The 117,500-nt window shown below is 39.6% G+C and overlaps 3 protein-coding genes across 4 annotated transcripts in view; all 3 read left to right on the forward strand.

Moving 5' to 3' along the window:
* Positions 1–12,361, forward strand: part of LOC137801101 (zinc finger protein PLAGL2-like) — a 13,855-nt gene extending 1,494 nt beyond the window's left edge. The window contains exon 2 of the mRNA XM_068598515.1: positions 5,706–12,361. Within this exon, the coding sequence (XP_068454616.1) occupies positions 6,153–7,451 (1,299 nt within the window). The 5' untranslated portion in view covers positions 5,706–6,152 and the 3' untranslated portion in view covers positions 7,452–12,361. The remainder of the gene's footprint in view (positions 1–5,705) is intronic.
* A 3,795-nt stretch (positions 12,362–16,156) lies between these two features.
* mfn2 (mitofusin 2) lies at positions 16,157–31,947 on the forward strand. Its single transcript, XM_068597713.1, has 18 exons — positions 16,157–16,482; positions 17,391–17,572; positions 18,062–18,197; positions 18,716–18,878; positions 19,008–19,132; positions 20,464–20,572; positions 20,735–20,842; positions 22,001–22,154; positions 22,862–22,929; positions 24,036–24,157; positions 24,440–24,566; positions 24,795–24,899; positions 26,496–26,598; positions 26,758–26,978; positions 27,801–27,956; positions 28,440–28,636; positions 28,752–28,886; positions 29,711–31,947. The coding sequence occupies exons 2-18, from the start codon at positions 17,395–17,397 to the stop codon at positions 29,778–29,780; spliced, it is 2,277 nt and encodes a 758-aa protein (XP_068453814.1). The 5' UTR covers positions 16,157–16,482; positions 17,391–17,394; the 3' UTR covers positions 29,781–31,947.
* Positions 31,948–44,706: 12,759 nt separating this feature from the next.
* Positions 44,707–103,420, forward strand: LOC137800116 (paired box protein Pax-7-like). Of its 2 annotated transcripts, none has more exons than XM_068597144.1 (9): positions 44,707–44,791; positions 45,454–45,689; positions 45,959–46,103; positions 46,281–46,409; positions 70,630–70,829; positions 75,146–75,311; positions 76,169–76,368; positions 89,367–89,634; positions 97,890–103,420. In XM_068597144.1, the coding sequence occupies exons 1-9, from the start codon at positions 44,707–44,709 to the stop codon at positions 98,003–98,005; spliced, it is 1,545 nt and encodes a 514-aa protein (XP_068453245.1). In that variant the 3' UTR covers positions 98,006–103,420. The 2 variants fall into 2 exon arrangements, with proteins under 2 accessions (XP_068453245.1, XP_068453246.1); XM_068597145.1 differs by having other exon boundaries at positions 45,959–46,088.
* Positions 103,421–117,500: the final 14,080 nt, after the last annotated feature.

The raw sequence follows: 117,500 nt of genomic DNA on the forward strand, positions 1-117,500 counted from the left end.
AGTAGTTTATGCCTGCCTTGCTGTGTGGCAATGTATGCATCCCACCTGACCCAACTTGAAACAAGTATTCAGGCTCATTTACCAAGCTATGTGGGTGTGAATATTTTGCCATCATCACAATCATGATGACATAATCTATTATGACATTACAACTAATGAGTTTATGATGACATTTTGGATTTAGGATATTCGTAACGTCAGTCATGGACTCGTCATGACACGTTTTGTTAGCAAAAACATGTCAGAGTGTGTGACAGAGCTGCCAAGTGCCGTCTTAACGACACAGGTCCCTGCAGCCTACTAAAGGAGTGGTTGAAGAGCTCCTGCTCAAGCTGCCCATCTGCCCACGCCCTATCCGAAGCACAGATTGTTCACTGGTGATTAAAAAAGCCCTGGAGCTCAGAAAATGACATTCTGGACAACCCTGCAATATAGTATTTTGACCAAGCAGCCTTTTTATTTTTTAGCCCGCTTCTTCACTTAACTCATTTAAAGTTATTTATTTTGATGGGCTTGGTATGTAATAAGACTAAATGCATGTTAGGGATCCACAAGATGTATAGAAAAAAGAAGCAGATACAATAATGGATACATGCCTGCTTCTCATGGCCGATTTTGATTAGATAACTGGTATTTTAGCATTTGTGTTTTTAAAACTGTCCTAATATGAGTGTAAGAAATGTTTAGATGTTGTGAGCGATGATTCAGCGTGCACTAATCCAACTTTTTCAGTCCCTACATTAATACTTGGACTTTGCTTATTGACTCATACTGGGAACCAATCAGATACTAGTGTTTGATAAGCTGGATGCCTTATTGCGACTCATGACAAGTACTCTGAGTAATATCACAGTATCACAAAGTAAAAGTATTGGCATAAAGTACTTGTTATACACACTGGCTTATTTCAGAATGTATATGGGTATATCATTGGGTTATAATGATTGATACATTAATGTTTTAATCATTTTAATATTGCAGCTGGTGAAGATGAAGATGTTTGTACTGCTACTTATGCTGCTTGATAATATATCACAGTTCATTCCTTGATTTATATGTACTAAAAAACAAAATCAGCAAAGTAGTTAGTAACTATGTCAAATATATGTAGTAATATGTAGAAGCTAAAAGTACAATGTTTCTATCTTGTGGAGTAGCCTAAATGTACATTCACAATTATTTTTACAAGAGCACAAATCTCTTGATAGATCTAGCCTCTTAAGTTTGCCCTCCATCAGCACCAGATTGATACATTTAACTTAGAACGTACAACATGTTCTTCTGGGGGTGCTGGACTCGGAACTCCATCGGGTCCAAAGTCCACCCACTACAGTCTTACAGAATCCTGTGGGAATCACTGCATATAAATACAAAGGACAGTTCTGGCTCTTTAAATGTTGATTTTAACAATATATATACATATGTATGTATTGTATGTATATATGTATGTGTGTGTATATATATATATATATATATATATATATATATATATATATATATATATATATATATATATAATCTCTCTCTCTCTCTCTCTCTCTCTCTCTCTCTCTCTCTCTCTCTCTCTCTCTCTCTCTCTCTCTCTCTCTCTCTATATATATATATATATATATATATATATATATATATATATATATATATATATATATATATATATATATATATATATATATATCTCTTCATTTCCTGTCCTCAAAGTATACAACACCGTTTCCCAACAACATAGGACAAGGACATTTTTTCCAAGTCTACCTTAGGCTAACTCTGAGGTGGTTGCAGTCGTTCTTTAGTTTTGCTTCCGACTAACATTTTGATCTTATGACATCGAGACCAAAAGGATCTATAATTTGAAAAGGATGCTTGTTTTTGTGCATACACATTTTTAGTTGTGAATCAATGCAGTTACATGCGTCTCGCTCATTGTCATCACTTTAATTGAATACATTCAAAAGTAACCATGCTTTTTTCAACACGCACATCCGTCAAAAGTTTTTCAAAGCTCCATTTGAAGTACCGTTTTTCTTCCATTAATGCCTTGTTAGGACATAAAGGTATTCTATCTTAACTTTAGAGGAAGTTTTTAGCAAGCATTAACATCATCCAGTAGTCAAATACAGCTCTCGCTCTGCGGCACGTAGATTTGTTGAAACGCTTGTGTTGCGTAGGACTACCTAATGTAATGAAAAAATGATTCAAGACATTTAATTAATATAGAAGGAAGCTTGATTTTATTAAGATAATATGCAACAAGGAAATGAAAAGCCAAGGTAGAACATTTTACCAACCTTCCACACCTGCACATTTATATGACAATGGAATCATTTTTTATCAAATAAATGATGATGTAACGATCAGCTGTTTGTTCCGAGTACATGGCTTAACAATTCTAACATGTTTTTTAATTTATTGAAATTAAGCAACAATTAAACACAATACTACCTGAGTAGGAAACCCACTTCATGGTTCCTGTCTGGCACCATCTTGTTTTAGAAAGCAAGAAATATGTGCTGAAAAAAAGTCCTGCCCGATAGCAGTAATGTGAAGACTGCCAAGCTCTTTCACACCTTTCACCATCGGACCGTTGTGCTCAGACCATTCATTTGCCTCAACCCAGCTGATGCGAATGCACATAATTCACGTTCCATTTGTTGCACATTTCTAAAAGGGTTTAAATTTCACTTGATTGTCAACGATTGGAGATGATTGTGGTCAAATAATTGTGCTGAGGCGATCATGTAATAATTAAATGGGCCTTGCTAATAAGCTACACATATGATGTTACCTACCTTTTGTGTTAGCATCTCTTGTGTTAACGGTTAAGTTTTGACTTAAGTCAGCTGTTAATTACACTAAAAACAATTGTCTATCCAATGTGTTTCTCATCTCTTGGTTCCCTTGTTGGGCTTCCATCCATGAACATATTGTGTTTTAATATTTCTGGTGTGGGCCTCTGGGCCTTTTCTTTGTCAGGATATTCCTCGGTTTCAATTAAAAAAATGGTAAAATGACCCTCAAGAGAATCATAAAAAATACATAAAATGATGTTGTTACCTAACTATTACTGAGGGGTATTAGAACACATCTCTTAAATACATTGGTTTCATTTATTTTTTCATTTTAATATTATTGGCTATAGTAACATCTATGGGTCAATTTGGACCAATGTATATTTACTTCAAGATAAAGGCTAAAGTGTACTTTTTTCAACATTATAACTTTAATACAAACACAAATTGGAAAAAATAACAAGTCATAACACAACATACAGATTTGCAATGTCAAAAAAAACAACACCCAATCAGGCAAATTTATTTTTAACTTATTTTTAGAACTGGGTCGAAGCCAACCATTAACAACACAAAGGTCATCATTTCAACCAGAGCATTTTATAATTTAGTGAAAAAAGGTTATGTTTTTATTTTGGTTGAAATAGAGGTTCCTGACAAAGTCAGAAAGCCTTGATGCAATAAACATTTTATGCATTTAAAACCTAAAACGAGTCGATGCCGACCCTAACACAAGAGGAAGGGTAAACCTGGGTGATAAAATTATAGTGAAGTGCTATCACTTGTAAGAAAAATGAAAATAAAGTTATATCCTTGCAAAAATAACTAATATTGAGTTAGTACTTAATAACTTATTGTAGAAAACAATTACCTTTTTTTGTTTGAAAATCCAAACAGGAGTTCAGATGTGTGAGCATCTTTCCTCTACACACCTTTTTTTAAACGGGGTTATAGATTTGTAGATTTTGCCACTCTCAATTCATGCTCAATGTTGCGCTTAGATCTATATTCTCATGAGAGACGCACGCAAAAGCAGAAAAGACCTTACAGAGATCTCATAAAGATCGGCTTTTTGGCAAAATGCCAAGAATCGGTGTGTCACGCAAGCGTAACCTATTAATGCCATACGGTGAACATTTAAAATCAGCATTTATTTTAATGACAAGCACAAAATGTGCAGGCTTTGTCACTGAAGTGCATTTTTGGGGCTTTTGGAAGAATATTTCCAGAGCCTCTCAATATGCGAAGTCAGAAACACCTATTTATCGACAATCCCATTGTGGAAAGCATGCAACATATTTTCCGCCACTCTATGTCTCTCTCTCTGTCCACTGTGTGCACACCTGTCTGCTCGCACGTGTCTGTGTGCATCGCATCGGGACTCTGCCATGCGCGATACCGAGATCAGAGTAGAGTTGTAGACGCTAGTGACAGAAATGACAAGCTGGCGTGTAGATAAGATCAATAACTATTCAACTATAAGGAACTATAAGTTCCTGTTTATAGGAAAGGGAACCTTTAATGACTTGTTAATGAGTTGTGATCTGGGGCTATAGAAAAAATATAATGGTAGGGGAAACAAGGCACTTCCATCTGAGATGCATACACCAGCAACTGTGGCTCAGTGGTTAGCATGCCCCTCTTTCAATCAGAGGATCGTTGGTTTAATCTGCTAGTCCATGTCGTTATGTCCTTGAGCAAGACACTTAACCCCTAATTGCTCCCCGTTGCTGTGTCTACGGTGTATTGAGCAACAATGTAAGTCGCCTTTGGATAAAAAGCATCCGCTCAATGACATGTTATGTAATACCCATGTGTTAGTTAAAAAATTGCAGAACAATCTCAGCTCAATATTTATTGAGGCACCATTGTCCTAAGGCTCAAGTGTAAAGTAATAATATGGCCCTAAAGCTGAAAAATGGAGTTTTGATTTTGGAAATTCTTCATATCTCTTGTGAAAACATAACTTTACTCATGTGGACGAACTGTTTTGGCGATGGAACTTGGTTTCCGAAATGTCTTAGGTTCACAAAAGCATTGGAATATATGAATACAATGGTAGATACATGGAAATGAATGTCTAATACCAAATCTTGTATTGTTTTTTGAGTAGAAGCATTGTCTGACTGTCACTACTTTCATCAAATTCATGAGAGAGGGACTGAGAAGAAATGGGACTGAGCAATGACTTCACACTACAGACAAAGCTTAATGGGTTGTGTGCAAATGAAAAAACATTTTTTGTTTTCAAACAAAATATGTACTATATATTTGTGTCAAACTATGTACTAAAGCAAAACCATCCATTTTCAATGATTACACAATGTGCATGTTTTAGTTTTCAGAACAAGAACAACATATGCACTCGTACATATGTATGTGTGTAGTATGTACTGTTTACCAGCGCATGGGCGTGTGTCGCGTCGCGCAGAGTAAAACTGAACAGCTGAGCGGAGCTGCTGTCTGTGCCCAGTGCTGTGTTTTAGTGTTTTCAGGTGGTTGTGTTGTCTATCTGACTAAAAGCCAGTGTATTTTTGCAGCGTGGGTGGGTAGGTCCTTAGGAATTTCCTGAGTGTTTACACAAAATTTTGACGGACACCTGAACTGACAAATCACAGTGAAAGGCGGCACTCAACAAAAATGCCACATGCGAGTTCTGTGAGAGTCACTTCGGATCTAACGCAGAACAAGGAATTAAAAGTCTTGCACCTCCAGCAACATTTAAATCTTATGTTTGTGCTGTTTTATCATGAAGATATGAATATTTAAAAAACGTAAACGTAGTAAAACGCGTATCTCAGTCGTGAGTTCCGGAAGTGTTAAAGTCCGCTCATTTAGCATGCCTCTCCTTATGCCATAGCATTTAAGGTTGAATGTTATCATTTGCACAAAGTGACACTTTTTTGTTTTGTTTTGCAGGTCTGTAAAGATATCAAGCTGCCTGTGTGATTCAGCCGCTGTGACTGTGGCTTTCAGGGCTGCTGAATACTAAAATAGACTGTGGGCCAACACAAGCGCTTTTCTCAGGAAACACACAGACCCAGTCAGAGCTTCCACAGCTCCTCATCACCACAGCCCTTTTGGGGTTGCTATGGCAGCTGCTGTCACAGAAACCAAGTGCTGGACACAGGCTTGCCCCAGTGAGGCAGGACAGACCACTAGTCATTGCCACAAGAGACCATCAAACAGTCAACAAACAGCACTTAGCATTAATTTGAGCACTCTAAGTTAACAAAACGACAAGAGGTCTGTAGGCTGATGGTCAGCTCTCCGGAGGATCCTCATGAGTCTTGCCTGTGTCTGCTCCGGCTCTTGGCCAGAGTCCTTGTGCAACAGCAGAGCCAGTACTGTTCCTTCGGTTAGACAATGTTTCACCAGCAGGACCATCTGAAGAGCCAGCTGCAGGAGAGCCACCCGGCCAGCAGGCAGCTCTTTCACTGCCAGGAGTGTGGAAAGCAGTACAACACCCAGCTGGGTTATAGACGCCATCTGGTGGCAGCCCACAGCGCTACATCAGGCCTGCCCTGTCCAGAGGGGTCGCCATCCCTGCTGGAGCACCTGGGCAGCCATGTTGACAGGCCTCCACCATCAGAGGGCAACTCTAACGCTACTGTGCCAGTGAGAGAGAGGAAGTACTCGTGTGAGCGATGCGACCGCCGATTTTACACTCGTAAGGATGTGCGGCGTCACGCTGTGGTGCACACTGGGCGCCGTGACTTCTTGTGTCCACGCTGTGCACAACGTTTTGGCCGCAGAGACCACCTGACTCGCCATTTGAAGAAGAGCCATGCCCAGGAGTCAGGGTTGATGCCACCCTGCACACCCAGCAGCACTCCTGTGGCTACGCCAACCACTGCCACACAGTGCCCAGTGAAGGACGAACTGAGCCCTGTGGCGTCTGATATCGGCTCCGTCTCAAAGGAACCCATGGAGACTTTCTCCAGGGACATGTACAACTCCTACCCCGTGGCCAATCCTGTTCCTGGGATGGGCCACCCTCATGGCCTCATGCAGGGTTCCTTGTCCTCGAGTATGGGTGTGACTCGCCACATGCCCCCCCAGTCTTCTCACCCCCACCACCATCACCTGCAGCCTCCGGTCGCTCCACAGCAGCAGCCCTACAGCAACATGGCCAGGTACCAGCACGGATCTACCTCATATCCTCGCGCTGACGTGGACAGTTTTCTGCTGGACCTACAGAGTGCCCCCCCACCTCACCTGAGTGCAGTCAACTCCTCTACCTCTACTTCTGCCTCCCCTCAGAGAGAGGTGCTGGGTGAAGGCGTGGGTGCTGGCAGTGACCCACACCTGTTGTCCAGGAGCCCTGCTATTTCCTCAACTGAGCTGTCCTGCACCACTAACATGGACCTCGGGCCTCTGCTGGGCTTCCTGCCTTTTAGCCTGCCACCCTACAGCCCTCACATGGGGATGGGAGGGTTAGTGATGAGCTATCCACCGGCCACCACCACCACTTCACCTTCATCCTCTTCCTCTGGCCTGTCCTCCCAGGCACCAGGGCCTTTCACCTTCTTCCAGCCTCCACAGGCTCATGTACCACAAGGCCCTGGAGCCCATAACCACAGCCAGCTACCTCAGGCATACAGCAGTCCTGCTATGAGCACCTCTAGCTCCCTACCTCACTACTACCAGGCCTTTCAGCAGTAAGCAGCTCTGCCCCCACAAATGTTGCCTTCACACGTGCTCATGCTTTTTCACAAAAAAGGGTAAAACATGAGAACGGCATCTTTTATTGTAAAGCAAATGTGTGACTTTAGCCTGTCAGTGCTAATTATGCTAATCTTTGTTTTTTTTTGTTTTTTTTTAACACAACAAATCACCTCATCAGTATTACCTCATTATTTAAAAAGGAACCTTGAACATTTGAGGAAATGTAGGTGGTCTCACTTCAACCAAAGTGGAGAACTACTTTTTGTCAGACCTGTTACCAACAGTGGATGCACTTAACACACTCGTCATAGGTGCTGCACCATGCTGAGAGTGATCCGGTTTTAGGTTCTCATGGAAGATGCTACTGTTTTAAGGAATGAGCCGTTCTCATTTTAGAATATTGGATCATGAGTGGCCTTATAGTTGAAGAGAAAAGTTGGTGTAAGATGAACTCTGCTTAATTTAGCGAGTAAGTGCAAAAAAACAATTGAGAACGCAAACAGCACTGTTTGTATTTCATGTAATGCGGTTAACTCACTAAGATATGCAGTAAAGAGCTTACCATCGAGCATTACATCCACTAATGTGTCCAAGCATATCAGCATACGGAAAATGATCATTGATGAAATAACCAAATGTTATCATCAACCATTGTTTGAAGTAAAGCTAACCTGTTTCTGTCAGAATAAGACCATGTTAGAATTTGGCCTATTTTTAAGTGTCCATAACTGCAGTCAATAGCAGTTACAGTAAATTATAACTGTTAAGCTTGACTGTACTTTCTGTTATTAGAACAACTAGTAAATCAAGTGTCACACAATGTTGCTGAAAATGAACTGCAAAAGTCTTTGAGTAACAGAGTTTTGTTGTTGGCCGGAACACTTGACAGAGTAGTTACAGTTCAAACAGAAGTGTTGCATAGAACTGTTCGTAAAAATGTTTTGACTGTATTATTTAATATACTGCAGTTTTGTGACACTTCATGGTTCACCTGTGAACTGCTAGTGACAACGGGTTTGACAATTAGGGCTATATTTTGCATATAGTTTGCATCACGTCATGCTACAACCTTTTTGCTGCTTGAAACAAAAGGAATCCCCCCACGGTTCTCATTTTAAGGACTAATTCAGTGTATCCCATTAAATGGCTACAGTTCACTTAGGCCTGCCACAGTTTCATAATGAAATGCATATATCTTTACACTTCTCGAGTAGGGCGGGCACGATTTTGATTCAAAATCAAATATTGATTTCATTTTCGAAGTGAAAAGCAGATCTCCCAGTATTTTTTTGTTTCCATCCCCGCCTACTTAGCGAGTCCAAAGAAAAGAATAAGCAAACCAGTAAGACACTTCATAAACGACACAGCGTAGCTCACCGGTTGCCTGCCCTGCAGCTGCACTTTTCAGGACACCAAGGCCACTCATGGAGTCAGAGATGACCGAAAAGCAACAGAAGTGTAAAATCCGGTTTCCATTAAGTCCCGTTTTCCAGTTTTGCCTTCCCCGTGAATTATGTAAAGAATAATCGTGTTTGTAGGGTGCAGAAGATTTAGGGACTGCAGCAACCAGTCTGGTTGCCTCAACCCCCCTGTCAAAATCATCTAATCCACACGTGGATTTGGAGAATTGCCTTACCTCTCTATTCTTAAAGAGTTGGGTCCGCGTTTGCCTGAGGGATTCAACTCAGCGGGTTAGAGTTGGCCGTTAGGTGTGCGAGGATCTTCTTCCCAGTGGCGTTCCTCCATGGCGGTGCACCACCGTGTCAGGCTCTACTAGGTCGGCTTTGAATGGCCCCGGATAAAGGCGACTCATGGCTTCAGCTGTGAGCAGTGCCACTCACTGGGACCTCGCCGCTCCCCGGGGCCGTGGACTTAGCGCTGGCTGTGCCCGCTCTCCTTGCAAGCGCCCGGTGTGACTGTCAACCGGGCGGATTGTCCTCCGCGGGTCTGCGTCGGGCCTGTCTTGAAACATGAAGCCCATCTCGTTAACAATACATTATAGGTGTGACTTTTTTGCTGTGTCATCACCATTCAAACAACAACCAATGTTTTTATAATTAAATTGTTTAGGCTACTAGAGCACAAAATTGTTTACAAGAGCACACAATTGTTTATCTAGCCTCTTAAAATGCACCAAATTGATGCATTAAACATTAAAATGTATAAAAGTTAGGGTAAATATTCCTGTATTTTTTCATATCACAGTATATATCGCAGAAAAATACTATCTTGCAGCCCTGGTACCACTTACATTCCTTCAGACTTTTTGGATTGCTTTTCTCTGTCTCTCCTGCGGTGCTCCCAGCATCCTCAGGGTCTCGTGCCTCCTTCAGAGAGCAATGCAGCAGCTGTTGTATTTTCCTTAAATCCCTTGAATCTGTAGCGTTAACGAGTCAAACAGTGAACTCTGAAATGAGCTGAGGAATTTGCTGACACTGCTAAACAGGTCACTGATCTCAGAATGGCTGCCTGTCCCTTAAAATACATAAAACACACTCATTTGAACCAATGGCAAACAAAAAATATAAAATGATTGTCAGTCATTGTCATATTGTAGTTCACCTGTTTGTTCACACCTTTTGTCATAGTAAGAAACAAAAGTGCTTTTCAATATGTTCATTGAGCTGTTTTTGAGTAGAGGTCATTCAGACTGCTCCCTCATTTCCATATTTTCCATAATGGAAGGTGGCAACCCTAGCTACACAATGTGACCTGGAGCACTTGAACAGCATTGGCATTAGGCTCAAAGAAGTCTCAAAGCTCTCTCTGGGACATGTTTTGTTCTTTACAAACTGGACCACTGAATCTGAGCAGGTTGTAACTGTGACCGGCTTGCTGTGAATTTCTGACTTTATTCTTGAATAGAATGCAGCATATATTCTACAAAGGCCTTCAAGAGCACTTGTTCCTATTTCCTAGATTTTACTATCACTGTTGGCATTGACACTAATGTCTTGGATCTAAAAAGTATGGGATGCATATAACTACCCCGACCTCCTCTTTGCTGTAGAGGCTCAAGAAAGCCAGAGAAGGGAAGCAGTTGAGGATGTGTTGGTCTGTTGAGATCAAGCTTCCTTTGTCAGTCACAGTGCAGCATGGCAAGAATAATTCATATAAACCAGCAGCCCTCCAATAATGGATGCCCCCACTCATGAAATTGGTCAAGTATAGTGGAGATGGAAGAGTCCTCCAGCTGAAAGTTGTGAGTGATGGATGTGATATTGGAAAGGATGTCTTTGAGAGTGAGATTCAGATGATTCTCTCCTTTCTGTCTTAATTCCAAGAACTGTATGTTGAAGGACCTCTTTCAACCAGCCTCCAAGTGTTGCACCAATGTCTTAAAAGTACTACTGTTGTGCCTCTCTAAGAGTGTCTAATCTCCTGACTGGGTTTAAGCACTTAATAACATTTCTAAAAACAGATGAATTTGATCTGTACCTCAAACACACAGAACTGTGGGTTTCTGTTTTTATTTGTATTTGCTTCTAGTTATTTTGGCTCTTACCTGTGCCATTAGATTGAAACTATAAAGGTAGATTTTATCTAGAGACAGACATTGACACTATAATTCGGTCAAATTTTCTACCTCTACCTTGTCATATATGTTTTTTTGCAAAAATCATTAGTTATAGTTTTAACCTGTAACAGTTAGGCATATTTTACCACTGTTGAAGATGGCTGTATGCTCCAAATTCAACTTTGGAGGACGGGGTACACAAGTCCGAGTGGTGTATTCCAGAGTCAAACATTGTTCTCTATACTTGCTTTTAATGATATTTCTACTTATTTACTACCTCAGAGAAGAGACAGGCAACTGTCCATCTAACTGCAGAGAAAATGTCTGTGTAGAGTTTTATTTTTGTCAGAACAAGCACATGTACTTTGTAGCTCCATAGTTTTTTACTGAGGTTAGCTCACAGCAGAATGATGTCTAGTGCAACAAGTACCACATTGCCTGGCAGGTCCCTATGCATTAGTCCTGTTTTCAGTGTTGTGCCTCTTCAGTCTGGAATGTTTACTCTGTTTATGAATCTGGGCCTCAGTCTGAAGGAATTCCACAGTTGCATGTTGGAATGTACAAACAACATTATAGCTCTCTGTTTATTCACTAGGAGCACTAGGCATGGGTTATCATTTTCTAATAGTCATGAAATTACAAATAACTAGTTTGTGACTATCATCTTGAACAATGATGTTTTACCCTGGTACTGTTCAATGAACAACGATGTTTTACTCTGGTGTGTGCGCGGCGCCGCACGTTGTAGTTTCAGCTGTAAGATGTTTTACAACTCACCAGCATGCACCGTCTTCTTTGAGGTGATGTAGATTTAATCGTGAACTATGTTGTGTGCCCTTGTCAATAGAATACCTATTTGTTTGAATGTGTGGGGGGAGGTGCATAACATTTAACACTAAACATTTATTGACTGACTCCCCCATTCCCTGCTCCAGCTCTGAAGTACAAGGGGTTTTCAGATGCGCTTAGGTGATCCAACAAGCACTTATTCTAAAGCATACCAAGATCCTTGAAATGACCCAGATTTACATTTAACTGAAAAGGACCCCTTGTGGCTTGAGCAAGTTAGTGCATTTACGATATTATATAGCAACCTTGAGTTCTGAACATGTTCCATTATGGGCTACATGTCTGCTGTTGCTGTACAGCTGAGGACATGTTGAAGCGGTGGCAGCTTGTCTGCACAACAACACTTAGGACATTGAAGCATTCCAGACTGAAGGTGGAGAAGCGGTGCAGAGGATACCAGGATTAATTTCACCAAATGATCATCCAGTACTGTTGTGTTGCTTGCATTTAGGTCGGCTCTGAGAACCACTGTAATGCAGGTTTCGACACCTTTTAACGTAGCTATATTTTGCATTAGGTGTTTGTATTATCACTTGATAGATTTTAGAAGACAGTGAAAAGAAGTTGTCATTTTCCAATTGTCTGAACATAAAGTAATACAAAATAAATTAATCTTTTGATTTCCACTTTGTCCCTGTTTTATTAAAACATTTTGAAGTTGGAAGGTGGTTTGTAAGATCCATAACATAGGAGCAGTACTATGAAGAGGAAACCTGTAAATCCAGACACAACCTGCAAACAGCATGTATAGTACAGTATTATTAGACTTTTATGCAGATAAAATCAGTTGAGAACCAATTCTCATTTGCAATGAAGTATTTCCTCCTGATGTCGACCTGGACCAATTTGTGAATATTTGTCATGAATCTTAGGTCATGGAAATTAAAGAAAAAAGCTGTGAGAAATCTTGAAACCATATATCTGGTTGAAGCCATGAATTCAATAATTTTTGTATAATTCAGTTTGTGGGAGATTAATACCAATTTCTCAGCCACCTTGGACACTGCAGGTCAATTATGTGATTTGAAACATATCAGTGTTTTGTGTGTGTGTGTGTGTGTGTGTGTGTTTTAAACACAAGTTACAAAATGTATAGACACCGGATTGAGCTATTTGGCTTCTCATAAAAAACAAATGGCATGCTGTTAATTTTCAGACAAAAAGTATAATGTTGAATTACTCATTTTGTGATCTTCAATGAATAACTGGATGTGGTTATTCTCAGACACTTGATTATCATTGTGTTTGTTTGAAATGATTTTGAGCAAAGTAATAATGAAAATATATTCAAATTATACAGTATGCAAACATCGGCTTTTTACCCACCCTCCCCTACCTCCTGGTAGGATTATTAATATTACTAGTAACAAACAAAGACTATAAATATTAAACAAATGAAAAACCCTCACATGGAAATAAACTCCATTCATAAAATAAAGATTCAATGAAAGTATGATTATCAGTTACAACCTTTAAATAATGTTTGTAGTTTCGAAATGATTATGAAAGTCCAGGAATATGTGCCATATGTTTTAGAATGTATTAACCTGAGTGCTGAGTTGTACACCTGAGCTTTACCAACTTAAACAACAAACATACCTCCTCATGCCAGTAGTTGTCATTTTCCAATTGCTTCATTATGTACAGGGCAGGGGTGAAAATAGACTTCCATTTATATAGAATGAGACGTCTCCCTAAAAGTGAGGAGGCAGCAACAACGTTGGGCATGAGAAAGATGAAGATCTCCACGACCAATGTCAAAAACTGTATAAATGGGGTCTGAGTCCATGGCCTAGCCATATAGGCACGAAAGTGTCTAAAAGATTTACGCCCCAAATGTTCTTATATTTTGATATGCCCAATATGAGTGAATACGGGTTGCTGGGTCTTAGTTGCACCATTGACAGGTTGGACAGATGATAATAACAATAATAATACTTGTATCTATGTAGCATAGAATGCAGTATATACATATAACAGCAGCGCTACCAACTTTCACGGTTTCGCCGTGTGACACACACTTTTTCATGTTTTCACACGCTCACACAACCAATACCTCATGGCAAAAACAAATTCTGAGGCGCATTTGTTCCTTTTCACACTCCCCGACGATAGATGGCGCTAAGGAGCGCATCTGTAAACCTATTCGCTGCACAGACATCGGTCGAATAGTCCTTTTTGGTTAGGAACCTTCCTAACTGAGGGAAATGATCCGGAAGTACCTGAGTGGCCGCCATGATAAGTGCCGGTCGAATTCTCTAAACGCAAAGGAAAGGAGCTTCATGCCTCCTAATTTAGCTCCTTTAGTTTAGGAACCACTGGACCTTCCTTGACGAAAGGAAAGGGGATAATCCCGACCCACAATCCCTTGCGGCAGCAACATTTAAATTGACGTCTCATTCGGCCGTTCACGAGAACAAACGATCATGACCGACAAACGCAGATCATGTAAATAATAATAAGCGTAACTTGTAAATACTTTCAATAACCTGTTAAACCAGCTGGAAAACTATGAACGTTACGTTGCTGTTGTTGAACATCGCTGTAAAGTGATGAAATAGCTTAGCCCTCATTCTTTTATTTTACTTTCGTTACAGAAGCATTAATGAAAGAGTTAAACTCGTCGAGCTCTTCAGCCTGACTCATGTTTAGGATTATCATCTTTTTAGTCAACTATTTTGTTACATTACAATAAAGCACGATCAAGTTGTGTGGTGTTTCATAAACTGTTGTCTACATATTTTTATGATCACATTATAATCTGCATAAATTGATATGAGACACACATATGACACACATCGTTATTGGGATAACGTATATAATTCAGCAGGTTTGAAACTAAAAAGACAGTTTAGTAGCTTTGTACTCTCTGTAAAATCCCTTGGGTTCACTTTCATATACCTTCGTTCGTTTCTATTCCAACCTTGTTAATAAAGTAATATATGAACCGGGTTGTTTAATCGTCTGCATGACGCAACACTTTATTGTGGTCCGAGATAGACTACAACGTTGTAGTTTCACCGCGGCAGACAAACCGACGTCACTAAAATCGCCTGCCGTCGCGTCATAACTAGGTCGCTTAGTGAAAGTGGAGAATGAATATGTATTACAGCAAGAGAAAGATACTAATGATCTGCTAAACAAGCCTTTTACAAGGACAGAACTTCTCAAGAAAACCAGAATAAAGTAAATCCGGTAAAGTTTGCGAAAACCCAGGGAATTATAGACCAATAGCATTCACATCATATACATAACATCATATCTGTAAATAATGGAGAAAATTATAAATTGAAGATTATCTTATCATGTAGAAAGTAAAGGGTATTAATCCAGATATCAGAGTGGTTTCAGGAAAGTGAGTAGTACAACAGATACAGCCATATGTTTGGGACATGAAATAAGCACATAAATAAAGAAAATGTGGTAGCGGTCTTCTTTGAAATAGAGAAGGCATATGATCTGATGTGGAGAGAAGGGTTATTTATGAGACTTTGCAAATTGTTTATTAGGGGTTGAATTTATAGATGAATCAAATATTTTATGTATTACTATATAACATATAGTTATTGAAAATGGAACTCCAGAGGGTAGTAAAGTCAATCTACTATTCTCCATGATGATAGATGATGTGTTAAGGAAAATAGAAAATGGGGTTGTCACTTTTTGCAAATGATGGGTCAGTTTAAAAGAGGGGAGGACATATGGAATTTACCATAAAGAAACTGCAGAGGCCACAGTGAAGAACACTTTAATACCCTACTGGGAAGAGGAGAGGAGAGATCGACAGTAGCACAGAAAGCAACAGGACTGGACATCGTTAAATCATACTTCAGTACAACAGTTCCATTGCTAGCAATATAGCACTGCGGATACTTCCTGATGCAGTAGACTTTGTGTTATTAAAAAAGAAGAACATGGGTTGAGGGGGTACTTTTACGGAGGCTCATTGCATTCACTGGATAACAAAAACAGACCTCTGTACAATGCGCTTCCGTAGTACTTTAATTGGCATACAATACAGACACGCATTCGCAGGTACCACAGGTACTGTATGGCCAGGTTTTTACAGATGCATCAAAGAGTTTAGTGAACAAGGAAATAGCATTTATTGTTCCAGACTTGAATATCACAATAGATAGAATGATCACGGATGAATTATCAGTGTACATAAAAGCGCGTTAGATGTTGTCATGATGCGAGCAAGAGTCAGGTTAAAGTAGGTCATTTTTCAATTTCCATCCATCCATAAATGAATGAATGATCCACACTCCATACCAGTTGGTGGCGACAATGCATCAATTAACTAGTTGTTTGCCAACCGCCAATAAACCTCAAAGAAGAAGAAGAAGAAGAAAACTGTCAATCTGATCTGGCAACATTGGCACTGTCGAGCAGTCTGCGTTGGGAAACAACGCGTTTGGAATTCATTTATTTCCGTCGATTAGTCAGCAGTCACACTGACGCTGTACAGTACAACAGAACAGCTTGTTATCAAGCGCGACGTCTCTTTAACCTAGCATAGGTAAGCTAGCTGAAGCTACTGCTTTACTGACATTCAGTGGCACAGGAACATTAGCAGCTAGATAGTTAGCTTGTAGATATTCCAAAAGCCGAGGGGCCAGGATGCAAGAGGATTATTTGTGAGGAACGACCCCATCCACGGTATGTCCCGACCCAAACACTTGACCGTCTGTTCGGCGGGCTGCTGAAATAATGTTACACCAGCTAACGTCAGATGCTATTCGAAATTGACTTCCTGGAAGGCTAAGTTAGTTCGCTTGTAAGTCAACCAGGATAGTCCCCACTTCAAATGCGTTGCAATGCCAGTCAGAGGCATTGGACTTACTGTCTTTTAACGTCCACACAAGTACACAGACTGGTGGTCATTTGACTGACGTGAGATACGTTAGCTTACATTAGCGTTAGCTATGTGACGTTTGGGGATGGACCTTCACAAAGGCTAGGTTGCGCTCATACTATTTACCGCTGGCGTTAACTTAATCGATTTCAGCTGAATGTCTCGCTTTTCAACTTTAACTGGGGTTGTGCTTGTGTTACATTTACTAAGTTGACGTTACATCGTTTTTAAACAAATAAAATAAGACACCCAGACTGTGACGATAGGGTTACCTTCAAACTGTGTAAAAGGTCACAGCTGACTAATGGCCTCCATGCAGCCTCACTAGTTCTAGAAACGTCACAATCACTTTCATCTCAATGGAACTGCCGTAGAGGTAGTTGGGAACGTTTACTGCTTTAGAGAAGACTCGTCTATACGTTTCTGTTTTTACTGACGCAGTCAGAGAGCTGTCAGCCCAGAAAGTCATTTCTGAAGCCGCAGTTTGTGTTTGACTATACTCTTCTTGATGTTTTGTTCATCCAGTAAGTCCAGTATATGTTTATATGCATCTATTACTGAAGACTAAACAATTAAAGTACATTCCAGAGGTGGGAGGGAAAGAGAATTTGCCCTATCTTTGCTGCAAATATGTGTGTTATTGTCTTTTACGTGAGGATTTTTGAAAAGATGTGCTTATGAGAGTGTTCTTGATGTTTTATTCCATGTCCAGTGCCATGTCTTTGGTTTTCCCTCGACCCAATACCAACGCAGTCCACGGCAAGAAGGATAAGAGACTGATGGCGGAAGTGAATGCATCACCACTCAAACATTTTGTCACAGCAAAAAAGAAGATCAACGGGATCTTTGAACAGTTGGGGGCCTACATCAAGGAAAGCGCTTCCTTTCTAGATGGTACCCTCCTGTCTGCATTTTCTCTTTAACCTTTTTTACACATTGCGCACTATTGCCATATGCATTTATGACAATTAAATATGTTTGTCTTATATCTCAAGTCAATTGATGATTTTGATTATTGATAATACGACTAAGGTCGGTGGAATTTGTTATTGGTACAGTATGGTTTATTAGCTCAATACAACAATGTCAGTTACATCAAAACATCCAACACAGGCATGCCTAACACAACAGACACAATGTATTTACAAGTTTTTGTAAAGTGCATTGAATCTGTCTGGGTCAGTGAGAAGTGTTAAAAAATGGATTGCAGTGGTCTCCATTTTTTTAAATTATAGATTTGACTTTACATTATTCTACAGAGAAAGTCAGGTCAAATGATTATATAACACATTGAAAATGTCCTATTAAATTGAACAAATGTTTTTCTTTAGAGATTTGTTGAAATGTTTACATTTTAATGTAATCTGAACCTCCACATGTTAGATACTTACAAAAATGAAGATCTGGATCCAGTCACCACAGAGGAGCAGGTCCAGGAGGTCCGAGGTTACCTTGCTAAGGTGGCAGGGATTGGAGAAGTGCTGGCCCGCAGGCATATGAAGGTGGTCTTCTTTGGGAGGTTTGTAAATATGCTTCTTAGACTCTGTCAGATTTTAGAACTTCCTTTATATTGAATTAAAAAGACTTGGGTTTTATTGCAGAAATTTTTGCTTTTATAATTTTGTTTTTAAATTTAAGGTCACATATTCTTTTATGGCTTTTAAACATAAGTATGTGCGCTCGGTTTTTCTACGGACCCACAAAGTGTCAAAAAGACCATCCTTCCACTTTTTCTCCTGCTACATCAGAAAAGCTGTGTAAAAACCAGCATATCAGGTGGATCAGTAGAAACCACCTCTAGCTTGGTGACTATGCCCATGGACAGTAGAGAATAATTAAGTGTGTTTTGAACATGATAGCAAGTAAAGTTGTTGTACAAGAAACTGCATTTATGAACTTTAAATTGATTTTTGTTCCAAGTCTGTGTAGTTGTAAAGAAAAAAGAATTGACCTGAAACTATAGTATTAAAAACAACTTAAAGTAAAGCTGTGGAAACACTGCAGGCATTGCTGACCGGTACGCTATTTGTTCTATAGGACCAGCAATGGGAAGAGCTCAGTGATCAATGCCATGCTGTGTGACAAGGTGCTGCCATCTGGAATAGGACACACTACCAACTGCTTTCTGAGGGTGGAAGGCACAGATGGCAATGAGGCCTTCCTCCTTACTGAAGGCTCGGAGGAGAGGAAGAGCATAAAGGTCAGCAGAGTTCACTGAGTATGCAGGTCAAATTGTCCCCCTACCTCCAAACTCCACAACACTAAGTTGAATGTAGATCTTTGCTGTGTACGTTTACCCATTTGCTGCTGCTGATGTATGTATTTATAGACGGTGAACCAGCTGGCCCACGCTCTCCACCAGGATGAGGACCTGGACGCCGGCAGCTTGGTCTGTGTCATGTGGCCTAAAGCAAAATGTGCTCTGCTCAGGGATGATCTGGTGTTGGTGGACAGGTCAGACACAAGTGAACATTCTATAATCAACAAATGAATTTCCGTGTGCTATTATTATCTACTTGATGTTATGTTATTGCAAGAATAGTACAATTACGGCAGTGTTTCCCCTAGATTTACAGGCGGTGAGGGGGCAAGGACACAAACACTTAAAGCAGTGGTTCTCAAACCTTTTTTTTAATAACATCATATTGTGACTCCATCTGTGCTTTTTTAAATAGAAGAAAGAAAATTGCATTAATTTTCAAGTAAACCAGATTGCTCCATCAGACCAAAACAAATTGCAATCACTGAGAACAATGATAATAAAGTTCTATCCGTGCAAATAAATAATTATATTTAGTTACTAGTAAATAACTTATTGTGAAAACAATAAGCTTATTATTTTTTCGCTAAACAAAACAGAATTTGTGTAGATATGTGTCAGCTGTCAGATTTTACTAGTATTAGTAGCTGCAGTAAGGTGCTTTCCTCGACAAATCTTTTTAAAACAGGGCTGTAGACTCTCAATTCATGCTGTATTCTGTTTTGAGAGACAGAACAGCAGAAAGGATACTCCAGTGTTCCTCCCAGGAGACCTACTGTTGCATCGTCATGCATCGTCACCCTGGGAGCGTTTATAACACAGCTATAGCTGTCTGCTTTTCACGTGACATTTTTCTACGCTGTGCGTGTGCGTGTGTGCACGCCTATCAAGGCGGAACTCCGCCTTGCGCGATACAGAAAGCAGAGAAGAAGTGTTAACGTGCGACAATGTAGAGACAGAAATGACAAGCTGTCGTGTAAATACGGTCAATAAAATACGGCCGTTTAGTCTAGCCTCATACCCCCCCCCCCCGTCCCAAAACCTGCTGCACCCATTATCAGACAAGGAAATGATCAAAAAACGTCAAGTGACGTTTCCTACAGAATCTCCTAAACTACAACGTTGTTTAACTTAATTTAAATTACTAAAATACAGTAAAGACTTGTGTGAAGAGCTCTATCTGAACAGAAAAAAATGTTTATGTAATTACATAAAACCCGTAACCTCAAAAACCTTGCCATCACTTTTCCATGCAAAAGTAACTTTTCCGGGATAAAAGTAACTTTTCTGCGTAGGAGTAACTTTTTACCTTTCTGTTAATAACTACACTTCACAAAAATAACTTTACCTAATATGTAATTATATTAAATATACATTGTGTGTCGTCATAGACATGACCTCGAAAGCTTACGACATTTGATAAATACAAACCTGTTTGTAATAGGAGAATAATGCCTTTCACTTTTCTCTTGCCTAAAAGCTGCCACACTCACTCGCAATATCTACTGTCTGTTTTCCCCTCCAGCCCAGGAATCGATGTAACCACAGAACTGGACAGCTGGATCGATAAGTTCTGCCTGGATGCTGATGTATTTGTTCTGGTGGCAAACTCTGAGTCCACACTGATGCAGACGGTGAGACATGATCGCTGAAGACTGTAGTTGGAGACATCAACTTCAGAACTGTTATATGATAAGATAGTGGAACAATCTGCCACACTGTAGTAATGTCAATGCAAAGCTAATGTTTTACATACATGTTTTTTTAAAACAGTTGTAAATGATGTCTTCATACAGGAGAAGTCCTTCTTTCACAAGGTCAATGAGCGACTCTCCAGTCCCAACATCTTCATCCTTAACAACCGCTGGGATGCCTCAGCCTCAGAGCCTGAATATATGGAGGAGGTCAGTCAACAGGCAAACATCTACGACTGGAAACGTGACACCATGTTTAACATTTTGTATGGTGTATGCATGAACAACTGGTAAAAAACTCTTGTGCCATCATACACCGGTGGTTTATGCAGCTTGATGCTGCAGGTATTTTTTGCCCCTTCTTCATTCATAGTTGTAGTGTGTTTTGCCGTTTGTACATTTCTTCCTTCTGCATTTACGCAAACATTTAGTATAGATCCCATGCAGTATTTTTATAAATGAGACCACAGGTTAATTTAACATGGACAACGAAAAGAAGCTTCGGAGTTCAACACATTAGCTCCTTTTCAAATCATGATAATAATACTTGTATTTGAGTACAATATCTTAGTAGTCCTTCCACCACTAGTACTAGTCAGTGCATTGGGTCTCTTCCTGCCTGCACTTTCATGAGTGAGTCAACCCCCCCTCCCACACACACACTCTCTCCTCACTTTGCATTTCATAATAATGTGAGCATGTGTACTCAGCCGTTGCTATGTTGAGAGATATACGTATGCAATAGATATGCTCTGAATATTGAATGTTAATAATTTAGCACGTTTTTGAAGATGATATTAGTGTTCATTGGTACTCTGAGAGAGCAACACTGTGACTAACTAAAATGTGAGGTTGTAACTATACACTCAAAATTCTTTATGGGAGTATGTGTACAAGATGGTACAGTATTACTGCCTGCTGACTCAGAAGTAGCCATAGATTAGGCAGATGATCAGCTTAACTGGTTTTATCATTACCTGCACTCCATCTGTTCTGCTGGAAGTGACCCAAGGATCACTGCCTGCTTCACAGTCTTCTGCACTCCCTGACTAATATCCTGTATCTAGTTTTGAACCCTTGTCAGTGTTATGTAGCCATGTTGATACTTCAGTTAACAGACTTTATTTGCCTCGATTTGGAAATATTTTGCTGTTGACGCTGCACCCTAATTGAAATTAGTTTCTGGTGGTTCCATTCACAGGTTCTTGAATGACTAGATGGAAAGATAGACAAAGACTACAATAGTTTACTTTTGTCTTATCTTTCCTACACATTTTCTACAGACAGAAATGTATGCCAGCAGCTTGGTGCCTCTGTGTTGAACATTATTGGAGCAACAATGATAACCAAAGTGTGTTGTTGTTTCAGGTCCGCAGGCAACATATGGACCGCTGCACCAATTTCCTGGTGGAGGAGCTAGGTGTGGTGGACCGAGCCCAGGCCAGTGACCGGATCTTCTTTGTCTCTGCCAAGGAAGTACTTCAGGCACGTGTCCAAAAGGCTCAAGGAATGCCTGAAGCAGGTGGGGATGCTTGTCTGTGTGGATTCTGATGGCGTTTCTAGAGTCATGAAAAACTTGAATTTGAAATCATAAAAAGTTTTGAGTGGTGAATGTGGCTCATTGCTAGAGCAGAGTCGTCCTTCATTCAAAGGATCAGTGGTTCAATCCCTGACTTAATTAGTCCATGTCAATGTGTCCTTTGGCAAGACACTTAACCCCGATTTTTCCCTGCGGGCTGTTCTTGCGGCAAATTAATGTTAGCTAGCGCTGATGGACAAGTGGCACCTCGGATGGTAGCTCCTCCCATCAGTGTGTGAATGTTAGCCAGTCCCGATGGGCAGGTGGCACTTCACATGGTAGCTCCTTCCATCAGTGTGTGAATGGATGAATGATGACATGTAGTGTTAAGAGCTTTGAGTGGTCAGAAGACTAGAAAAGAGTTATAAAAGTACAGTCTATCATTTTGAGAAAAGCCATGAAAAATAGTTTCATAGATATTTGCATGTGGTTCATTGATGTTCAGCTTTAAACATGAATCTTGTATTGACCATACAATGCCAGAGTAGACAAGCCATCCCTCAGGTCATTTATGATCATTGGTGTACGAGGCCACAGTGACTGGAGTGACATACACATGGACTATACTTACCATAGCTTTGAAAAGACCACTCTAAATAAATAATATTCTCCAGTGTCTTACAGTATTATGTATTGTTGTCTTGTTTTAGGCGGAGCGCTTGCTGAGGGATTTCAAGCCAGAATGTTTGAGTTTCAGAACTTTGAGAGGCGATTTGAGGTAAGATCATTATGCCTGCATCAACTCTGAATGAGATTATAATAGGTCACATATTTTAATATGAAGATATATTTAACAGAAAGTCATCTACCAGTTATGCTTACCCTGAAGAAACCCACCGCCTCCCTGTAATTTTCTCTAGCGCCAGATCACAAAAAGTCATTTAAGGTTCTCTTTTCTCTAGAACAGGTATACACCTTGTTCTGTTATTAAACAAACTAAACGGACATATATTATTGATCGGATCTACAGGACAGCTTGTCATTTCTGTCTCTACGTGGTCGCACGTTTACACTTTTCCTCTGATCTCTGTATCGTGCATGGCGGAGTTCCGCCCTGATGCGCACAGACACGTGCGCGCACAAGTTGCTCTCTTCGACCCGGAGTAGCTCTCCTACTCCAAGTGAAACGAGCCAAAGTGCTTATGTCTACCCAACAACGAGCCTGCTGTCTCACACATTACTGAAGTACAAAGTACACAGAAATTAAAACTAAGTCATTTATAAATACATGGAGGAATGCCTGTACTTTTGGGTAAATTGTTATGGTACGCCATTTAGAGGTCACGCTGCGCATGTGCCGATTTCCGCGAAGTCTCCGTCAGGTCGTCTTTTTTGCTGTTTCGTCTCTCAAAACTGGGGGGGGGGGGGATCTCAGCTCAACATGGAGCATGAACTGAGAGCGGCTGTATCAAGTCTACAACCCAGTTTAAAAAGTATGTGTAGAGGAACACAGTAACACTGACTTCCATGATGGCCAGTGGTGAGCAGTTTCCCCCCGCATCCAGTATTTGTGTACAGAGAAAGGCCTAAGTTTTCAGCCTAGAGACGACTTGACTAAGATGGCAAACTAACATTTTCCTGAATGTTAGTGGTTCTTTTAAAAATAACTATTGACTACTGAAACTTGAGCCCTACTTGGCTTCTATTTCACAACAATGTCTGACCAAGCAGTTGTTGTATGTTATTCATTGTGTAACATTACAAAATAATCCATAATTCAAAAGGTAATCTCATTTGGACTTGGAGTTGGTAGGTATCCAGTGAGTCAAGCCCATCCATTGTTTTTGAGTTAATGTATGGATTGTCGGCCTGTCTGCTTTATAGGAGTGCATCTCCCAGTCAGCAGTGAAGACCAAGTTTGAGCAGCACACAGTGAGGGCCAAACAGATCTCTGAAGCCCTGCGCCGCATTATGGATTCTGTACACATTGCTGCACAAGAGCAGAGGTAGGTCAGGTATTAAACAAAGACTGGAAAGCCAGATCATCTGCCCTCAGATGGATGCCTCCATTTTCTACTGTTTTCTACTGCAAACCAAGTCTACCTATGGATACTAATAAAGTAACCAAACCAAATATAACATCTGGATTGCAAGAGTAACAGTTCACTTTTTAAGCACTCTTCATCCAGAGATGTAATGATATGGATACATAATTCAAATAGACACCATCTTCAACGTACAATGTTATCAAATAGCCATAAACTGTGTGTGTGTGTGTGTGTTGGTAGGATCTACTGCCTTGAGACCAAAGAGGACCGCCAGGACCGATTGGAGTTTATAGACAAGCAGCTGGACTTGTTGACTATGGACTGTAAAGCCAAGATCAAAAAGATTACTGAGGAGGTGGAGAGACAGGTAAACCCCAACATGACCTCATAAAATACTTGCTTTTTTAGCAGCTGCATTGAAACACCTAGGCGTTAGTTCCTAAATCTCAATGGCGATTTGTGGAATGATGTAGGATCTAATTATTTTCTCACTTCTCAAGTAAAAGTCAAAAAGAAAAAACTTTAAGTTCAAGTTCTGTTTTCCTTGGTTCCAACAGAGGGAATGTTTTTATTCCTTCTGTCTGCTCATGTTCAGGTGTCCAATGCCATGTCAGAAGAGATCAGGAAGCTTTATGTGCTTGTAGATGACTACCACATGGACTTCCACCCATCACCAGTTGTGCTCAAGGTCTACAAGAATGTGAGTTTGACACAGATATTCAACAGAAATTATTTTCCTTAATGTCAGCATCACGGAGCTGGCTGAAACTGAGGCCACACCTGTCTGTCTACACCCAATCCTGTTATTCCTGCACATTTAGATGTGTGTTATTGTCATGGGTTTGTGTACACAACCATACTATGCACCAGTGGCGGGCCTTGCATTTTCTACCTGGGCCTTTTATGCATTCTTGCTATATATGCGAGAATAATCTGGCAATCCTTTAACGGCATTAACTATTTGATTATGCATTAACTGGATGATGTTGGTTTTTTTGCATTAGGCGGGGCTTAAAAAAGGCTTTAAATCTCTCCAGACGACGTAGTTCAAACCTGGGCGTCTTACGGCTCGCCCAATCTGGCCCGCAGGAGGTCACTCAAACTTGAAAAATAAATAAATAAGATGCACGCTATGAAATAAGATGCACAGTATGAACGCATTACGGTGACACTGCTTTTTACTTTTTGTGATCGTCTTCACTCTGGTATGAAACTCCAGCGATCAGTCCGCTCAGCTGCAATGCCCAATCAAATAACAGAGGAACAGTGAGGGCGCGTATACAGCGTTAAAACACTTCCTGGAAGTCTGCTCTCGGGGCTCCTCGATCATGACTCCTCCGATTTCCCTCCTCGCTCCTCCGAGCCGAGTAAGAGCTTTGGGACGGCCTTCAATATAGCGGCGCAAAACCACTTCCGGTTCAGTCGAGGAGCGAGGAGACGGCAATTTAGAGACTTGGGATGCACCCAGTCTCTCTGCTCCTCCTTAGTTTCTCCCGCGACTGTGTTTGTTTGGGATAAATAAGATGTCTATGCAGCAAATAGGTTTACGGATGCGCTCCTTAGCGCCATCTATCGTCGGGTTAGGGTTATAAGATGTTTTGTGACGGACCATTTCACATTAGGCCAAGGAAAAAAGCTATTTGATATTACAGAGTATAAAGTTTTATATATAATCATATTGTATTTATGAAATTATAGCACAAGAATAAAGACAATTCTTAACATATGCATTGCTATCTCAGGACCATGTGTCAGCTACATTAAGGTCAACTAAACATGCATCTATGCCGGCCTTGATCCCTTCTCGAATGTGTGGCTCATGGGATAGTGGTAGTGACAGCAGCCCACTGCACCTAGAATGCTAAGTGTGGTTTAAATGCAAAAACTTATTATTTAAATAAATTAACTTGGCAAAATAAGAACGTCATTGCAAAACGCCCTAATATTGTGGCGCAATATTTATTTTATGGCAAATATATATTTTTCATAATCTTCCTACAATATCTGTATTTTTCACCAATTTCTCATCAGCTTTACATGATGTATTAAAATTAGTCTATTAGTTTACCGTTAACTTCACATTACATTTCATTTAGCTGATGCTTTCATCCAAAGCGACTTACGCTCAAAACACATCGACTAACCATCAATCCTCTAATTGAAAGATGGGCATGCTAACTACTGAGCCACAGCCGGGTAAACATTTCAGTGGAACAGAAATATAGATTTAAACTGTTATGTGATGGACATCGTATGTCAGCAGTTAATTTTTCCGTTGTGGGTGTTTTTGTTTTAGGAGCTCCATCGGCACATAGAGGATGGTCTGGGCAAGAACATGTCAGAGAGATGCTCCACTGCCATCACCAGTGCCCTGCAGGCCACACAGACCGACATGATCGGTATGAATCGTCCCCCCTGTCTCCACGGCACAGGCTCCAATTGGCTTTAATTTAGGAGCATAATGCATGTAACACTGTTTACTAGGACTGGTATCCTTATGTGGAAACATAAGGATACATAAATATATGCTGTGTGTGTGCGTGTGTCCGTGTCCACAGAGGGTCTGAAGCCCCTGCTGCCCAACCTGGTCAGAGAGCAGGTGGACAAGCTGGTTCCTCGTCAGTGCTTCAGCCTCAGTTATGACTTGGCCTGTGACAAGCTTTGCAGTGACTTTCAGGAGGACATCAGCTTCCACTTCTCTCTGGGCTGGACCATGCTCGTCAACCGCTTCCTTGGGCCCAAGAACACCCGGCGGGCCCTAATGGGCTACAACGACCAGGTAATGCCTGCAGGAATATAAACCCCCTCTCCCAGATCACTTAGACAGTACCTAGATGTTCTTGTTGGACTGAGTGAATGAAGCTTCTGGAGAGCAGACTTAATCCACCTAATTGCAGAAATTCTTTTTTCGTGAAATATAATAATAATTATTATAACTACTGAAGATGTAATATCCAATTATTTTCAAAATGTACACATTTACTGGGAAACAAATCTCAGGAGACCCGTTGTTTGTGTGAGCGGTGTAATGTCTCTTGCGCTGCTCGAATTGCACCACTCAGAGGGAACCGACATTCCAGCCTTATATCAACCAAAAAAAGAGGCCTAACTTGAGGGAGATTTTGGTTATCTTCGAAATGACATGGGAGTTGTTGTAAAAGATGGATATCCAATTTGCAAATTGTGCCGCAGTACACCGGTACTGTCCAACACTTCAAACATCTTCAAGATAATAATTACACGTAACTAGCTGCTATACTATGGTTTAAACTAGGTTGTGACTAGTTCACTTCACAATGTGATCCTGTTTACTTTCGGAATCTTACAGAGATATCATATTACTGGCTTCGGAGGACTGTCGTTCTCTCTTTCTCTATCTGTATCTTTTGCTCTGTGTCGCCACTGTGTTGAAGTAACCACATGTTCCACTCTAAAAACGGGATCGAGTTGTTGATGATAATAACTTTAGTTCATTTCTATATTTTATTTCACCTAATACCTTCTTTTTTCATAATAACATTGTAGCATTGCGCTGGATCAGGACTGTCAGTAGAAAGAGTCACTATGCTCTGTGCTGTTCTCAGCTGTGTTCTCACTGCAGGTCCCTCGACCAATGGCCCTGACTCCGGTCAGCACCAGCATGCCTCCATTCCCACAAAGCTCCGTGACCCAGGAGGAGCTGATGGTCTCCATGGTGACTGGTCTCGCTTCCCTTACCTCCCGTACTTCCATGGGTGTCCTTGTGGTTGGCGGCGTGGTAAGGACACACACACACACACACGCACACACGCACACACACACACACACACACACACACACACACACACACACACACACACACACGCAGGAAAAGGCTAGAAGACGGAACTTGAGTTTTAGGGTTTTTTCTCTGTTGTGTTTAAGTATGATGCATGTTTTCACATTCAGTTTACCATACACATTTGAATTCCATAATACAAATCTTATGACATTTATTATGCCATAATATATTTAGTCTTCATAATATTTATTATGAAAACTAAATATTGATCTATATTTTCAACCAAGCGTGGATAAATATGGACCTAATACTCCATGCTTTGTTGTTTTCAAGTCATTTCCCTCAAATAGCTTTTGTACACCAGGACAACCCATCATCCAACCTAATCTTGACGGCGCTAGATCGTTCCAGTGTGTGGTTGGATATCAGAGGTAGGAGGGTACCGTTAAGCCAGACCTAAAGCTTGGTTGGTGTTTACAGGTCTGGAAGGCAGTGGGCTGGCGTCTGATCGCCCTGTCCGTGGGTCTGTACGGGCTCCTCTACATCTACGAGCGGCTCACATGGACCACCAGAGCCAAGGAGAGAGCCTTCAAGAGACAGTTCGTGGACTACGCTAGCGAGAAGCTTCAGCTCATTGTCAGCTACACCGGCTCCAACTGCAGCCACCAAGTCCAGCAGTGAGCAATAATAATGCATCAGATTTATGTAATGAATTTGAAATAAAAACGCGCAATCTCTTTATTATAATTCTGCCTGACCTTGTTGGTGTCCCCTCTGCCTCTGCTTATAAAGGGAGTTGGCAGGTGTGTTTGCTCAGCTCTGCCAGCAGGTAGATGTCACCCGTCAGAATCTGGAGGATGAGGTCACTGACATGAACAGCAAGATCGAGCTGCTCGACAGCCTTCAGAGCAAGGCTAAGCTCCTGCGGTAAGAACCTCACCACACGCAGTGTGCAAATACAGACAGACAGATCCATGGGGAGAGTGGTGGTGGGCGAATCACAAAGGAATACTACACCCACAAAATGACTGAAGTGTGTGTATAGCAATGACTCACCGTGTGTTACATTGAATACTTAAAGAAAATCCGTCTGCCCTGGAAATCCTGAAGAAACCATTGTTTTTCTTGCATGCTGAAAAAATCAAATCAAAAGACTGAGAAAAGTCTTAATGAATAGAAGTAACATTTTGCTAATCAAGTGCAGCTTGTGCTGGAAGACCTCAACGGAGCCAGGTCTCTGTGAAGATTTCACAACAGTCACCGACTTCCTGTCGCTGGATTCAGCAAAAGTCTTATGTTGGCCCTCTTTTTTTTTTTCCTGCGACTAAATATCAGACTGCCAGCAGCCTGCTGGGTAGTGGAGTAGCCTCAGGCCCTAGGTGGCTCGACTTCAGACAAAAATGTGATCATGGTAGAGCATGTACGTACATGCGCTGCCAGCATGATAAGAATAACTTTATGGTCTTGCTTAAAGATGCTATGTCCATGTCACAGTGTGTGAGGTGGATTTCAATCTGTGCCATACTGTATGACTTCAGTGTTTGGGGCGTGTAAAATGTGTACCTGCTAAGAAACTGTTGGGTTTAGAAGAATCTTTCCTTTCCATCTTAGTCACTCTGTGATCACATGTTTAAATTTGTACAGCAAATTCCACGGCAGAGTTGCTGTCATTAACTTGTATTTATAGCCCTTTCAGACATGCATCTTGTTTTATACATCTAGATATTAATATGTGTGTTTTGTTGTGTTAGGAACAAGGCTGGCTGGCTGGACAGCGAGCTGAACATGTTCACCCAGCAGTATCTCCACCACAGCAAGTAAACCCACACAACATCCGTCTGAGGGACTAAGCAAGACCAGAGGGACAACTTGGTTTCCCCTCAAGTTGACACACTTGTGTATTGTGAAGTTGAAAAAAGAAAATAATTCACAATGATGTGTAGAAAATAATGGGAAATAGAAGGGATAGTTAAGATATCTGATAGGAGTGAAGGAGTTACCGGGTGGCTGTATGGATACATGGACTTACTGTGGGAGTTAAGTGAATTAGCTATTTACAGGAATTAAGTGAATCCCCTTCATGTATTTTCTGATGCACATTTTTCATGTTCCGTTGTGTACAAAGAGCATGAACCAGAGGTCTCCAGATGGCTGATCGACCTGACCCCACAGCATTAGTACAGTCTCAGCTCTCCTATTAACACTGTTGAGTGACTTGTTCCGGCTTCTGTTAGAACTCCCACACTTCTTTAAATCTGAGTCCAGTTACCTCTGCCATATTAACTTGTGTAGATTGGATTATATATACATTTTGAACACTGGGCAAGTGCCATGCTGAAGTAATAAGTAGACCATGAGAGTGAATGAAAGAAATGATCCTATGTTAGTGGGATAATGCGACATATTGTATTCCTCCTATTGCAGGCCTTTCTTCCAGAATGAAGCAGTTAGAAATGATCTTAGTGGAGGTTATCACTGGAAAAAGAACTGTTGTATAGACATGCTCACAGTTTTCATTTCACGCGTCAAGAAGGAAAACTAGTTTTCACCCTTCAAGCTTAGGTCTGAGAGGAGCACTTGGAACTGATCTTGTCTGTGCACACATGACAAAATGTTTTATTGGACCTTGTCACTGCTAATCATGGTCTGCACCTCTCTTATACATGATTTTATTGAGTTGCAACAGTTTGCATAGTTACATAAGACAAGGAGCTAACTTCAAGATCAGAAATAAGACTTATTTCTGGATTGATCTTTTAGGATAGCATCCCCACGTCTCTAGAGCCTATGAGATTTATTAGCATCCAAGTAACACAGTAGTTATGCCAAATATGTGTCCGGTTATTTGGAAACTGTCTCTGTTAGAGTTTTCCCCAAGAGAGCACTGGAGTTCATGTTTACGCTGTAAAATGTCCCAATTAGCAGAAATACAGATCACTATTCTTCAATGACCAAATTTAAGAGTTTCTCCTCAGAAATGTGTTTATGTAAAAGAATGGCCTTAGTTTCCGATTTAATATCATTATGAGCCTATAAAATGCACTAGTGGTTGGTCTCTGCTCTGATGCTTTACATTTTATGTTCTCAACAGCAAAATGTTGTGATGTTTTCTAAACCTCATTATGGAGTTCAGGGGGAATTTGATGGCCAGGCACGCAGGGAAAAAATGAGGGTGTGCAACTTTTTTTTCAGATTTAATAGCTGACTTTTCTCACTAATCGCAAATGACTTCAGAACATCTTTCATGCAGCCCAATTTCTCCCATACATATCTAATAAACCCTCTTTTTTTAAACCAAATGTTTTGATGTGAGGTGGAAGCACTGTTTATGGCTTCCTCAACATCTTGTGTATAATCACTACTCAGAACGTTTCTTTGTTCGTAGTAACGTTTTTGTCTTGCACTGAATGTAGATGTGGGCCAGTCAGAGCTCTGTCTGTCCATATCATGTAAGATTTCACTTCAAGGAAAAGATGTAGGAATCTGAACTACATGTGAGGCCGTATGTAAGGGTAGCCAAATCCAAACAGTTGCCCTTTTTGAAGTGAAATTGTGCTCTTGCTTCCTAAAATATGTATATAATGTAATTTAATAATTTGCCTTTCAATTTAAAACAATGGGAAGTGCTGAAGAAGACAAAACCAGTGGATGTGCCTGAATCTGTCCAGTGTACAAGATCTTGGTTGATTGGGCCATGCTGTAAATGATACCCATACACTGTGTTGCCAAATGAGCAGACGGCTGCCGTACAACACTTCTTTTAGAGTCAAGATATGCACTTTATCAATTTGCTGCTTTTTGAATTTATTTTTCTTCCATTGTTTTTACCCCCAAATCTACTTTACCCTCCACAAAGTAGTTGTGTTTGGCTTCAGGAAGGTGAAGGGACCTGCATGCAGTGGCTATTGTAGTTTGTTGTCCAGTTAAAATGTTGGAATATATATATATGTATGGATGTAAAAAGAAATAAAGATGACATCATGTAAGAGAGCTGTCTATTGAACATTTATGAAATAGTTTCTGACTCTAAACCAAATATTATAATGTACTGTGAAGATGTTCAGTTGAAACCAACAGCTGCAGTTATCCTTGTAAACCCTCGTTGAATTCAGTTGTCATCAAATGTCTTGCTTGGTCAACTGATAAGTGTTTTTTTATACTATTCCCTCTAAAAACCTTGTAAATTGCACTTTTTATTTTAAAAACACTATTAGCTGATACACACATGGACACACATTGTTGGTACCCTTCCGTTAAAAAAAGAAATGCCCACAATGGTCACTGAAATAACTTTAAACACAAGTAATACTGTGTTTTATATGTGTAAATTAATTAAACACCTTTAATTAAACACAGGTCAGCTCCAGTCAGAGAGATGCCACAACTAGAGGGCCAGTAGTCAGAGAGGTGCCATCACTAGAGTACAAGTAGTCAGAGAGGTGCCACCATGAGGGAGCCAGTAGTCAGAGAGGTGCCACCACTAGGGGGCCAGTCGTCAAAGAGGTGCCACTATTAGAAGGGTCAGTAGTCGAAGAAGTGCCACCAGTAGGGGCCAGCAGTCAAAGAGGTGCCACCACTAGAGGGGCCAGTAGTCAGAAAGGTGACACCATGAGAGGGCCAGTAGTGAGAGGCGTGCCACCACTATTGTTACTAATCAGAGAAGTGCCACTACTTGTCAGAGCCAGTCGGTGTCAGAAGATTGCAACCATGGTTGGCATAAATCGTGGTTATATCTGGACCCTGGTCCTGCCCGACACCTACTGCTATTATTATTATTAGTAGTAGTAGTAGTAGTATTAGTATTAGTTGCATTGCTATTATTGCTATTGAAACTGCATCTATTTTCTTCTAAGGACATTTTTATAGCTGCACCATACAGCATTTCTAAAACGGTTCATAGTATTTAGGCCACCAGATGGCAGTACGACATCACTCGCCACACCCCCATCTCTCAAATCTAGGTAACCTGTTCATAGCAAACTGAAACTGACACGTCAGCATTTCAGAGCCCCTTTCCTCAAAAAGGTCCTAGAAAGGGGTTCAATGTCATTTCCATCCTCCTCATTTATTTGTGTTTTGAAGAAAAAACATGGAATTAAACATAGAAATGGAAGAAACATTTTTAGTTCAAGTTGTTCCTTCCTAAAATAATTGAAGGAAACAGACATACAACCATTTGGTGACCCATGTATAAAAGTTTTCATGTACAATTGGAGTGAAAAAATGCTTGGAGATCTATTTCCCATCAACCTGATGTTTAGACCCACGAAGCTTTTTTATTCATGTATTTAAACCTTTTAACCAGGAGAGTCCCAATGAGATTTAAAATCTCTTTTTTGAGGGAAACTTAGCCAAGACAGGCAGCAGCATAAAAAAACCACTTAGTTACAGACAGAAAACATAGAACAAGACAAGTTAAAACAGTCGATTTTAGAAACTGTCGGAAGAAAAAAATTATTCACGCTTAATCATTTACTATTTCACTGTTATATTCAGACTTCTCTTCTTCCTGTCTCTGTTTAATCTTACACACAAACTCAACATGTCTCCTGATAGCAGTGAATCTGTATGTTTCTGTCTGAAAGAACGTGCAGTTCCTTTGTTATCATATGACCATTTCTCACAAACCACTCTATGGGACGCGGGGAATGGTTCCCGATTAGGCCGAAGACGTCATGAGGGTTTCTGTTAGTGGGTCATGATGTGTATTAAAGAGGTGGTTCTTTGAGAGATCTTTGAGCAGTCTTGGCTATGCAATTTGTCTGTCATGTTGCAGTTCTGACTCTGCTCCTTCCTTGCAACGAATAAATGTTCCTGTTTTAATGATTTTACTCTGAGTGGTCGAGTGAATTTTTGTAACAGAAACATTTACATTTTAGGGAACCTGCCTCTATTTCTTTCATTCTGGATTTAAAATTGGTCAGTGGTATCAGTTCTTTGAGCTTTAAAACATTCTGCAACATATTCTATGTTGAGGGGGCAGAGTATACCCAAAAGCCCTTTTTCCCCATTTTTGTTCTGGCATTCGGGACAGTGAGCATGAAAAAGTCCTCAGAACGCAAAGAGTGTTGTTTGACACTTCCGAGCTTGAACCTTTTGTTAGTGACTGTGCTGTGACTAGTATTTCAATTTCATGATCATATACTTCTAGTCCAGTACAGCCAATTAATATTTATCATACAAAACACACTACCCCTTAAATTAAGATGTATTGATTCCCTGCTGCAATCTTTTTATCAGGTCAATTTAGTCTATAATTGAGTCCTAGCTCCATATTTTTATGGGGTTAAAGTGAAAATGTTTGAGTGTTTTCTCAATTTTGCTTGTATTTTCTGTTAATTCTTGTGCAGCAACATACCTCAGTTGTAACTTTCATTTAAATTAAAAACAGGTTCAAATACACAGATTTATTCACATATAATAGTTTAAGTTTGGGGCTACATATTTCTGATAATTAAACCGTCCGTTTACTTATGTAAGATTTTGATTGCTGCACTTTTACTTTTTTACATTGTTGTATTATTTTGTTGAATAAAGTAAAGCCTCATACAGTTAATCCTGCTGTTGTATCAACAGTGGAGCAGAGTGACTTTTGTGAGTATTAAACTAAATAATAAGATAAAATCTGAGTTTTCAATGGCAAGATTAAAAAAAACTGAGATTTCGAAAGAGAGCTCAGAAAGATATGGATCTTTGAGCTTGTATGATTTTTCTACCTGATTTTTCCGCTTGTTTTTCACTTTCATTTCTGCTTCTGTTTGATTTCTTAAAGCATCAGTTATTTTTGATGAAGAATCTGTAAGTTTGAGTTCTGCCAAACACTGTAAATATAAATGTGTCTACATTACTGAAACATCAGAGGAGATGAATGCTCAGGTTAAATGTTTATGGAGCTCATGTGGAATGTTTGTATGTGAATCAAGCCTATATTAACTTGTCATAGAGATATTGTATCAATGTGTATGTGAGACATGCCTCAACAAACAGGACAACTGAGCAAGAATCTAAAAAGATGTGATCTCATGGTTACAGTAAGAGCTTTTAGTAAGATGCTGCAGGTAACGTTTAGACATAAAGCACGTCGGCATTGACAATATGGCAAAGGTTAGATGTAAGCAGCACCCATGACCTGTTTATCAACTTTTAAGAGGTTTATGAAAAATATCACATTGATCATTTTAGGAATAAGAGCAATATTATATTACTCTTAACAACACTGACGCACTTCAAACCGACTTTAAGTGTCTTTAAAAGTGCTCAGAGTGAGAGTGTCATTCTGTCTCATTCAGCCGGCAGGACAAAATATGAGAAAGTCATGCCACTCACCTCGCTGCTGGTTATGATGATTTTTTGCAGCGTTAGTGTCTTTAATGATTGAAATTGATGAATGAAATTGCAACATTTCTTCAAGCACATTCTATTGTGTTCTGTCAACCCCGTCAAGGCATGTTCTGTTATCAAAAAGACTGCAGTGTTCAATCTGAGTTTCAGTGACAAGACAAGATGAAATGTCCTCAATAAGTGGGCTTTCATTGGTCTCCAGCTCCCTTCTCCCCATTCATATCCTCACAAAGAACCTCATTCACACACATACGGGAAGATTTGGGGATCAGAATACACTGGGATGACTTGGATCAGTTACATTACAAGCTTTTTCACGGCACTCACTCAGTTTAAACTCTAATGTCATTTTTCTTCAGGACTGACACTTGTTGATAAATCAAAATTTTATATGATTTAACGCTTTGATTAGTGGATGCTTTGATTTAACACAAATATATGATCCTGTTATTCCTCATCCTGCTAATGTGTTCCTTTGGACACGGGTTGCATTTGTTCATCTTAAATGAAGTTATCTTGAATAAGAGTGTGCTTTTATTTTGAAATATTGATATTTGATTTGCAATGATCATATGATAGTGTGATTGACCAGAGTGGCAAACATATTTTTACAGGGTGGTGGTCTTCTAATGTTGAGGAGCCCCCTTAAATATATTACAACTATACAATTAGCAGATTATACATTAAATTGCATAACAAACGTCCAGCAAAATTAGTTGAGTAATTATTGCAACTTTGTACAAATGATGATGCAACAATTTGTACATTTTAGTCTTTCAATGACAAATATCCAAATGTCATTATAGCTATGTTTAGTTATATGTATGTACATGTATATTCAATTAGTTCACAGTATCCCAAACTATAGTTGAGCTTTTTTAATTCACTGATCTGAATTTAATGTTGGTCTTTAGCTTTTTTTTATGTCAAGTACAGATATTTTTCTCTTTATTGTGAAATGTTAGAAGATTTCTAAAAGAGACTTGATGTTCAGGGTTTATCTTGAAAAGTCGTGGTCTTCATTCACTTAACTGTGAATGAACAGGACAGTTAAAGATTTAAGTGCTGAAAGTTCCGTTAGCCACATGCATAGAACCAGACCCAAGACCCGATAGCTAGTTCAGCTAAGCTAATGTCAAGAATCAGAGACACAAAGATTAGTGCACACTATGTCACAATGGAGGACACTGTAGACTTTTAAAGCTTTGGTGTTTAATCTTATTAGCCTGTTTCATTATCCTGTTAATTTGTTTGTTTCATTTTGTTGATTTGTTGCTTACTTTTCTGTGTTAGCTGTTAGCCTTTCATTATTGTTTCTACTTCAAGGACAACCCTTGGGTTATTATTATTATAATTATTAATAATAATTATTATGTTCGTTTCATCATAAGCACAGCTTCAACTTAGACTTCACAAAGAAATTGAAAACCTTTAAGTTCATTCATTAATTCATATAATGCAAACATTGTACCAAAAGTACCAAATGGATCTCGTGCAGACTGGAGATGTTATTCAACCGCTAAGCATCATCATGCTATCCACTTTTACTCCTGTGAAAAATTGCTCAATGAATAGGCACTTCAGACAGCTATTTAGCAAAAGAAATGCATCTTGCATGGTTGATCTGTGATGCTTGATCAACAAAATGGCAACATTGATCCCGGAGGTGGCTTTCAGCCTCATGAAGGTCCCATGCTCTGCTGGCCTGTGAGCCCGTCTTGTTCTTGCTGTAATCGCCTGTGAAAAAACAAGTTAGCGATGCTCTCGTCAGAGCCATAACACGCCAGCAAACAGTAAAAAATACCCGACCATAAGAAATTAGCTATGTTTCCAGTGGCGTCTTTAACTTTTGGAAATCTTTGACTTTATTTTTGTATTTGTCACTGGGCAGAGTGTCTGATTTGTATCTCTTCTCTTCAGTAATGCTATCCATTAAATTGCTGAATTACTAAATTTAGACAGCTTGGAACATACTTTCTGTTCACCTACTGTCTCCGTTATTGGTCAGAACCTCAGTGTTCAGATTGATCTAGTGCTGTCTTCTGTAGTTATTTGCTGGGGGCCTTCAGGGCCTGATGGGATGGATCTGTAATTCCTGACTCACATGGAGCCACTACATGTGAACTCACAGTTTAAACCTAGATGTCAACCACACATCAGGCTTGGTTTGGAAAACTGCTGTGGAACTCTGAAACCCCAACCCCATGCAACCCGACTGTTTGTACACCGTGCCTCTGTATCTAATGCCCACTCATAGTTTTAAATTACTGGGATTTGGCTTTTGTGGCCAAAACAGTCAGTGCCTACGCGCCCCTCCCCCAACACTAACACAACTGGAACAAGTATGTTAAAATTGTATGGAAATAATTCCCGTCATTTGAAATTTGATTATCATTTAAGCTAATGTTTGTGTTTCACTTGTTTAGTGAGACCTTCATGCTTTCTGGTGCAGAGGCAAAAGGATAGTAGCCAATTCAGCTTCATAATGCAGACTGAGTATGGAACATCCTGTCAAGCATGGGGACATGGATAAAAGAAAGAGAAGAGAAGAAAAAGAACAGGAAAGAAAAAGAGGTTGAGGCCCTTTTTTTACAGTGTTCCAACCGGTTTAAACTAAATTAATTCCTTACTCTCGAGGCCTTGACTCAAGGAGGGTCCTTGTGTCACAATCTTTATCTTTATTATTTTTGATTTTTTTTCTCGAAGAACATGCACAGAACCAAATCTTAAAATGCATTTGACACTTTTTTTTTTTTTTTTACATTTTAGGTGTGTTTATTCTTATTGTTTTAATGTTTTTTTTTAAAACAGGCAAACACCGTGTTCTCTGGAGCAGATAGGCCTGACTTTTGCTGTTGGGTGAACTGGGGCATTGTGGGGCATCAGACGAGCACTTCATGGCTTGGTCACTAAGATCAATTAAGTGAAACCAATTGACACACTGCGTGGTAAATGGGGGCTGCTACTTTCATGTGGCTCACACAGACTCTTTTCTTTTTGGCATTTGTGAAGGCGCGTCTGATGTAACTGATTAATACAAAAACAAGCAACCAGCCTATCACATGATGTGGAGGCTGCAGCAGTGCATGTCAGCGGAGGACGTGGGGACAGAAGAAACACGGCGGTCGGCACAAACTTATTGAGGCCAAATGTTTCAGCTTCTGTTCCGTACCCAATGCCCCGTTAAGTCAACTGAAAGGTGATTATTAATATTCTAGAGGCCTACACATTATCCAGCCTTTAAATATAATTAGAGGAACTTCAGTAACAATTATATAATTTCTTCAATTTATTTTTCAGGCAATCATCTGGCAACCCCTTCAGGGATCTTGTTTCCCATATCTACATATAATTTCTTTGTAAATAAGTCTATTAAATTTGTGAAACATTAAGATAATGAATGGCCCAACCTGTTGAAGAACATCACACTCGTGTTAAGGGACACAAGCAATGAGGCCTATTCACTTTAAAATGATTAACCATATCAGACTTCATAAAAAAGGATTTGGACTCAAGCTCATAGAAAACCCTAATTGCCATAGCAGCCATAATATGTCTCTCTGTGTTCAGAAGATTTAAATTACACATCCAAACTCAAGCAGTCTTACATGGTCCATCTCCTCTCAGACATGACGTATGTATGCTCGTACTATATAATTCAAGTTTTTGTTCTTTTCTTTTCTTGTTAATTCACTTAAATAAAGGTGGGATTTATGTATTTTCCTCTTCTGTTGAGTTCTTTATTTCTCTCATTTAGTTTGACGTATGTTTGTGATTATCTTGTGTATTGGCTGCTACGAGTGTTTGTAAAATGTAACAATTAATATATTTTATACACTGCTCATAATTTGGTAAAATGGTACAAATAAAATGCTCTTAAAACTCCATCCACAAAATGGTAAATGGACTGTACTTGTATCTTTTTTCCTCTTCCGACCACTTCATTTACATTACATTTCATTTAGCTGACACTTTTATCCAAAGCAATAAGTGCATCATGACAAGAATCAAGAAAGTACAATTTCTTCAAGACCACACAAAGCTCTTCAATACTTGTCATCATTCACATTCTCATACACTGAATGCAAGGTTCCACCTGGCCATCAGGATGCTGACTCATCACTCATACCCAGCAGAAACAGCCTGCAGGAGCACTTTGGGGTTAAGTGTCGTGTCTAAGGACACATTGACATCGACTAGCCCACTGAAGGTCATAAGAAGTTTATTTTGTGTGTTTTTGTTTGTGTGTTTTATTCAGTCAATCATTTATAATACAATACATTTTTAAACTATACTATATAATATACGACAAAAGAGACAGAAAAGGTATAGATGGAAGCAAAAAATGCTTATATATTCCTATCCTACATTGTTATCAATTAAATCTTTTTTTTTAAAAGAAAGGAAAATAGACACACACACACCCACACACACCCACACACACACACACACACACACACACACACACACACACACACACACACACATACACATCATACACATACATACATCTTCCATATAGAAACATTTCATTAACACCTGTAACTCTCAAAGTGAAGCGTTGCACTGTAAAAAATGTTTTGTGAAAGAAACATTAGTATTTCAGTAAATGACCAATTTTGGTAAAGTACTGTCTCATAAAAATTACAGTAGTTTTCCATATTTAAAATACAATTTGTACCTGTATATATATATACACATACACATACATGCAGGTACAAATATTCTATACATTAGTGATATAAAAATGTTGTATATTTAACCTATATTTAATAAAATAATATATTAATTCAACTATAAAATAATGTATTTACTTTAAAAATAAATGCCATTGATGTTGTAATATGAGTTTTTACTCAAAAATACTGTACATTCATACGTCTTTAACGTTAAATATGTGTGTGGACCAAAAACTATTTAAAACACACAACACAGATAATCAGTTCGCTAATAACAATAGTTTAATGAACACTTAAAGTTTGAAAATGAAATGTAATGGTAAAACGATAACGTGTGTTGTTTGAATAGGTACAAATGGGCAGCTTTTTAAAAAAAAAACAGAACACATTTATTTAATGTTCTCCACATTTATTTGATTCTTTTGACCAAAGACTCTTGCAACATTCTTGCATGTAAAACTTAAAAAAGGCAAATGTAAAGTTGAACTCCAAAGAAATAGAGGGCAACATGTCCCCTCTCTCTGGGTTCAAACAATCTACAGTAATTTTACAGACATTGAAAATCTAACTAACAGCAGGACAGGAACACATGAAATTCAACCCTGAAATCCATCCTTCCATTATCAGCCGCTTATCGGGGTCGGGTCACGGTGGCATCAGGCCCAACAGGTCGACCCAAGCTTCCCTCTCACCCACAATACTTTCCAGCTCATTCTTGGGGATCCTGAGGCGTTCCCAGGCCAGCTGGGAGATATAATCCCTCCAGTGTGTCCCGGGTCTTCCCGCGACCCTGAGATGTTTATCAAATTAAATTAAAAGTGGCAGAAATGAGCAAACAACCCAAACCTCAATCTCGTTTTCTGCGGCGAGGAGAGCACTCAGCAATAGACAACACGGCCTCAGTCACTCCAACCAGCCAGAAGTGGCTTATGAAGGTATAATTTTCAAGTAATTCTTTATCTGTTATGATGGATAAAATTGAGTTCTGCTTTCTTATCTTTGACAAGAACTCCAATGTTGCTCCTTGGTCTGCTGGGTAAGAGACTTTCAGACAGTCGAACATCAACACAACAGCTTCACTGAAGACTGGGATGTGGCTAATCTCAATGGTCTGGTCCACAGATAACATGTCTTCTGCTGCCAGAGGCCTTTCTATACACATATACACAAGAGAGGGGATCAAGGGATTTCTAAAGTGAGATTTTCAATACAGCATGCATAGAGCCTATATGTGCATCATTTGTGTGGAGCTCTTGATCATGTAAAGTTAGCCTACATATTAAGCTTTCAGCTTACCCCTCGATAACTCACACATCTTCTCTGTTGAGAGAAGGAAAAGCCAGAGAGAAATAATGTCAGCTAAATAGGTAAAACAGGTCAGGATAAATGGATAATTTTAAAAAAAAATTGGGCGGCTGTAGCTCATGTGGAGAATGGTCGTCCGGAAACCACAAGGTCGCCGGTTCGAACCATGGTCTCCACATAGTTTGCGTGTCCTTGAGCAAGACCCTGAACCCCCAGTTGCTCCCTTGGTGCCTCACGGCAGCATACTGCTCGTTAATTACTAAGGATGGGTTAAATGCAGAGAATAATTTCCCCAAGGGGATTATTAAAGGATTTTTTTTCTAACATCACCTCACCCTTCTTAAGTTTACATTAGCTTTGTTAACGAGCTAACTCGCCACCCGACAAGAGAGACTTGGCTTAATAACTTAATAAAATGTGACAGGTCATACAGATTTAGCAGCGTTATCTTTGCCAAGCCGGAGTAATGTCAAAGCCAAAGTGATAAAGAGTTAACAAGCTTCTAAGCTTGAGTTTGGTCTACCTGTCTTGGAGTTGCACGTGGTTAACCTGCGAAAAATAATGAATGTTCGCCATTATTGACATCACTCGACTTATTTATTTATTATTGTATTGCCCCCTTTTTTAAATTTTTGTTTTGCTCCCATTTATTAATTTTAAATGCATTTCATAGCCATATGTATTTCTTCAATATTTATATTAATTAATTTATGTAATTTAATATGTATTTTTATTTGCAATGTTTCAGTCCTGATTGATACAGAATTTTCATTTAAGGCCAAACACTGTAATATACTATTAGTTATAGTATAGTTATAGATATAGTTATAGTATTATATTTGGAGAATGTTGCAGACAACAAGTTTATAAAACTGCAAATACTGAATATAAATTGCAATACTTTCATCAGTTTCTTAGAAAGTTCCAAATGTAGAGATATTTTAACGTCCCTTATTAAGCATTTATTAACTTGTTCTTTAAACACAACTCATTCCCTGATGTCTGAAAAGGTGCCAATGTCACACCTATTTTTAAATATGGAGACCACCTTGAAGCCAGAAAATACTGCAGTACTGTCAAAGATTGTTGAGAGACCCCCTCTCTTCTGGAAGCCTTAGTGAGGTCAGTTCAAGTAGTCATATGAATCCCACATGAATTCTAATGAGTTCTTGTACTATTTTATATATTTTTCCAGAATTTATTTATAAAATAAATTTACATTTTAAATAAAACATACTTATATAACATATTTTGATTATAACTATGAACATCCAGCATGATATGAGCAAGATTTCCCCAAAATGCCTTCTCGAGTCACCCCCGGGTTTTTCCAGATGTATGCTTCAAGGCCTAAACAACAACCTACAGAGTTGTAAAGATAGCAATTAAATTAAGTTAATCAACGTTGTGCTTCCGAAGGTACTTTAGGAAACGTCAATTGACTTATTATCTTCTTTTCTTGTCCGATAATGGACAAGACGCAGCAGGGTTAAAAAGGTTTCTTAACTTTCATCAAGAGCACTGGATGGATATCTTTATAGTTATCAGATGTTAAAGTTGCTGATGCTCTGCCCAGTGACATGAAGTGTACGATGGGTGTTCCTCAAGGTTCAGCTTTGGGTCCCCTTTATATTAGTGATCTCCTCAAACAGTGTATTGATATAGGACTGTAGATGTATGCAGATGACACTGTTGTAGACATACATGCAAAAACAGCTAAGTTAGTAGCTAAGTTGTGTTGGAAAGGATCACACACTTGCTTGATCAATCATTTCTGGGTCTCACTGTCAACAAGACGAAAGGTTGAATATTCTGTAAAACCATGTCACAATCTTCTACTGCAAATATTTGGTAAAAGGATTTTTAAAAACTTTAAAAAAAACTTGAATACATTCGTTATAATAGATATTTACATACAGTAAAGCATTTTACCTATTCTTAGCAATTTAAGATCATCTGGGGGTGTAGTGTCTTGCTCATGGACTCTTCAAAATGCAGACTAAGGAGAGAACAGGGATCAAACTACCTTATGGTTGCGTGACGACCCATGAGCTACAGCTGATGTCAAATAACTTAGCATGATAATGGATCCAAAATTTGAACTTAAAAAACATGTAAACAAGATGGTTAAAATCCTTAAAGTAAATTGTAAACATATTAGAAACTCTCTCTCTCTTTGAATACAACATGTAATATGCTATGATACTTTCCCAATATTCTTTCCCATATAGCTTTCCCATAAACTTTAAAAACTTAGGACAAAAAGCTATTTTCAATATTGTAGGATACTAATTTAATGAGCTTTGAGAACTTTAGATTATTTACACATAACATTTTGAAAGGTTTGGCATCTCTTCTATATATAACTCTGTGTGCACTCACTTTACAGGATTGTTTTGACCTGCAAGGGACTGAAGAGGCAAATTATTATGTTGTATGAGGATTCTGAGCCTACACCTTGATTTTAGAGATAATTCAAAAGTCAGTCCATTTTAAACTTTCAAAGTGCACCGGGTTGGCTATACATAATTCGATAGCACTGCATTAGTGAATTGCATTCATAAAAGGCATTTTGTTTGCCTCCAGCTGTAGATAATATAATAAAAGACAAACACAACACAGTAGCACTGCCTCCTTCTCACAGGGGCTGATCAATAGCCTGCAGCTGTTTATTGGATTGGATTGCATTATATTTGACAGGTGACACGTGTATTTTGTGCGTCCCATTATCGGGCAGTTTCTGTGTGCGTGTGTGTGTGTGTGTGTGTGTCCGTGCGTGTGTGTGTGTGTGTGTGTGTGTGTGTGTGTGTGTGTGTGTGTGTGTGTGTGTGTGTGTGTATGTGTGTGTGTGCGTGTGTGCGTGTGTGCGTGTGTGTGTGTGTGTCTAGTGTGGCGTGGTGTGGTGTGCAGGCAGTATGTGCGCGTCTTGATCCCGTCGTTCCCATTGGCTGCTGAAACTTGTTGGAGCTTTTCTCTCTGGAAAAAGAGAAAGCTCCAAGAACCTATCGGCGCTCGCGACCCGTCCCCCCTCTCGAGCCCGCCTGGTTCACACTTTTCCGGGGGACCGTCAAAGTAGTCCAGCCTTCACACCGGTTAAATAAACTCATGTCAGAGACAGAGCACTTGTGTATTGTGAGCACGTTGCCAGTGTAAGGCTCCCTGCCGCTCCACACACAGCGCTGCACTTTGCCGCCGAATCTCCTCAACCTGCTCCCCGAGCCCTGCGAGCCTGATTGCTCTCATACTGCCCGGCCTATTTAATCTCATTATTCTCCTCCGCCGCACACTGGCTCCGTCACACCTTGCCACCCTTAAAACACGCGTGACCAACAAGTCTACACTTGAACTGGACATCTAAAACGTGTCCGTCTTTTTTGCTTTTATTTTCCTTTTTGTATTTTTTTTTTTTTTTTAATGGTACAATGTCGTCTTTGCCAGGAACGGTACCGCGGATGATGCGCCCGGCTCCCGGACAGAACTACCCTCGCACTGGATTCCCTCTGGAAGGTAGGCCTCTGCGGAGCATTTGGACCCGGTATCTCAGCAGCCTGGTTGGCCTTTGGACTCGTAGAGGAGATGTTGCTCATAATTTAGAAGCTCAAATTGAAAATGTAAATATAGGCTGAACATTAACTACTTGAACTTGACGGTAGAATACAGTAGCCTCCCTAACTTTTTTCCCCCCACACATTAAATATGTATTTGTATTTTACACAAATTATAATACCAAGTTATAACAGAATGCAGTGACAATTTTGTCAACACATTTATGCAATCGTCTAAATCCTAAATTAAAATAAATACAACGCCAAGTGCCCTGCGCCTGAAAATCAATTCAATAATATAGAAAAGCTTCGGATTACATCAATATTTTGAAAGCGTGATGGTGAATAATGAAGACGGATAGAAGGGGCTCTTCACCTCCTCTTCAGCGTCAGATGTAACTGTGAAGAGCCATCCATTAATGCATCTGTTAACACAATTGCTCATGTGTGTCTATTAAGACGTTAGTAGAATAACTGATATCTAGTAAGCCCACATGAATATGATTAGACCTACATTTCATTCCAATCAGGCCACACAGCATTTAAATAGGACTATTTTATTCTAAGTGTCTCATGAATAGACGTTAAAGCTCCATGCTGAGTTTGACCATGTGTCGCCCACAGTGTCCACTCCTCTGGGACAGGGACGGGTCAACCAGCTTGGCGGGGTCTTCATCAACGGCCGGCCGCTGCCCAACCACATCCGACACAAGATCGTGGAGATGGCCCACCATGGGATCCGGCCCTGCGTCATCTCCAGACAGCTGCGGGTCTCTCACGGCTGCGTCTCTAAAATCCTGTGCCGCTACCAGGAGACCGGGTCCATCCGGCCCGGAGCGATAGGAGGCAGCAAGCCCAGGGTGAGAAGAGCAATACAAATCATAATACTGATTGGTATTGGTATTATTATTGTTAAATTATTCATGCCACATTATATCAGAATTGTGATTAGTCTAGCCTATATTTATTTGTTTTATTTTGAGCCATAATTCTGCTCGAGTAGCTTATTCTTGTACATTAACTGCCTTTTATATTTTCTACTTGTTTACGGCCCGAAACATTTCCCCCGCCTGTAGCCGATTACTTATCACAGCGTGTTGTTTGTCCCGGTCCCGCTGCTCACCTGCAGCAGGTAGCCACACCGGACGTGGAGAAGCGGATCGAGGAGTACAAGCGGGACAACCCCGGTATGTTCAGCTGGGAGATCCGGGATAAGCTGCTGAAGGACGGAGTGTGTGACAGAAGCACAGTCCCTTCAGGTGAGGCCTCCTCTGGTAAGCCGCATTTAATTAAACCTTTTCATTCAAATAAAAAGTCAAACTGTGTTAAAATGGAGGCCAAAGCTTGTCATTATTCTAATTGTTATTATTATTATTTTATATTTATTATATTCATATTAATAATAATATGATTATTCTTTTCGCCGTCTGAAGTTGCCTCTGTGTTCGCAGTGAGTTCGATCAGCCGTGTACTTCGAGCTCGATTTGGAAAGAAGGACGATGAGGACGAGTGTGATAAGAAGGATGAAGACGGAGAGAGGAAAACCAAACACAGCATCGACGGCATCCTCGGCGACAAAGGTAGGCCCGAGCGCGCGCGCGGCCGGCCGCATGGCAGCGAGAGCCCGCGTGAAGCTGCAGGTTGGACTGCTGTCTACGCCTCGAGTTGTCTACAAATTGGGCCTAAATGAGCGCTTTGTCGCGTGGGGTTGTCCTCCTTTAAGCGGCTCTCCCTGCAGACCAGGAGGCTTCATTATTTATGAGGAGCGCGCAGCGGGTCGGGCTCCCGTGGCGCAGCCTAAACGCTCCCTGAAAGCCGTGCTGACAGATGACCGATGTGCCAGTCAATATCAATTACAGGCGGTCCGACCGGGACTCCCTCTAGCAGGAGCCATGACAGGAACCCCCTCTAGTAGGAGCCATGACAGGAACCCCCTCTAACAGGAGCCATGACCGGGACCCACCCTCGCAGGGGCCGGGCCGCGACCTCACAACAGCCCGTGTGTGTGTGCGCGCGTCAGGTTCATCCGAAAACAACGTTTGATTTGCGGCAGCAAATCAAACGTTTAGTAATATGAAAAAAGAAAAACGAATGCGATAAACACACAGTATACACGTATTCTCAGTGTATACTATTGAATGCCACCTGCAGAACAAAAGATCCACTTAATTTCACTTCAAACTCACTCATCTTAAACGTTTAGCAGAAAAGATTTTTATTAGAAGTTCACAGAAAAAATAATTTGAGCAAAAATATCAAATGTAATCAATAATAAGCCCTTCTATTGCTATTGTATACCAACAATGATATAGATTTAATTAATTAATGCATACCAGATTTCAATTCTAAAATTGAGACACATATTTAGTACTTAGCAGGTTCATATATTATGAAACAAATACCCTTTTTTAAATGTTTATTACGTTTTACACAGTAAACAGAACTTTATTTATTTATTTATTTTTTACGATTATTTGTCCTTGGCTGTTTGATTGGTGTGTTTTACCAGGATTAGTTCTCTGGTAATTAGACTTTAGGCCTGTAGCTCCCAGTGTTTCCTGACCACTGGTTTCACTGGTGACATTTATTTTTTCAAAAGCCATCAACGGTCCTCCTTTTCATGTTCTTCAAAAGATGAGCTTGTGTCTTTCTGTCATTCGGGCCTGGCATTTAATAATTTGAAGACTTAGCCTATTACAGCTGGTAATGAAACCGGTGTCTGGTGAATAGGCGTCTATGTTGCAGAGGGGTGTAATAGCTTGAAGGCATAGTAAGAAATATATTTATCCCCTATCAGACCTCACTCTCACAGTTCCAGGCACATGCATCGTGTTGAAAGGCTTTAAAGCAGATTAAATTGAGCCTTTTATTTCTTTTCACTTTCATCTTTCAGCAGCTCACTTCGTGGTGTGGTGCCCGCGGCGCAAATTCATGAGATTTTAAGGTCTCCTCTCGTGTTGTTTAGATTGCATTTTTAAATATTCATTTCATTTGCTTTTATAGGATTGTTTTGGTGGCATGTTGGCAGAATCTGAGGGAGAGTCAGAGTGTATTTTAGCAGCAGGTATTGGGAGAAGGTATGACTGAACACATGGATAAGGAGGCCTTGCATACATTTTTCATCTGATAAGCTACTGTTTTTTCACGCGATATACAGCAGGAAGTCACTACATGCACTGCAGAAGCGTTTAAACCAGTCACACACTGTTTTACAAACACACACACAAAACAATGCTTTAAGATAATTATTCAATTCAATCTTTATATTGAATCAATGTATAATTAGTGAATACAGTTATTTTCCAATCTTCCATTATTACTTTCTTCCATATTAGGACATGACTCCACATACATGCATATTGTACACGTAAACTATATCATCATATCTTTGCAACAAGATGTTGTGTGACAAAATACGTCATAATTTAGGTTCCGTTGTGATAGATGTTTGAAAAAAAGCTGCAGAATAATAATCATATTCAATAGATTGCCACAGCGTAAATTTCCTGAATACACTGTACAATGTTACACACTGTTTGTTAATATAGTTCATACATTTGATTCATGACGGAAGGTTTACCGGGTACCACCTCTGTGCTACAGTTAGACAGCTCTGCTTTAGACAAACCATAACAATCTGTGATGATTAACATCATTAACAATGACTGATGCACACTCTTTTCATCTGCAGTTGAAGGCAGCATGTATGTGCTGTTTTCCAAAGATATGCATAACCTGTACGGGGGAAAAAATTACAGTGTCAATTTTGGAGTCCAGAATAAGCCTGGTTGAAAGAAAAAAAGGTTGACAGTGAGGATGGAGAGAGCACTTCAAAGAAATCCAGTGAAAGTGACGAGAGGCAGCTTTAAAGAGAGCACAGGCTGTGGGAAGTTCTATTGCAGCTATTAATAACACTTTTCCCCGGGCATCCACACTTACTCCACTCCATCTGCACTTTCTCCCAGCGATTTTGCCGGGTTGAAATTGAGGGAGACCCAAATGTTGGCTGGAGATAACACAATCATCATAGCCGCGGTCCTGGGCTGTGCATCAGTGTATTAAACTGGGATTAACCTCCCCTTTCTCCCCCGCTGCCTCGCACCAAAAATTCACATTTTTAAGAGACATATTGAAAAAAAACAAGGGAGCTGGAAGCCAATGTGCAACATAGAGGAATGGTATCAGCAGCAACAACAATGCTGATTCTCATCATCATCACGATAATCATTGTGTTGAAACCAATGCACTCATCTCCTGTAATAACCCATTGATTATTGAAATGATTTATCAAGTAAAAATGAAGAGAATTTAGCATTGAATTGAATAGATCAAGAATAATATATCATATGTTTCATACCAGAGCAATAACAAATTCATTTGCTAACAGCATGAAGTAAATTAGGTGTTTTTTTTAATAAAATACTTCAATATTATGTTGCTTTATTTCATAAAAACAAATGATTGTGTTCGGCTAGAGTAAACAACATGGAAAGAAAACAATAAAGGTACTTTATTACCTTGATGCAAAAATATAACATCGCTAGATAATCTAATCATTGATTTGCAACATTTCTCATAACTATTAAAGGGGCAGATACGTTGGTATAAGTGAAGTAGAAAAATCAGTAACAATAGACAAGTTCATGTCAATTCTGTGTAATCATATTGTTATCTTCATTATGTCCTTACAACTCTTAATTCTTCAGGAAGACAAAATCTTCTCATTCAACTGGGGAAGCATTTGCACTAATAAGTCATCAGACGGACTCGTGGCACATCAGCATCTTTTGGTTGTCTTGGTGGAGCATGAGTGTAGATTCAGAGGTTTAGGGTTTAGTGAATGGGATTGTTTCCCTTTGGTGGGGCTTTGGTGAAATGACTGTGAAATTGGACTCCCCAAGGAATATTGTGTTATGTTATTAATATAACAGCAGTGACATATAGCATGGATTCCATAATATACTATGTTGTCATTGCAGTATGGCAGCCGTGAGCGTGATGAACTGGGTTCAGCAGCTGACCTGAGGCAGACCTGAGACGTTTCTAGCAGAGCAAAGTGAACTGCTGAGAGGCTTTGCTTCTCTGCTGCTTTTGCTTATCAGAAACGTCTGCGGTGCCACAATGACTTCTTCATATTAGCTGGTGCCAGCGCTGCTTTCAGACCTGTCTGTCTATTAATTAAAGCCCATTTACCGCTTGAGACAGAACCGGTCTCGGCCTCTGTGCCCCTCTCTCCCTTTCTGTTCGTCGGCACAGATTGTCTTCTGAGAATATTGGAATGAAATCATTTTGTCCACTCGGTCGGCACTTTAAACAAACAAAGAGTTCATATGTTTACACGCTTAAAATGTGTGTGGTGGTCATGTCGCTTCAGCCATACTGCAAACTACTACTACCTCTCTGGTATTTAATAGAATGCAGCATGAATGCTTCCAGTTGCAATTTATTAATTTTTTGAATATTTCATCACTTTAGGCCAAACATCAAGATCTCCCTCTCCTTATTTAAAATGAAGAGGTAAATGGTTGGAAATAGAGGCTGGCAGGGAAGGCAGCTGATCCCCATGGGGATCTGGGTCACAGTTTCAGCACAGAGGAAGTAATACAAGACGTACACACAAGTGAAAAATATGAGAATACAAGAACGAAAGAGTAGCGACCCTCATTTGAGGTAGAATGTTAATAATAATAATACTAATTTGCTAATCTTCTGTATGTGTTACATACAGAAGATTAGCATCAACAAATAAATAATGACTAAATATTTAAGGTTGTCATTATTGAGTCAATGAATGTAGAAAAGATTATAGTTATGAAGGTTAAAGGTTTCAGCTTTTTAATGTGCAAAATTAACTTTCACATGAGCAACCCATTCCACATATTTATCACATTTCACATTTGAAAAATTGACTTTTTAAAAAATATTTCACATGAAATGTAAAAGTAATAAGTGTCCCACTTGTTTTTTTGGTATATTGCATGTGAAATATTGTACGTGATTTTATATGCAATATACAGAAAATAGACATAGTTAAATAGACATATTTATGTATAATGATGTTTTCCAATGTCAAGATGTATCATGATTTAGCAAAAGAATGCAAAATTGTCAAATAATCACGTTAATGTTCTGTAGACAACATGAAGCTGAACTATACTATGCAGTAAAACAAAAACTCTATTGGTCTATTTTTTTACTGCTTGTTTTGGATCAATATTGAATCAATAAACAGAAATAAGTTAAACACAATTACATGCTTAGATCATATATAATATAATTATGCTGAAAGCGTATTAATGATGTAACTGAATTGATGCTCATTTCTATAGCACGGGACTTCCAGAAATGTCACATCTATAATAATAATAATGTTATTTTTATTAAAAATATTTTTTTTACTTAATATTAATCATTTATAATGTAATAATAATAATGTATGAAATGTATAAACCTAACAAATACAGAAACATTCATACATTTTTTAAAAGACATCAAAAAGAAAAAGCCCAGTTTTCATAATCAACTATGAAATAAACACATCGAGCATTTTGCTCAGATTTGATTATTCCTGCTAATAAACAGACAAACTAATTAATTTGACATATCACACTGATGAGTCTTTGTCACTATTTGTCAATTTAGGTCAATCAGTTTAGTAGTTTGGATAAATGAATCTAATGAAATAAGAGTAGTTTTAAAGTGTTACATGTAGTTCGAGCCTAATGCAGCTAATTGTACTCAGCAACCATTAGCATTTTTGTGTGGGCTGACCTACTTGTTGAATTTCCATTATTTCTAGTAGCACTTGGACTTCTCAGTGATGTCTTGGAGAAAACCAATATATCTAAAGGGGAGCTGTTGAACTGGGAGGGGGCTTTGAATAGGAGAATAGTAGCCCACTTCTTTGCCATGGAGTGTTCAGTAGCCAGCCCTTAATCCTCCTTTCATTTTGCCGACAAATGCCAAGAATCTTGTCTGGTGACCCAATGGGAAGCTGATCAGCCAACAAAAGAGGAGTGCTGCACAAAGAGCAAACAGGCAAAACAGGGTTGAGGGCAGTCAGAGGCCTCGAGCATCCCATTAACAGCCCATTTGCAAAGGATACACACAAGACAATGACAAACAGAGAAATCACAAAACAGCACAAACAATATGGCATCAACAAATTAATACAACTTCAACCCTTTGGTTGGTCTTTAACCGAGCCCTGGATGATTGTTCTTTGAACCCCACAGAGCTCATGTTGCTGCTGTGCAGCTCTTGGTGTTCAATGTGTGTCACGCATGCTGTTATTCTACAGTCAAGGTACATCAACATAGAGACGTTCACAACAATTATCCACATCATTTAGTGGGTTACTGGGGATACCAACGTTTCCAATTTGAGGACATGTTTATATAATTTATGAATATTTAAATTTGATGAAATGGAGCAGCCATAATTGTGTTTTTTTTGTGTTGATTTTACTCATTTTCTATTTGTAAAAATCCAAGGAAAGTTTTCAGATGAAGCGACTCAAGGGTTTAAGAGGTTAACATGATATGTTGTGCTTGATTGGTTTGTTATCTGCCAGCCTGTCAGGATTTGGCAGGAGACATCTGCTTTAGTCCAACTCATCTGGTCCAGCTGAACATGGCCAGAGAGAGCGCGACAGAAACACCATTCAGAGGGTTCTTGCTCTCACTGCAGGCTTTCAGAGATACATAAGCACATTGCATTTATTTCAGATTTATTCCTTCATTTAGCACAAGAAACATATATAGTTAATGTCTAGATTACAAGTTAATTTGCCCCATCATGTCTTTTTTTATAATAGGTCAACACAATGTAGCCTTTGATTTGTTTTAAATAGAAAAGATAAAAATGATGAATTCAAAATATGTGAATAATTCTACCCCCATAGGGGAAAAAATTCAGAGTACATGACCTCCGTGTCTTGAAGTCATGGACTCGATAAACATATTTAACATTAAGCAGGAAAATAAAAAATGTACTTACAAACTGGATTTTGTATTTTTTTTTAATTATGTCATTAGTTTTCCACTTATTTTAAGAAAATTGTCCGAATATATCGATAAAGACAGAGTGAAAATGTGTAAAACTAGTATTCATATTGTCAGTGAATGTATAGATCCTATATTGTGGAAATGGTTGGATTTTAGCGAGTGGCTAAATGCATCTCTAAAATCCTGTTTGAAATTTCCATACAGAGGGCTGTGTGCTTGGATCTATTAAATGGCTTATTCATGGTTTCTCCATCAATCCATGGAGGAAATCACATTCACAGAATGCAACCATCCAGTGTAATTGGTTAGAAAATGACCTTAAATATACAGAGATTACTGAGGCATAAAGGCCCAGCAATTTTGGGTGGTAGAGTAAATGTTCACGCTACTGAAAGGTATGAAAGTGGATTAATGGCCATTTCTCCGTCACTGCATTAAAATGATTTGAGCCACATGATGGGAACTGAGCATTGTTCACAAGTATCCTTGTGGAAATAGATCAGAGTACAGTGTGTACAGTAGCTATCGGGTGAGCTGATCTTTCAGAATGCTCTGCTTTTTGGCTCTCGTCACATTTTATGACAATTATGCATTGTATTGTTTTTTATTTTATGTAATTGTCTGGAGTCATGATAATGCATGTTTAGTTAGACCTCCTCAGTACTGAATTGATTATAAATAGTTTAAACAAAGCTTTGATTGAAACATGCAGTGTGTGAGGAGCAGCTTCAGTGCTGCTTGTTATAGAGTCTTCAAGGTGTGGAGTACAGTATTCCTACTTTGATGATGATGATGATGATGATGATGATGATGATGATGATGATGGAGATCACGGTCTAGCATGTACTGCAAAATCTAAAATAGCAGTTCAGTTGAGTCAGTGTTTGTTGACTGTGAAAGCCTCTTGGATGGGGGCTCTGTAACCCAGGGTGACACCACATTCATTGAGTTATTCTTTTCATTTGTCACCCATCTGTATATCAGTTTAGTAATAATAACAATAACAACACCAATAATAATAATAATCACACTGAAGTGTAGTGGAGCATTTAATGTAATAAACACAGGTAAAAATGCAGATAATAAAAATGAATTTTCATTTTTTAAAAAGAGGTTGTAATAAAGTCTTTTAATGCAAATATAACTGCTGATTGTGTATATATAAGTTGTCAGGCAGGTTGTGGAGGGGTTCTCAGACATGTAATTAAAGTATGTAGTTTCTACACTTCAAAAAGACATCACCAAGGTCCAATAAAAATATATCACTCAAAAACAGCATCTGAATGTAAAAACAGCCTCTCGCGCTGACTTAGCTCTCTCACTACATTACATCCTGAAATAAAAACTAGAATACTCTTTTCTCTTTAAACCATATGTTTTTGGATAAATAATTCTTGTCGTTAAGAATGTGATATAGAACTGGGAGGTCAAATGGGAATAATTATTTTGTCTGCTTGGATTTTGGTTATTACACTATATGGCAACTTCAGTTTGTGTTTCCCTGCACTTAAAACTATACAATTACATAACTTGTAATGAAGTGTTAGTGTAAAGGAGATAAACCAAAAGAAAAAACATGAAATAAAAACAAGGATATGACAGATAACATTATAGGTAACTCCATATTTTAAATTACCAGTCACGGTTATACAACATACAGATAGACTATAAATGGTTGCTATATAAAATAGAACATATTCACCTTTCCTCTCAGTGAAACATTTTTTTATCACATATTTCAGCACAGAGGTCTGAAGGACCTTTCTGTTTCTAATTCGATAAATAATTTTTCATGCTGACACGTAAAATCATAATGCCACAGAATGTATCATAATATATTGGTTATTCGACAGCTTTTTGATAACGACCTGCTAAACAAACACTGCTTGGTCTGGTTCGAGTCGCTTCTGTAAAACCTCGGAAGGACATATATTATATACATTAGATCATTTTTTAGTCCAATAATTAACAACCATGGCCAGTTCCAAAACATGTGTGCTAATGACGCTGGTCTTCATCGTCTTTTTGCACAAGTATATATGTCAGGAATTTTAGAATTTGTTAAAGGACTGGAAAAACACATTGTACCCATGCTGGAACAGTGGCTCTTTGGGAAAGAATGGAAATAATATGTTGTTTTTGTTTATTTTTACAAACCTCTGAACTTGTAGATATCTGAAAAACATCTGTGTGTGGTTTATTATTGGAGTTGATGGAATGAAGAAAAAAATGTGTTGAATGTTGAGTCTGTTAAGCAGGTTTGCGCTTCTGTCTCCATATCTAGAAGACACTTTTGATTCAATGAGAGACTATTGGAGTCGTATACTAGGTTAGGGGGGAAATCATTGCTAGTAAAGCAATTGTACTTGTGTATGGGGAAGCAAAATTATATGGAACTAATCATACAAGACCAAAAATCAAGACAAAAATTAAGTATTCCCATACCTCTAGACTAGAGTCTTTGTCCAAAAAATGTCTGTTTTTTTTTGTTCCAAATGAATTTAAATAATGCTGATTTTTTATTTCTGAGATTTTTTTATTTCTGAGAAAGTACTTATTGATGAGGATAAGAATATGGGTGATATGCCAACATCTTCTATCACAATATAGGTCATTTCATATCTCAAGAACGATACATATCACAATATAGCATGTTTTCTGGTAGTTCAATCATTAAATTATATTATATATAGAATAACTATTTTTGTATACTCCTGTGAGAAATATATAAAAGATTATTGAAAAATACTTTTTTTCTGTATTGTTTTTTATTTTACTTAAAACCCAATATAAAAATCCATATATACTCCTTTTTTAATTGCCTTGGACTGAGTGGTAATGTAATGTGTGATTTAGATCCAAGGTATTTCAATTGATTTAAAATTGCAAATGGTAAAAAAATAATTATTTGTACACTTTCATGCTTAAATATAGTGGTTATGAATAATATTCCTTTAGAGAGGTTAAGCCTATATGCTGAACAAAGAAGTAGCGAAGGGGCCATGTTATGCCCCTAACATGATCTGTAGATATTATTGTTATTATACAGCTCACATCAAACTCCAGCTAAATTCAAATTTGGGAACACTACTACATAACATTAACAAACTAGTTTTCAGTGAATGCATTTCTTTAATGCTCGGTCTAAATAAGGAATTGTACTGTCAAACAATTTAGAATATATAAAGGGTCAACTCTCACAAAAGGGTCAAGTCACACTGTTTCCATTTCTTTTAAAATTGTATTTCTGGTTGTAATAGGTAATTTCAAGCAATGATGCAAATCAGTGTGAAAGACAATTTCATGGGTGTGACAGATTTACAGTTTTTCTTTGCATTAATGTGATAAACTATCTTTATTTATCAGGTTTTTAAGACAGGGGATTTGTGCACACCAGACAGACCTGTCTTGTCATAATATTCATACAGTGTATGTTATTTTCCAGAAAACTATACCACAGAAATTACAATAGTGCAAATGGACTCTTCTAGTTCAGAGATGTAATCTGAGGCTTCACAGTCCACAGTATTTCCAGCTTTGAGCAGATCCTCCATTCTTGGGCCCTGTTCCTTGTACCCTTCACTGATATAGCTGGATAATTTCCAGGATAAGATAAGGTAGATCAGGCTTTTCGGTTTCATGAAGCCAGTTTAGATCAATCACCATAGCAACACATCGAAACCCCGTAACCTGCTCCAGGGCAGGTTTACTGAAAGTTCACTGAATAAGTTGACTACTCCCAGCAGATAAAAAGCAGCTCCCTTCCTCATTGATGAAGGAGCGATATTAATTATATTAGTTTTATAAGGAAAGACTCATTTATTTACGAGACTTTCTGGAGCCGTACATTGAACACCGGCGCTGTCGAGAGCTGTTCGTCTCACATAATGATTGATTTGGGTGATGAGGCACTTAAAATTAGCCAATCCATTTCCCCAACACTGACAAATTTGCTTGTCTGATATTTTGCACTGCTTATGTGACTCGTGTTATGCGGCATTAACCTGCATTCACTACACTTTGAATGTAAACACGTGATTAGATTTTCCATGATTATGGACTTAAATTCATCATATGTAGTCATGATCATCTTCTGCTCGTCAGCGGAGAAAAGAGAAACTGTTTATCTGATCTTATGTTCAATTTTAGAAAGAGAACATCATAAATTTGGCGTTCGACTTTTCTCCCTTCTGAAGAGGAGCGAGCACGAGCAAATTATCCTGTGAACTGACGTCTGGTTAGAATGAACGAGACCGTTTGAGGGCGGATCCACCTTCGTGGAACCGCCATATACTACCGTCAGTCATCTTGGTAGGTTAAGCTTGATAATAGGACATTTGATCGACTTTCCAACATAGTCTTGATTTAATTCATTCCCTCTCAGACAATGACGGTTCATTCAGAGATCCCTGTTACAAACTGCATGTTGTTCTAATATCCTTGGTACAGTTAAGTAAAGTGAAGACAAACCAAACCAAAACAATCTATATTGCAGTTGTGTCTCTCTGATCAAATCTATTTACAAGGATTATTGCTTAGTACAAAATAGTTTGCAAGATGTTATCACTGAAATGCAGCTGTGTGGCAATAAACTTCACAATCATGTACAAAATGTTCTGTTTGAAACATTAAAAAAAATATAGTTTTAATTGGTAATGTATTGATATTACCAAATAAAACAATCTTTTGTAAATTACTGCTTTGAAACAACATGACAAATAATGCATTGATTTTCAACAAATTTACACCTCCAAATTAATTTAATTTATCAAAACTGATTAATGTGGATAACTCCAAAATGTTTGGGGGGGTATGTCGGTTATTTTGATATGACCAAGCATACTGGTTATTATATTAATGATTTGTTTCTGGGGGAAAGGTGTTACTGCCCTGAGGGAGGTTGATGTGATCATACAGCCTGATTTTATTAGGAATCAACAATAACATTTGAAAACTGAATATATCATGACTTGGTATGAAGAATTGACCCTATGAAGATTTGCCCCTTTTCACAAAGGCTGGCCTTAAAGTCAGCATTGTTTAACATTTTTAGTCCTGTTCAGGTTGCCAGAGACATTGAGCATGTTGACACAAAACAACCAGTATTCTGCATTCAAGCGTGGTCTTCTGATACACAAACATTTGCTAACAAGAAAAAAAGGAGAAAAAAAAATGGAGTAGGAGGCCCGGCGCTATTTCGTGCCTGCATTTGCCATTGAAAGAGTTGATGAACTCCTCCAAGTTTATTAAAGAAAAGGAAACAATATGAACCAAAGGCTTGTGGCAAGCAGTCTGACAGTTTATAAAGTGGCGGCTATTGTGGCCTGAAGGCAGATGCATGAATACCTCTGAATAGACTCCCTCAAAGTGACACGATTGAGCTAGACAACAGCAAAACGCTGAAAGGAAAGCTTCCCCTCTATGCTGCCAAGCTGATCGGCATTTCTAGCGCTCCTGCTTTGAATGAATGTACATCTGCAGTGGGAGGGTTTGCTGTGGGCCACTCACTACTCATTTTTTATGCTGTTTGGGTAGAAGTATAACCTTGTGCCTCATATAGTCGCTAGCAGCCGGTGTCTTTCTGACTGAGAAATTAGCGAACAGAAAAGACAAGTAAAGACAACATACTTTGACTGAAGGTCTGTCGTTATTGTGCATCTTACACTAGGCTCAGTTTTCTGAACTGAGTGGAGCATAATGTTCCCTAACATTGAAATGGTTTGAATTTATTTGATGAAAAAAGAATCTTAAGGAATGAAATGATGAATTAATGTTAAAACAGATGAAGTCTTGAAAAGGCTAATTGACATGAATTGTGAAAATGTGCAGTCGAAAAAAAACATTTAAAACTGTTTCAGTGTCATATAACATGTTGAGTCTTTGGAGCTTTTGAAATGTGTGTGTCTTGAAAGCTACTAAAGAAAATCCAGCCATACCTGAAGAGGAAGCACTGTAATTAGCTGAATGAGGTGTCAGCGCTCACTGTGAGTCAGGTTTTCCTTTAAAGGCCGAGTGTGTACGATTTAGTGGCATCAAGTGGTGTGTTGCAGATTGCAACCAACAACATACTACTCTGCTCACGCCTCCCTCTTTAAGCCTACGGTGGCCTTCAGGTCTGAGAAGTGCTCGTCAGAATTTTAGTACAACTCAAAGCGAGTCAATACTATGCTTTTCTACATCACTAAATAATTTCGTTTGAAAAGATATCTAGAACAAGGATTATAATGTATTTTTGTATTATATCTAAATATTCTTCTGTTTCTTGAGTAGTGTCTGTTATGTTTACAACAACAGAGTCACTGTATAAAGTCAATATTATCTTACTGAAAACAAATGTAAAATGTTGATAACCTCAATAAAGTTTCTGAGTTAAAGCTTATAAAGAATAAGGAACACAGACATCTGTAGCATATGTTTGCTGCATTCTGGTAATAACCCAAACTACAAAATTAAAAAATCCTTCAAAAAGCACCCGTAATGTTGGGATTTATCAATGGTCTGCTCATTTAGCACCACGGTCTGTTTATTATCAGAATTTGGAACGCACCTTCAGACAATGTAAGACACGAAAAGCTGGAGCCAGTGTCCGCTCTGGGCTGCTGTAGAAACATGGCGATGCAATATGGCGGACTCTATGATTCTTAGTTTAATGTGATTATACACTGATGAGGAATATTCTATCCCATTGCTGCCAATGAATCCCCCCACATGTTACAACTGGTCTTTAATGATGGATATTTATTTACTTGCTTGCGTGAACGACAGAACCTTGTTGGCATCGAAGGTTAAAATATCTCCAACGCTTTCCCCAATCTGCCACCCTGACTTTAAGTTGCTGTAACCAGTGGAGGAGGGGCTTGGACCATTCACAATCTATCGGGTGCATAGTATCTATGGTTGATGGGGAGGAGAACAGCCCTCTGTTATTGTCCTTAGTCCTTGCCACATGCCTCAGGAGGCTGACTGTTGTGCTCATCTGTGTTCCTGGAAGCTGCAGTGGTGCAGCGCTTCAGTGCATCACATAGCGTATTACGCACCTTATTTTTTTACCTTGACCTTAGCCACTCTTCAAAATGACCTTGGCCAGGCTGTTTTGCTGCCCTACCGCCACCTCAATTCAATTTCAATGTTGTACTGTCCCAAATCCCAAATTATCCTCAGAGGGCTTTACAATCTGTACACATACGACATCCCTGTCCCAGGACCTCACATCAGACCAGGTAACTAATAATCATAATAGGAGTAGCACAATAGATAGAACCACTACCCATGTAAACCGGTGAGGAGAAAAAACACAAAGACTCTGGGGAGGAAGCAGAGTTAGTAATATGCATTGGCGGGACATGAATTCATCCAGCGCTAAGTGGGAGCTGGTTCCACAGGAGAGAGTGTTTCTAGCTGATGGTGATGCATTGCTCTCATTCTACTTTTGAAAACATAAAGAACCAAAAGTAACCCGGCATTCTGGAAGCGCAGTGTTCTAGTGGGGTAATTTAATACTTTGAGCTTGTTTTTAAGGTTAAGATAGAGAGGTATCTAACCAATTAGGGTTTGTAGGTGAGGGGAAGGATTATATATTCTAGTCTCAATTTTACAGGGAGCCAGTGCAGAGGAGCTAATACAGGAGTAATATGATCTCTTTTCTTAGTTCTTGTCAGAACACGTGCTGCAGCATTCTGGATCAACTGGAGCGTCTTAAGAGACTTATTAGAGCACTCTGATAATAAGGAATTGCAATAATCCTGCATAGAAGTAACACATGCATGGACTAGTTTTCCTGCATCCTTATGAAACTGGATGTGCCGGATTTTAAAAAATATTACGGAGGTGAAAAATGGTACTCCTTAAAATGTGTTTTATCTGGTAGTTACAGGATATATGTTGATGGCTCAGAGATTCTTGCTTTGGGGCTGGAGGCCAGGGCAATGCATTGAGAATAACAATATATCTGACAATTTGGAGCCAAGTAGAATAACTTCAACATCAGGAGGTTGCCGGTCAGCCAGGTTTCGATCTCCTTAAGACATGCTTAAAGTATATCTAACCTGCTTGGTTTCATCTGGCTTGATAGATAGATATATTTGGGCATCATCTGCATTACAATAAACATGCATAGAGTGTTTCATAATAACATTGCCTGAAGGAAAGTGAATAAAATTAGGAATAAAACAAGCACAGAACCTTGTGGAACTCCATGACTAGCATTGGTGTGTATTGAAGATTCATCGTTTACATAAACGAAATAAGATTTATATTATAAATATGACTTAACCCAGTTTAATATGTTTCCTTTAATGCCAATTAAGTGTTTCAGTCTCTGCAAGTAATATTCAGTGGTGTTGAATGGAGCGCTAATATCTAACAGAGCAATTACAGAGAAAATGCAACAGAGGGTCATTTGTAAATTTCACCAATGCTGTCTAATGCAAATAAATTGAATTGTCTGTGTGCACTTTAAATCCTAAATGAAAATCCTAAGAGCAACTATTGTTATGTAAAGGGTGACACAACTGTTTTCTCAAGTTTTTATAGAGAGGAAGGGAAGGTTAGATTTCAGTCTATATGGCTAATATCTCAGGATCAAGAGTAGACTTTTTTAAGATTAAGTAAATTTGATCTAACTTTTGCTTCTTGTCAGATATCAAAATCATATGCAAAAAGACATTGAACAGAGCAAATTTAGTGATCTCCCTGCAAAAAATAGCTGACAGGGAACATTTATGAAATCTTCTGCATGGGATCAACAGGTCCAAGGATTCAGTGTGTTGGGCGGTTGTTGACCTCAGATTCCAGCAAGATGATGTTCTGGGTTTTCCCATATTTGTTGTATTTTAGTTGCAACCTTTGCAAGCTGTCACATTCGTTAAAAATGATTAGCTCGATAGACTTAATCTCAAAATGTGTGTGTGAACTACAATAGTTATGCTTGCATTCAAGCCTAATTACTAGTTAACGTTCCGGCCGGAAAACCCTTAAAAAAAACCTCTACACGTTAATCCACCATCAAGTCCGAAAGACTCATTCCTAAATACAAGATTAAATACTAATTATGTTCCGAAAATTAAAATACACTGTCCTCATAACCATAAGATGTATTTTGCATCAGCACTATGAGGAACACAATCAAGAGCAAATCTTTTCTGTGTAGGTAACATGAAACTCAGTTGTTTTGGACTATTGAAGTGCTAACTTTACTTAAATGCCTTGCAAGTTAATTTATAGTACAATACATTCCAAATGACTGTTACTGAACCTGCAGATATTTGTGGCTGAGATTAGGAGCAAATCCCAATTTGAAAGATCTATTTTCGTATTGCCAACAAATCCCATGTAAAGACAAACCTGCAATGTATATACATAATACCAAGAATTGTGTGTGTATCAAAGCCTACATGTTCTTCCTCTGGGCCATAGAGGTCCATTGTTGTCCACTATAACAACACATCAAGAGCCCACTGGTGCACTTGTGTGATGACGTGTTCCTTTATCACCATGAACACACACTGTAGATTATTTTGACTCAGTCCCACATACACCGTCCTGCTGCCACATGAACATGAGAGACACAAATGTAGATTCTTCTTTAAATTGTTCCCAACATATGCAAATTCTTGTTTAAGAACCGTTTTCTAAAAACTAGAGTGATTAGCTGTTTCAGGAAATTACTTTAAAAAATTGATTATTTTTAGAAATTATACTATATATTTGTGAGGTGTTTTACAAGATATACGTTTTTAGTGTAAACTAATGAGTCAGTGGTCTGGGTCTGTACATGGACAAGGAGAAAAACATAGAATAACACCAGTCTTGTCCTTTAACACGTTTTCCTTTATTGGCAACCATATTGCGCTTTGAGCATTGGTGCGCTGTACGGTTTGCTGATATGAACAAATCAAATACCACATTTTCAATATTGATTTGTTTTTTAAATATGCTGTAATTGTCCTTAATGTAAAAAGTAAATCATGAGGTATATTTTTTTACATATAAAGGGTTTCCTCAAAATAAAAAAAAACGTTATTGTTGACTCTATCACAAAATGATAGAACCTTGGTTTGGTACGCAAACAATATCAAATATACACCCATAAAAGACGTATAAAATTACATTTAAAATATTTAGATTCTTCAGCGAATGCAACGTCTGAATCAATGGGTTAACTATCAGTGTCAATTATAATAATTCAAAACAATACCAGGAATCTGCAGATCCCTCTTATGTTTTTTCATATGGGCTTTAGACTGGTTTATGATGATATAATGCCCAGTGTATTGCACTGTATATAAACCCGCCCATATACAGTTGGCCCATATTGGCATGAAAACAGACACTCGTGGAAGGAAAGCTTTTTCCCCTGAAGTGTTGAGCATCAGGTACAAAGCTCACCGATCCCTCCATCTCTTACAAACATATCGGAGTCCATTTCAAATCTTTTGAACCAGAATCTGTGTAGAGTCAACAAGCACAAATCACTTCATTTTCTTTGCACTGCTCTGATTGTTAATCCACTTTCTTCCAAAGTGAGATTATTCTATTGCTCCATAAAACTTTCTGCAATTGCTTTCTTTAAGCCTGCAGCTGTCCACTGAGGGCTTTGCTGTGTCGAATATATCTTAAGAGTGCCTCTTATTATTATATTTGCTCCCAGCTCTAATCTTTATCAGTGTTTATATTGACAGTCGGCAATTTTTGTTTATGGCTATTTTTTATCTACTAAATAAAGACACATGCATGCCAGTGCCTGGCGAGGAAAGAAGATAAAGACTTTGCATTAATAGCAGTTTGCTAAGACATAATGCCCTGATAAAGCCAGCATCTTTGTGTGGGCTGGATTGAGTTCAGTGCCAGTTCTATGTAGCGTTTACGAAGAGCACAGAGCTTCCTCTAACAGATCCTATAGCTTTCTGTGAGACCATACGTTTGTGGCTGCAGTCAAGTATTTTTTGATAGTAAAACAACAAAAGTTGGGATTTTTCCATTCAGTTTCTTTAGCATAGAGAGTGTGCAGACTCCCTAAATCTTTTGGCAAATATTTTACTCATCATTGTAAAACTGCCTACGTTGCACACTCCTGCTGCTTACTATACACTTTTGCTGCATTTGTTGTGACTAAATACCATTGTGTTAGAGATGTATTGGAACAAAAGCAGGAACAATGCTGAACTGTGTGAATGGGAGCGTGTGCAGAGGCAGAGCAACATTGCAGCGCTGATTTCGGCTTCAGCTCAGTTTTGCTCAATTGGGCTTGAATTCGAGGCCTTTGTTGATGGAGCGGCTCCTGGTGCCAACTGGCAGATTTTACTTTACTTTCTTTTGTGTTGTTTGAATACATTTTTAAAACTTTGGCTTTGGCCTCAATTAGTTGAATGTTCAGACCTTCAATTCAAGGCCCAGCATTGTTAGTACAGGCATACAAATCTCCAAGTGAAACGAAAATTTGCCACTGCAGCAAAAATTAAATGAGTCTGTTATTACAGTAAGCTGTGTTACAAAATGCATATTTATTGATGAAAAATGTTCAGGAGCAAGCTGTTTATGCATTGACAACTTTTTGTAAAATATTTAAGTTAAATTCCCTTTTCTATAGGTAACATAAATTATCTTAAATGGATGATTTGTATGAGCAGGCACACAATTAATTTATAACATTACACAAAGGTTTGCAGAAATGTACAACCACAGGTAAAATTATTCTGAAAGATGAGCTTCATTTTAACCCTATTTATGTGGGACAGGAAAGTTAAACTTAATATGTTAAAATACAATACCTAAATAAATAAAAAATCTGGTTCATGTTCCAACAACCTCCCCCATCTATCCGTTCCATGTCATGCCTCGGCACCATTTGACCTCTTTAACACTTAAATATGCAGGCGGCACTTTGCTCGGCTGCTCAGCTTTAGTGACTCAGTCTGGAAGTGTTTACTGGCTGTTCGTGGTCTTTCATGCCCAGCAGCCCCCTGAGGTGCTGCATCTATTGGCCCTGAAAGGGCGCTGGGAGACTCCCGGGCCTCTGTTGTTTAAGGTGAGTCTACTTTGTCACTGAGGCAGCTGACCAGAAAGAGGTGTCCAAAAAACCTTCACAGCCAAGACAAGACGACTAAAAGAGCCACAGCCGGCACTTCTCCACTTCCCTCTGTCCACATCTATTCACACGCCTCCAGCAAAAGCTCCAGAAGTGGACATTGTGATTGTAGTCCTTCTGTTATTTTTTTTTTATTTTTTATTTTTTTTTTACCATTTCTGGTTATTTGATGTGGTCTTTGGAATGGATGTTAAATATTTTGAAAAGAATTAGCTGGCATGTTGAAGGGTCTATTCACCCAACTCAATTCTCAACTCTCTTAATTCAAGCTAATCACACTCAAAACATAAACCATCTGCGGTCCTGCTGGTTGGACGGCCTGCACTGAGCTATCTTCTACTCATCCGACTCCGGGTGTGTCAGGAAAACAGTTCCTCTGTTGGAGAATGCTGAACAACCAGAACCAGTTTAACAATTTTTAGTTTGATACAGATTTTAAGAACTTAAAACCTTACACCATCAAATAATGGAATATCACAGTGGTGAGCTTTCAGTCTGTGACTTCACTTGACAGTCTGTCATGAAAGAAGTTGTGTGGCAGCTCATAGTGTGAAAACAAAGAGTTTTGGCAGTGAGGAGAGCAGGCAGGTGGGTTAAATCCTGCCTCAGGCTGAGCAGATAGCAGAGAAAGAGATTGTTATCAGAGGCAGCACTCAAGAAAAGACTTTTATTGAGACTTTCTCCTTCTTTCATCTTTAACAGACACAAACACAACAGCTGTGGACAGAACTGAAGCATGCCATTTAGCAAGAATTGTTTTTCACTAATAAATTCATCAGTTGTTAAGCCAATGTAGTCTGTTCAACTGGTCAGAGCCTATGGAGCTAAACTGAAAGCAGATCCTGAGTGTAATTATACTGGAACTAATATGATTTTCAAAATGACCCATAATTAGTTTCATACAGCTCTCCAGAGCTCTGTCAGTCATTGTCCCCATGTCTTGGTCGAAGTGGGGAACAGTATTGTCAGTATTTTCTACTAGAAGCCACTGTTTACAAAAGTGAGTCAGCAAAGGACTTGTCTTATCTGTCTATTGAGCAGCTTGATGAACAAATGGTCCCTGCCCTTTCCACTCAAAAAAACCCACTATCCGAACAATCTTGTATGCTCCTCCACACATGAACGACCTCAGTTCACAAAATCTAAAAGGACTTATGAAGATGGAAGATGGGAAAAAAAGAAAACACTATATACAAATTCTTCATATATTTTAAAACACCAAAATATTTCAACCTTAAATGATCTTCATCGGTCTGAAGAGAGTTCAAATTATATAAATATTAAATACATAGAAAACTGTAGACTAGGTCATGGCTCTTTTCAATTAAATTAATTTTGTAGAGCTCAAAATCACAAATAAAAAGTTATCCTCAGAGGGCTTTTCAATCTCTACACATACGACATCGTCTGTCCCAGAACCTCAAACTCCCCCAAAAAAACGTTAACAGGGAGAAAAAGGGAAGAAACCTTCAGGAGAGCAACAGAGGAGGATCCTCTCTCAGGATGGCAGAAGTACAAAAGATGTCATGTGAACAGAATGAACAACGTAACACGTAACAGGTTTTGTATCGGCTGATCCCAGTATTTTGTGTCTCACTATATATAACTTTTTACTACTAGGTTTTTTTTTAAAATACTCACAGATGTATTTGATCACAACAAAACAAAAGACTTTGTTCAAGTGGATTACATTTTAAATTGATATTTCAGGACTGGGAAAAAATAATTTAAAAAACAACATTTAAAAACCTTATGCTAAGAGGGACTCAGCACACATTCTGAAAAACATAATTGGGTATTAATTTGGTGACAAATTGCTCTCTCTAGAACATATGGAATTACAGCTATCATTATTAAGTATCAGAATGTTTCATTTTCCGTAACAATGAGTAACAGGCTTAAGATGGTATTGGACCATAATTATTTAATTAGATTTGTTTTCAGAGGAAGAGAGAGAGAGTGTGTGTGTGTGTGTGTGTGTGTGTGTGTGTGTGTGTGTGTGTGTGTGTGTGTGTGTGTGTGTGTGTGCGTGCGTGTGTTTGTGTGTGTGTGTGTGTGTGTGTGTGTGTGTGTGTGTGTGTGTGTGTGTGCATGTGTGTGTGTCTGTGTGTCTGTATTTATTTAATCCTGTAAGGACATTTTTGGCTGGTCCTCACCTCTTCAAAGTCCTCAGGTTCAGACTTGATTTTAAGGTTGAGTTTAGAATGAGGTTTTGGTTAGGGTTAGTTGGGATGGTTTGGGTATGCATTATGTCAATGAGAGAATCACAGCTAAAGTGTGTGTGCGTGTGTGCGTATGTGCGTGTGTGCGTGTATGTGTTTTACACTTGCACAATGGCAATATTCTGATAGAAAATTAAAGCGTGGATGTGTTTCTATACTAATCGTATTCTCTCTGTTACAAAACAAGGCTGTTATTTATACCGCAGCACAATTGCGAACCCTGTGTGTGTGTGTGTGTGTGTGTGTGTGTGTGTGTGTGTGTGTGTGTGTGTGTGTGTGTGTGTGTGTGTGTGTGTGTGTGTGTGTGCGCCATGCTCCCGATAAGACATAGCATGCCAATCGAGGGATCTGGTGGAGACAAAGATGAAGTCCAGGTTTAGCCCCTCTATCGGCTCTAGGCGTCTGTCTCATTACCATAATCTCTGCTTTCCATTATCAGCTGGAGAGAGGAGCTGACCCTCCTGATCCACCGGCCTGTCAAACTTTATTCTCCTCCATCCTGGGGATCCTTATTGTGCTGCCATCCAAACTGAGTGTCGAGCTGCTGCAAGCATGCATTACCAAACCACCAATGCTGTTCAGGTTGTCAGTCCCAGACACTGCCGGCGACTCTGTGCCATTTACATGTCCAATTATTGTGTGCTTCGTTCTCAGCTCTGCTTTATCAAAACTAGGTCATCTGAGAGCAGATTTGAAAAGTCTTATTATAGCAGGACAAACTTAAAGGCAACATGCATTTGAATTCAACTGCAAACACAAGCATGCACGGTTCCCCATTCTCACCTGTTTATTCGATGAGACGGTGGTACCTCATTATTAATGGTGGAAAAACAGCTGTCTGTATCTTTGACACTTTACTATTATAATTATTATTGTTTTCGATTAAATTAGGAGGTAAAAATATATTCAAATTATCCTTTTCTTTAAAAAATAAATAAATAAATGTAAAATGTATTGACCTACATTTTTTGTAAAACTCTCGAAAAATGGAGTGTTAGCAAAGTAGCAAGATGATTTAAAAGAAGAACGAAATAGGTAAACAAGTCATAACAAGCCTTACGGCCGTTTTTCTAGCTCAAATGCCAAACAGTGTGGGCTCACAGAGACGGAGAGGAAGAGTCAGAGACAGAAACACTGCGAAGAGAGGAAGCCTCATTTTCTCTTATATCCTCCCTCTCTCCCACCTCTGCCCCTCTCCTCCCCTAAATCCAGCAGCATGTGGAGGGAAAACAAATAGAGTCCATCCTGTCACAGCAGCACCCCGAGGACTCCGAGGTGCCTTTTGGAAAGTGATCCCAGCCCACTGCAGCGGCCTCAAGTGTTGTCACGCTGAGTTAGTGCTAAATTGCTTTGCAGCAAACCCCCCTCCACACACACACACTCACACACACACACACACACACACACACACACACACACACACACACACACACACACACACACACACACACACAAGCTCCAAATAAGTATATATGGATATATATATATATGCATGTGTATGTTCTTACCTTGGTTTTAAAGAAAACAAATCTTTGCAGGAAGTAAATGGTGAAAGAATTGATTTAATTAATGCAGCAGCATGTCCTGCGGCCACATGTAATCCGTTGAGAATTCTCTAGCGGGAGCTTTCAAGGGGGGCAGCTAGGGGGAATACAAAAAGATATTCTCCCTGAGACTCTTCCAGTGGCCTGTAATGGGAGCCTCGCACTAATCCCATAATTCCTTGTTTAATTAAACTACAGAGCCAACCCATAGTTGTCTAAGCCAGTTTGATGGGCCTTTTCTTTCCTACTGCACAAGCACATGACCAACTTCTGCACACAATAAAGGCACTCATACAAACAAACAAACTGCAAGAATATATCCATGTCTGCCCTCCACTGACTACAGCCAATACCCATAATTCACTAGTTGACGAACACATCAGATATGCACATCTGCAAAACTTTAGTTCACTGAAGACCTCCTCACTGTTCAAACTGATTTTACACACAGCTGATTCATCAAAAGCTGTAAAAATGCATTCAAATCCTTGTCTCAGTTTGTCAGACTGTAAGAAGATGCCGGGTGAATTATTAACGTTCTATTTAGATTAAAAATCAGTATGCAGACTAAGACATGTCATTAACTCACATCATCCATCTGTACATTTTAAAAATGCATCCAATTCAAAAGCCATGGAGCTGGAATTCACATGCTCTTTGCCTTTTAATTTTTACCACCATCTTTTTGGTTTATGTTTTTAAATTTAAAAAAATAATGATAACAGTATTGCATTGATGTATTTGTGTAATTGCATGCATTAGTTTGATTGAATAATTTATGCCTCACAGTTTTGGAGGGTCGTATGCTACAGCACTGCGCTGTGAAGGTTAATCAATAGTCCTGGTCATTGTGTTCAGATTTGAGCTCTATTTCGTGTTGTTGAAGTTCAAAAAGCCATATTGTTTGCCACTTTGCCAACCTCCCGTATGACATCTGAACTGTCCTCACCTGTGCTGTGATGTCACCTGAGGTGTGATGTCATATTTCTTATAGGTCCTCTACAGTCCACACACAGTGGAGCTTTATGTATCATTACAACTGCTCTCCAGTCTGGATAAGAAGGAGGCAGCCTCATTTGAAATGAACATCTCCATGTCAGAAAATCTTCTGTGACTCCCTCTGAACAGTAGCATGAATATATTGTGTGTGAATGAAATCAGCTGCACAATAAATATTTTGGGACTATTTGCAACCCGCCAGTGTGTTTGTCTGGGCTGCCCTGAGGCCCACAGTGGAAGAATGGTGCTACACACATCACCAAGGTGGTCTGGAGAGATTAGCACCCTTTATTCCACCGTAACTCTCACCGTGCCTTAGGGGATGTTGGGATATGCAGGTTTTGATATCTAATTGTACTTAGCACAAGAAAATTGTATTGTCGTAAAAATAACCACAGAGAAAAGCAGAGGTCTGTTTGAAGCATAATGTGTCCCTCATTCCTCTGCCTGCCTCTCTCTGTCGTTGTGGGAAGTTGTGAGTATAAGGAATAATGCCTGACGAGATGTCCATTATCAGGGATTAATGGGCGACGTGGAGGCCAGAACAGACCAATACAAAGTCTACTAATATAAGTTGCCACTTATAAACTAGTCAAAGAAAAAAGACCATTAATTATTACTTTCATGGTTTTGCAACCAAGTAGGCGTAGTAGTGGTTGATAAGGTGGAACAGTATGTACTGTAGTTCATGCTGTAGTTATGGAAAGTGTGGCAAAAACAAATGTAAACATAGAAATAACAAAGCATAGCATCCTTTACACTTCTCACTTGAATTTACCTCACACACATTTCAACAGCATTTGGTAAATGTTGGTCAAATATGATATTGACAAGTTTGCGTTGTTTGTTCTGTTGTTTGCTATGGATCAGTCATTACAGTCTAACATTATGAAACATGCTGAGATGAGTGACGTCTATTGTGTCCCCACCATTCGTTTGTCCAGGCAGTCGGATGGATGAAGTGTCGGACGTGGAGTCGGAGCCTGACCTCCCTCTGAAGAGGAAGCAGCGCAGGAGTCGGACCACGTTTACAGCGGAGCAGTTGGAGGAGCTGGAGAAGGCTTTTGAAAGAACTCACTACCCCGATATCTACACCAGGGAGGAGCTGGCCCAGAGGACCAAACTCACTGAGGCCAGGGTTCAGGTAATACACTAACCATCCATCCATAACAAGAAATGTGTAAGAAAACTAGAATGGCACTTGCCACTCGGGGTGCGCAGTACGCCTCAGAAGGTTGCGAAGTGGTTTTGTGTGTGCATTGAGCAAAGTTGTATATTAGTACCTTAAAAGTCCAAGTTAAGCCGGGCTGTTTTGTTTTCAGATGCCTTCGCTCTTGTAGAATGAAAACTGGGGTAGATGATTTCCTTTTTTTTCTTTTTTCAAATGCGTCACACGTTATTAAAAGGCCAAGGCTTTGTTGTATTCTGAATTTTCTTGCATATTCAGGTTCTTTAGGTCATTATCTTTCCAAAGAGCTGTGTGTCAACTCTGTAGGTTGTTGTTTATGCCTTTCACCATGGAGTTGAAAACACTCGGAGAACGCTTGAAAACGCATTGTCGGGAAATCTTTTTTTTTTCATTTCACAACATGTCAGCTGATTTTGACTTGTTCTGACTTGAGGGAGTGTTCATGTGATTTCAGGTTAAAACCAGACTTGTTTTCAGTTTAACTTGTATTCTGCTCTGATTAACATGCATGCAAATCAATATGTACAATATGTCATATTATTGCAATACTTCATGGACCAAATGCCATATTTACCCACTGAGTTCAACTATCTTTCACACATTCACACAGTATATTGCGAAAGCCTCAGTCAGCTGTTCACATCTTAGCTACAGAACCTTTTCTTTGGTCTCGGTTTTGACAGCTCCCCAGTGTCCCAGTAGTGCTGGAGAAAATACTGTGGAGCTCTAACAACAGCTGTTAGGTGTTCAGTAGAGGGGTGGGGGCTGCATTCCTCATCCATGTCTCACTCTCTGACATCTTGGCTGGAATCTTTTATTCCCACCACTTTCAAGCCCACCCCTCATGTAAAATACACAGCAGATCACTGAAGGGTCTGGGCTGTCTCACGGGAGATTTAATCCACAACAGCAACGTGGATCAATCAAGAGCAAGGAAAACTTAGAGTGACACACCACTGTGGCATGGAAACCAACACAAAGCTCTACTTGACAGACACTGATCTCACTGCATTCACTGAGACAGTATAAGTTAATGTAGTTAATGTACAATCCTAGCTCAAAGTCCATTTTCTCCATTGTTGTGCAGCTTTTGACTGTATCACAGTACCCTCATCTATGTTGGCTGTCTTGCATTGCTTCGATGCATTACGTTTAACCGTCTGTAGATCCATGGCAAACTCAGTCTGCTGAGAGTTGATTTTGTGAGTAAGGGGACCTTGAGCTGGGACCAGTGTTGTCAACTGCAGTTTCAAATCTCAACAGAGTCAAGTGCATGACAATTTTACACATTTTGGAAGTACTGGTGATTTATAGAATTCATTTCCAGATAGATGACAAATGCAGGAGCTTCAATGCTTCTTGGCATAGATTAACCGGACGCCTCAACAAAACTCTCACAGGACGAGACAGGTCGAACAAAGTCTGTGTCAAACTGTACCATTTCAGTTTTGAAGCATGCCAGATGGTGCAATGAATGTAGCTCTTTGATGTAAATGTAAAAGAAAAACTGATGCAAGCTCGACATGTCATCAACTTGCATCATTCATCTGCACTGCTCTCATGTTTTAAAATATGTAACTAACAATAAACAAGCTTTGGTCACAGTGCTGGTACTTCCATGCATTAGAATTACTCCAGAGAGGAGGAAAGTGTGTACCTGTTGTGGTCAGGGTTGATTTTGCATTGTGTATTAGTAGTCAGTAGCATAGTGCTGGCTCACCTGTGTGTTCTGCCCCATTCCATTTTGTTTTGTGATTGATTTATTATTTTGTAAACTTGGATTGTAGCAGCAGGCTTATTGTGGGATTTTGATTCCAAATGTTCGACACTGTCACAAGTTTTTGCAAGCTATTATTATCTCCTTTTCTGTTTTGCAGCCATCTCTACCTCAGCTTTGCAAACTATTGGCTAGTTGGTTTGTGTCATAAACAGGAATAAGGTTAGGGTTAGGGTTAGTGGCGCAAAGAGCATTACAAACCTCTGAATGTACTGTATAAAAGTCCAAAGAATTCTCTTAAAGCCTTAATTTATGCACGTCCCACATGTTTTATTTGGGAAGTGCTCCATTCAGAATAAAGTCTAATTCTGAATATCCAAATAGAATATGATGTTTACCTGAGCCATATACAATTCAGAACTTTGTCATATTGGGAATAATGAATGATGAGTCATCCTCCTTAAAGCCTCAACTGAGGTATTGAGTATTCAGTATGTTTCAACACTCATTTGTCCATGTGTTCCTCTCATTTCTCACCGTCTTTATTACAGTATATATTTTTACTTTTTCAGAACTGCCAGATATATGTAGCAAAATTAAAAACACATAATTTGCCAACTATGATATGTTTTAATAATTGTGTGTACAAAGTAAATTATGAATGATTTTAAAATGATGTGTAAAAGATTATATTGAGGGGCATGTGTCAGTACCGGTAATTGTTGGCTTATGTTATGCCAGTGACAGTTGATGCAGCTGTCTGCTATGTATACAATGCAGATATTTTAGGGAATTTGTTACCCTGTCAAAAAAATCTAATAGGTGTGGTAGCAAAAGCAAAAAAAATAAGACAAAGTGATTGTATAAAGGTTGTAAAATAGAAGAATGAAAGAGGTTGATGCTGAGAAAATAATTGTGCACACACTCAACAGAAAGAGGTGTCAATCAAAATGAGGTGTGTTTGTATAGTTCCATAGTAAATGTGCATTGACGAGAGTTTCACCTAACGTAGTGTACTTGACTAACATTAAAGGCAAAAAAACAAACAGATTTACTGTCCTTATTTATTATTAATTAATTCATATTATTTATTGTAAGAAAAATCTAAAATGTCCATCCCCATTTCAGTCCAATTATTTTCTGATAATTGATAAATCAATCAGTCCAATCATTGTTTCTGCTCTACTCCAGAACCAAAACTATAAAGGAGGTTGTGACATGGGACATTCTGTCCATGTCTTTGGACTGTTGAGTTGATCTGTCAGACTGGACTTCTTCTACTTCTCTTGCAGTAGTACCTGAGGGGAACAACACCTGTTCTAATTATTTGAGTCTCCTCTACAGAAATAGCAGTCCAAACGATCTTCTCCACTTGAAAGGCATGTTTCCATTTGCTCCAAATGAAAAAGGAGGATTCCTGTAGAAAATGGGCGGGTTGAAAGCTGGAGGCAATACATAGATTCCTGCCACTGCTCTGGATGTGTGTGTGTGTGTGTGTGTGTGTGTGTGTGTGTGTGTGTGTGTGTGTGTGTGTGTGTGTGTGTGTGTGTGTGTGTGTGTGGAGGGCTGGGAGGGGGGTGGGAGGGAGTATGCTATGGTTTCGTTCAAATGAGGGAGACAGGCTGTTACCTGCCGTGAGCTTCTGTCTTTCTGTTGGCTCAAATTAAGAATTTAGAAATTAGTGCCCTGCTGAGTTGAAAAAGAAGACAGTCTAGCTTTTGGCAATACAAACCCCTTTGTCATTTCACAATATGCCTGATTTGGTTTCCTTTACTGGACTGGGGAATAGGTGTGTGTGTGTATGTGTTAGACATGTCCTCATGTTTGACATTCTTCCTTTTCTTTTTCCCCGTTGAAACCAGTACACTACACAGCAATGTTTTGGAAATGTCTTTTCTGTAATCTTTTCAAATATGTAGGTGGTCAGCTGTGATCATCTAGCCAAGTGATCATCTTATCTCTGTAAAACCATACAGCACTGATTGAAATACTACACAGTTTTTTTTAATTCCTTTGTTGAACTTAGGGAGATAATATATGTACATGTAATGGGTTAGTGGTGTTTGGTTCAAAGAACTTGTGACTTCAAGTTTAATTTATCACATGTATTTCTACGGTATCTACCCAAAGCCAGTACAGTATGCTTATGCTATGGTTAATGTTTGCCACAAAGAAACTGTGACAATGACATAACATATAGAGCAAGATAAGAGGACATTTTTAAGTACTAAGCACTACTTTGAGTACTTTAATACTCAAGGTTAATAATAATAATAATAATAATTATAATAATCTGTAACAAATCTACTTCCTTTTTTCAATGGCACCTACATGTCTAGTGTACTGATGTGATATTAATTTCAGGCGTGCTAGTATGGACAGAAATGATTTTGATGTGATGTTGAATCGTTTTAGTTTAAATTCCATAGCAGTTCAGCTACCAGTTTAATTCTAATGAATTCAAATTAAACAGAAAATCCAACTCTGAGTCTGAGATAAAGTTTAAAGACTAATGAAACAGATTTATTTATTTTTTTGCTCTTTTTATTTTCAGGTTTGGTTCAGTAATCGAAGGGCCAGGTGGCGAAAACAAGCGGGAGCTAATCAGCTAGCGGCTTTCAACCACCTGTTGCCGGGTGGATTCCCTCCCACAGGGATGCCAACACTTCCTACATACCAGCTGCCAGAGTCCAGTTACCCATCCAACACTCTGTCCCAAGGTAGAAAAGATAACACTTTTAGATGGGTGACAGATGATAAGGAGGCAGTGTGTTTAGTGAGAGTGATCGCCACGTTCAAACTAAAAGCATCAGTGCTGCTCGTCATTGATTCTCCAGGAGTTTGGAACTCTACTGGAGGAATGAACAGCATTCTTCCAAAACCCCAAAATAACCCATTTGTTTCGGTGTTATGTTGGAGGTGGAGGGCACTGTTTAACATGTGGCCAAAATCATCATAGTTTACACTTTGAGATAACTCAGACAAAGTGACTCAACCTCAAAACAAACAGGTCCACACACATAATTTAAACTTACTAAATGGTCGGATGACTGGTGAAGGTCATAATATATGATATATTTGTGTCACTCATCTAACCACTCGGTGAGCCCTGTTGACCTGTGTGGATCTCTTTACTTTCATTTTTTTTCTACAATCATTCATTCTTAATTACCTTTCATTTGTCACCTATGTGTACTTTGTAAATTTGAACTCTGCAGTGTTTTACATGCCATTTCTTTCTGTGACATTAGAAACTCCATACTCTGTTGAACAACTTTGATTGTCAGGTGGCACCTGTCTGAGTTGAGAATGTAATTTCCGTCTTAAGTCAGAAGATATGTAAATACGTTGCAAATCAAGATGCTAGGGTCCCCTTCTCACCTGAAAACAATGCTGTCATCTGCTGCTGTTCATTGATATATCCAGGTTGTGTTTAGCACACAGACTGGTAGCAAGGGGAAAATGCCAGCCTAATAGATCTGTGTTATTGCACCCAACAACAGACTGGGGAATGAAGGTTTTGACCAGTGTATCTTTACGTGCTCAGCTATGTGCTGTGCCTTATTTTTCCCTTCAGACGGCAGTGGTACAGTTCACCGTCCACAGCCATTGCCGCCATCCAACATTCACCAGAGTGGTCTGTCCAACACTGACAACAGCTCAGGCTACGGTTTAGCATCAAACCGCCACGGCTTCTCCAGCTACTCTGACTCCTTTATGAGCTCTGCAGCACCGAGCAACCACGTCAACCCTGTCAGCAACGGACTCTCCCCACAGGTAAGACCTGCAGGACTACCGTGATACTTAAGCATGAGGATATGTAACAATGACTCAGTGAATCTAGTAAAGTAGATAGAACTAAACTTGGTCTGACATCTTGGTGGGTAACCTTGCAGAGCGTTGGATTGACAATCCATACTATAGTTTAATCTTTGTGTGTTCAGCGATTTGTTTGGGACGTGTTAGCTTTGCACATTGGGCTGAGGGTGGGGAGAGGTGGCTAGCCTCCATAAAAAGAAGAAGAAGAAATTGTTTTGCAAGTCCAGAATTTCTCCAAAAATCAATGCTCCAAAGCGTAGGCTGTCACCTTGCCACAAGATCATGCCAGAATCGCGGGGACACATATGACAAAAAAAAACCCTTCTCATCAGGCTAATCATAAGTAATGCGTTTGTGTCTGGTAAGCCAAACCAGACCAATCTGGTGACCAATTGGTCTGTGCTCTAGCACAGACCAATTGGTCACCTCTGAGGAGCCACTGGCAGCTACGAGCGCAAGTCACAGAGAAGAGATTGTTGGCTCAAAACAAGAATAGCAGCTCTTAAAAAGGTTAGCGTAGAGCGTAGAGGCTGGTCTGATGAATTGTAGTTAATATCCAAGAACCATATCTTGTAGTCCTTCTGTTTGTGTTTTACATTTGGTTTGTTACAAATGATTGGATGTTTTATGTGAACACAGAGAAACAGGGTTTAACTAGTTTCCCTGAGTCAAATATGTTTATGTTTTTTCACAGGACCAATTATACTTGGGTGGCTAAATAGAGCTGAAAAAATTGGTCAACCAAACATTGTGCGCCGTGGTTCTTCTGAGTAATGTTTGCTGTTAGAGAGGTGTTTGGGTGCAGTCATAATTGGGGACACAATACCCATTTGCTGAAGTGAAGTTAAAATAATATAGTAATTTATTCTTGTATTCTATTATTATTCTTGTCGGGCTGCACGGTGGTGTAGTGGCTAGCACTGACGCCTCACAGCAAGAGGGGCCGGGGTTCGTAATCCCGGTCTGGGCGGGGTTCGGATACTGGTCTGGCAAGTCCCTCTGTGTGGAGTTTACATGTTCTCTCCGTGTCAGCGTGGGATCTCTCCGGGTTCTCTGGCTTCCAAATACATGCAGCATAGGTTAATTGGACTCTAAATTGCCTGAAGGTGTGAACGTGAGCGTGAATGGTTGCCTTGTGATGGACTAGCAACTTGTCCAGGGTGTACCCTGTCCAGAGATCGGCTCCAGCGACCCTAAACACGATAAGCGGTTCGGATAATGGATGGATTATTGTATTCAAGTGTTAGTCATAATAGCTTGGATTTACATGGGAAAATGTTAAATGGTATGGAAAATGTCAAATGGTATGGACTGTACTTAAAGCTCTTTAACACTACTTCACCCATTCATACACTGATGGGAGAAGCTACTATGCAATGTGCCACCTGCCCATCAGGACTTTCGAACATTCAGACACCATAGGAGCTACAGGAGCAATTTAACCTTATTGCAGAAGATTTTCATTTTCAGAATTTTAAGCAAAGAACATCTTGTTTTTTATTTTAAGACAACAAATGCCCCAAATAAATGTAGCTTCAAGACACAAAGTTTGTCAAAATGTTAAATATTTTAAAATCTAATTAAGAAAGAAGTGTTTGTAAGTGCAAAGGTATATGAAAAAATCTGCTCCAGTTTTTCACTTAGAAGGCACAAACTATATGGCACTTTGTTTAAAGTACTTATGCTGAAGATTTTCATTTAAATACAAGTCTGTTAAAGGAGATATGATTTAACGTTAATATAGCAGATACAGTGACCCATGTTGTTGCCGCTGATGTTTAGCGCCCACCCTCCGGATCTCAAGTAAACCCTGTCAGCACTGTTGCTCTTGTTTGCACTGTTCGATCTGACTCGCTGCCGGCTCAGTAGGTCACCATGTTAAATGCTGTGTGTCAGTGAAAGATATGCTCGTCACAGAATATCTGGGTGTCATAGCAGGCCTGTTTGCTTTCTTGAAGAATTACTCGGGTGGCTGTGACTCGATCCCCAGCTCTTCCTTTGTGTCAAAGCGTTTCTTGGTTAAGATACAGCCTCGGCCATTAGTGTATGTGTGAATGCGTGAATTTTGACATGTGGTCTAAAGTGCTTCAAAAGGTGGAAAGACTAGAAAGGTGTTGTAAACTTCTTTATCTGCAGCTCAGACCAAAAACAGCACAAACAACATAAATGGCTGTGATGGGCTGTGTTGTGTGCATGTTAATAATTAAATATAGGTCAATATTTAACAAAAAGGTGCATCACATCCTGTAACGTCACTGTCAAGCAGCTTCCCCTGCAGGTAGCTCATCATGATTCACAGAGCCCCGCCCTAAACTGTCAACGGGTAAATAAATAAAAAGAAAATAGAGTTTAATTCTGCGTCAACGTATTAATTTGCTTTCACTGCCAGCGATGCTTGTTGACCTGTATGCTGATATGTGGCAAGACATTTTCAAACAACAAAACATTTAATGTTGTTGTAAAAACTATAGTTTTTATATGACTTTTTATGCAACTTGAATAGCTTTTGTGGCTCCAGACAGAAATATTTTGGTGGAAAAAATAGCAAAATAACTCTTTCTCAGGAAAGGTTGCTGACCCCTGGGATAGATCATGAAATATGATCCAACACTGAGTTGCTGGATGATTTAGCTTTATGTTGACTAGACGCAAACTGTCCCTCTCCACCATTGCACACCACTGCACACATTGCACAATATGTCCCCTGCTCACGCAGAAGGCGGCACAGGTTCTGATTCAGGCTCTGATCAGCGCCTTGACTACTGTAACTCCCTCCTGGCAGGTCTACCTGCCAATGCCATTTGACAGCTCATCCAGAATGCAGCAGCTCGACTGAGCTTTCACCTCCTGAAATTTACTTACACTACTCCGCTCCTCCGTGATCTTCACTGGTGACCGCCCGCATCTGTTTAAAAACAATGGCATTTGCGTACCGTCTACGAACAGATCGGGTCCGATCTGAAACCGTACACCCCAGCTTGTTCACTCCGCTCAGCTTCAGCCAATCAGATTGTAGCTCCTTCACCGCTTCAGCCAATCCGCCTGAAGAGTTTTACGAAATGGTTATTGTGTCATTGGTGTATTACTTAAAATCCCTTATCAGGTCAATGATTAAAATGCCAATGATTTGACATTAAGTAAAGTTTTTTTTAAACATTGCATGAACAACTGGATATCCCACAACTTTCTCCAACTTATAATAAACAAAAAACCTTGCTATTGGTGCTTAGCCTCTGCAACAGGAAATATGCTCCTATTAAGCCTCTTTCTCACCGAATACGGCTACATAGGATGGAAATCATTGTCGTCACTAACCTAACATTTCCAGAGCCATTTTATCAACATCACAAATACTGCCTTTTAAAAGCTGATGAATATATCCAAGTTGAGAGGCTTCTTGTTTTAGAGGTGGGGCAGCAGTGGCTCAGTATATACAGGAGTAGGTCATTAATCTAAATTGCTCTTGATGGTCAGTCCTGACCAATGCATGATAGCTTGCTGCCATCGGTATGCGATTGTGTGTGTGAATGGATAAATGAGAGGCAATCTCTAAATTGGCTATCAATTAGTTCAACAATTTACTACAGCATTGTCTACCTTGTCTCTAAAGTTCAACATGGCCTTGATCTACAGTAACTCTTACCCACTTATTCTATTTGAACCTATTAGACAACGGCCTGTACTATAAAGTTAGTTCAAGATACTGAGAATATCCTAATGTTATTTGGCTTAACTAACCCTAACCGTGATCTTAAGTGGTCAAAAATGGTTATTAACTCGGTAAATCAACCCAGGGTTTCTTATTTTGGCTATGAGTGCCTGTTTGCAGCCTCTGACCAATCACAACCACGGGCAAGTCTGCTGTCAGCAGAGCGACACACTTTACAAAAAAAGAGAATATATTATCAGAGAAATAAGAGTAAGTAAAAGACATAACTCAGGCTCAAAGTAACACAGTTTAAACTGACAAATGAAGGAAGGACAGCTGGAAAAATTGCAGACTATGTGAATGTGTAAATGAACAGATCTATTCATAGAACATCATCGATATGAATAGAACGACATAATTGTATTCTATTTAGCTCATATGTTGCTTAGTTGTATTCTTATTCTTGGTGTTATAAGGACTTAAATATCAAAAATAAATATAAAAAAGTAATTCAAAGCACTAGGAAGGTTTCCTCCAACCATCATCATTCATGGTGGCAGCAGGTCCTGCTGGCTGACACAGACTTCCTTCTCATTCACAACATTTCCCAGCTCATTCAGGGGGATCCCGAGGTGTTCCCAGGCCAGCTGAGAGACATAATCCCTCCAGTGTGTCCTGGGTCTTCCCCGGGGTCTCCTCCCAGTTGGACGTGCCCGGAAAACCTCCAGTGGGAGGAAGGTTTCCTTTCATAATTTATAATCACATAGCACACAGCAAATATTAAAGTAACCAGAGCAAAGTAACGCTTCATCCAGTCTGTAACTGTAAGACTCGACTCCGACACGTCACACTGATACACACAGCTCAAGATGCTGACATACACAAATAAATATTTTATATGAATATATGATGAGAGAATATATTCACATTTTCTTTATTTGCTCCCAAGTCTGTTTCACACGGCCGGGGTTACAGATGAAAGAATACGGCTAAAGTCACAAGCCATCAGAATACATGTGCGACACATGAACTTACTCATATGTAATTATAGTCAGATCGACCGTGCTCTAGACGAAGCAGTGATATTACAAATCTGTTGATTCACACAGTCAGACATTTATTGCCAGCTGTTTTTTATGTGTCATTTTTTTGTCTTCTGGCCTTCATTGTAGGTCTTCTGGCTTCGGTCTTCTTGTTCTGAGGGTTAATCAAGCAGCTTTTTTGTTCCCATCTTGCCATATTATATAAGACGATCAATATCGTCATTGTTAAAAAGCAGACTGAAAGCATTCCTTTTTTAATTGTGAATTTGAGTAGTTTTACAGTAGTTTGAGTAGTATATGCATAGTGTGATTTTGGCCTCACGATATGCGTCCAATGTTTTTTCATGCAAAAATATTAGACTAAACATTTTGGACCATTTTCAATAACAGACAAAAACAGCACTTTAAAGAATAATTTAATATAAATGTATATAAGTGTGTAAATGCTGTGTCATTAATCTTAACTTTAAATCCCTCATTGCTAGATGTTAACCAAACTCTCTCATTTACAAAGAGTTGGCAGCAGGCAATGTGATTGTGTCCACACCAACAGTAGGGGAGTATAGGAGGAAGGGATTGCATGTGTTATCCCGTCTTGGTCTCTTGAACAATAATTATTCCAAATGAGATTTTTGTGCTTAGGAGGGATTGTTTTATGTGATAAAATAGACAAATCACTCATATCAATAATACACATCCCAGGCAGAAGAAGATGCAATTAGCTGCAATTAGCCACAAACACAGAGCAGTGCAGAACACCCTGAGCAACAAGATCCTCCCAACAGGCAGATTTGATTCTATATATTCTATATAGAATCAAATCTGCCTATATATATCTGCCTATATATATTCTATATATTGATTCTATATATATATATATATATATATATATTTGATTCTATATATATATATATATATATATATATATATATATATATATAGTACTGAGTACTTAATATAAGTTATATTGTTCCTAGATATAAATTGTGCACAATTTTGATAGTATAGTTTTCCTTTATTTCTGTTTTGTACACTGGTTTGTGTTTGAAAAGAGTTTTTACTTCTCTCAATGTTGCAATACTCCAAATATATTGCACCATTCAGAGATGTAAAAAGCAGCAGAATAATGTTGATTAGTGTGGATAACCTGTCACAATGTCAGGTTGAGGTGAAGTGAAAGGTAAAGATGATGTCTATAACTTTGAAAACATTAGATTTGACGACATTAAATGAAACTGATGCTGTGTACTACCTTCTAAAAGGAGATACAATTGTATTGCCATTCATCATATGTTGCAGTTTTTCTAATATTCTGCTGTGGATTTATTTTAAGGAGTAAAAAATGACTTTTATGGCTGTATCATTCTGTACAGATGTCAGGTACTTTATATTTTATGAGCTTAAGGCAAGACTGTTTTTACCATCCAGTGTTATATGTTAGGACAGCGCACCAACATGAGTTGGCTGTGGAGGGAATCCCATGAAATTCCAGTCTAAACAGCTCCAGTAAATTCATTTGATAGAAATAGTATTCATTCATGAGATGAAATGCATATTCAGTGAATGCCGCTGCATTCTGTGTTTATTTCTCTCTCAGTCTATTCTGAATGGAGTCTCAGCTGAAGCTTTTCCATTATGGGTTCACTGCCATTGACCCTTTCATCATGCTCCCAGGCATTTACATGAGATAACAATGTCGGATGAATTTCCTAAGATCGCACTTCAAAATTACAGGAAGACCATATGCCGTACGTCTGACAGGCAATAATTCAATTTGAAACAGCTATATTGCATTTGAAATGTAATTCACACACGCCATTTCTGCACCTCCTCCTCTCAAATTGAATGGGAAAGAATTAGAGCCTGACTTTCATGTGGAGATGGAGTGTGCAGCCAATTCCAAGTCTTATTGACAGAAAGACAAAATGACAGTATGAAATTCCATCACTGTGGTGGCCCTGTAAATAGAAACCCTTTTCACAGCTTCACCATCAGAGTTGTTACAACCCCCCTCTACCCTAAGAAAGCCTAAAAAAAAAAAAAGCTTCTTTTTTTCAGCCATACTTTTTGACAAATTCCCATGAATCTATTTTGCTCCAGAGCCCTCTAAGTGGTAAGGAGTTTTTTTCTTCAATAAGACAGTCAGTACGCTGGACCACTAATCCGTTTTTGTCAGGTCAGACAACTTAGTGACTTGCCAATGAAGATGAAACTATTACTTCCCACAGTGACCCCAACACATCAACACATCACACAAGTAAGGAAGAACACATTTCTCTTCTTGCTTTCAAATTTCTTCTCCGGTTTGTTGTGAGAGGAAGATTTAGCCTGCTTTGGAATGGTGGAGTTCTCTAGCTCTCTATTTGATGTCAGGGTGAGAGAGAGAGAGAGAGAGAGAGAGAGAGAGAGAGAGAGAGAGAGAGAGAGAGAGAGAGAGAGAGAGAGAGAGAGAGAGAGAGAGAGAGCGGGCGGGCAAGTAAGGATAGAACAGAGTGGGTTTCAGTGTTGGGGGATCAGAGCTGCTTTGGTTCTCCAGCTCTGTCTCTTTGATCCATATCCCCAGGCCTGCCTGCCTGCCTCGCTAACTCAGGCCTCTGCCCGTGATTCCTGACAACTGTCGGCCTGAGATAAGGAGGCAGGGTGGGGGAGGCGGGGTGCCTCTTCAACCCCCCCACGCCCACCCCTCTCACTCACGCACACACTTACACACATGCGCTCCCTTCACACTGCACCACTATCACATACACTGCCATTAACATTAACAGCAACCTATTTCAGAATGAGGAAATGTGTTGAATTATACTCAAGAAGCCTGAGCAGAGAAGGGATACAAATATAAGACCCTCTATTCCTTTGCCCTTCCTCCTGCAGCCCCCCAGTTCAGTGTGTTGACATGGCTTTTTGCACCTGAATGTCAATGAGTATGGTGCCTAATATTAGTCTCAGCTGCTATTAAAATTTGCAATACTAAGCCCTTTGACTGGGCACGCTGTCAACTGGCACGCTCCCATGTCAACAAATCAAAAAGGATGAGCACATATATTTACATCATTCCCATAATGAGGAATAGAGTTGGGGCAGGGGGGTAGATGTTAATTAGAAATCGCCTGAAAAACAGATGCTGCTTCAGTTTGGCAAGAAGCAAAGCAAGGAGCTTTATAGCAAATAAATAAATAAAAGACAAGACCTACTCAAGAAAGCTGCCAGAAAGCTGAGGAATTTAAATCATACCCAGTGATGGAATGTTTGTAGGATATATATTTTTCTTTATTTATCACTCAGAGTGCTCTCTCTCCTCTCCTCCTCCCTCAGTGGAAACTAAACAGAGCCCAGGGTGCTGTCTGACTGAAGGAGTGGGTAGAAAAGTGTTAAGCCCCTTTAGTTCCTGTGGTTTGGATGAAATGTAGGCGTTGACTGGCTGCAGCGCACTACAACCTGATCAGTTGTACCATGGCCACAGTGAATACTCACTGTTTTGATTGAGGGTGTGTGTTATTTCAACATTTTCACATTACAATAAATTCACATGAAAAAGGGCTGCAATCAGATTGATAGATTAAGAGTAAGGTGAAGGTTTAATAAGCAAAATAAGATGCACTAAATGGAACAAAGCTGTTTCCTTTGCTGACCTGTGCTGATCGATTTTACAGTTGTATTATTATATACTGTTATTTATTATTATATATTTCAAAGCAAATATTTCGGCATGTTACTGTGCATTCAGGAACCAGCTGTCTGTTCCTTGCAGCAGCATTCTGCCTCCAGCGTAGAGACACATCTCTGTTTATTCAAATGCCATTGAGGTGAGGCGGAGCTGATAATAACACTGTCAGCGGCTGTTTGACCTGACATCCCTCAATGGGCTTCCCGCTGCTTGATAAAACAGCTTGGTGGTACAGGGTAGAAATGCAGTGGGTAGTGAGAGTCAGAGGGAGGCTCAGTCCGAGGCCTTTCAGGAGTGGGAGCATTTAGCTACAGACTGTTAGAAAATAGCCAATATTGGATATAATGACGCATGTATGGTTACCTGTAAAATGTGTATGAGCAGTTACTGAAAGTGAAGCATGCAGTAAAACAATTTGCAGCGTGGTTGAGTCTGATGATTTTGAGAACTGACTACTTAACAACAGTCGAAAAACACACACAAACAAACAAAAGCAACACAAAGACAAAAATTTGTTAAGGTTATACTATAGTTAATGGCGGTGTAATATTCAAACAAAGGCCACACAAAAGCCCAGGTAAAATCACAAAGGTAATGGTAATGTATTGATATATTTCCGCAGCACTAATTCTCTCAGTGCGACAGTATGAAGTCTGGAGGATGTCACATTGTTTGAAGTCCAAACCAGGAGAAGAAGCAGGAGCTCTGATTGGCCAGCTGTTTTAGTACAACAAGTACCAATCTTCTTGCAAGGTGGGCTAAACTTTATTTATGAAAGTAACACAATTACTGATGGTGGCTGGAAACGCTCTGTCGTTTACAGTTTCTTTGTAAACTCCACAATGGTTATGCAGAACAACATAAGCATTACCAAGAAAAGGAAAGTCCTCTTTAGGGCTGATAAGACACGCTGCACACAAAGCATTCCAAAATTAGCTTGCCTCTTGCACGTAGGTAATAGTAGAATTATGAAATGCAAATATTAGCTGCACAGCAGTTGCTAGCATAGACAACAAATTCAGAAATGCCTGTAATCCATTATCCATGTTTAATTGACCACTAGTTGATCAGTAATCAAGGGTTGTTTGTTTTTAAGTAGTGAACCTAAATGCCTGTGTCATTGTTTTTAAAAAAATCAGCCCTTCCACAGATCGAAGTGTCTTTAAGGTGATCTCATTTCCTCAGATGAGGTATGAGATATGATATTTGTCTTTCAGTTCAATCAGGTTCTGAATTACCTTTTTTTTAAAATTAAATCTCTGTATATTTATGTCTTTCTCGTTTAAGACATTTCTTATTACTGATTGAGTTGTGATTTTCAGGATTACGACCTCTGACATAAATATACATCTGCTTACAGTAAAATAGCAAAAAGCTGATCACGTAAGAACCTTTAATTGCATCAGATATTTTGTATTCTTCAGTGTGCTTTGCAATTACTGTACAACTCACAATTCTATGGAATAGATGGTGAAACATTCTGTTTGAAGCTAACATCAGCTTTAATTCTAGTCGCTGTATCCGCCCACAACAGAAGCTCAACCTGACACTGAGGTAAATCATAATGAAGCAAATTATGACTGATATTTAAATGTTACACAGTTATGTAGTGTAGTTTACACAACACCAAGAATGAGTTAATCTTTAATTGTTGTTTCTCCCTTGACCATGTCACCATACAGCTGGCTCTCACTAGCTGTGTTTCCATTCAATTGTGAAGGGAATTTAAAGAAAACTTTCGAAATGTCACAAAAATGCAAATTAGGTCAATTTTATCAACTAGTTTGGAGCAAATAAACTCTGCTACAGTGTTAATTGTTAAATAGGCCAGGTGTGGCTGTAATCCGCTATATAACCCATCTATGATTAAAAAAGGGGGAGAGGTCAAATAATTTATTTTATTGAGGCAAGTTTGAATTCTCCTGTCATGTCAGCTAGTATTAGTTATGTTTCATGCTGTCCCGAAGTCACTGCTCTCCGGGAGACAAACACTATCACGTTTCTAAATAACCCTTAACTTACATTTCGGCAGTATATGCAACACGTTGCAGTCAAATTGCCTGTTTTGAAAAGGTACAATAATTGTGGACACATTTCCCAACAATTCTGAAATTGGACAGGCGTGAAGAATGGAGGTTACAGACAGTGTTTGATAATCCAATAAGCACTTCGTTTGAAGCACACATACTGATTTTTCCACATACTGATTTTTTAATAGCATTCTGAAATCCGTCAATGATCTTTTAGCTTAGTAGTTTGGAACTCAGCTCAGAACCAAGCAGCAAGGTGAATGAATAACTAGATGTGCTGATAGTGTTTCAAAGTAATTTAAAAGGCTGAGGAACAGATCTGAATGTAGGAGATGATAATATGTGGCACAAATACCTCTCACATCTGTACACCTCTGTTCTCCTCTTCTCTTCATCTGTTAAAGACTCCCAGAACTGTTTGAAATATGCGTCTACAAAAGCTCAGATTTTTGCTGTATGATTGGTCAATGTCTGGTCAGGTTGATCTGGTGTAAGTAGCAAACATGTAAATATACAGTTTAATTGCTTAAATCTGGCAGGCGGCTGGAAAACCAAACAATCACATTAAACATATGTTACTGTTCCTTCCATTGTACACTGTACTCTCAATCTGGTATGTATTGTATATTACCACAGTTAAAAAGAATGACTTGCTCCTGAAATAACCTGGACGTAAAAAACTCCAGGTAGATCTTAAGGCCTCAGTACTTTTGATTTTTTTGCGAATATAAAGATGTGCTTGGAGGGCCCATTGTATGTGCAGTGTTGGAAGCACTTAGCCTTGACTCTACCAACTTGTATACTCCAACCGAATATTAATTAAAGCTGCCCACAACTGTGAGCGGGCCCTCGCTCACAGCGCGTCAGAGACGCCTGCGGGTCGCCGGCTCGCCCAGCCGAGAACCTTCGCCTGGCAGGCGGATGTTTACACAAAACACAAAATGGCCGACTTTCGGTCTGGTTTAGAGCATAGTTCCAAGAGAGTTGTTTTTAAGTTTACATGTGGTTCGCAAATTTTGTTCATCAATGTCAAACGTACGCCGAGGGCTTCTTTGTTGAATTTTAGTTTTGACACTGGTAAGGTTATCATATTCAGTGTAAGTTAAGAATACTTTGGTTAGACTGGAATACCATACAAAAGAATGTCAAAACTAGAAAAATATTCACCAAGTTAAAAAAAACCTCATTGTGGATGTTTTCATCGATGAAACTGAGCTTATTCATGTTGAGAAAATGTGTGCTGCTATGCAAATATTTTGACAGCACTGGAAACCTAGTGGATATTGTCTCGCTGCTTGCTGGGAATGTCTACGAAGCCCTAGCATTAGCTCCTGGCTACAGTATCTGAAAGTTGTACTGCTATCAGTAGGCTGCAGCTGCAAAAGCAGACTGAGCTTAGAAACTAACAAAGAAGAGAGTTTCCTCTAACATGAGCACAAACAAAACAAGGCTTCATTAGAACAGCTGAAGACATTCAAATTATATAAAAGGCAACTTCTTTGTCTGAAATGTTGATTAATCTGAAAGGATGCACATGTATTCATTTACACTTCTCAGTCCTTCATTTACTGCTACTAGCTGCTTCTTAGAAGTTAAAAGACTGAATCACCTTATTAACATTTCCGGATAAATCATGCACTGTATGTGTCTGCTCTGTCTGCTGATACTCTGCTCTCAGAAGTCTTTTTGTGGACTGCTTAAGTGGACACCATGTTTTATATTGTTTCAGAAGTTGGACAGCATTTGCGGTTGTGGCTATGAATGATCTTGAAGTGTATTTTTTAACATCAAATTTTCTTGTGTTTTGAATTTTATCTTAGGTAATAGGTAAAAAGATAAAAACTGATAGCCTTATGCTCCAACTCTAAACCACAGGCGGCACTGGGCAATAAGGGCTTATTTTTTATTGAAGTTGCTGTATTTCCACATCTCATACACATGCCTTTGTTGAGTACAATGGTATTACAACAGATACAAAATAATGACAAAACTAAATCCCAACAATAATTAAACAATTAAAGTAGGGTTTACTGACAGAGTTGAGTTATTATCGACGGGCTGCTGTTGGGGAAAAAGAGACTAAACTGAGCCAAACAGCTCGCACATTTACTGATCATTGACCCCCGTTGACTGCACAAGCAGCTATCAGAATGGTATCAAATATACTACATTAACTAGGAATAGGAAGTAGGTCAGAGTCGAAGCAGGAAATACATCAGTAACTTTGACGGATGTTTACAACAGACACTTATCCAATATTTTCCCTACAGCCCACAGTATTAACTGTGCATTTTACTATTCTTAAATCTTGATTGAATGTGTGCATAAGTGAGGGTGGAGATTGAGAAAAAGGCATGTAATTGTACAATCAAGAGAGTTAATGACCATGGGAGAAGATTCTCAGATCATTTCAGAGCAATGTTGCCATTTTGACACTAAAATCATTGTTGTAAATATACAGAATATATCACTGGTAGATCACTAGTGATCTGATGAGTAATCGGATATTTTTGCTGTACCAGTGTCAGACAGAAAAAGCTTGCCTGACACAGTCTTCTTTATGTTTGCAGGTGATGAGCATCCTGAGCAACCCCAGCGGTGTATCCTCACAACCACAACATGACTTCTCCATCTCACCACTCCACAGTGCCTTGGATTCCTCTCCATCTAACACCATCTCAGCCAGCTGCAGCCAGCGTTCAGCTGAGGCGTCCATTAAGACAGTTGACAGCCTTTCATCATCTCAGTCCTACTGCCCCCCGACATACAGCACCACTAGCTACAGCATGGACCCAGCTGTGGCTGCTGCCGGCTACCAGTACAGTCAGTATGGCCAGAGTGAGTCCCGCGAGTTCAGAATTTGCATTTGCATTGGCTTATTTTATCAACCAGATGCACCAGGCTGGAGTCACAGTTTGTGTCAGCGTCTTAATCAAATTCTGTTAGCAGGTCTCATATCAGTTATTTGATGATCCTAACTGAAATATGCAATGAGGATAATGTATTCCATTTAATTTAATGAGGTGCCGCTATTTTCAACAACCACTTTTACAAATGCTCTGAAGATCAGGCAGGAGAAAGAGACTTTGCACCTTCTTTTTCTTCCTCCTCCTCCTCCACCACTATGGTCGTTAGCATTTTCTCAGTAAATGTCAAGCTCTTTTGTAATCACATAATGAGAACTGCTACTCTGCTCAACAGCTAGGCTTAACAGTTAAGGGCTAGTTTATTTTTTTCAATCCTCAGCTCTGCTATTCCGTGTGCCTTTGGGCAAGACTCAAATTGTTTCTGTAGCATTTGCTGTATGTGCTGTGGGTAGTGCTGATGGGCTGGTCCCTGCAAGTGTGAATGGGTGAATGATGAAATGTAGTGTTAAAGCGCTTTGAGTAGACCAGAAAAGTGCTGTACAGGCCATTTTCAAGTAAGAACGAGGGTCAGTGTACCCAAATTGTTTGTTATAAAATGTGATGTTGGGGGCGACTGTGGCTCAGTAGTAGAGCATGCTCATTTTCAATCATAGGATCAGCGATTCGATCCCCTGCTTTGCTAGGCCATGTCGATGTGTCCTTGGGCAAGACACATAACCTCCAAATTGGTTGAGACAGTTAGCTGTAGTGGAGTCCTACGTTGACTGCATCAACCACTGACATGGTTCCCATTCTACTTTTTAAGACTCTAGGAACCACAAGTAGCCCTGCATTTATTGAGCGCAGCTCTCTAGTGGGGTAATATGGCACTATAAGCTCTCTAGTGGGGTAATATGGTACTATGGCTCTCTAGTGGGGTAATATGTCACTATGAGCTCTCTAGTGGTACTATAATCTCCTGAACATATGATGGTGCATCACCGATTAAGGCTTTGTAGGTGAGAAGAAGGATTTTACATTTGATTCTTGATTTTACAGAAAGCCAGTGCAGAGCAGCTATACAGGAGTGAACTCTTTTCTTAGTCCTCGTTAGTACACAAGCTGCAGCATTCTGAGTCAACTGAAGAGATTTAAGATATTTACCAGAGCAGCCTGATAATAGGAGTTACAGTAATCCAGTCTTGAAGTAACAAATGGGTGAATCAACTTTTCAAAATCTGCCTGATTTTTGAAAATGTTATGTAGGTCAAAAAAGGCAGTCCTTAAGATTTTTTTTACATGGGAGTTAAATGACAAGTCCGGATCCAGCTCCAGACAGCCACAGTCCATCGTAGCATGCAGGACCAGTTCCAGACAGTCACAGTCCATGGAAACTTGAGGTGAGGAAGCACAGAGGCTCCCGGAAAAGAGTAGAGTTATTAATGTAATAATTTATTCACAAGGAAGGAAAGAAGAGGGGAAAGGAGAAGAGAGATGAGAGAAAGAAGAAGAGGAGCTCAGTGTATCCTAAGACGTCCCCCAGCAGTCTGTCAGTTCTTCCTTGAGTTGTTCCACCAGATCATTCAAAATGTCTTGTAATTGTGTGATTGGAGAGAGGGTCTTCAATATAGGGGCACTACTCTCATCTAGCATTGTTGAACCCATATCGAGAGCTACAGGGAGTATGAGCTCCTCAGCGATGGTGAGCGTTTTGTTGGTGGTTGTCGCCGGTTGTGCTTTGTTGCTTACTAATGCCACTTTTACAAAGTGAATAGCCTGCTTGCGGTATTCATCCAGTTTCCTCTGAAAGGATTCCAATTGTTTATTCACGTAAATTTGTGTAATGTAATGTGTAATGTCTTCAAGTGTCTTTTTAATTTCTTGGGCTTCATACTGTCCGCTGCCAGAGTTCTCAGACATACAACACAGACTGCTCTCTCCTTATCTCCTACCTCAAACCCAGAGCAAGATAGGCGTCATCGTATTTTCTTCTTGGTGTCTTGCTGCTGGTCTCTGATGCATCGCCTGCGGGCAATTCGTCAGCACGGACTTTCAGAAAGGAGGAAGACATGCCATCTGGGCCAGGATTCTAATGGTTCATTCACGTTACATATCCTCACATATCCTCTACACTGATCCTGAGTATAGGTGGAGGTCAGTGGGGTGGAGGGTTGAGGGTCCAGGCAGTCATTGGATTTTGGAGTCAGAGTGGGTGAAGGGTGTGAGCTTATCAAGCCTGCATTAAAACATTTTGCTTATCAACCAGTTGCTCTCTGGGTTTGTACTGCGGCCTCATCTGGACGAGCTATTCAGTGACTGTGGTTACATGCATTTGAATTACTGGCTTAATCGGACTGAAATAGAATTATCCCGTTCATGTAAACACCTTTGTTTGAATAATTGCGGTCCGACTACAATCCGATTAACACCCCTGGATAACTCGATCCGACTCGGTTGATAATTCGGACATTGCAGCATGTAAACGGTGAATTGGATTAGAAGCTGGACTATGCGTTTTTGCGCATGCTTGAGATCCTGCCGCCCTCCTCCTTCCCTCCTTCCCTCCCAGGTTGTGACCCAGAAGTCGAAATAGACGATAAGTTGTCTGTGGGAGCGGCCGGCAGAAACAAATAAACGTAAAAGTCGGGTTACAAGCCGATACTACATTCGGTGGGTGTCCCCGCGAGCTCCCTGCTGTAGCCGACTAGCACTGCTGCGAGTTCCCTGTTTGCTCTCCGCTAGCTCCCCGACAACCATTGAAGGTAGCGGGTTTATGAAGAATGAAGAGGTCAAGCAGAGATGGCTGTATCACCACTAGATGGAATGAAAACAGCGCCGTATCGGATATGACATGCTTTCGGCCAATGATTCGATGTATTCACTGCCATGTATATTAGGATAATAGCAGTTGCCCCGAAAGATAGCATAGTCCGACTAAAGCAAAATTCGAATTGATACCATCATGTAAACGCACTGACTGGGATGTCTGACTCATGTTTTTGATTATCACCTTTCAAGTATTTTGTCACGTTACAATTTGAAAACACTATCAAGTCAATATGGCGTGGACATATATGATTGGTCATTAGACCAGCGTGACCATGGTCAGTGGGGCACCGTGATGTCTGTCTACCAGAAAACTAGCTGGCTGAACTCCGTAGGAAGGAAGGAGTAAGTTGTTAAAACATATTTAGAGAAGCAATTCAATTTCGACAGTTTTGCTTGGTGTATTTTTTTTATACTCTATGGCTGAAGGAGTAGACTTGGTGACGGATTTCCTGGCAACGCTTTTCTCACGGAGGACATTTCAGGAAAGACAAGAAATAGCTTCTATCAAGAACCAAAAAGCTACCTTGCTAGTGGATTATGACTTTCTTGTGTACTGATGATGCCTTTCACACAGAGGATTACGGAAATGTTGTGACTGGCTGCTTAACTTTTTTTATTTAATCATACACAGCGCTGGTGCTGCTTCTGGTCAGACGGGACTTTGGGGCTGAGCCTTTGCCCTCCACGGTGCAGCAGATGCTAGAGATATGTGGTGTGTGTGTGTGTGTGTGTGTGTGTGTGTGTGTGTGTGTGTGTGTGTGTGTGTGTGTGTGTGTGTGTGTGTGTGTGTGTGCAGGGTTTTAATGTTGTTGGATTGTTTTGTTATTATTAAGTGTGATGTGTTGTTGACCCAACGGGTTTGGGCTGGTCAAGTTGGTCAGTCAGGATGCATAACATCGCGAGGCGAGCACTGCGTAATGGCACAATACTCCAAGGAGTGGCCGCGCCTTTTTTTCTTCGCATGTTTGTGACCTCCTACATGCCTGTAATAGTGAAATCTTGCTCTGTTTGCCCTGAGGCAGCAGTCTGTCGATTAGATGTTCACACAGAAGGTGGACTGTATGGACGCGCCATGTATTGAGTGACAGTAACTCACAGGACACTTTTTTCCCCCAGTCCGCCCATGATGTGAACTATACGGCACTCACTGAAGGCCTAGGTCTAAAACCCACGGCCCGCCACTGGTTACGAGTAAATGAAGATGACAAACTAAAAGAAAGGAAAAGGTTTCAGGTCCGCCTAGTAAAAAAAAAACTTTCAGGATGATTATTTCTTTGAATCGATGCAGCTGTAAGGTCCAACTCTAACCCAAATCATAGCACACTATGTGAACATTCTCTCTACAAAAGTTGACTTTGATCAAGTGAAACAGAACAACGTTAGAGAGGGTTTAATACAAAGTAAATTTAGGTCTCCAAAATTTGCATTGGGGCACATCTGTGACATTTCAATTTACAAAACCATATACTGTATTTCACTTGTATATTACTTATGGTGTTCAATACATTCAAATACAGCAGTTGTTTTTTTTTATAAAACAATCTATGATTTACCGTTTTATATAACAATAGCTCAGTCTGCTGACAGAGCACTAATATTTTGACCGGTGCAGCTTTTCCAGCTTTTATGGCACTAGTTCAGCGGACCAGGAAACACACCGACCAATCACATGCATTCATTCACTGTCCAACAATAATGTAAACTGTTTTGGTTGACATCACTAGACACCTGAATTAACTGAATTTAAAGCTACAGAGCAAAGACAATTAAGTTACATTTATTTTTGTAAAAAAAATAATTAGAAAACCTTTCAGTAATGTTTTTTTTTTCCATTGTTAAATCTAGCACTTGCAATTGAAATGAGAATAATATTCATTTTGTATTAGAGTATTTATAATTAATCCAGTTAAATTTGACACAGATAATAAATATTGTTTAGATATTATATTTTTTTCTTTATTTGATTAAACAGTCAGTTTTTGACGTCATACAGATGTTGAAAGAACTGCTGGCTACTTCAATACACAGGGCACTAAATCATGGCGCAAGTTGGGCATTATTGTGAAGTACCAGACCATTGCATGAGGACATTTTCTCAAACTGGACCTTGTTGAACATTAGTTAAAGACCCTGACTTGTAGGCTTATACCTCTTACTTGCCATTGAATGTAAATCATGACGTGGAATTGTCCAATCCTTCAATGCTGCCACACATCCTTCTCACCAAAGTAACTGCTAAGATGTTCCTTCAAATTGAGTCTGATAACCAGTATGATTGCTAAAACACTACAACAAAACAACTCAAGTTATATATCAAAAATAATTTCTTAAAGAATGTCTTAAGTATCTCTGATGCTACAACTGATCCTCTGCGATGTTTGTGGTTTGGCTGTGGCCCTCCACCCCCACCTCTCCCTTCTGCAGACAGATTTAACAGTTTACTTCAGACATTTGACTCTTCTCTTGTTCTAATGCAGGAAGCTCCTGACAGATTAAAGTATATACTGTCAAAATAGCTGAGACGTGTGAGTGTGTGTGTGTACACCTGTGTTTGTGCATGCATTCATGAGTGTTTGTGTGTATTATCAGATAGGCTCAATCTTGGAGGCAAAGGACTCTCAGCGTGACTGCTCAACAGGGATTTAAGGTATAAAGCTGGTTGACAGGAAAAACAGCTTCCTTTACAGGGTCTCACTAAACCCTTGTGAAACACACACATATACACACACACACATGCTGCTCCCACACTTGCTGTCGTGTTGACTGGCATTTTGGCAGACAGACCTTCCCACCTATAAGTGCTCTTCTTTCTCTCATCTCTCAGCACAGAGTGACAGTTTCCTTTCTATGCATGCTCGCATCCGAACTGAAATGCTTTGCTTATCTTCCCCTGATAGTCACAACACACACACACGCATGCACACCCAAACACACCATCATATCTGCTGTCAGCCCTCCTCTTTCCTGCCCTGAAAGAGAAGTTATCACCAGCTAAACCAGGGAGGGGCAACATACACCACTTAGACAGAAAAATATGCTGAGCATTATGCCAGCTTTGCAAGAACCTCAGTTATTCTGGTGACTGCCTGTCTTTCTGTCTGTGGAGCCACACTGTTGGGTTCTTTTGTGTGTCTGTCAAAAATAGTGTTCTCTTGTCAGTCAGTATGATTGGACATTACAAAAAATGTTGCTGCAATACAATACATGTTCACGTATAGTGATATTCAGTGTTTTTTTTCTTGTCAACAAATCTTGTGCAGCACCAAAATAGAATGTATCTGCCATTAAGATTTTTTTGTGAGTCAGGCTGATACATTTGCTTACTCTGTGCAATAGAGCACCATTGTTATCCAAAAGTATTAAAACATTAATGTATTGTTACTATTTACACAGACACTGCTGTTTATTTAGATTCAATTCTCCATCAACATACTGCCGCTCACGAGAGCAAAACAACAGTGTGTTTAAAACTCATTTATTTTGCAAGCAAGCTTTTGGAAACATAAATGTTGCCTGCAATATCATTACAAGCAACATTTTTTACCATCCAATATAAGCTAAGTACATGTACAAAACTATATATTTGTAACCTGTTTACCTGGAGTAATTTATTCCGTTAGAAACCAATGCCATAAACAGGGTAGTGAAGTCAGAAAGTAAGGACTAACAAACCAGTCTTACCTTTATCACTTGTCAGTCGGTATTTGGAATAATTCAATCATTTTAGTACTATATATTAATATTGTGTATTCTGAAATAGTGTCCTATAAAAGTTTGGTTCCATTGTCTCATTTTTCAGCCGAGACATTTTTGTGTCAGGTGAGAGTAGCATTAACATGCATATTTCACTCAGTTTAAAAAAAAATATTGAATAATAGACCTGGAACAATAAACAAACACACTCACTACTGCTAGCTCAGAAGTCTGAGGTCACCTGTAATGTTTTTATTTCTTTACTTTTCTTCTATAATAATCATTTTGAGATAGACAAAAAAAAGTTTAATTCAGACATCGAATGTATTATTTATTATTTTAAATAGCTGGGGCCCCAGGGGGAAAAAAAAGAATGATTTAAACTTTTAATCAATGTCTTTTTACATGTCAGAAGAGAATACTGTGGTAACCATTTTCCCTCAAATACACTGCTTTTATATGTTTTTCTGTTAAGGTTGAAGAGGTCCATAGTACGTTTAGCTGATATTTGTCAATCCAATTCCAATAGTGCTAACCCTACCCTGACCTTCTACTACAATTGTGACGTTTGACGAATAGTGTTGCCTAATGCTGTGTTCACACCGAACGCGACAACATTTTTCACGTCGCGTCTACCGTGTCAGTTGTGTCCCGCGACAAAAAAAGGGTGTTCACACCAAATGCAACATGACTAATCGAGCCGCCACAAAGGGGGCTCGATTAGTCATGTTACTCCGTAACTTCTCTCCGGGAAAATAACGATCTTTTACGCTACAAACTATGGAAGAAATAACCACCAGTTCGTCTTTATACTTGTTGTGGAAGTCACAAAAACATGGGAATATCAAACGCCCTCCTGTTTGGGTTCATAACACCATCTGTAGCCGCACACACTCGGTGAATTTCACCGACTCCAGGAAGTGCCTATAGCTTACTACAACGGTAACCAGCAGTCATCCACCATGGAAATAACCACTAGTTCTGCTTTATACTTTGTAAATTCCACATACGTCAGAACATCAAACTCCATGGTGTCTGGGTTCATTATATCATTCGTAGTCCCACAACAGCGTCTGAATGATGGCCGCTATCATCGCTATTACCGGCAGAAGTTTGATTCAATAACAGGACGGCTGTGACGAGCGGAACATCTCAACGCTGATTGGCTGACGCAACTATGACTCACATGTTTTTGTCGCCAGAGTTGGGAAATTTCAACTTGCGTCCAACGCTCTGTTCGCCACGCAGCAAACTCGCTGTTCGTGTCGCCTCAAACGTGTCGCTCCCCAGAAAAGTCGCGTCTACGCAGCTCCTACGCAGCTGTGCATTGACTTTGCATGCAATCTGGTCGCGCGACCAAATTTTGCAGCGTTCGGTGTGAACACAGCATAACGCTCCTAAGAATATCCCAGCTTGTTGGCTGCAATATTGTCTATTTGACATTGAACAGGACCTTATTCCTGTTTAAATTTCCACACATGTATGAACTTTCAGTTTATTATAACAAAGACTGGTGATATATTCTATTCATATTCATCTGTCATTCTAGTTGAGTAGACAGTGTTTTTATCTCCATGACTTTGTTTGTTCACTTGTACAATCTAAACGCATGAAAGACAATTCTAGCTATTTGAGAGTAACAAATCAAGCTTTTGTGGCAGGCAACCCCAAACAAAAGTGGTAGTATATACATTAACTCTGTCTCCTGTCTCCGATCTTCTTCAGCTGCTGTGGATTACCTGGCAAAGAACGTCAGCCTGTCCAGTCAACGCAGGATGAAGCTGGCCGACCACTCAGCCGTTCTGGGACTGCTGCAGGTCGAGACTGGCCAGGCCTACTAGTACTCACCAGACATGCATGCAACCTGACACCTGGTCACCAGCACAACTCGCAGCTCCTGCTACCATCCATACAAATCTCCCAGAGACCGTGTGTGTGTGTGTATGTGTATGTATGTATGTATATGTGCGTGTGTGTGTGTGTCGGTCATAGATTGACTATACAGTGCATTGGGCTGATACTTAGCTTTTTTATACTATAATTCATGAAAGTGGTTCTCCAGTGGTTAAGGATGAATGATGCTTTAAACATTCCCCATGGGACCAACCAAATCCACAACAAGGATTTCCACTGTTATAACTATAACTTATAATCCATTACTTGCTATTTATATAAATTTATTAGACTAAAGCAGCTTTTCTGTGAGTCGGCAAACAACAAAAGTATGCATAATGTCATCTTATAATGGTCTCAATTTATGGCATCCAGAAGGAATTCCCATTGTTTGGATTGATTAAGTCGTTGATATTAAATACAATCCTAAATTCATTCTGAATACACCATAACAGAACACAGTCCGTTTTTTCTGCTAAGTCACCTTTATGATCACTAATTGAGTTTCATTCATTGACATATATTTCTGGTTGTGTTGTAAGACAACTGCATGTGTGATTTGATTACAGCTCATGAATTCTACCTCAAATTCAAGTGTGTTGTACTTCTGACCACACACTGCATCACAGATGACTAGTGGGAATTTAAACAACTGACGGTCAGTAAAAACAAGATTTTGAGCTCCTGTCTTGAAGAAACTGTGACTCAAATAGGTTGGTACGGCCAGGTATCGTTTAGAAAATTCCAACTATTCCTAATTTGATACCCATCATGTTAATAATGCAAGCTGTGCATATGTTCCACTGCTTAGCTACCGCTTATAAGACCATCCAATGATTCCCAGTGTTGTAGCGGAAGCGTAACAACCCCCATACACCCCCAAGTTAACAACTTTGTTAGCTTTGTCAACAATGTTGCAGTTGTTAGTTCTGTTCACGCTGTTAGCACCGTTATCTGCTAGCACCGTTATCTACTAGCAACTGACTCAGACATCTCCCAGTTTAGAGCTTTGAAGTCAACATAGAACTGGACACAGCTTTGAAGGCGGCATCCCATTCATTCCCATAAACGTGAATAAAACTCCATGGCGCATGACGCTAAAAAATGGTGCAATATATAATTTTTAGGACATAATGAATTAAATAAGTGTTCATACTGGATCACTGATTAATCCCGCCCACACCTCCCCCAATGTAAGTCTGTAGGGGGAAGTATTTTTGGCGTTTTTGGCATTTCACTGGCGTCATGTAACGGACCCCACCATTGTAATTACAGTGTTTTGCTTTTTGTAAAATGTGCAAGTCAGTGGGTCACTTTGATTGACCATATAAAAAAGTAATTATTCTCCTAAATTTGGGCACCGAAATGATCAATTGTTATTTGACTGAGGTTTCGACACTACTTGGAGTTATTACAGTCTATAATTTAAAGGTTTAGCATTTCAAGTTTTTAACATATTTTCACCTTGAAAAAAATATGATGCTAGAGCAACCTTAAATACTTCATATGTTTTATGTGAAACTGGTCTACTTTATAGATATTGAATATCAGCAAACAATATTGGCAGCTTAAAAAGAATAAAAATAATGTCAGCCTTCAGAAACCCTTATTTGCATGTATGTGAGGAAGATAACAACTGATATTGACAAATTCTGTCATAGCTGAAGAGATTCAGTCCCTCTTATCAACAACAATACCTCCGGAATAGCTATGGCAATAGTTGGAGGTCAAACAAGCTCCTGACTGTGTTGATATTCAGTGTGACGTTCTATGTCCACTGGATTGCAGACGGACGTTTTCTCGGCAGCTTGATACAAACCTTTTTTGTTTTGTTCTTCATTTAATTTTGTTTGATTCTGGTTAATTTTATATCTACTCCTTGCATTTACCTAAGGACACAATGACAGGGTTGACTCGCCAACTGTCATGACTCTTTATGTAAGAAATTAATTTGGATGAGCAACTGGTAAATGGATCTGTACTTGTAGAGCTTTTCAAGTCTTTCAACCACTCAAAGTGCTTTCACACTACTTGTCATCCTTCACACCCATTCACACACTGATTACAGTGGCTAAAGTTCCACCTGCCCATCAGGAGTAGCTAACATTCATACACACATTCATACACTGTAGGCACAACTTTGGGCTTAATTAAGTGTCTTGCTCAAGGACACATAGACATGCGCTAGCGGAACCAGGGATTCAACCACTGATCTGATTGAAGGACGGCCCTGATCCAAGTAGAGACTCAGTGGTGTGCAGATCTCCGCCAGGTGTGTCTGCTATGGCCACTGCTGTAATAATGGATTGAATACAAACCAAATGCCCCCATTTAGACCACAAGCATATCAGAAGCATTTCTTACTCACACATCTCACACAGTAGATACACTCTCATTTTAATCTATGCAGCTGTCTGCACCAGCTCTATGCAGCTATACTGCAGTTCACAGTGTAACACTTTCTGACTGTTTGTAGCTTCCTCTGAACAGAAACTGTTTACTATGTGTTTATATTCGTTAGCTGTAACAGCTTGATTTGCTGTTAGTTTTTTCTCATTGGCCAACCCAGCAAATCACACTTGCTGTAAGTGTGTGAATATGCGAGTTTCTACCTTTGACCAAACTCATCTTAATTGCATTGTTTACTTATCTGAAAACATAATTATATCAAATTGGACAGAAATAAAATAAAGCTAAGCCAAAACATTTTAGTAAAGTTTTCCACTATTCCAACAATCAACAATTTTCCCATAATTTAAAATAAAAACCCTCAATTCCCGAGTTAGATGTTAAATTATGCCAGTTCTCCACACTGTTTATTGCCCCCATCTCTCCCACTGAGCAGCTCTCATTCTTTGGAAGCATTTTTTTAAATTAGCTATACATACATGCATACCACATTTGTTTTACCTAAGCCTGCAAACCATGGGTCCAGCAGTATGCTAGACTAGTCACAGGTAGATATGCACACACACACAACACAAGAATACACACATGATCTCCTAGCAGAATAATAATATTTACAATTGGACGAACAAGTTAAAAGTATTTTTCATTTCATAAGTACCTTTCATTCTTGCTTAGTGTGTTCCTTGTGGAAATTTAGATTATACATACAAAATCGGTTACTGATGGTCATTGTCTTACAGGGTTGCACAACAAAATGTTTCTCTTCAAATGTTTCTCTTCAACATATAAAACTAATCATTCATATCCTTGCAATTGTTTACCATCAATGTTTTTGTGTCATTTGCCTATAACAACTAGTTTACAATGGTTACAGATTGCGTCTAGATAGTGCCTATCGTTAAAATCCAGAGGTTTCCTAAGTGAACTTGGGGGAAAACTGGGAACTAAGTCAAATCACTAGTGTATCAGTTAATGAAGATATAAGTTCTCAAGTAATAAACTTGACATCAACTACAAGAGAACCTGGCTTTCATCTGGCACAGGCTTACATTGGAGACACATTTTTTGTTACTTCCTTATGAGTACATTTCATCATATTTTGGTAAAAGAAGCCCACCTGTTTTCTGATCTGCTCTTGTCTTAATTTGCAGTTGATACAAACTCAACACTTCCTCCACGTCTTTTTCATTGTTCTTTTGATCACTGATAAGCATGAATGTAGAGTTCTAACTCACACAAGCTCCGCCCTCTACTAGACTCTTTTGGTTAACACTCTCCCCAACCATGAGCATGCATTCGGCCACTAAAAATTACCGTAACGATCCAATCAGGACATGCCAATCCGAATACTTACCACAATATATAAGGCAGCACACATTACTACGCAAATGGGGGTGGCTGTGGCTAAGAGGTAGAGAAGACCGTCCATTTCATCCAGCTTAAACATTGAAGTTTCATTGGGCAACGTTGGCGGCAGTGACTAACCTTTAGTCGGTCAGGATCAGGGAGGTTGGGTCGATGTTATGTCACCGAATGCATTGGATTCCACCCACTGTACCCATAGATTTCATTAGAGGACGGATACGGTGCGTTAGAAAATAAGGTTACAAGGTTGTTACCCTAGTTCTAAAAGCACAGGGGAGGGGGCAACTGTTCCTGCGCACATTGAAAGAGAGTAGAATGTCAAGTAGCGATGTGTGCTGCCTTATATAGTGTGGGGTTTGCACATATTTGGGGAGGCAAGTTCCGATTAGCCGGCTACGCTGGTGGGTGAACGGACGTTCCCGGTTGGGGCATGTTGTGACCCATAGAGTCAAGTAGTGGGTCTGCCTGTGCTTAAAAGAACTAGGGTTATAATGTCGTAACCTTGTTTTATTCACTTCCTGTGGAAATGTTTGAAATTAAAACCTTCAAGCAAACCGTTCAGCAAACAGCATAATCCTTACCATTCAATGTGATAACAATAATATGAATAATAACAATAATATGAATAACTGCAGGAAGAGTTGTTTTATTTACAGTGGTTTAACAGTGGTGAAAAGAACTGCAGTAGAGGAAAACTGGAAATAATGAGAGATAACAGTTGTATATCTTAACAGTAGAAATAAAGTGTTACTGTTTTAATACCAGCTTTAAATTCTTGGACATAGAATTCATGTGTTGAATAATTAAAAGTGACTTAATGTGACATAATGTGGATCCAATCACTTCAGAATATGCAAATATATTAAGAGATTTGCCTTTGACGTGTCATTAAGAAGTTACAGATTTCTAAAATGTCAATCTAATTTTTTTTAATTTTAAATACACTAAACCATTACAGACTACACTTGTCTAAAGGATTCCTTTGCGGTTCGTCAGATATGTTATCTTCCTCACTAGAATCACTCTCCTTGCTCTCCACAGGAACTATGGCACTACTCAGGAGAAAAACAACAGTAGTCCAAAGATCTACTATATCGAGCTTTGTGTAGTGATCGTCAATTAAAACCACTTCAAAGTTAATGAGCAGGAGGAAAAACAGTGACCATACTCATTCCCTATCCCATCATTCCAATTAAAAAAAACTTGAACTAACAACATGTGCACCTACAGTATTTATTTCGTTATCTTTCTTTCTTCCTTTATTTCTTTCTTTGTTCTGTATTTGGCTGTGTTAGCCTTCTATCTTGTACATATATTTTTTCACTTACAATAAACCAAGGAGGACATTAAGGATCAAATGTACAGATATGCTCATTGACCCAAACCCCTCCTGTTTTCCTCTTGGTCCATTCTCTGCTTGTTTTGTTCTGCTTTATGTTTGGTACGTGTGTATGTTACCATAGTATAATTTATTCTACCTGTATGAAGTATTAGACTAGTGACAAATTTGTATTGGCATTTACTCCCCTCAGCCTCTTGATGTGTTAATTGTAACACTGGCGTAACTGTCTGTTCATTAAAGCTCTACAACTGGAACAAGACAGTGTTGTGCTGGCTGTCTGCTCTTCATTAATATACACTAAACCTGTTGTTGTTGTTGTTGTTTTTGTTTGCAGGAAGTAAAATGGAAGAGGACAAAATATTCAGTTTACTAAGTTTAAAATGTGTACCTAATTAATGACCAGAGTTTTAGAGAGATGGACAGATGGACAGGCATCACACAGGCTCTTATTATGCGCCAAATTTAATAATGAATAAAAAACTAGTATATTGCATGCTTTTTTTTTTTAAAGTAGTGTTATCAGAACAAGAAGGTATAATAGGCAGTCTCGGAACAATAGCAAGTTAAACAAGAATATATAAATCTGTTTTCTTTTTTTTATGAACAGGTATCAGAAGAAATATTTGTCTTTTATCAGGGAAGAACATAAACAGTCTGTTCAGTAGTAGGGTCACTGTTAGGGACAAGCGACTCCTTCTTTTGTCCATGTTCAAACAGTAAAGTAGTAACAGTCAAAAAAAAATCTGAAACAGTCAAAGCATGTAAAGCAGCATCCACAGTTCATCAATATAATGAACTGTGTAAGTAACTCAATATGTATTCTAAAGTTGAAAACGGTTTGTCAATCAATTTGGTTGTTTTTGTTGACATGCTTTTTTGTCTGCCGTAAGCAAAATGTATTGGATTTCCTGTTTTGAGATAAGTTGCTTTTATTTTGAAGGTGAAAAACGGGATATAAAAAAACAAACAAACATGCAGTTAACGCCATGATAAAATAATTAACGCATTAATGGATGGCTGCGTTAACGCATTCATAACACGTTAACATGCCCAGCCCTAATTATTACATTATTTTGCACTTGATAGTTCTTCAATACAACAATACGTTATGTTCAAGTGCAAAATATTGTGAATTGCTTTGTAATTATTTATGTAAACTAATATCTACATGACCTGACTTCCTTCTCGTCATCATCTAGTCAGAAGACTAGAAAGGCGCTATACAAGTACAGGTCCATAATTACTATTGCCACGAGAAGCAGGCCTACACCTCCAAAACTAACAGAAGGAGGGATCTGTGGAGCGTCATAGTTTGACGAGCAGGGTCATTGACCAAGTTGCCATAATTAGGCTTCAGTGTATAGGCTTTGTATCCATATATTTTTTGTTCTTATTGTTTTGTGTGTTGTGGCACCATTCATGATGCATGGCCTGTGTTTAACATGGAGGGGGGCAAGCTAATGTAGGTTTGGGGCTGGTCCCACCAACTGCATGCTCACACAGACCATATTTAGCAGAGCTGAGCTTCAACAAACTGCTAAGCCAGATGTGTTCACTAAAGCGGAGATGTCTATCACTGTATCATGGCCATAGGACAGTACAGTAAGTAATCAAAGGGTTTGGACAGAAGCAGCTGAGGATGTCAGCAAATCCCTGTATGCCCGTTGAACTTTATATTAATGTTCTAATTCATTCTGGTACTGTTTTTTATGACTACAATCAACTGGCAAAGTTATTTTTCCTGTGTGTTGATGACAAACTCTAATCATGATCTAACCCTCTCTATGACTATGTACAACGCTAGGCTCTGAGGCAGCTTGACAGCTTGAAGATAATAAACATCCTTTGTAAAAGCTAAGCAGAATGAATGGAGTCGTGTTAATTTAGAGAGCTGCATGAGCCCACAGTGGATCAGTGTTGGCACTGCCTGAGGGCTTATGACCCAGACCTGACCACAACAGGGTATTTTTAGGATGGTGCAATATGCCCCTCAGGCCTGCTGGCTGGACTGTCTCTCACAGGGGCAGAGGAAAAAAAATGTGAAAGACAGTTGAAATGAAAATAGATTTTAATTCAATGCAGACAAAATGACAAAATTGACAAAATGAATGCAGGATGACCCTTTTTGTTGTGGTTGCCTTGAATATTGTTTGGTGAATTCCTATTATGAAGAACTAAAGTGCTAAAGGGACTGTACTTTTCTAGTCTTCCAAACCACTCAAAGCTCTTTAACACTACTTGTCATCATTCATCCATTCATACCCTGATGGGAGGAGCTACCATGTAAGGTGCCACCTGTGCGTCACGATTATAATCGCTCTTTTGGTGTCTTGCCCAAGGTCTCCATACACCGTAGGCACAGCTACGATAGCAACTTAGGGTTAAGTGTCTTGGCCCAAGGAAACATCGACATGGGCTAGCAGAGTTGGGGATCGAACCGCCGATCCTCTGATTGAAGGACTACCCTGCTCTACCACTGAATAACAACGCTGCGCAGGCCAGTCGAAGTGGCAATCGATTTTTCAGACCGCGCACATTTTTCAGACCGCACAAACTATTTTTTTTCAGGGGTTGAAAATCTTTTGTGTGCCAGTGTTTTTGAGATAAGAGTGAGCCATCTCCGCAATAGAAGATCTTATATGTGACATGTCAAGTTTTCTTAGCCAATCAGCGCCCCGTTTCTCCACAAGCGCTCTCTGTACGTCCGCTAGCACTCAGTACCTCTCCTAGCGCTCTGCCTCCGTTAGCACCCCCCAACCCTGCTGTCCTCCGCACGCCAGGAGTTAAGCTCGCCTAGATCGCCACATGAGCTCGGGCCGGCGCTGTTTAGACTACACTTGGTGGGCCCTGTTTCAGCAGTTATAAGCTACCATGGCGAAAAGAAAGGCAGAGCAAGTGCCCCAGAAAAAGGTCTGCCTAACGTTCAAACGGCTTGATGAAATAGTCCAAACTGACACAGGTAGGATGAAACTTTCAGACATATTTTACACGTTTAGTAGCCTAGTTTGTTGCAAACCACTCCAGTTATTAAATTGTTTATATAGGCTACCTTTAGGAAAAATGACCCCGTGTCAATTTAATTACTGTTCAGCACTGCATTAGCATTTTTCTTTCAATGAAGTCCCACTTAAATGTTGTACCTGCTGAAAAATGACTAAACACCTTTGATACTTATGGCTAACGCAGGCTTGTGGTCATTTTCGGCAGGTCGTGTGCTTGCAAATTGCTCACAGTGCTGAAATGTGCGCTCAGAAAAAACAAATTGCTCAGTGCTGAAAAAAATTAGAGGGAACATTGGTTGCAACATATGATTTCTGTAAAGATTTTTTTATTTTACCTGTTTGAATAATTCCATACTCTTAGAACAACTGATACTGATAAACACTGTGTGATGATCTAAGAAAGAAGTTAATAAACAACCACTCAGACCCTTCACTGTCAGGGTACAGACAGCCATACACCCACACCCCCACAATGCCCACTTAGAACAAATGTTACCTCTCTTGAGAGCAGAAAGTACCATGAGGAATTCAGCGACATGACAGTAGTGCCCAAAGGTATTGTGCACTGGGAGTACAGCTATGTCAAACACTCAACGCTGTTACAATGAAAGCACTTACAAAGCCTAACATCTCCCTAAATCCCATAATTATTCCAGGATACATAATGTACCTGGGCCCCAGCTGTCTGATCCCCACAATGTGGGGATTGCGCCTTCTACAATCAGCTTACAGGAGACAGATTGATATGATTGTCAAATAAAATCAGCTTGTAAGTAGTGTGCTTAAGCTATGCAAAACAGACAGAATATATATCATATAAATGGCTGGATCCCTGTCTCTCCTCCCCAACTCTTGTTTTCGGCCGCTGTAGTTTGTAACGTTATGTCTTTTATTTACCTTACAGATTTAATTTTCCCTGACAACAAAGGAAAGTGAGACATAGTGTCTTTTATTAAAACCACTTCCTCCTCTTTCATTTAGTTAGGGTTTTCCTTAAGTCTGGTGTCTTTTATGTCTTATCACAGTCGTCCCCTGAGCATACGATTACTGAGCTCTGTAGCAACCTCTGTTGTTCGGTGGCCCGCTCTCACACCCTGCCCCCTCACTCCCAGCTCCCCACTCATTCTAATCTCCTCACTCCAGTAGCACTTTGAAATTAAGCTGTGAGGAAGCAGGGTGTCTTACTAACCTCTCCTCTGTGACACCAGGCCCTCAATCAGCCTCATTGTGAAAAAAACACCTCAGCATGTCTGAGTCAACATGTCTGAGCTGACAGACACTCTGAAAACCTTGGCTTTAAAAAGCAACATGACTCGCTGATGAACAATTCTTATTGACTGTTGTGATTGCCAAAATTGGTAATACCATTTCCACCCTGATGGATAGGATGCAAAAGCATACATTGCACCCTCAATTTAATATCTTGCAACATCAGTTGAAATTTGAATAATAAATGCAAAGTGCAAGGTGGTAAGCCCATGGACAGTGAAGACATCTTCATGCCCACCTTCTAGTTTATGTATGTAAAGCAGCACAATGTGCAAAATAGCTGTTTTTTTATTGGTGATTATTGATAAGCAAGTAAATGGACTGCAATAGCACTTCTCCAGTCTTCCGATTACTCAAAGCACTTAAACACTACTTGTCATCATTCACCCATTCACATCCATTCATACCCTGATGGGAGGAGATTACTTGCAAGGGGCAACATGCCCATCAGGACTAACTAACATTCATACACCGTGGACACAGCTACAGGGGCAATTTGGTGTCTTGGAGGGTTGTTTGTTCCTGCAAATCTCCAGCCTTAGGTTCTCCAGTGGAGTCTCTCTTCCCACCTGGCTCCCTGGGACTCTAGAGCTGGTCCACCATGGAGGAAGACACCAATGGATTGATCGGTGCTTGCCAACTGCTCATGGCTGCCATAAAAAAAAATCTGGCCATAAAAAAAATCTGGCCTGGGGAAAAAGGTGTTAACCCTTCAGACTCTGAGGTAATTTCCTCAATTTTACATAGTTTCTTATATTCACCTATTAACAGCGCTTGTATACAAGATACATATCTATATTACAATCTCAGCTCTCTATAAAATGAGGCACCATGGCTTTAAGTCAAAGTGTAAAGCTGAAAAATATAATCTTAAATTTTGGGAAATTCTTCATATCTCTTGTGAAAACATAACTTTACTCAGCGGGTCTAACGGTTTTAGTGCTTGGAATTGGTTTACCATAGTTTTAGGTTCACAAAAGCAGCGAAATGTAAGAGTTTCATGTAGCACAGACCTTCATGGTTTATTTAGAACACACAGGAAGAAAAAAATAATTTCCGAAAAACTATGAAACTTTTTTTTTTTAAATAGCACTACATGTTAAGAGTATCTCTGCAAAGTTTGACTTTGATTAAGTGAAGTAATACATTTAGTGCACATTTTGTTTTACTCAAGGTAATCTTGAGTCACTTGTGAGTCCTCGCAGGTCATATTTAGGGTTTATGTTAATATTTATCGTTTGCATTTGACACCATTGACCATGACATTTTATTACAGAGATTAGACCAGTTGATTGGTAATAGAGGTACATCATTAAGCTAGTTGAAGTCGTATTTATTAGATTGATCTCAGTTTGTTTATGTAAATAATGAAGCCTCAATGACCACTGCCGTTTGTTATGGGGTTCCTCAAGGTTCTGTACTTGGACCCATTCTATTTACCTTATATATGTTTCCCTTATGAATATTATTATAAAACATTCCATACATTTTCACTGCTATGACGATGATACTCAATTATCCTTATCGATTAAGCCAGATAAAATTCACTAGTTCGCTAAACTTCAGGCGTGTCTTGAAGACATAAAGATCTGGATGACCTGTAACTTTCTGCTGCTGAACTCTGATAAGACCAAAGTTATTTTACTCGGCCCAGAACACTTCAGAAATCAATTATCTAATGATGTAGTTTCTCTGGATGGTATTGCTTTGGCATCCATCACAACCGTAAGGAATCTTGGAGTTTTACTTGACCAGGACTTGTCCTTTATTCCACATATGAAACACATTTCAAGAATTGCCTTTTTTCACCGACGTAATATTTCAAAAATCAGGCATATCCTGTCTCAAAATGATGCATGCATTTGTTACTTCAAGACTAGATTACTGTAACTCCTTATCAGGCTGCTCTGTTAAGGGTCTTGGGTCTCTCCAGTTGATACAAAATGCTGCAGCTTGTGTATTAACGAGGACTAGAAAGTGAAAGACCACCATGGATCATGACTGTCTGGAACTGGTCCTGCATGCTATGATGGACTGTGGCTATCTGGATTGTGGTCCATACCTACCAGTCTTTATATGAATAGTTTTTGTCATATTCATGTAATGTGCCCTGTGATGAACTGGCGACCTGTCCAGGGTGTACCCTGCCTTCGCCCCTTGACAGCTGGGATCGGCTCCAGCGCCCCGCGACCCTAATGAGGATAAGCGGTTAAGATAATGGATGGATGGATATTCATGTAATGTGCTGTAACTCTGTTATGTTGCTCATTCTGCTCACAGGACATCTATTGCTTCTGTCCATCCGGGGAGAGGGATCCTCCTCTGTTGCTCTGAGGTCCTGGGACAGGGATGTTATGTGTACAGATTGTAAAGCCCTCCGAGGCAAATCTTGTGTTTGTGATTTTGTGCTATGCAAAATAAACTGAATTGAATTTTGTTACAAACATGTCAAATGGACCCTATAACAAAAGGCTCAATGCAAAGCCAGTAACAGTCAGAACCCTTAACACCTGGACTCATGGGGCACAGGCTAGGCTGCAGGTCTGCTTAAAGGCTACAGACTGGAGCACTTTCAAAGAGGCCACTAATGACATCCACGAATACACAAAGACTATGAGTGACGACATCAGCTGGTGCACGTCCATATGTGCACCTCCCAGGACTGTACGTAAAAAAGTTTGTTTGTGCAAGTTTAAAAGTTCATTAACACCAAACCAACACACACTGTACATTTTAAAGTGCAAACTTTTCTTCAGTAAACACATACATTACATTAAATAATAACATGTACAAACAAGAATAGTAAATCTTAAATAAAAGAAAGATTTAGAGGACGAAAAGTCACAACAGCTAAAACACACATTCATGTAAAGTTCAAAATCCTCTTGTACCAAATTATCAAAATAAAACAAAGACATAATTTTTGAGAGAGCCATAATGATATTCTGTATGGCTCAAGCATTTCCACCAGTTTTGGGAGGCTCTATAGAGGCACACGTCTGCATTTCTTCGCTGCAAAATGACTAATTAGGTCATCATATGAGTTTTTGAGCCATTTCACCATTGATGCTGATGATAGCAAGACCACGTAGACGTCCCTGCCCCAATGTTGAATGCAGGTATGTTTTAATGAGCTTTAGTTTTGAACCACTGTTCACTATGCAGAGGCAACTGTCACAGGAAGAGTCAAGGCGCCAGGCTCCAGGGCACAAATTACACTTAAATTACACTTATATTTTTCTCTTTTCACAGATACAAATAAAAAAGGCTGTGATTGGAATACGGGACAGGTGGGACTGGAGCTGTCCGGCGCGCGGCGTGTATTTGTTGCGGCACGTATTTGCCGTCGTCTCCCCCTGCCCCCGTCCCCCCGCCCCCCCGCCCCCTCGTCAACGGCTTCCGGGGATATATGTCGCTCTTGCCTGTCTTCAAAGCTTGAGAGCCATGCTGACATTAGCAATAACGTCAGCTAGTTTGAGGTGTATGCTTAACCATTACATTAGCAGCGCACATTTCCCGTATTTAACAATGATTAAGCAAGGACTTACCTGACTTACCATCTCGCAGTTTCTTTCTTTTCCTTTTTTCTGACCCTGACTCCCGTTGTCCCCACTGAGAAGGGCACCACGGCGTGCTTGGGAAGTTTAATGTGTATTTGGTATTTGTTTTTGGAGGAGGCACCATCGTAACTTTTTTTAAACAATTAAATATATCTCTTGTTCTGCCTGTTTTGTGATATACTCATGCCTAAAAGGTACCTTATATTTCTATTAAAAAATATATCTGCATTATAATTATTATAACTATGAGGATTTTTTGGTGCCCCCCTCCGGGCCTAGTGCCCGACATAGCACGTAGGGTGCCTTATGGGAGCGGCGGCGCTGTGTACGAGCTGTCTTATCAGTGCAGCAAAAAGGGCTCACACACAAAAACTTGGAAGCTATAACATCAACCACAACACATGCAGCATGTGGCAGGGAATCCAGTCTGTCACAAACTATAGGACAACCACAAGAACCACAAACCCCGGAGATTCCAAAAGACCAGACACACCCGCCCTAAATGACTTCAGGCCAGTGGCATTTACACAAATCGCCCATGAAGCGTTTAGAAAAACTAGTTCTCACACACGTCAACCACAAGGTCCCGGACACCGTCGAACCCCTCCAGTTTGCCTACCGCTCCAACCGATCAGTGGATGATGCTGTTGCAATAGTAACAATAGCGCTACACCACACTGTGCAACACCTGAAAGCAGTAGAACGTATGCCAGGATGCTTTTTCTGGACTACAGTTTTACCTTCAATACTATCAATACTAAACTCAGTGTTTCCCCTACCATTAAATTAGGGGGGCGGGGCGCCCCCTGAAGAAACCCCCGCCCCTTTGTAATTTTCTCGATAGAGCGTATTCACGTGACGTCAGCGTCTCAATCGCGCCATCTCGGGGTTGATTTAGTGTTAGTCTGCTGCTAGTGGAGGCAATGGATTTTGCGTACTGGAGACAAGTTTTTACACACAGGAAAGTTTCAAGGCGTACAAAAGTCTGCAGGCTTATGCCGTATTGACACCAAAAGCACAACGCTTTTTCGCCTGATTTTACTCGCTCAACACTTTATGTGGTTAACTTGCTTTTCGCTTTTTTGCAACCAGTTACGGCGGAAAGGCGGCGCGGCTTGAGTCCCGATACCCCAAGTTACCAGCACATAGCCCGGTCACGTTCTTGTAAAACAGTTTTCATTTCTGCTATCGACCATTGGACATTAACAACTATTTCTAAGTTATGCTTGTTGTGGAAATACCACAAATGTCGGAACATCCAGCGCCCCGTGTCTGGGTTCATACAATGATCCGTAGTTGCACAACTCCGGCTCCAGAACCAGCAGTGACTGTTTGGCTGGCTGTGCTGAGTTTCTGTTCCCATGTAGCTGGTGTTTTATTTTACCTTGAAATGAATCACAGAGTAAAGGCAGACATCGCCCGACGGAGTATCCTTTTTCATGGCTTCCTCCCAATTTTCCATCCACAGTTCCTTTTGCGCAAGCTTAAGACATTGATTTTCGCTTAGCGAAAAAGCAAAAGGAGATTATTGACGATAGAAACGTGCCCACAATCCGATGGATCAAAAGAATCACATGAGAACAGTCCTAACGCTCATACGCCGAGTGAAGCCGAAGTAAGTTAGATGCATATTTTGACAAGCTGGACAAGTTGAAGTACAAGCCTGTCTTGTTGAGCTGATAAACCCATATTCTGAATCATTAGTCCCACATCCAACAATAAGACACAGTACAATAATCACAAGACATACCGTTTTGAACTGAAATTGTGTCTCCTCAGGATATAATGGTCATTTCTTAAGAAGAGCGGCATAAAACACAGCAAACCAATGTCGTGCATGGACCCCAACATGGCCGCTAAAGCTTGTTGTGGTCACATGGGTGAATACACTATAGCGTCAGATCACAATACGTCATTTAAACTTCTCTTTTTTTCTATCGGACAGTTCTACACCTTGTTCTGTTATTAAACAAACTAAACAGCCATATTTTATAGATGGGATCTACACGACAGCGTGTCATTTATGTCTCGACGTGGACGTGCGTAAACACTTCTCCTCTCCTTTGCTCTCTGTATCACGCACGGCATTGTTCCGTCCCGATGTGCAGAGACACTCGCGCGCACACAGGTGCGCGTTGAGCACCCAGCAGTGGGCATAGAGCGTAGAAAACTGTCCCGTGAAAAGCAGACAACTATATCTGCGTTTTAAACGCTCCCAGGTGGAAGACAGCAAGAGTAGCTCTCCTGCAAGGAGCACCAGAGCAGCTCTCCTGCTCCAAGTGAAACAAGCGAAAGTGCTCATGTCATGTCAACAATGAGCTGCTGGCTTCAAACATTACAAAGTACACGGACATCAAACTAAGTCATTAATAAATACATGGAGAAGTGCCTGTACTTTCGGGTAAATGTTCACGGTTAACAGGTTACCCTGCGCATGCGCAACTCAGCGATTTTTGGCGTTTTTGCCAAAATCTCCGCAAAGTCTCCGTGAAGTCGTCTTTTCTGCTGTTACGTCTCTCAAAACCAGAAAAAGGTCTCATCTCAACATGGAGCATGAACTGAGAGCGGCCGTATCAAATCTACAACCACGTTTTAAAAATATGTGTAGAGGAAAGCAGCTCACTGCAGCACTAACACTGATAAAACCTGCTGCTCACATATCTGCAGTCTCATTCTGTTTTGTTCTGCAATTTGCGTTTAGTATTCCAAAATGAGCTATTTAGTAGTAAGTACATATTATTATTTTTTGCACAGATAGAACTTTATTTTCATTGTTTTAAGTGATTGCACTTTTTTTTCTTTTTTTGTGGTCTGACGGGGCAATTTGGTTTAATTGAAAGTTACTGTTCTTTATCCTGTTATCTATAAAAGAACAGGAGTCACAAAATGATGTTATTGACAGAAAAAGTAATGCTTTTGGTGTTTGTGTCATTGTCGGTGTGTCTGAGAATTTTGGGTTAATCACAGAGTGGTATGGAAACTGTACTTCCCAGGACAGGAAGGCACTCCAGCGTGTGATAAAAACTGCACAGTACATCTCAGGAGCAGCCATCCCCTCTTTCTAAAACATTTACTCCACCAGAGTATGCAGGAGAGCACACCGCAGGGACACATCACACCCCCAGCACAGACTCTTCTCGCTCCTGCCATCAGGCAAACGCTACAGGAGTCTGAAGTCCAAAACCATGAGACTGATAAAGAGTTTCTCTTCGCAGGCCATCGGGCTGGTGAACAGCTCCAGCTCACTCCAGCGTCACCCTCAAAACACACACACACACACGCTAGCAATCTAATTAACTTCTGTCTCGCCACTTTGTTCACGCGACCGTAATTACACGCGCTCGCGCACTGAAACACACACACGCACAGTCAGCCATTTCCTGTGTGTCTGTTTGTGTGTGTATGTGTGTGTCTGTTTGTATGTGTGTGCACATAGACAAAGTCAGACCATTTGTCTTCGCTCCTCCTGCCTGTGTGCGTGCGTGTCAACTGTTGTCGTGGTGACAGCCCTGATTGGTGCACCTATATCACTGTGTCACAGAGATGGGACTGTGGATTTATTGAAAACAGCCTTTCAAACTATTGTATTTGACAGACAAGCGTGGTTCCCAATCACAAAAAGAACATAATCGCAAGAAGCACAACACTTCTGTGAACGTTACTGTAACTTAAATATTAGTTTGATTTAGAAATGAGAACGTAACTTTTAGAACAGTTTAGAAACTGCCCACTTTTACGACATGGGAGAAAAATCTGGGTCAGATTTAATGTAGAGTCCAATGGAGCAGTTGGTCAACCCGTTGCCTCATACATTTTAGGTTTTTACATATTCAAGAACTTAACAGGTCAAGTTAAGTTAACTTAGAACCTCAAGTGCTGCAGTAGACGTATTCAAGTCCATATTAGTAATCATTACTTAAAAGCGTTAGTTCACTTTCATTATTTCTTTACTTTAGTCCAAGCTTAATGAAATAAACATGTTAAGTGCAACATACGTACACTCTAAGACCAAATTAGTTGACTTTACTAGAAATTTGCGTGGAAACCTGTTGCCTCACTTGGACTGTTGGTTTTTCTGGAAGATCTTTCATATCCGTCAGATTGCATAGTTTGTAATTGAATTCAGGATCTTTGTATTGGAGACTGCAGTCGTAATGTATTCCCATCGATTCTTCAAGCTTGCATATCAAATCCTTGACTGTAGCAGGCATAATGTCCAGGATGACTTTTCTTATATCAACCACTGTGATAATGACCCTAAAGGTCATCCTCTGCTGTGTCGTCATCTTGGGAATACACATTAGAATTATAGAATTAGCTTGACAGAACTTTAAATGCAAATTGTTTCTTACTTGTTGAGCCATTGCTAGTGTCACTGAGAGGGTGCTAAAGCGTCACTGGGTAGTTCAAAGAATACATTGGTTAGTTATTGTCAAAGCAGTTATTTTTCTTCTTTGTAAGCAAGATGAAAATTACAATACACAAATGTTCAATACATACATAAAAAAGCTGCAAAGTGTGACCATTTAGGCCTATATTTGGACTCAATTGGGAGCTATGCTCCCCGGATTGATTGCAGAAATCATAGTTGTGGCTTTCTAACACAGAATATATAATGCTTGAGTGTCACTATTGAATTGTCTCCAAATCTGTATGCTGGTAGAGAGAAAACATCATTGAACTCTTTTAGTTGGACAACACACAGAGATGGGTCAGTGCAGTCACAGAGTTCAAAAGACCTGAAATGCTCACGGTACCATGCAGTCATGTCTTTGCAGACAAACAGGATCTCCGAGTTAATTGCTACAATCTGTTTGATCTGCTTAAATTTATGGAGACCTGAGCATGAACCAACAGAGATGATCATGTCTGCACAATATCTAATTCCATCTACAAAGATAGATGATGCAACAACAACTGTTGCAAGTTGAGGAACTCTCTGGCAGAACACTTCTTGGACATTCTCATGGTAAGATGTCATAGATGCTGTAGTGACCGTCTTCATTTCAACTGAGGGTTTGAAAAATGAACTTGCGTCCAAATAGTAAGCCATCATTTTCTGATGCTTTAGAGCCAGTGTAAGAGCTACATTTCTGAAGTTGTGAGCATTACGAATGACCCGTTTAAAGAACTTGTGTTTTCCTTCAAAGCGCATTGTCCAGACGTCTGAAAGTGGACCGAATGCCTTGATCAGCTGAGGATAATGCTCAATGAAGTGGTGTTTTGGACGTAATCTCAAATCAGGAAATGTAGTTTGCAACAGTTCCCTGTGTTCTGACACTTTGCAATCAAGGAAATGTATTGACTTCTCATTGTGATTTGTTGCTACAGCCAACTCAACAATGTCTTTGAGGAGCATCAAAATGTCCCATGCATTGTCTCCTTCAGGTACTTTATGGCCAATGCTGAGTGGGAGCAGTCTGATTAGAGCCCAGTTCTCATGGCCATTTCCCCCAATGGTCCCTTTAGTAGAGAAGCCACAGGCAATAGGCTGAGGCTGGTCTGTTTGGTCATTAAAAGCATAAGGAAAATATTTGATGGTGCGGTTCAGTGTTGCTAAAGTTAAATATTTCTTGCGAATCAGGTCTGAAATACAAAGCGATAACTCAACAGGAACAATGCCTTCGAAAAGGTCATACAGGATGTCAGGAGGATAACCAGAAACAACATGAAAGTGCTCCAGAGTATCGGTTAATGCACAATTTCCTTTCACACCATACTGTTTAGCCAAAGTGGGATCCTACTGTCCCTCTTGCACCTGCTGGTTGTGCCCATCTTTAGTTTGGGTTCAAACGTGCCTGAACGTATTTCTTTTTCTTGAATCTCGCTCCTGGTCGAGATGCAGAATCTGCAGGACCTGTTTACTATAAAGCTCCCGAAGAATCCTGCCAGTGAATGAGCAGCCAAGTTATCAGCAGCCACATATACCACTGTGCCCTTTACACATGCTCCCAACAACATATAAAGACCGTGTTGCTCCAAAGAAACCATATCTTGAAGGAGAGGATAGAGAATTTTGGCATAGCCATATTCTTTTACATGTGAAGCTCTACACAAAAGCGCAAGCTGAATGGATTGGAGATTGGACCTGTATTTTGATGGCACATTAGCAATCACCCAATACACTGCAGTCATTTTGTGTTTCTTTCTGGATGTTCTTAATGGATTGGAGACCTCAAAATCATCTATATAAAGCTCTACATCAATTTTGAACTCCTCTTCCTTCAGGAGGTCATTTTCTTTACAGTATGAACCATCTTTGTAAGTGCTAAACTCATGTGGTACATTTTTTTGAACTGTAAGAGCTTTGTCCAAAATGTGTGCCCTGTTTAGCATGTTCCGCAGCATTGGATGTAGAGGAACATATACAGCACTAGATTGTTTTCCTCTTTCAATTTTGTTCACATATGCTGCTCTCCTTTTAGTGGTTGATAATGAGCCGTCCTTGCCACAAAATGTCATTATGACATTGCTCTTTGAAGCAGCGCTGACTAAC

The sequence above is a fragment of the Clinocottus analis genome, unplaced genomic scaffold (assembly GCF_023055335.1).
Source record: "Clinocottus analis isolate CAN_PGR_092001 unplaced genomic scaffold, fCliAna1.0.p SCAF_4, whole genome shotgun sequence".
Lineage (NCBI taxonomy): Eukaryota > Metazoa > Chordata > Actinopteri > Perciformes > Cottidae > Clinocottus > Clinocottus analis.

Bases quoted from the DNA above. Each gene is read 5' to 3' on its own strand.
- LOC137800116 (XM_068597144.1), top strand. From the start codon at position 44,707: ATGTCGTCTTTGCCAGGAACGGTACCGCGGATGATGCGCCCGGCTCCC. The intron at 46,104-46,280 runs GTAAGCCGCATT...CTGTGTTCGCAG, and splicing joins TTCAGGTGAGGCCTCCTCTG to TGAGTTCGATCAGCCGTGTA. The intron at 89,635-97,889 runs GTGAGTCCCGCG...GATCTTCTTCAG, and splicing joins GTACAGTCAGTATGGCCAGA to CTGCTGTGGATTACCTGGCA.
- mfn2 (XM_068597713.1), top strand. From the start codon at position 17,395: ATGTCTTTGGTTTTCCCTCGACCCAATACCAACGCAGTCCACGGCAAG. The intron at 24,567-24,794 runs GTAAACCCCAAC...GCTCATGTTCAG, and splicing joins CTGAGGAGGTGGAGAGACAG to GTGTCCAATGCCATGTCAGA. The intron at 27,957-28,439 runs GTAAGGACACAC...TGGTGTTTACAG, and splicing joins TCCTTGTGGTTGGCGGCGTG to GTCTGGAAGGCAGTGGGCTG.